At 53.8% G+C, this 135,964-nt stretch overlaps 9 protein-coding genes across 10 annotated transcripts; 5 read left to right on the forward strand and 4 right to left on the reverse strand.

The window, feature by feature from the left end:
• Positions 1-4,734: 4,734 nt before the first annotated feature.
• Positions 4,735-28,270, reverse strand: NUMBL (NUMB like endocytic adaptor protein). The gene is made up of 10 exons (XM_049787163.1): positions 28,198-28,270; positions 24,509-24,593; positions 21,920-22,059; positions 19,386-19,460; positions 19,227-19,301; positions 17,712-17,852; positions 12,646-12,823; positions 10,887-11,174; positions 7,665-7,787; positions 4,735-6,174 (listed from the first exon to the last, which is right to left on the reverse strand). The coding sequence occupies exons 1-10, from the start codon at positions 28,222-28,224 to the stop codon at positions 5,501-5,503; spliced, it is 1,806 nt and encodes a 601-aa protein (XP_049643120.1). The 5' UTR covers positions 28,225-28,270; the 3' UTR covers positions 4,735-5,500.
• Positions 28,271-29,682: 1,412 nt separating this feature from the next.
• COQ8B (coenzyme Q8B) lies at positions 29,683-49,685 on the reverse strand. The gene is made up of 15 exons (XM_049787170.1): positions 49,660-49,685; positions 49,251-49,355; positions 49,032-49,154; positions 48,830-48,896; positions 43,539-43,616; positions 42,426-42,530; positions 42,194-42,279; positions 40,742-40,882; positions 40,564-40,645; positions 39,979-40,072; positions 37,079-37,220; positions 36,849-36,956; positions 35,003-35,068; positions 30,276-30,362; positions 29,683-29,979 (listed from the first exon to the last, which is right to left on the reverse strand). Exons 2-15 carry the CDS (start codon positions 49,350-49,352, stop codon positions 29,698-29,700), a joined length of 1,563 nt encoding a protein of 520 aa, XP_049643127.1. The 5' UTR covers positions 49,353-49,355; positions 49,660-49,685; the 3' UTR covers positions 29,683-29,697.
• Positions 49,686-56,362: 6,677 nt separating this feature from the next.
• On the forward strand, positions 56,363-76,221 carry ITPKC (inositol-trisphosphate 3-kinase C). Its single transcript, XM_049787499.1, has 7 exons — positions 56,363-57,527; positions 65,084-65,183; positions 65,688-65,901; positions 67,929-68,133; positions 71,238-71,339; positions 72,771-72,842; positions 75,581-76,221. The coding sequence occupies exons 1-7, from the start codon at positions 56,409-56,411 to the stop codon at positions 75,782-75,784; spliced, it is 2,016 nt and encodes a 671-aa protein (XP_049643456.1). The 5' UTR covers positions 56,363-56,408; the 3' UTR covers positions 75,785-76,221.
• A 607-nt stretch (positions 76,222-76,828) lies between these two features.
• On the reverse strand, positions 76,829-80,662 carry ACTMAP (actin maturation protease). 2 transcript variants are annotated; one of them, XM_049787198.1, is made up of 6 exons: positions 80,328-80,662; positions 78,347-78,415; positions 77,940-78,064; positions 77,673-77,802; positions 77,518-77,588; positions 76,829-77,172 (listed from the first exon to the last, which is right to left on the reverse strand). In XM_049787198.1, the coding sequence occupies exons 1-6, from the start codon at positions 80,645-80,647 to the stop codon at positions 76,850-76,852; spliced, it is 1,038 nt and encodes a 345-aa protein (XP_049643155.1). In that variant the 5' UTR covers positions 80,648-80,662; the 3' UTR covers positions 76,829-76,849. The 2 variants fall into 2 exon arrangements, with proteins under 2 accessions (XP_049643155.1, XP_049643156.1); XM_049787199.1 differs by lacking the exon at positions 78,347-78,415.
• Positions 80,663-82,107: 1,445 nt separating this feature from the next.
• SNRPA (small nuclear ribonucleoprotein polypeptide A) lies at positions 82,108-89,492 on the forward strand. Its single transcript, XM_049787204.1, has 6 exons — positions 82,108-82,341; positions 84,826-84,998; positions 85,848-86,027; positions 87,590-87,763; positions 88,096-88,184; positions 89,106-89,492. The coding sequence occupies exons 1-6, from the start codon at positions 82,269-82,271 to the stop codon at positions 89,263-89,265; spliced, it is 849 nt and encodes a 282-aa protein (XP_049643161.1). The 5' UTR covers positions 82,108-82,268; the 3' UTR covers positions 89,266-89,492.
• Positions 89,493-95,545: 6,053 nt separating this feature from the next.
• MIA (MIA SH3 domain containing) lies at positions 95,546-98,624 on the forward strand. The gene is made up of 4 exons (XM_049787223.1): positions 95,546-95,688; positions 95,783-95,916; positions 98,173-98,283; positions 98,601-98,624. The coding sequence occupies exons 1-4, from the start codon at positions 95,562-95,564 to the stop codon at positions 98,622-98,624; spliced, it is 396 nt and encodes a 131-aa protein (XP_049643180.1). The 5' UTR covers positions 95,546-95,561.
• A 1,361-nt stretch (positions 98,625-99,985) lies between these two features.
• Positions 99,986-114,284, forward strand: RAB4B (RAB4B, member RAS oncogene family). Its single transcript, XM_049787209.1, has 8 exons — positions 99,986-100,145; positions 101,535-101,615; positions 101,840-101,954; positions 105,096-105,158; positions 105,263-105,417; positions 106,475-106,570; positions 106,657-106,787; positions 113,871-114,284. Exons 1-7 carry the CDS (start codon positions 100,130-100,132, stop codon positions 106,770-106,772), a joined length of 642 nt encoding a protein of 213 aa, XP_049643166.1. The 5' UTR covers positions 99,986-100,129; the 3' UTR covers positions 106,773-106,787; positions 113,871-114,284.
• A 2,366-nt stretch (positions 114,285-116,650) lies between these two features.
• EGLN2 (egl-9 family hypoxia inducible factor 2) lies at positions 116,651-125,613 on the forward strand. The gene is made up of 6 exons (XM_049787189.1): positions 116,651-116,722; positions 117,787-118,958; positions 123,913-124,032; positions 124,355-124,491; positions 124,700-124,767; positions 125,009-125,613. The coding sequence occupies exons 2-6, from the start codon at positions 118,017-118,019 to the stop codon at positions 125,062-125,064; spliced, it is 1,323 nt and encodes a 440-aa protein (XP_049643146.1). The 5' UTR covers positions 116,651-116,722; positions 117,787-118,016; the 3' UTR covers positions 125,065-125,613.
• A 57-nt stretch (positions 125,614-125,670) lies between these two features.
• Positions 125,671-131,414, reverse strand: LOC126028141 (cytochrome P450 2F2-like). Its single transcript, XM_049787190.1, has 9 exons — positions 131,241-131,414; positions 129,565-129,727; positions 128,219-128,368; positions 127,899-128,059; positions 127,399-127,575; positions 127,167-127,308; positions 126,884-127,071; positions 125,961-126,099; positions 125,671-125,852 (listed from the first exon to the last, which is right to left on the reverse strand). The coding sequence occupies exons 1-9, from the start codon at positions 131,412-131,414 to the stop codon at positions 125,671-125,673; spliced, it is 1,476 nt and encodes a 491-aa protein (XP_049643147.1).
• Positions 131,415-135,964: the final 4,550 nt, after the last annotated feature.

A 135,964-nucleotide genomic window follows, 5' to 3' on the forward strand; every position in this document is an offset into this window, starting at 1 on the left:
TTGCTTGAGAGGTGTGCGGAAAATGGATTCTTTTTGCTTTATTTTGTGTTTTGGGCTACACCCAGCATTCAGGGCTTACTTCAGACTCTGAAGTGCTCAGGGATCACTCCTGGAAGGGTTCAGGGTATATCATATAGAGTACCAGGAATGGAATCTAGCTTAGCTGCATGCAAGGCAAGAATCCCGCCTGGTGTATTGTCTTTTGGACCCCAAGAACTGGTTATTTTGCTGATTCCTGCCAAGTAAATAGAAAAACTGACAGAGGCCAGAGATCTGACATGACATAGAGTCCCCTAAGCACGATTGGTTTACCCCCAACTCTCCCACAACCCTCCCAAAAAAGTTCCTGAGGAGGGAAATCTCTAGTTTCTTCTGAAAACAAAACAAAACGCAATAGTGCAGTGGGTTAGGGCATTTGCCATGCATGCGGTCAACCTGGGTTCAACTTCTGGCATCCCATATGTCTCCTGAGCATTGCCAGGAGTAAGTCATAAGTACAGACTTATAAGTACATAAGTACAGGCAGGAATAATCCTTGAGCACCAACAGGTGTGGTTCCAAAACAAATAAAAGGAAAAAGAAAAAAGGGAAAAGAAAGGGGCTGGAATGATAGCACAGCAATAGGGCATTTGCCTTGCACAGGGACGACCCGAATTTGATCTTCAGCATCCCATATGGTCCCCGGAACCTGCCAGGAGTGATTTGTGAATACAGAGCTGGGAGTAACCCCTGTTTGGGTAGCCCTAAAACAAATAAAAGAAAAAGAAAAATAAAACCCACAATCTAATTTCCTCTTGCTAGGCACTTTTTCCTCGTCTGTCTTTTTATTTACTTCTTTTTCTTGTCTGCTTTTTCTTTTTGGTCCCACCCAGCAGCATTTAGGACTTATTCCTGGCTCTGTGCTCAGGGAGGACCCCTGGCAGACTCAGGGGACTGAATAAATGGGGTTCCGGAGATGGAAGCTGGGACACCCGCGTGCAAGACAAGTGCCCTTCGAGGGAGTGGGCGGTGGTGGTGGCCTCCATGTCCTCTTGGTGTGTTCTTTGGATGAGCTGAGATATGAGATACTTGGCAGCCTTGCGCCTCCGCTTGGGCTCTCGGGGTTGAATCATTCTACAAGTCTGGGAGGGCGGGTCAGCACAGATGACGGCCGAGGACAGAGCCTGGGCCGGCTGAGCCAGGCCAGGGCAGCTACCCAGGGTGTCTGGGAATGTTCGATGTGTGGGGTCGCCCCGGGATCGCACAGTGACGTGGGAAGCAGTTGCAGAGAGCAGCTTTTTCTGGAACATTTTGAACTCGGGAACTTTTGACACTTTTTTTTTCCCCTTTTTTTTTTCGGGACTTGTTTTGTTTTGGGCCGAACCCACTGTACTATTGCTCTGGATCTTTCTTTTTGGTTTGTTTGTTGTCTGTTGGGAGGCCCCACCCGGCAGTACTCAGGGCATCCTGTAGAGCCAAGAATCAAACCAGTGTCTCCCTGGCTTTAATTTTCTTACATTTAAAAAAAATTTGACAGGATTGAAAAGATAGTACAGCAGGGAGGGCACCCAGCATCCCATATGGTCCCCCAACCTGCCAGGAGTAATTTCTGAGCATAAAGCCAAGAGTGATCCCTGAGCACACCCCCCCCAAAATATTCAGGCTGGAGAGTACAATGGCTAAGTAGAACTGATAATGCTCAGGAGTTACTCCTGGCTCTACACTCAGGAATTATTCCTGCTGATACTCTGGTAATGATATGAGATGCCAGGGATTGGATCTGGGTTGTCTGCATGCAAGGCAAGTGCCTTCCCTGCTGTCCTGTCTCTCCAGCTCCATGAAAGGAATTGTTTTATTATTTTGGTTTTTGAGTCACACCTGGCAGGGTGTTAGTCCTGGCCTGGAATTCAGAAATCATTCCTGGCAGGTTCGGGTGACCATCTGGGATGGCAGGAATCGAACCTGGGTCCCTCCCAGGTTGGCTGTGTGCAAGGCAAACACCCTACTGCTGTGCTATCTCTCTCGCTCCAGAATGGAAGGAACTTTGTTTCTTGGGACACACCCAGTGACGCTCAGGGGTTACTCCTGACTAAGCGCTCAGAAATCGCTCTGGGCTTGGGGAATTATATGGGATGCCGGGGTATCAATCCGAGGTTTGGCCTAGGCTTGCACTGGCAAGGCAGACGCCCAACCACTTTGCGCCACCACTCCGGCCCCTAGAATAAAAGAATTTTTTTTTATTCTCCTCCCTCCCCCCCAGGAATTTTTAACGATGATCCCTCGAATGGCCACTGAGCCTCCCCCTCACTAATAGTTTTCTCTTTTTCAGTCTGTGGGTGGGAAGGGCTTTGGGCCATGATTTGAATGTTTGAACTTTGAGACTGTGACAATACCTCAGCACTGTAAGATGCTCTAAGTCACTTTCTTAAAACACATGCATGTTGGGTTATATGAATTATACTTCAGTGACTTTCTTACAGGGTATGTGCATGTTTGCAACACATCCAGCAGTGCTCAGGGTTGGTTATTCCTGGGTAGACCAGAGATCAAACCCAGGATGGCTGTGCTTACTTGTCTCTGGCCAACAGAGACATTTTTATTTTCCTTTTACGCAACACCCAGCAATTCTCAGGAATTACTCCTGGTGGGGTCAAGGGACCACATGGGATCCTGCCAAGGATGGAACTTGGATGGTCTGTGCGCAAGGTAAGGGCCTAGGGCTGAAATGTCAACAGCTCTATTCTGCAAAGACACTTTTAAACAAAACAAAGCAAAATGTGTGCGGAGGAGGAAATGAAAGGCTTCCTAAGAAGTGGCCTGAGGCCACAGATAGTTTAGAGGGGAGGGCCCTTGTCTTGCATGTGGCTGGCTGGGCTTGGATCCTTGGCATCCCTTGTGGCCCTGAGAATCCGCCAAGGGTGATTACTGAGCATTGCCAGGCGTGGCCCAGAAACAAAAACAGAAACAAAAAGCAAGGACAAAACTACATACAGGGTGCGGTGTGTGTGTGTGTGTGTGTGTGTGTGTGTGTGTGTGTGTGTGTGTGTGTGGTGTCAAAATAGTATGGGGGACAAAGTGATAGCACAATGGTAGGGCTTTTGCCAATCAATCAATCAATCAATCAAAAAGAAATTTTGGGGGCCACACCCGGCGGTGCTTAGGGTTTACTCCTGGCTGTCTGCTCAGAAATAGCTCCTGGCAGGCACGGGGGACCATATGGGACACCGGGATTCGAACCAACCACCTTTGATCCTGGATTGGCTGCTTGCAAGGCAAATGCCGCTGTGCTATCTCTCTGGGCCCCAATCAACCAATTAAAAAAATAATAGTGCCGGTGTCAAGGTGCCTGCCTTGTACACAGATGAACGCTGCTCATCCCCAGCACAACAGTAGGGTTTCCCGAACCCTGCCAGGTGTGATTCTAGAGCACAGAATCAGGAAGAAGCCCTGATCACCTCTACGTGTGACTCCCCCAAACCTCCTCCAATGAAACCAAGACCCACAATTTTTCTGCTTTGGCATCAGTGTAGCTGGGCTTCCTCCACAAGGCGGCGCTGTTGCACTACGCCCGGTAGACTGGTGAGCCACGCGACCGGAGGCGCAGGGGGCGTGTCTGTCCCGGGAGGTCCTTGCAGGGGCGGGGCTTTTATGACAGGAGGCGTGGTCTAATGGTCGTGGTCCGATGAGTGGGCGTGGCAAGACAGCGAAGGGCAGGGCCTCCCAGATACCCATCCATTGGTACTTAGGCTCTGGCCTGGATCCCGTTATTTGGAACCAGGTTGGTGGGCAGAGGGATGCCAAGGGATCCAGCAAGACTTTCTGAAGGAAGCTGTGATGGAGGCTGGACATCTTACAGGTTAAGGCACTTATTTATCTTCCATGTTCAATCCTGGGCACCCCAGGTGGTCCCCCAAACTCCACACAAGGAGTAAGCCCTGAGCACTGCCAGGCTTGTCCCCAAAACAGCCACACACAAAAAAAAAGTGGGAAGGGGGGTCATCTTGTGCTAGACAGATGGCCCCACATGGGTTATCAATGGGGTAATGGTTTTTTGTTTTGTTTTGTTTTTCGGGCCACACCCGGCATTGCTCAGGGGTTACTCCTGGCTGTCTGCTCAGAAATAGCTCCTGGCAGGCACGGGGGACCATATGGGACACCGGGATTCAAACCAACCACCTTTGGTTCTGGATCGGCTGCTTGCAAGGCAAACGCCGCTGTGCTATCTCTCCGGGCCTCATGGGGTAATGTTTTGAAAGTGCAGCCATGGTGCTAGGAGGGATAAGGTTACCACAGAGGCTGGGGCACTCTGAAGGTTTTCTTTTCCATGATCTTGTTTTGGGACCATATGAGATGTTGGGGGTCCAACTTGAGTCAGCCACAGCAAGCCAAGCGCTCCTAACTGCTGTACTGTTTCTTGGACCTCATGATCAGCATGTTAAAATATTGGACCTCTCAAGCAATGGTCAGGGGGTGCAGCGGCCACTCTTCAGTACTCCACATAGGAGTACCAGGGACCAAGGACATCCTATCCCAGTGGTGCTCAGGGGTCCACCTAATTCGAGGGTCCCACCTGGATCCTTGGACACTGACCACTGAACTCTCAGGTCCCCTTTGGTGTTCGCTTCTCAAGGACCTGGTCAGTGTGACCTGGAGTATCCTGTGAAGACAAACCCGTTTTACCTCCCTTCTGTTTTAAGGTGCCTCAGAAAGGCTCTGTGGCACCCCTCCTTCCCAAAATCCTGCCTTCCCGCCGGATTCCGTTATATCTTCCTTTATTGGCTGTCCTGTATAATACAAATCTGTAAGTTTAGATACAAAAAAATCTGGAAATAAAAGATAGAAAAAAGTACCCGCCAGGCACCCCTCCTTCTTCTTCCGGGACCCCAACACCACGGGCACCAACGTGAGGTAACTGAGCATCTCCTTCCCTGTCCCCCTCCCCCTTCTCCCGGGGTCCCCCAACTCGGGCCCTTTCCCCACAGAGTCCTTGGCCCGAGGAGGAGGAAGAGGAGGCGACCCCTCGTGGGGTCAGGGGGGGGGCACAACATTGGCAGTGAACACAGCGGGCGGGCAGAGGGGAGCCCTTTGCTTGTGCTGAGTGTTCTGTGTGTATGGGGAGGCCCAAATTCAGGGTGACACTCTTGGGGGGGGGCTAGGCGAGCCCCTAAGTGGACATCCCTCCTCCGGCTTCGCCCGAACACTGTAAAGGTGGTGTACAACAGAAACCGGGGAATAGGACTGGAAGAGAGGAGGGTTCCTCACAGTGGGGGTCCCTGGGCCGGGTTGGGGTGTCTGTGTGTGTGTGTGGGGGGGGGGGGAAGCGGACTTGCCAGCCCAAAGGCGAGTCCCTTTGCCAGTGCCAGGCGTGGGGATCTGTCCCTGAATTCCCTCCTGTCCTGCTCAGGGCGTCTCGGTGGGGTTCTACAGCGGGGAGAAGAGGAGAGGAGAAGATGGAGAGGTGTTTGGGGGTGCAGGCTGCAGCCCCCAACTCTCTAGGCCAGGCCCCCCGCAGCAAAGGCCGCTACAGCTCGATCTCAAAGGTCTTCTGCAGGTCCCCGGAGAAAGGGTTGGGGGGCTTCTCAGCGGCGGCGGTGGTGGCGGGTTTGCCTTCCAGGGCCGCCCACTGGGCCTCGAAGGGGTCCAACTCGGGGGCTGGGGGTGCCGGTGCAGGGGTGGGCTCCGGGGGCCAGGGTGCCCCACTTGGGCGAGGGCGCCCCTGGCCCACGGGGGCGCTGGGCACGGTGGGGCCCGGGAAGGCGCGCGCTTTGCCCAGCAAGGCCGCAGGCTGGGGCTGGAGTTGGGCGGCCGAGCAGAAGGCGTTGGCCACCATCTGGGAGGGCGTGATGCCCACCACGGGCACCCGGGGCATCGGTGGGTAGCCCAGGCCCGGGTGGGTGGGCACGAACGAGGGCTGCAGGTGCGGGGGTGGCAGGAACACGGTGGCCACTTGGGCAGGGGCCGCGTCGAAGGGCCCCACGGTGGCAGGGAAGGGCTGCAGCCCGGTGGGGACAGGGACAGGGACAGGGACAGGTAGCATCCCGGCGGCTGCTTGTTGCTGTTGCTGCTGCTGTTGCTGCGCCTTGGCCACTTGGGACACTTCTTCCAGCCACCGCTCGGCCTCCGAGGGGGTCCGCTTGTGCCCGGGTTGGAAGGGGGTGGCCGGGGCCACGGTGGGCTCGCCCCAGGCAGATGTCCCTGCAGGCAGCGGGACACAGAAGGGGTCTGAGCTGCAGCAGGAGCATCCCGGGAACGCGATGGGTGGGTGAGTGGGGGGCATGGTCTGGGGGTTCAGAGCTGCGTGGCTGCACATCATTGAGAACCACCCGGTGCAAGCGTTGGGAAAGCCTCTTTCGAGGTTCTGCGCTCCCAAGGTGGGGGGGGGGGGGGACGGCGCCTTACAGACAAGACTGATCTCACCACACCCCAGGTCTTCCCTTCTGGCCAACAGGGACAAAAATAATTTGATTTTTTGTCTTTGTTTCTTTGCCTTTTTGAGCCACAACCAGAAGTGCTTCTGGCAGGCTCAGGAAAGGGGACCCTGTGGGATGCCGGGGTCAGCCAAGTTGGTCCAGCCCCACTTTGTTTGTTTATTTGTTTGCAGCGCTCAGTCTGGGTTTTACTCCAGGCTCTGAGCATAGAAAATCGACCCAGGGTCTGTCATGGGTTGTCCCTGTGCAAGGCAAACGCCCTACCACGGTGCTAACGCTCCAACCCCTGTTCTCATTTTTTATTTTATTTTATTATATTTTTTTTTCTCTTTTTTTTTTGGTTTTTGGTTTTTGGGCCACACCCAGCGTTGCTCAGGGGTTACTCCTGGCTGTCTGCTCAGAAATAGCTCCTGGCAGGCACGGGGGACCATATGGGACACCGGGATTCGAACCAATCACTTTTGGTCCTGGATCGGCTGCTTGCAAAGCAAACGCCGCTGTACTATCTCTCCGGCCCCGTTCTCATATTTTTAGGTGGTGGGTTGGGCTGGGCGGGGCCAGGCCGGGCCATCCAGTAGGTGCTCAGGAGAGACCCCTGGTGGTGCTTGAGAAGTCAAACCATATGCAGCGCTGGGCCTGAACCCTTAGCCACTGCCTGTAATTTAACTGCTTTAACCAGCAGTGGAAGTTAAAAATTTTTTTTGGTTTTGAGCCATACCTGGCAGTGCTCAGGGTTTAACTCCTGGCAGGCCGGACTCACCATATAGGGTTCTGCCAGGGATTGGGTCTTATGTCTGTTCTATATCGCTCTGACCCAACGGGCAGTAAATCTAGGTGCTCTCACAGCCCTGGCCAGAAAAGCATCTCTCAGTGGCAGTTTCCTCAGCACACCCTATTAAAGGCTCTGTGGCTGGGGTTTTTGTTTTTTTGTTTGTTTGTTTTGGGGTCACACCCACCAATGCTCAAGTCTTATTCCTGCCTCTCAAGAATTACCCCAGTGGTGCTCAGGGGATACCGGGGAGCAAGCTCGGGTCGGCCACTCACAAGGCAAATGCCCTCCCTGTTGTGCTCCGACTCAGGCCCCAGGTACTGAGGTTCTCACGCGGGTTGCTTCTTCTCCATCTCGAGATTCTGAGAGGGGAAGGCCCTGGCTCAAGATGATATGGTTCTAAGTCTACGAGGCACTGAGACTGCTCTGGAGCTGGGGTGGTATGGGGGTGAGGGGGTTCGCCCGGGGTGAATTCAGCCTGGCTTTACCTGTCGAGGCGGGTGGTGGACCTGGAGCCGGGGCCCCAGCACTGGCGAAGGAGGAGCTGATCTGCGTGCAGAGAGCATTGATGCCGTCGCTGTCACTGGCCCCAGGAGGCTCCATCTCTGGCACTGGGAGAGGAGGGAGAGGAGAGTGAGAAGGTCTTGTCCTGCCCTGCGCCCCACTATAAGTCTGTGACAGGTTCGAAAAGCATGTCCCATCCTGGTAAGTGCATGGGCATGAGGCTTCCCAGGAAAGCTGGGGGGCACCTGACCCCACTTATGGAGCATCATGACAGCCCTGGGGTGGGCTTCCTAGCAGGAGACAAAGGAAGGCAGATCCGAGAGGCAGTGAGGGCTGCAAGACTTATGTGTCCTTTGGAATAGCTTGAACATGTGTTTAGGGGCCGGAGAGATAGCATGGAGGTAAGGTGTTTGCCTTTCATGCAAAGGTTGGTGGTTCTAATCCCGGCATCCCATATGGTCCCCTGAGCCTGCCAGGAGCGATTTCTGAACATAGAGCCAGGAATAACCCCTGAGCGCTGCTGGGAGTGAACCCCCCCCCCAAAAAAAAATAACCAAAAAAACAAAAACAAAAACAAAAGGGCCAGAGAGATAGCATGGAGGTACAACATTTGCCTTTCATGCAGAAGGTCATCGGTTTGAATCTCGGCGTCCCATATGGTCCCCTGTGCCTGCCAGGAGCAATTTCTGAGCATGGAGCCAGGAATAACCCCTGAGCACTGCTGGGTGTGGAGCAAAAAAACACACACACACACAAAAAGAACATGTGTTTAGCAACCCAGTGTTTGTTTTGGGGTCACACACAGTGGTGCTCAGGGCTTACTCCTGGCTTTGCACTCAGGAATCACCCCTATGGGATGCTGGGGTCAAACCTGGGTCAGCTGCGCGCAAGGCCAGTGCCTTCCGTATCAGTTGTACTGTCACTCTGGCCCCTAATATCTCAGATATGGGAATGGAAGCAGGGGGGAAAAAGTGCTGCCTGGGACTGCTCAGAAGACAGACTACTCACCCAGTCTCGCCTTGCAAATGTGTCACTTTTTTTATCCTTTTCCCAAGGCAAACACTGCTTTTATATCGGAGGGAAAATGGACAGGCAAGGGCCAGACCCCTCTTAGCATCTGGTCAGTGCCAAAAGAGGTCTGGTCAGACCATTTATTTATTTTATTTATTATTTATTATATTTGTTATTATATTATTATGCTTTATTATTTACTGATTTGGGGTTTAGAGTTATAGCCAGTGGTGTTCATGACTTACTCCTGTCTCTGCACTTAGGGCTTCCTCCAGGCCATTCTTAGAGCAGCAGTATAATTGGGGGGCCAGGATCGAACCCTGGCTGGCCACAAGCAAGGCAAGTACCTTACCTACCATCTCTCTAGCAACCCCCACAACACCTTTGTTTTGTTTATTCAGTGCCATATAGGAAACCAAGAGCCTCAAACAAGCAAGGCAGGTGCTTGACCACTCAGCCACACTCCCAGTCCTCGTGTTTTGCTTTTGGATCACAATATCCACCACCATTCTCCTTATCCTGGCCACAGCAGACATTAATAATCAATCCTGATGTTTTCTCCCACCTACCTACCTTTAGGCTCCCCCTACTCCCATCTAGTAGTCCTTTTTGCTTTTTTATTTTTATTCGTTTTGTTTTTCGGCCACACCCAGTGATGCTCAGGGGTTACTCCTGGCTATGTGCTCAAAAATTGCTCCTGGCTTGGGGGATCAAATGGGACACTGGGGGGTTGAACCGGGGTCTGTCCTAGGCTATCGCACTTGAGGCAGACGCCTTAAGGCTTGTGCCACCGCTCCAGCCCCTTTTTTGACACTGGCCAGATGTTGGGAAGGATCTGGCCCTTGCCTGTCCATTTTTCCTCCTAGGTAAAAGGACTTTTTCAAAGAGCCACTGTACAGCATAATAACTCTGGTCACCCAGATGGTGGCCCCTATATATAGCCTAAGAGCCAAGTAGGTGAAGGGGCACTGGGCCTGTGCAGTTACACTCTGTGATAGCCCTACAATGTAATCACCTGGATGACTCACACTTCAGACATTCTGTTGTCAAGGACTGCAAGACTGTGCCCCTGGTTCCTGTCATCCATCGTGGCAGACACTGCTAGTCAGGAACATGTTACCTCCTTCCTTCTTGCAGTCTCCAGAAGGTTTGTCTAACCAATGGAAGTGCCAGCTGCCCACGTCTTGGCCCCCAAGCAACACCCAAACCTCTCACTGCCCTGCCTTGCCTGATCCCTTGCAGACCTGCCTCCTGCCCCTCTCCCCATGTCCACAGCCCATAGACTTGTATATCCCTTGGAGAGATGTGCTCTTGGCGTGTGTGTGTGTGTGTGTGTGTGTGTGTGTGTGTGTGTGAGTGGCAGTGCTTGAGCAACCATATGGGATGCCCAGGATAGAAAACTTGCTTAGGCTGTGCACAAAGCAAGCGCTCTTCCCAATGTACTACCTCTCCAGCCACATGCTTTGCTCATGGCAGACAATTAAATCACACAAAACCTTTATCCCCCCACCCAAGAGCCCCCACAGAGATCTTCTCAATCCTTTCCTGAGGCCTACCCATACCAACACATATTATTCATCTGACCTAACTGCGATGCCTGGAAGGAATGTGGGGCCTCAGATTCCTATTGAGCAATAACATGACATCCATGGGTTTCTGCCTCTTTTTTGCCCATGTAGCTGACTTTGCTAATCTGTCTGATAGAAGGCAATCTCTCTCTCGCTCGCTCTCTTGCTCTCTCTCTCTCATTTTTAATTTATTTTGGAGGTTTATTTTGGTCACATCTGGCAGTGTTTAAGGGCTACTTCTAACTCTGCACTCAGGAATCACTCCTGGCAAGCTGAGGGAAACCCTATGGGATGTCAGGAGATCGAACCAAGGTTGTTTGTGAGCAAGGCAAATACCCTTCCAGCAGTACTATTGTTGCTAAAGGCCCCTCTTGTTTCCCAAAGGGCAGCAGGTTCTGCTAATGGATCGATCCCTCTCTGGGTCACCTTGCTTCTTTGCTGTGTCCACAGCAGACATTGCTAATCAATCATGAGTAGCCATCTCAGACATTACTAATCAATCAAGACTTCTGTTCCTCTTCCTGGTGGATGGTGGCCACTCTGTCCTTAGCCAGTGGTGGCCAATCCTCACCCCTTACACAATCAGCATTCGGGACCCGATGTTCTTATCCCAGGCCAGGGCCTCACCTGTGCCTTTCACCTGGAAGTCAGTGCGGCGCTGCAGTGTGGATGGCAGCTCGTTCAGCCGGAGGCTCAGCTGCCGTTTGAAAGGCGAGTTCTTCTGGCTGAGTGCTGGGAAGCCGCGGAAGGAGCCCTGGCGCACCAGCTGTTCCAGGGGTGCGTGGCGCCGGGGGATGGCTGCCACGGGGGTGCCCGCCTCACCCTTCTCACCGGGGGATGTGGTGGCCGGTGTTGGGGACACATGTCCAGGCTGGGCAGGGCTGGGAGCCGCCGCAGGGGCAGCCGCTGCCTCTGCTGGAATCACAGAATGTGCCTGGGGTCAATCACTCCCGATGCTGTGGTCCTCACTCACACCCCCTGCAAGTTGGCTGTGGCCCTGCAATATCCAGTTCCAGCCAAATCAACTCTCAGGCCCAGCACCTTCCTGTTTCCCCTGCAGGCCTTGGGGAAAATGGTCCCCCCACAAAACCCTCTCCCTGGTGGACTTTCTGCTCCAATCTGACCTCTCCTGTAGAAACTCTGCCTCTTTTTTATTTTAATTTTTTGCAGAGTGTGAGTACTCAGGGAACAATCCCAGTAGTACTCAGGGTACCACATGGGGTGCTGGGGATTAAACTCGGGTTGGGCACATACAAGGAAAATGTCCTACCTGCTATACTACTGCTACAAGTTGTTTTTTTTTTTGGGGGGGGAAGGGTTATGCTCCTGGCGGTGTTCAGGGGGTAATCTATGGGATGCTGGGGATCGAATCTGGGTTGGTCATGTGTGCTCTATCTGCTTAGGCCAAAATCTTTTGCATTTAAGAATTTCATGAATGGGTCAGGGCCGAAGCGATGGCACAGCGGTAGGCTGTCTGCCTTGCACACGGCTGAACCCAGAAGGACCACAGTTCAATCCTCAAGCATCCTATATGGTCCCCCAAACCAAGAGTGATTTCTGAGTGCATAGCCAGGAGTAACCCCTGAGCATCACCAGGTGTGCCCCCTCCCCCCAAAAAAAGCAACAACAAAATAAATTTCATGGAAGGGCTGGAGTGACAGCATAGTGATGGAGCATTTGCCTTGCAGGTGGCCAACCGGGGACGGATTCAGGTTCGACCTCCGGCATCCCATATGGCCCCCTCAAGCCTGCCAGGAGCAATTTTTGAATTCAGAGCCAGGAGTAACTCTTGAGCGCTGCCAGGGGGGTCCTCCACCCCCCATAAAAGCGTCTGCAGGCTCGGGTGACCATATGGGATGCTGGGATTTGAACCACCGTCCTTCTGCATGCAAGGCAAATGCACTACTCCATGCTATCTCCATGCTATCTCTCCGGCCCCCAAAAACTTTTGTTTTAATCTCAGAGACACTTCCTTGATGAGATGAGCAAATAGAGACTTTTCCACGTCTCACCACCAGCCTGAGGCTTGCTTCTCCCTCCATTCCTATCACAGACGAGGAAATGGGGTAGCCAGGGGTGCGTGATTAAGGGTGCAGGAGCCATCAGGCTGACACTGGGCCTTTGCCCTCCCAGGCCTGTTCTCACCCAATGGGGGCTCGGCTGCCCCTCACTCCATCTGCTTCATGGTGTCCCTCTGCCTCTCCATATTCTTCCTGCTGTTTCCTCCCTTGCTCCCCATTGTACCACAGCCTGGCACTCTCCTCTCTCAAGCAAACCTGCCAGATTGTTTGGCCTGGATTTCCTTCCTTTGGGGCTGTTCTCTTGCCTCTGGGCGCTGCTGGTTTCTCCCATTCAGGCTCCCGGTCACCAAGCCCCCAAAACCCACCTTTCTTTTTCTCGGGGGCCTCTCGCTCAGCCGGTCGCCCTCGGAAGGAGCCCTCGCGGGCGAAGCTGGTGCGGCTGGCATCGAAGGCGGCCGTGACCCCACACTCCTTCTCCCGCCGCTGCTTCCGCTCCAGGCAGGCGGCAAAGGCGCAGCCCACGGCGTGGCTCAGCCTCTCACCCTGCGGGGGACAGAATGGGACCCTGCTTAGCCTGCAGCAGCCAGCCTGTGGGGTGTGGGGTTGTGGGGGAATCCCTGCACTCAGGAGAGGGACTCAGGAGGGAAGTCTGACTGCCCCCTTTGAAAAGTTTGCCCGAGGGCCCGGAGAGATAGCACAGCGGCGTTTGCCTTGCAAGCAGCCGATCCAGGACCAAAGGTGGTTGGTTCGAATCCCGGTGTCCCACATGGTCCCCTGTGCCTGCCAGGAGATATTTCTGAGCAGACAGCCAGGAGTAACCCCTGAGCACCGCCAAGTGTGGCCCAAAAACCAAAAAAAAAAAAAAAAAGAAAAGTTTGCCCGAATGTAAAGCACAGCTGATTGGGGTTATGAGGTGGGAACTTGCCGGCACTTTCGGGGAGCAGGGGGAGCAGCTGTCAGATCTTGATTGGATCTCAAGTGTGTGTAATTGTTAAAACTAAGCAAATAACGGGCCAGGGTGGTGCATAAGTGGTAGAGTGTTTGCCTTGCATGTGCTAACCTAGGACAGATCGTGGTTCAATCCCCCCAGCATCCCATATGGTTCCCCAAGCCAGCAAGCCAGGAGCAATTTCTGAGTGCATAGCCAGGAATAATTCCTGAGTGTCACCAGGTGTGACCCAAAACCCCAAAAAGAAAAAAACTAACAAAAACTTAAGCAAATAGGAATCAGAAGGAAGGAGCAAAAGAACTTGTTTTGCGTGTGGCTGAACTGCAACCCTCCCCGCACCACATATGGTCTCCTGAGCACTGTCTGAGATTCACTCATGAGTAAAGAGCCAGGAATTAAGAGTCTGATTGTGCCAGGATATGGCCCTAAACAGAAATAGAAACACACACACACACACACACACACACACACAGACACACACACACACACACACACTGACACAGACATGAACACACAAAAATCCCTAAGAACGGAGGAACGTTCCAAGCGGGGGCTGGAATATTCAGTTTTCCTACAGGAGGTCTAGTTTCATTCATTCTGTAGCACCACATCCCCCCCAAAACATAGGTGTGAGCTCCAAAAAAAAAAAAAAAAATCTGGGGCTGGAGAGATAGCATGGAGGTAAGGCGTTTGCCTTTCATGCAGGAGGTAATCGGTTCGAATCCCAGTGTCCCATATGGTCCCCTGTGCCTTCCAGGAGCAATTTCTGAGCATGAAGCCAGGAATAACACCTGAGCACTGCTGGGTGTGACCCAAAAACTACAAAAAAAAAAAATCTAAGCAAGGGCTAGAGTGTAGCATAGTGAGGAAGGTGTTTGCCTTGCATGTAGTCAAACTGAGTTAAATCCCCACCATCCCGTATGTCCCCCCCAGCACTGCCAGGAGTGATTCCTGAGTGCAGAGCCAGGACTAACCCCTGAGCATCACCGAATGTAGCCCCAAAACAAAACAAAACAAAACAAAAACAAGCAAAATCTAAGCAAATGTATGGGGCCGGGAAGATAGCATGGATGTAGGGTGTTTGCCTTGCATGCAGAAGGACAGTGGTTCGAATCCCGGCATCCCATGTGGTCCCCCGAGCCTGCCAGAGCGATTTCAGAGTGTAGAGCCAGGAGTAACCCCTGAGTGCTGCCGGGTGTGACTCAAACACCACAAAAAAAAAAAAATCTAAGCAAATGTAGAGCCAAGACAGGGTTGGCTTTAGCCCCATCATTCCACATTGCTGCATATGTTCCAGACTCACCGCTGGTACCAACACCCAGACCTGCAACCTCTGAGCAACAACGAAAAGGGAGAAAACTCAGTGAACACATACTTTCTTTTCCTTTTTTCTTTTTTTTTGGGGGGGGTCCACACCTGGCCTCGCTCAGGAGTCACTCCTGGCTCTATGCTCAGAAATCGCTCCCAGCAGGCTTGGGGGACCATATGGGATGCCGGGATTAGAACCATTGACCTTCTGCATGAAAGGCAAACGCCTTACCTCCATGCTATCTCTCCGGTCCCTCTTTTCCTTTTCTTTTTCTTTTTTTCCAGTTTGAGGACTGCATCAGAGAGGCTCAGAGACACTCAGGGCTCAGAGCTCGGGAAGCCATTCTCAGCAATGCAAGTGCTCCAAACCCAGACCTCCTGCCATGTAAAGCCATATGAGTAGTGCCCTCGGAATGTGTTTTGGTGCTGGTACACACACACTGTGGCTGTGTGTGCAGCATCACAGGAAGGTCTGGAGAGAGCAACGAGAGGCCAGAGCAATAGCACAGTGGGCAGGGCGTTTGCCTTGCACACAGCACCTGGGTTTGATCGTTGGCATCACATAGGATGTCCTAAGCGTGCAGGAGTGATCCCTGAGTGCAGAGCCAGGAGTAACCTCAAGTACTGCCAGGGATATCCCATTCCCTCAAAAAATTCAAATAAGGGGCTGGAGTGATAGCATGGAGGTAGTGCATTTGCCTTGCATGCAGAAGAATGGTGGTTCGAATCCTGGCATCCCATATAGTCCCCCGTGCCTGCCAGGAGAGATTTCTGAGCATAGAGCCAGGAGTAATCCCTGAGTGCCACCGGGTGTGGCCCAAAAACCAAAAATAAAATAAAAAACAGGGGCCAGATAGATAGTACAGCAGTAAAGCCTTGCACACGGCCGACCCAGGACAGACCCTGATTTTGATTCCCGGCATCGCAGATGGTCCCCGGAGCCTGTCAGGAGCAATTTCTGAGCACAGAGCCAGGAGTAACCCCTGAATGCTGCCAGATGTGGCCCAAAAACTTAAAGTTAAAAACAAACTCTCAACCTGTCTTCACATGAAGGAGCATAGAACAACATGAGACAGCCAACTCCATTTATAGCAGCATCTGAGCCGAACGTGGAGTTTGGGACAGTCACCAGCGCCAGAAAGGGGAAGCGGAAGAGGAAGCGGGAGCAGATGGAGCCTGCCACGTGGCAAACACTCACTGCTAGGAGCTCGCTTGGATCCTTGTCCCCAAGCTCTTTCCAAGCAATCGCAACTGTGCCTGTTTCTTGGACACTGAGTACAGGACAGCACTGAGCACTTTGGGGGGAGGGGGGAGGGCTGGCATGAAAAAGCACGTGCCGGGCATGTGTGAGACCTGAGCAGTGCCAATAAAATCAGATGGGTCCTTGGGGCCGGAGTAATGGCGCAAGCGGTAAGGTGTCTGCCTTGCGCATGCTAGCCTAGGATGGACTGCGGTTCAATCCCCCTGCGTCCCATATAATCCCCTAAGCCAGGAGCGATTTCTGAGCGTATAGCCAGGTATAACCCCTGAGTGTCACCGGCTGTGGCCCAAAAACCAAAAATAAATAAATAAAAGATGAATCAGAGTGACAGTACAATGAGAAAGGCTCTTGCTCTCCCCACAGTAAATCTGGTTCTATCCTCAAGCCCCGTCAGGATCCCTGAGCACAGAGAAGAGACAGAAACCCTGAGCACTGTCAGATATGGCCCCCTAATGAAATTCTAGAACTTTCTGTGTGACCTCCATAATAAATGTTTCCTCCCTGAGAAGAAATGGGAGCCCCAGAGAAAAGTCATTTACTTGGGGTAATGATCCCACAGTCTGACACGGATTTTGGTCAGCCAAAGCTGACGAGCATGCAGGAGTCTTGAGTCCAATCCCCGAGCACCACCAAGTTTTCTGAACACCGAGTTGGGAGCAGCACCCGAGCACGACCTTTTGGGAGTGGCCCCAAACCAACAGATAAGAGGCCATTGAGAGGCAGGAGCCTGAGTTGTAGGGGGCTCTTAGGGAGGTGGCTCCAGGCCATCCCAGACCTCTGTCCTTCCAGTTTCCAAGCCCCTCACACCCTCTCAGGAACTGCATTTACTCTACAGCTAGAAACCAAAGAACATTGGCTTGGGAGTCGGAGAGATAGCATAGTGGGCAGGGCTTTGCTTTGAATGTGCCTGACTAGGGTTCAAGTCTAACATCCCATATGATCCCCCAAGCCTGCTATGAATGATTCCCAAGCATGGAGCCAGGAGTAACCCCTTGCACCAATGGGTGTGATCTGAAAACAAAAAACAAAAGAAAGAAGTATGCTGGGAACTCCAGAGCACTGAGAAGCCATGGGACCTAAGTCAGGGGAGGGTCAGGAGACAGCTCAGAGATGAATGTCCTGTTAGGGGACACAGCTCAAAGAGCCAGAGCACATATTTAATATGTGTGAGGCACAGATTCAACCCCAGCACTGTAGGGACCCCTGAACGCTGCCTGAAGTGAACCCCAAGCACCAAGCTGGGAGTAGTCCTTGAGTACTGCCAGGCATAGCCCCCAAAGGAACATCATCTTTTGCATCTAGGACCTCCACATCACTGGATTCCCTCCAATAAGATGGAGCTGCTGTGCCTCCCTCTTGCACAGGGTTGGAATGAAGATTTGAGGGCTGGAGCACACGCATCCCTCTTGGACCATAGAGGAGTGGAAGCCGACTTCTAACACAGCAACGAGACACGTGTGGAGGTGCTGCAGCTCCTGAGGGGTGGAGAGGAGCCGCACAGGAACCACACGCACAAACTACCTTCAAGAAGCTCCTAATTCTGAAACCAACTTCTTTTATGAAAATCACCGGAATCTGTTGTTTCCCTGCCATAAACCTCAGAAGCTCACTGGTGAGAGAGACTGTTTCTGAGAAAATCAGGTCATTGGTGCTTACCCTCAGAGGGGGGGTTCCTTACTCCCCAAAACAGAGGGGATCACTAGCAAAATAAAGGGAGGCGGAGGCCAGAGCCATAGTTCAGCGGGGAGAGCATTTGCCTTGAACGTGGCCAACTTGAATTCGATTCCCGTCATCCCATATGGTCCCCTGAGCACCATCCAGGAAGGATTCCTGAGTGCAAGCCAAAATGGGGCTGGGATGCCAGGACAGAGTTGGGGTGGGATGGGGCAGAGTTGGGCCTTGGCGGCACTCACGGAGTCCTTGAGCGCCAGGAAACAGTGGCACATCCAGCGGCGGGTGGTGCCGTCCCGGCAGATGTAGGAGAAGGCCTTATCCAGGTTGCGGTCGGGAGCACAGAAAGACACTTTCTCGATGGTCTGGTCCACCAGCAGGTCCTGGAGGGTCGGAGGAGGGGGCAGAGGGGAAAGATCAACATGTTCCTACAGTCACTTAACAAACAAATATGGCTGTCCATGGCTCCCCTACAGCCTATTAGGAGTGTATGAGGTGCTCTGCAGAGTACAAATATCAGACCCTTTCATATAACCCAGAGGGAGGAAGGCCCAGAGGGGTCAGGCCCAAAACAAGAGGCACAGGGGTTCGTGGGGAATCAGAGAAGGAAATGTCTGACCTGCTCAGGGCAAGTCAGGCAAGGCTTCCTGGAGGAAGTGTGAACAGGGTAAAAGGCAAGGAACAGAAGCCAGAGTGAGAGTATAGCAGGGAAGGTGCAAGCCTTGAACACAGCTGACCTGAGTTCAGTCCCTGGCATCCTATATGTTCTCCTGAGTCCTGCCAGGAGTTATATGCCCTGAGCATATCAGTCTTGACTCTAGTGCATTCACACACAGAGCACCAACCTCGGCTATTTGCCAGGAAGGTCCAGATTGACCTTTTGTTTTGTTTTGTTTGGGGGCCACACCGGTGATGCTTAGGGGTTACTCCTGGCTATGTGCTCAGAAATTGTTCCTTGGGGCCGGAGAGATAGCACAGAGGTAAGGCATTTGCCTTGCATGCAGAAGGACGGTGGTTCGAATCCCAGCAGCATCCCATATGGTCCCCCATGCCTGCCAGGAGCCATTTCTGAGCAGAGAGCCAGGAGCGACTGCTGAGTGCTGCGAGGTGTGACCCAAAAAAACCAAAAAAAAAAAAATTGTTTTAAGAGCCGGAGCCATAGCACAGCGAGTAAGCTGTTGCCTTACACGAGGCCAACTGGGTTCAATTCCCAGCATCCCATAGGGTCCCCTGGGCCTGCCAGGAGTGATTTCTGAGCAAGAGGCAGGAGTAACCCCTGAGCTCCACGATGGCCCCAAAATAAAAAAAAAAAAAATGTGTGTGTGTGTGTGTGTGTGTGTGTTTAAACTTTTGTGTCCTCTGTGGGGGAGCCCAGGGGCTACCCTCACTGTATGCTATGAAGTTCCTCCTGGTGGTGCTCAAGGGGCCCATGTGGTGCCTGGGATGGAGCTAGGGAGGGCTGCATGGGCAAATGCTTTCAAGCCTGAATCTCTCTCCAGCCCTTATTCCCCTGTGACAGATGAGACAAGAACCCTCCAGTGGGGGACACTCAGATGGAAAGCAGGAGGGCTAGAACCCCAGTCTGGGCTCAGTCTCTCTCTATGCCAGCAGAAGGTAAACAGAGACTCACACCCAACTGTGAGGTGAGTTGGGTCACTGCTGGTGCCCATGGGGCAGTCCAGAAGGGGTCCACGGGGGTGGGAACCAAAACTGGGGGGGAGTGCAGCTGTGCCCATCCCTGCCCCCTCGGGCCCTACCTTGGTCTTGTCGTCCACTACTCGGAGCCCATCAGCCGACACCCACAGGACTGCTTTCACGGACTTGCGGCCCATCTGGGGAGTGAGGAAAGAAAGTCAGGGCTGCCTATCCTGGTGGGATCCCCCTACAGACCCTCTCTGCCTGGTTCCCCCACTCACCGCCTTCAGCTTCTTCACAGCATCTTCACACACATGCATCCCCCGAGACTCCTCCACCTCCACATGGCCCAGGTACTGGGGGGACAGGAGGGAGCACACTCATCAGGGATCTCTGGTGCTCACTGAGCCATTTCTGCCCTCCGCTGGAAGCCAGAAGCCCTCCCAATCTGTGAAGGCCTCTGCTTGCACCTCAGCTCCGGAGGTGGGTCCCCTCCTCTCCCAGGCACACAAGCAACACCCATCCTGCCTGTGCCTCAGACCTTCCCTTGCACCGTGGTATTGGCACCAGTAATGGCGCCTTCCACTCAAGGTGGGGGGGATGGTAGAGGGCGTGAGACTGGCCTCGGGTAGCTGTCGGGGTAAGGGCCCCGCTTTGGGACTTGAATCAATTCAGCCGAGCCGTATTTGTTGTTGTCCAAACCAGAAAGAAAGCACTTAGCAGGCGAGGACTTGCAAACGCTGCATATCTCTGGGACCTACCAGTGCCCTTGAAGAAGTCAGCTCTGGCAATCTCAGGGGAATCTCGGGGGACGCCAGGCAGTCCTGCTCCACCCAAGAAATATTTCCCCAGGACAGAACATGTTGCATTTTTTTTTCCTTTCCAGCCACACCCAGCAAGGCTCAGCCATCAGTCCTGGACCAAGATGTGGGGGCAGGGGCCGGAGCAATGGTGCGGTGGTTGGACATTTGCCTTGCACGTGGCTGACCTAGGATGGACTGCGGTTCGATCCTCCGTCGTCCCATATGGTCCCCCAAGCCAGGAACGATTTCTGAGAGCATAGCCAGGAGTAACCACTGAGTGTCAATGGGTGTGCCCCCCCACCAAAAAAAAGAATGTGGGGCAGCGTTCAAACAGGGATCAGACACTAGCAAGTCAAGCATTGCTATACTATCTCTCTAGTCCTCACCATGTATATAATTTTTAGGAGTTTTTGTTTTGTTTTGGGGCCACACCCGGCTGCTCTCAGGGGTTTATTCCGGGCTTTGCGTTCAGAAATCGCTCTTTGGCAGACTCGGAGGACCATATGGGATGCCAGGGATCAAATCCAGGTCATCCCAGGTGGTCGCATGCAAGGCAAATGCCCTACCCACTGTGCAATTTGCTCCTGTCCCTAATTTGTTTAGTATGTGGGCCATACCCAGTGATGCTCAGGGCTTAGACCTGGCTCTGCACTCAGGAATCACTCACTCCTGGCAATACTCAGAGAGATATAGAATGCTGAGGATTGAACCTGCTTTGGCTGCATGTAAGGCAAGCGCCCTACCTGCTATGCTATTGCTGTGACCCTAAACATGTTTGGTTTGGGTTTTGGTTTGGGGGGCTTACTTCTGCCTCTGAGCTCAGGAATTACTTCCAGCAGGCTTGGGGGAACCTGTGTTATGGCCAAGTACAAGGCAAACGCCCTGACCATTGTGCTAGCTCTCCAGCCCCACCATCAACAGACGTATTTTTTTTTTGAAGGGTCTACACCCAGTGATGTTCAGTGGCTACTTCTGACTCTGCACTCCCAGTGGTGTTAGAGGGACCATATGCAAGGGTCTCAAACTCGCGGCCCTCGGGCCGTTTGTGGCCCTCTGTACAACATTTTGTGGCCCTGCCCTAGAAGAATCTTTTGTTTTGTTTTGTTTTTAGTTGTTTGGGTCAATGTTCAAGGCTTACTACTGACTTTGCACTCAAGGATCACCCCGACTGCCTCCTGCGGCCCCCAGGTAAATTGAGTTTGAGACCCCTGCTTTAGGGGAACTATCGCTCTAGCCTCAACATGCTTGTATTTATTTATTTATTTATTTATTTATTTATTTATTTATTTATTTATTTATTTTGGTTTTTGGGCCACACCTGGCGGCACTCAGGGGTCACTTCTGGCTATCTGCTCAGAAATAGTTCCTGGCAAGCACGGGGGACCATATGGGACACTGGGATTCAAACCAACCACATTAAGTCCTGGGTCGGCTACTTGCAAGGCAAACACCACTGTGCTATCTCTCTGGCCACTATGTATGTATGTATGTATGTATTTATTTATTTATTTATCATCATCATCATCATCATCATCATTGGTTTTTGGACCACACCTGACCCTGAGTGCTAAGTCCTGGCTCTACAGTCAAAAATCACACCTGGCAGGCTCAGGAGACCATATAGGATGCCAGGTCAGCGGTGTGCAAGGCAAATGCCCCCACATGCTTGTAATTTTTTCCTTTTTTTTTTTTTGTTTTGGTTTTTGGGCAACACCCGGTGAAGCTCACGGGTCACTCCTGGCTATCCTCTCAGAAATCCTGGCTTGGGAGACCATATGAGACGGCGGGGGATCAAACCGCAGTTTGTCCTAGATTACCGCATGAAAGGAAAACGCCCTATTACTGTGCCACCCCTCTGGCCCCCACACAAGCTTGAACTTAATTCCTATAAGGTCATTGTAAGAACCTGGCTTCTGAGGTCTGCTCAAAGCAACGGCTCTGTGTTTGGGTTGTTGGAGCCAGCAAAGACTCCTGCTGGGGGCAATCCCACCCAGCCCCCACCACGCACTTACCCTGACCGGGAAGCTGCATGTCCCCTTGCGCACTGCGTCCTCGTCCGACTGCCACTGGTGTGGCCGGGATGCCTCGGGTACATATGCGGGTTTGCGTCGCCGCAGGCTCTGCCTTAACTTGTTCATGGTGCCCGGCCCGTCTGTGGACACAGGGCAGGGCATGCGTCAGAGGCAGGGCTCGCATGAAGGGGTTGCAGGGGTGAGGGAGACGGTGTGGGCGGCGCTCAGAGACCTTAACACTGTGGGGGATTCGGATCCCCAAAGGGTCACCAGTGATTCAGAAGGCAAGTGATTGGCTAGAAATGCAGAAGTCATAGCTTTGGGGGGATTTATTATTTGCTTTGGGGGTCATACCCTGCAATGTTCAGTCAGGCTCATTCCTGTATCCACACTCAGGGATTAATCCTGGCCAGGTTCAGGGGACCCTGTGGGATGTTGGGGTTCCAAGCCAGGTCCTGTGTGCACCCTACCAATGTACTATCTCTCTAGCCCACTTTGCAGGGATTAAAAGATTGGGATGGTAGAGTCAGAATGATAGAATACTGGTAGGACAATTGCCTTGCACGCAGTTGACCCTGAACAGGCCTGGGTTTGATCCCTGGCATCCCAATGTTCCCCCAAACCTGCCAGGAGTGATTTCTTTTTCTTCCTTCCTTCCTTCCTTCCTTCCTTCCTTCCTTCCTTCCTTCCTTCCTTCCTTCCTTCCTTCCTTCTCTCTCTCTCTCTCTCTCTCTCTCTCTCTCTCTCTCTCTCTCTCTCTCTCTCTCTCTCTCTCTCTCTCTCTCTCTCTCTCGTTTATGGGTCACACCCAGCAGCGCTCAGGGGTTATTCCTGGCACTACACTCCGAAATTGCTCCTGGCAGGCTCAGGGGACCATATGAGATGCCAGGATTCGAACCACTGTCCATTTGCATGCAAGGCAAACGCTCTACCTCCATGCTATCTCTCCAGCCCCCAGGAGTGATTTCTGAGCACAGAGCCAGGAGTAATCCTTGAGCATAGCTAGGTGTGGAGCCCCCCAAAAAAAGATTGGGGATGGGTCTGAGGTAGTAGTATAGTGTCTCTTGCTTTGCAGACAGCAGGCCTGGGTTTTCAATATGGTCTCTCCCAGACCCCCCCAATCCAATCCAGGAGTGAGCCCTGAGCACTGCCTTTTGGTGTCATCCCCCCCAAAACAAGTGAGGATATGATGGTTAGGAGGCCTGAGACCGCGATGTAGTGGGAAGTCAGGGTACAGGGGTCAGGAGCTATGGGCATGAAGTGGACAGAAGACATGGGCATTGGGGACCACTTGCATTATTGGTAGGGTCCATAGGGACCTCCAGTGGGTGGTGCGTTGAGGCTGGGGGCCCAGGCTACCATGGGTGGGTAGGTGAGAGTTAATCTCTGTGCCTGAGACACAGTGTGTCTGACTATGGTGTCTGAGGTAGGGGGAGGGTTATGGTCCCTCTGTGACATTCTTCACCATGTGCCAGCCCAAGCTGTGGTGCAGGAAGTGCAGGACACAGCGTGGCAGCAGGTGGGGGACCTGTGTTTCATGAAGGGGTGACAGCAAGGGTGTCCTATGAGCTTCCTGCATGCAGAGGACACCCTGACAGGTCTGAACGCTTTCTGGGGTCTGGGTCTGGAGGGACGATGTCTGGGCCCTCTTGAGGCCTGCAGAGGGCACCAGGAGTCCAAGTTGGGAGTCCTGTGGGGTCCTGTGACTTGGGGATGTGGTTGTCTTGTGGCTTGTGGCCAGTGAGAGGGAGCCCTACTTCGGGGTTACTTCTATACCCAAATAGTAGTGCAAAGGCTGAATCTGGGGTCCAGAGGGGGTGCATGGCTGTCAGCAGGAGTGTATCCAGAGTGGCATCAACTTCTAAGGTTCTTTTTTTAGGGGGTCTACAGCTGGCGAGGTAACTCCTGGCTCTGCACTCAGAAATCACTCCTGTCAGGCTCAGGGACCATATGAAATGCAGATGATCGAACCTGGATTGGCCGCTTGCAAGGCAAATGTCCTTTTCACTGTGCTATCACTCTGACCCTGGGGTTCATTTTTTAGGGGGGTGGCGGCCCATATCTGGCTGTGTTTAGGCTTACTCCTGGCTCTGTGCTGAGAAATCACTCCTGGTGGTGTTCGGGCAACTATCTGGGATGCCAGGGATCGAACTTGGGTCTTGGGCATGCAAGGCCAGGCCCCTCCTGCTGTACTATTGCTCCGGACCCTCAGAGGGGGTCTTAGCGTATGGGGGGGGTGACTGTGAGACTCTGAGGGGATGGCAGAGGACGGACGGACGGGGCCACTGCCCATGTGCATGTGAGGAAGCAGTGATCTTGGTGAGGCGCTGGAGGGGGGAGTGTGGCCAGCGGACTGTGGGGTGACAGGGCTGCGTTGCCCCCTGTGTGTTGCCTGGGAACAAGTCCAGTCACATCCTGTGACCTTCCGCTGGGAGCCAGGGGGGTTATCTGAGTGTATATGGGAGTCACATGCCACATAAGATTAAGTCTGTGAGTGGGAAAGTGTCTACTCGCCGACATTATGGTAGGCAGTCCTACCCCAGGCCCGCCTCCTGGTTTGTCCCTGTCCTGTCCCCACCAGCCACTCACCTGGCTCCGTCCTGGAGGACGCAGGGGGCCCCGGGGCCCCGCACGGGGCTGGGGGCAAGTGTCGCTCAGGCCTCCTGGGTTCGCCCTGGTGCGGGAGAGCAGTGAGGTGAGAAGGTGGCCTGGGTGGGGGCTCAGGCCCCTTCCTCACCCCCTCCTTGGACATCAGCCACCACCCCCCTCTATGTCGGACTCCTGATGAGAGCCCTGGCGTCATAGCAACCGTAACCAGGGCCCACGGCCACCTGGTGCCAAGGGCCTAGGAAGAGGAGGTGCTCTGAGTGGGTGTGAGGTTTTTGGGGTGGCCTGGGCAGCTTGAGGGCGAAGCAGCCTTTCCTTCTAGACTCAAGGCTAGGAACACACACAAAACAGCCACCTTGGGGTCAGAGCCAGAGCACGGTGGGAAGAGTGCTTGCCTTGCATGTGGCTGATCTGAGATCCATTTTCGACAATCCATAGAGTTTTCCTGAGCCTGCCAGGAGTGATTCCTGACCTCAGTTAGGAGTAAGCCCTGAACATCACCGAGTGTGGCCCCCAAACAAAACAAATACACAACCAAAAAAAAACCAAAAAAACACAGCCACCTGGATGTATGTCATTCCTGTCTGGGGGTGCGTGGCACTTGGCCATGTTGATTAAGGAAGGTGCAGACACACTGAATCATGACCACACACACACACACACACACACACACACACACACACGTACAGAGTGTGTCCCGACCTCCCTGGCTCCCACATCTGGGCCTATCACCCCTAATATGAATCAGTCGTCTTCATCACATACAAAGGGCAATCACCATGGCACAGACCCTATCTCGTCCAACTCAGGGACCCTTTCCTGAAGAGACACACCCAGAGGGCACCCACTGGTCACTTCAAAGCACCCCGTCTTGCTTGGCCTCACTCCAGCCATATCCCTTGGCTTTTTTCTTATTCTTTTTCTTTTTTTTTTTTTTTTTTGTTTTTGAACCATACCCAGCAATGCTCAGGGCTCACTCCCGGCTCTGTACTTGGGAATCACTCCTGGCAGTACTCAGGAGACCATATGGGGTGCCAAGGATCGAACCAGGGTTGGCCATGTGCAAGGCAAGTGCCTCCCCGATGCCCTATCTCTCTGGCCCCAGCCACCTTCACTCAGGACGCAGACACCCTTCCCACTCTACCACAATCATCACTGCACCGGGTCCTGGACCCCAGTTCCCGGAATCCCCAAATCCATGAGGTCAGAGGTAAGACACACAGACTCCCACCGAGGGCCACAGCCTAAGTCGACTGAGTAGACCACACGAGCATGCCACCAACCCAGACTCAACCACTTTCGAGGAGGACCTAACTGGTCACTCAACATTTGGAAAATAAGACACCCAACTTGGTGGGTCCCGCTAGCCCCTGAGACCATCTTATCATGCTATCAGCCCATGCTCGGGGATCGCCTGTCCCCTTCCCCCCCCCCGCCCCCCGTCAGCACATGCATCACACAGGCAAACTGGCATGTGGTCAAACACTAGCTGTGTTGACAGACTCCCACGACCCCAGATAGCATGAGCACCCCACAAGCAGGGGTACACCACCGCACTCGGCCTCGACCCTGCACCCCAACCCAGGTGAGCCAGGACACACTTCCAACGCAGTCCCCAGCCCAGACGCATGCACCGTCATCCAGGGGCAGAGACATGCGTCTTCAGAGGAATTTCTAGAAGCCGCATCACAGTCACCTACACACCCCTACAAATATGTCCCGTTACCTGGTGCCACCGCAGACACACCTATGAGTCACACACACGGTGAGATAAGCCGCTACTAATAGTCGGGGCTCCAGACCCCGCAAAGGCACAATGCTAATCTGGGCCAGGATGGCTCATGAGAGCACATGGGAGGAAACCTGGGTTTGATCCCTGCACCCAGACCCAAAAATGGACCTACCCTCCAATGTAACTACAAATACATACTCAGCTCTACAGGCAAGATCAGTAGAGACCCAGAGCAGGACCAAGTGACCCAGGAAGTGACTGTCTTGCTTACTGGGACGCTGGAGAGGGGCAGCCACGTGTCCAGAAGGGCAGGGACACGGACATTGGTGTGGCACAGAGATCAGCCCCGAATTCACGCTGGCTGCACATGGTCAGACACTAACAGCTCCACTTCCGGCCACCGCGCACCCACATCCAACCTGACTCCAGACTTGGGGGCACCCACCCAAGTCTCGTGGCCATGGGGTGCAGAACACGGGTCCCAGCACACACACTTCACTTCAGAGCAGGGACTAGCAAAGTACACCAGGGGCAGCCATCACAAACATGCACACGCATTCTCAAACACACACACACGCATACTCTCAGGCAAACACATGCAGACACGCAACACAGCCTCATGCTCAAACACTCACAACAAACTCACAAAGACACTCAGACAAACTTGCATCACAGCCTTATTCTCAGATATCACACTCAGATATACTCCCAACAGACTCACAAACACACACACACAGCAGATTCACAGTCAAACACACGCAACCTCACACCCGCACCCACAACACTGACTCACACGCTAGCACACACGTCTCACTCACACACACACACACACACACACACACACACACACACACGCCAGGATCACACAGACACAATCGCAGGCACCTCCAGACACAGCCACAAGCTTAAGCCAGATGCCCAGAAGGTCCCCCGAAGTCACCAGCCTGCAGAACACACGACCTCACAAAAACACGGGGTGACACAGCCCGATGGTCCCCGCGCCTGCCCGCCCGCCCCCCTCCCCAGGTACCACACAAAGCCAATGGACCAGACAAGGCCAGACAAGGCAGCCGGAGCAGCTCAGGGGGTCCCTGGGGAGCCCCCCCCAGCACAGCTTGAAGCCAGCAGCTTGGGGGAGTCCCCAACCCGGAACGAAGTGGGGGCAGCGCATTGTCTGCGGGTGGGGCTGTTCCCAGACAGCTGGGCAGCCCCGGGGACAAAAGGGGGGTAAGCCCCAGGGGACCGTGCCCTGGGACCCTTGACCCAGCCTTTGTGGGACTGGCTGGGGGGGGGGGCTGCCTGAAAGCAGCTCCCCGTTTTAACCCAGCCTGGGATAAAACGCGGGTTGGGGCCCAGGTGGGGGGGATCTTATTTGCAGAAGGGGCTGCCCTTGGGACGCCGCCCATGGATGGGGGGTGGGGTGGGGATACTTATGCCCTGAGAGCCTCTGAGGTGCGGGGACCCTCTGAGATGGGGGTACCCCACCGACCTGGCCTGGTGGGGTGGGGGGAGAGACGTGGGCAAAGCCCCCCTCCTGGCTCCAAGCCCTGCTGGGGCTTGCAGTGCTCAGACTCCGCAGGCAGGCAGGGAGAGGGGTGCGGATGGTGTCTCATCTGGAGGAAGGCCTGGGCTCGGTCTCCCCCCTGGTCCCCCCAAAACCTGGCCTAGGGAGTCGCACCTAAACCTGTCCCCCAGTCTGTCCTTGGCTCTCCACCAGGAGGGGGTCTGTGTCAGGGGGCCTGTGCGTCTCGAGACCCCCGCCTCCCAAGCCAGGCTCATGCATGGATGGGGAGGAGGGTGCCAGCCTGGACCCGCACCCTGAACCCCTCGATTCCCGGGCCTTGGCACCCCGGGCATCCGGGCGCCTCCCTCCCACCCTCCGCCACATCAGCAGCGGCGCCGCCCCCCGCCCGCCCGCCCGCCCGGGTCCCCCGCTCACGCCGGCCGCTGCTGCGCTGCGGGACATCCAGGGCCCGGGCGCCCCCGGCTGGGCCCGGCTCTCCGAGGCTGCCGCTACCGCCGAGGCCGGGGGATGCGCGGGATGCACGCGCGCGCGAGCCCGCTCGCCTGGCTCCCCGGAGGTTTCCGAATGGGCCGGGGGCGGAGAGCGCCCCTCCCGCGCAGGCCCCGCCCCCGGCACGCCCATTGGCCCGCCGCCGGCCGGACATGCAAAGCAGGCCCCGCCCAGCCTATGCGCCCCGCCCCTTCGGCGCTAGGCCACGCCCGCTCATATAAGCCCCCACCCGCCCTCTCGCGTGCGGCCACCGCCCCGCCACGCCCCCTGGCCGGTCCAGGCTCTCCGCGCGCACGTGAACCCCGCGGCACCCGGCCGTGACCCCTGACCTCTCGCAGCCCCGTCTGGGCCCGCAGGAGCCGAGGAGCTCTCGCGCCAGGCCCGCCCAGGCGGTGTCTCGGCGCCCCGCACCCCCAGATCTTGCAGCTCACCCCACGTTCTCCCGGCCCGGCGGAGGCGGGGAGAAGCCGTGACTAGGCACTTTTTTTTTTTTTTTGCAGGGAAGGGGTGGGCACGGACAGCGCAGACCCCCGACAGCATGGGGTTCGGCTTTAGGGGCGACGGGGTGCCCCAAGGTTGGGCCCAGGGTGCGGTTCTGCCCGGGGAGGGGCCCCCCTCCAGCCCCAGCCTGTGGCTTTGGCCCAAGCAGCTTGCTGGCTCAGGCCACCGAGGCCCATTAGCCGGCCGGGCGAGGTTGCTGGGAGCTGGGGCTCCTGGAGGGGGGCCCATCTCAGCTGCCGCAGCCTTTGGAGCAGGTGGTCAGCACGTGCGGGGGGTGGCACCGCATGGGGGGAGGAGGAGGAGGAGGAGGAGGAGGAGGAGGAGGAGGAGGAGGAGGTTCTGGGCAACAGATGGTCCGGGCTGGGCTGGGGCTGTCAGACAAGAAGAGGCTGCGAGGGGGGTCACCATCTGCACCTGGAGGCAGCCGGCCAGCTCCTCCCCCGCCCCGGACCCCACCGACGGGAGAAAGAGCTGGGGGGCCTGGGGGGGCCGCTTTTTATTGGACTGAAGGGGTCACCCACCCGGGGGGAAGAAGGCAGCTGCTGGGGGAGTCCACGGCAGAGGTGGTGCGGCTGCACTGCCCAGCGTCACTGACCCCCCCTTTCCTCGTTAAGGCGAGGGGGTCCCCCCTCCATGAGTCTGAGTTTCCTCCAAGGCCCTTTGGGAGGCTTAGGCCTCCCAGATGATGGATGAATGGATGGAGCCTGAGAGCAGGACAGGGAGTATGAAGTTGGGGGCTCACCACCCCTTGAGCAATACCTAACTAGGCAAGTCTTGGGGGACCTAGGAGGTGGGGAGGAGGGGACTGTGGACCCCAGCACCGGGTAGGAAGGAGGAGCCCCTGGAGGCAGGGATCCTGACTGGACCCTGGGGCCAGAGTCAGGCTGCTTGCTTGCTTGCTTCTGCTTGCTTGCAGGCAGCGGCTCAGGCCTGGCGCCCGGCCCAGTAGCGGTGGTAGGTGTCCTGGAAGAGGTCCCGGCAGGCGATGCGGGCCCGGAGGTGGGCGCAGGCCAGGAAGGCCCCTGCCAGCTTGCGGTGCAGCGCGTAGGTCTCCTCCGGGGGCGGGCGGAGGCGGTGCCGAAGCAGAACGGGGATGAGGCCCTGCACCCGGAGGGCGGTGTCGCCAGCCCCGAAGTCGTAGGGTTCCTGCGAGGCAAAGGGCTCCCCCAGAATCATCACCGCCTCCACGTGGGCGTTGGAGAATGCCTGGGGCAGGACAGGGAGAGCACAGTCAGGATGCAGGCCCCCACTCACCTGGGGGGCACAAACACCGGCCCCCCCACATTCCTCCCCAGAAGAGGTTTTTGCAGCTTCGACCTCTCAAGAGCACCTTACCAAGAGATAAGGGTCCCCAATAGATGCTGCCTCTACCCCAAGCTCTAGCCCCACTGGTGTTGAAGCAGGGCCCACTTGCCCAGGGATCCTAAGTAGCTGGGCAGCCCCCACATCTCCACAACACCCCACAGGTCAGCAGTACCCTCACTCCTTCCTCCCAACCTGACCTTGGTCTCAAAGCCCGTGAGGAATTTGAGGTCCTGAGACTTCTGCAGGACTCGGTCTCTGTCTCCATTGGCTGCGGCCATCACCACCTAGAGGGGTTTGGGAGTACAGGGAGCACAGGGTGAGAGGAGGCTGGGGTGCCTAGGGGACCTGGATTTGGGGGCCCCCAGCACTGCCAGAAGAGATACCCCCTATGAACAAGGACCTGAGCACCTCCAGATGGGGCCTCTGAGCCAAAAAAGAGTGAACAAAGGGATTGGATCTTGCACAGCCATCCCACCCTCATTACCCCCTCATGTGTCCTCTGTCTTCCAGGTTCCCCCACACACACACACTTTAACTGAGTGTCTCCCTCAAGATTGTATTGAGAGGGGGCCGGAGAGATAGCATGGAGGTAAGGCGTTTGCCTTTCATGCAGAAGGACGGTGGTTCAAGTCCCGGCATCCCATATGGTCCCCTGAGCCTGCCAGGAGCGATTTCTGAGCATAGAACCAGGAGTAACCCCTGAGCGCTGCCAGGTGTGACCCAAAAACAAACAAACAAAAAAAAGATTGTAGTGAGGGCCAGAGTGATAGCACAGCCGGGAGGGTGCTTGCTTTGTACACAGCTGACTGGTTCAATCCCCGACATCCCATATGGTCCCCCAAACCCTGCAGCAGTAATTCCTGAGAACAGAGTCAAGAGTAACCCCGGAGAGGTCCCAAAATAGAAGCTGAAAGATTTTGAAGGCAGGTGTAACGGGAAAGCAGGGGGCAGGCAGGGTTGGGGTCCTGACCTCCTGACTGAAAAACAGCCTTCCAGGAAACCACCTGGTGACCCACAGAGGACAATACCTGGTAAGTGTGGTTCAGAGGGGCCCCTCAGCTGGGCCAGAACATGCACATGACCCAAGATGGCAGCCTAGCTGCTGGGGGAGATGTGTGTGTTGTGTTGGCCCTAGAGAGCAGGGATCCCAGTCTCAGCCCACCTAACACAAGTCCTCAGGAGGCCTTTGGAGCCCTTTTCAGCAAATGGCTGTTGGACTCGAGTCTCTCTGGGTCCTGAGTGTATAGGCAGTTGGGGCTTCGGGGAAAAGGGGCAGAAAGACAGACTGCAGAGAGCCCTGCCTCAGCACCTAGCTCAGTTCCACCGTCATTGCTGATAGAGGTGTGATGGTCTCTGCCTTCTATCTGGGGTATGGGGGTGCTGAAAGGCTGGCACTCATGGGATGCTGAGGGCTATGGTACTAGATTTAGCACCACCACGATTAGCTGGAATTCTGAGGCGCTCTGAGGGTCCTCAGGCCACAGAAGACGGGCTCAGCAGGGAGGGGAGCCAGGGCCAAACTCCCCTCTCCTGAGGGAGTGGTATTCTCAGGGCCCAAATCCCCACTTCTGGGGGAGCTGTCCTCTTGGGCCGCCAGGGAGCAGATCAGAGCAGCCAGTGCTAACCGGCCTGTTGGGCCATCTGTTGCGCTGTGGTCCTCAGGGCCGAGTGACAGCGGGTCTTTTTCAAACTGGAGAGTAGCAGGAGGACCTGGCTGAATGGGCCTGGGGTGGGCAGACACCCTGGGGACCTGGGGGCAGGGTGTATGAGGGAGATACCAGCTTCTCCTACTGCCCCCCCCTTGCTCCTGTCTTACCCTGGGGCCTTGTCCCTAATTTCTCCCTTCCTGTGGAGACCATACTAGTTCAGAGGGATGCTGCAAAGCTGCAAATTCTGACAAAATAGGACTTGAGTCTCAAAAGTGCCAAAGTGCCTGCAGCTTGTGGGAGTTAGGCAGGGCCAGGGCACTCCTAACCCAAAATGACCCAATGCCTCTGAGAGGGCTCAAGCTGAAATTCGGGGAGCTGGGCCAGAAAGGGAGCAGGCACAAGAGGCCGCACTTGCTTAGTGTCTTGAGCACTAAGTCAGGCATAACCCAAAATTTAAAAAAGGTTCTAGTATGGGTCAGAACAGGTAGGACATTTGCCTTGCACATGGCCGGCCTGGGTTCAATTTCAGCATCCCACATAGTCTCTTGAGCCTGCTAGGAGCGATTATTGAGTGCAGAGTCAGGAATAACTCCTGAGCACTGCAGTGGTCCAAAAACAAAACAAACAAACAAAAAACAACAACAAATGTTGGAGTAGCAGCCCTAATAGGAATATCCATTCATGTTTTTCTTTTTTTGTTCGTTTTGTATTTTGCTTTTGGGTCACGCCCAGCAGTGCTCAGGGATTACTCCTGGAAACACCACCTTTGTAGTCAAGGTACAAGAGGAAGCAAGTGGACCTCAGAGCTGAGGTCATGGCCCTTGCCCAAGGTCACAGTGGACCTGGGATTCAGACACCCAAGCCTTTGCACCCAAGTCTTGAGGGGTACCCTGATCAGAACAAGGCCTGCCATGTACACCTCTCCCAGGAAGGGGTGCTCCTTCACTACGGTGTCCCCTACTCCCATCCTGGGTCAGTTTGTCCCAGAGGCCACAGAGGACTCACTGATTAGTTATCATTGGACATTTGAGCTGGGTCCTTAATTCGATCATCAATTCACTGGGGGCAGCAGAGAATGCTGGAACACCAGGATCCGCTCTCTCAGAGCTCACAGCCCAGAGGAGGGCTGGGGAGACAGACAGCAGGGACCCCAAAGTGGTCAGGGGTGAAATAGGGAAAGCACAAAGGATTATGAAAACCCAAAGGAGAAACCTTGTCAAGCCTAAGGGGTCAGGCTTACTGGAAGAGTAGAGGTCTGAGTTGAACCCTGAGCAGGATCAGTCAGGAAGAGATTCCACAGTCTTCCAAACAAAGTGCAAATTCAAGAGATATGAATGGATGCTGGGGCAGATAGTGCGTTTACCTTGCACACAACAGATCTGGGTTCAATCCCCAATACCCCATATGGTCCCCCGAGCCCAATAAAAGTGATTCCTAAGTGCAGAGCCAAGAGTAAGCCCATAGCAAGCATCATAGGGAATGGGGATGGCCACAGAACAAGAAACAAAACCACATGGTGTTTCCCATTGAGTCTCTGGAGCAGTGGTCCTCAAACTATGGCCCGAGGGCCACATATTGTATTTGTATCTGTTTTGTTTCTTCATTGCAAAACAAGATATATGCAGTGTGCATAAGAATTCGTAAGTTTGGGCCCGGAGAGATAGCACAGCGGCGTTTGCCTTGCAAGCAGCCGATCCAGGACCAAAGGTGGTTGGTTCGAATCCCGGTGTCCCATATGGTCCCCCGTGCCTGCCAGGAGCTGTTTCTGAGCAGACAGCCAGGAGTAACCCCTGAGCACCGCCGGGTGTGGCCCAAAAACCAAAAAAAAAAAAAAAAGAATTCGTAAGTTTTGTTTTTACTAGGGTTTTTGTTTTGTTTTTGTTTTTTGTTTTTGGGCCACACCCGGTGACGCTCAGGGGTTACTCCTGGCTATGCGCTCAGAAGTCACTCCTGGCTTGGGGGACCATATGGGACGCCGGGGGATCGAACCGCAGTCCATCCTAGGCTAGCACTGGCAAGGCAGACACCTTACCTCTAGCGCCACTGCCCTGGCCCCGGACTGTTCTTGTTTTAGGGCCACACCAGGTGGTGTTCAGGGACCATTCTTGGCAGGGTTTAGGTAACTACTGGGATAGGCCACATGCAAAGCTAGCACTCCTGTACTATCTCCCTGTCTGTGGGCCCAACTGCTGAACAAGCCAGCAAAGCCAGGCTGGGTACAGTCAACAGTGTCTCCACATGCCCTGAGTACCCTTTTGCCCAATAAAGGGACTGGAGGCTGGAGAAACAGAATGGGGGAGGGCATTCTCCTTATACCCAGTGGACCTGGGTTCAATCCCCAGAACCCCATATAGACCCTCGAGACCTAGCCAGAAGCGATCCCTGAACAGAGCCAGGAGTAAGCCCTGATTGCTCCTGGGTGTACCCCCAAAACCATTAAAAAAAAAGACCAGGGCCAGAGTGGTGGCACAAGCGGTAGGGTGTTTGCCTTGCTAACCTAGGACGAACTACAGTTCGATCCCCCAGCGTCCCTGTTGGTCCCCCAAGCCAGGAACAATTTCTGGTTGCATTGCCAGGAGTAAACGCTGAGCATCATTTGGGTGTGCCCCCCCCAAAAAAAAAGACAAAAGACTGAGCACACCTGAACATGCGGGAGTCCCATATTTTAAAGCCTTGATCCACACCGATGCTCCAACAATATTCCAGCTTTGAGGCGAATGATATAACTTAAAAGGTAAAGCCTATGCCAGGCATATAAGGTTTTCGGCTGGTTCCTGGCACATCAGGATCCCCCCAGTACCCCACATGTAAGGACGCTAAGGAAAACAGCCCCATATTCCCTTAAGAAATGGTGGCTTGTGGGGGCCCCACTTTTTTTTTGTTTGTTTGTTTTGTTTTGTTTTTGGGTCACACCCGGCGGTGCTCAGGAGTTACTCCTGGCTGTATGCTCAGAAATAGCTCCTGGCAGGCACGGGGGACCATATGGGACATCGGGATTCGAACCAACCACCTTTGGTCCTGAATCGGCTGCTTGCAAGGCAAACACCGCTGTGCTATCTCTCCGGGCCCTGGGGGCCCCACTTTTAACATACACACCTCCTTGTCCAGCAACCCATGAGAACTTTCTGGAGATGTCTAGCTGTTTGTTTGCTATCCCTGCTCCTAATAATTGGCATTTCCTAATTCCAGAGCCTGGATGCTCCTCCCCCTTTGCCTGAGTGCCTTGCAGGAACCCTGTAGCCTTCAGGGAAGACCCTGGGGGAGGAGAAACTCACCTCGATGTAATGGTCTGTGAATTCAGTTCCAAACTCCCGGCTTGCACCAAAGTCCAGCAGGGTCACCTGAAAACGAGGCTCCGTGATGCTGGGCATCCCCACAGTCCCCATCGTCCCTCTCTCCTGGGTTCCGGGCCACCAGCCTACACTTGTCTGATCTTGGAGAAACCTTCCTTTTGCTTTTATTCTAAATGGTTGGGTAGTTGGGGGCTGGAGCCATAGTACATTGGCTAGTGCACTTGCCTTGTAAGCGGCCAACCGGTTCAATCCCCAGCATCCTATATGATCTCTTGAGTCTAGTAGTTAGGTCTTTTAGCAGTTAGGTGTGGCCCCAAAACTAAATGGTTGGAGGGCCAATATAACGATTTTCTCTATAATATTATTTTTTTTGGGGGGGACAGGGATTGGGTCATGCCCAGCAGCACTCCTAGCTCTGAGCTCAGAAATCACTCCAGGCAGTGCTCAAGGGACCATATGGGATGCCGGGGATCGAACTCATACTGGCTACAAGGCCCCTATTTTATGTTTTTTGATTGAGAATATGTTGGCTTACAAGATTCTGTTTTAGGAACATGAATTTATACTTCCTTAAAATACATCTATTCAAAAATAAATAAAATACATCCATTCTGTTATGTTGGGGGGGCGTGAAGCCACACTTGGCAGAATTCAGGGTTGGGGTATACGGGGCAAGGGGACCATGTAATGATGTGGATTGAGCAGGATCTTTGAGATCTCTTTGGCCTCTTTAATGTTTATTTTGTTTTGCGGCCACACCTGGCTATGCACAGGGCTCACTCTTGGCTCTGCACTCAGGAATCACTCCTGGCTGATTTGGAGGATCATAGGGGATGCCAGGGTTCGAGCCCTAGTCAACTGTGTCAAATGCAAGTGTCCTACCTGGTGTACTATGGCTCTGGGTTCTGGCCCTTCTAATTTTTATAAGAATGTATCTTAGGCACAGGCCTGACCCTGGGCACCATGAGGGGTTTTGGGGCTTGTGGACAGGATACCTAGGCCAGAGTGTGTTTTAGAGATCCCTCAGGCAGCCAAGCTCTTGGGAGCCATCTGGCAACCACACAGACCCTGATCTGTGTGTCTACCCAGAGGCCCTGCCTGAGGACACTGTGTCCCCTGCAGCTGTCCCCCTTACTGCTCTTTGGATGGCTGCAGTCCCCTTCTCATCTGCCTGGTTTCAGTTTCAGGGCCGCTTCCTCCTAGGAGCCTTCCTGGACCTGACCCCACTACACTGGCTCAGCCCTTGCTTGGGCTCTGCTCGTGCCAGCCCTGACCACTCTGGCCTGTGCTTCTCCATCTCATCTCGGGTCACTCTGGGTCATTGATTTTCTGTTATGGCCAGAAAGAGGCTGAAAACCACTGCTCTGAGTCAGTGTGGCAAGGTAATGTGGTTTACCACCTGACCCAGTACTGAGTCCCAGGGCTGTCTTGCTCGTAGCCTGGTATATTCTCGGTAAACTACAAGTATGGTGGCGGCCGTGACTAATAGCTTTGGGACTCTGTGCTCCCTCTTCGACCTTGCTGCACAGCCAGTAGGACGCCAGTGGCATTCAGGGACTCCATTGCCCAGCATACCTTGCACCCGGCATAGCCAAGTCTCCTCCAGGGAATGGTGGAGGAAGAAGCAACAAAGCAAATTAGGCGGAGGTGACCTGCTGACCTGGGAGAGGTTCATGCTTCACAAGCAGAAGGCCTATGTCCATTCCATCAGCTCGTGGTCCTCCAACACCCTACCAGGTGTGGCCCCAAAACCAAACCGAAGGGAGAGTCATTGTGCTGATGCTCCAGCTACTGGCAGGAACCCCTGGCAACCCACACAGGAACCCACCTTGTGGCTGGAGGCGTCGTACAGGAAGTTGGCCCAGTTGGGGTCAGTCTGCATGAAGCGAAACTCAAACAGCTCTTGCAGGCACAGCCTCAGTAGCTGGAAGCAGATCTGGGGATGTGAGGGGGTACAGCTCAGCAGGGCAGCCTTCCGGCCTGCAGGGGAACCTCGGATCTAAGTCCCTTCTTCTGCCAGTGCTGGATCTGGACCATCAGGTCCCGCAAACTCCGTACCTGGTTTCGGATGTCCTGGCTGAGACCCTGACACTGGTCCAGGGGGACCCCTCCTGCCAGCTCCATGCCCAGCACCCGCTTTGTGCACAGCTCCTGAATCACGGCTGGTACCCGGAAGAAGGGGTCATCGGCCAGCAGCTGCCTGAAGCAGTGAGGGGAAGGAGGGGACTTGGTACTTCAGGCCCCTAGGACCCTTCTCAAGGACTCTTCCTCTGAGAATTCCTCCATAAACAGTCTGTCCTGCAACTGTCTGCTTCCTTTTGCCTCTGTCCTAGGCGATGGCCTATACCTGGCTGTGCCAACATTCACATGGGGTTTTCATTCATGTGCTCATTCAACAGATCTCTTGGGACTTGAGAGATACTACAAAGGGGAAGGTGCTTGTCTCGCATATTGCTAATCCAGAATCAATCCTGGGTACCCCCTAGGGTCTCCCAAGCCCACCAGGAGTGAGGCCTGAGTACTTCTGGGTGTGGAACCAAAAACTAAAAACAGAAACACCAGTAAGTATGTGCATTTGCCTTGCAGGCAGCAGACCCATTCCCATTTTTGATCCCTGGCATGACATCCCTTAAGGTCCCTCCAGGAGTAACCCCTGAGCATTGCCACCTAGGTGTGGCCCCAAAATAAAACAAAGAAAAGGTCCTTCGGGGCCGGTGAGGTGGCCCTAGAGGTAAGGTGTCTGCTTTGCAAGCGCTAGCCAAGAAGGACCTCGGTTCGATCCCCCGGCATCCCATATGGTTCACCCAAGCCAGGGGCAATTCCTGAGGGCTTAGCCAGGAGTAACCCCTGAGCATCAAACGGGTGTGGGCCCAAAAAGCAAAAAAAAAAAGAAAAGGAAAGGTCCTTCACTGGGGGTCTGTGAAATGACTGGAGGGAGGGCAGAGGATTGAGGGGAGCTTTATTTTTGGTGTCTGGGGGGCGGGCTGTGGGCCTCCAGCCCATCGTCCCCTTCACACTGTCATCTCAGTGTTCTGCTCAAGGTCTGCATTTGGGTCCTCATTGATAAATCCTCTGACATCTGATCACTCCTCAGGCCCTTCATAGCACAGCTGAGTGGGAGACACTGGGAGGTCCCTAGGCACAGTCAGGCAACAGGGATATGAGGGCTGGTGTGGGACTGGATCTTGCCTCTGAGCTAGGGCGTGTTCTCCTCACCAGGGCCTTCAGGATACTCTCTCCATCCATACAGAATGAGGGGAAAAAAAAAAAAAAAGAATGAGGAGCAGAGGACACCCACCCCCTTCAGTGTCACCATCCCCCCAAGTCAACCTACTACTGTTCAAAATCTCCCGGAGATTTTGTGAATAAAAGCCCCATGATTTGATTCCCCTCCTGGCTTCAGGATTTGGGTTCTTTGCAGTTTGGGATTAATGCCGCTCAGAGCATTCTGGGAAAGTATGAGTCCTCAGCTATCTTTAGCAAGAAGTGTGATGCTTGGATTATATGTGATGATCAAGACCTTTTTCTTGTTTGTTTGTCTTTTAATTGAGGATGGGGCAGTGTTTGGGTCATATCTGGTAGTGCCCAGGGATCACTCCTGGTGGGACTCAGGATTGCTGTAGTGCCGGGATTAAACTGAATCAGCCGCTTGTAAGATAAATGCCCTCCCTGCTGTCTGGTTTCATCTAGTCCAAATATCAGGACTTATCCAATGATGCCAAGCAATGTTTAGTTTTCTTTCTTTTTCTTTTCTTTTCTTTTTTTTTTTGGGTCATACCTGGCAGTGCTCAGGGGTTACTCCTGACTCTATGCTCAGAAATTGCTCCTGGCAGGCTCGGGGAACTATATGGGATGCCGGGATTTGAACCAATGACCTTCTGCATGAAAGGCAAATGCCTTACCTCCATGCTATCTCTCTGGCCCTATATGTTTAGTTTTCTGTTTTGTTATCATTTGGGCCAAACCTGGCAGTGCTCAGGGAACTATGCAGCGCCAAGGATCGAACCCAGGCCTTCAACATACAAATAAATCCCAGACTCCAATCTCACCATCTCACCAATCTCACCAGTCCTAAACGGCCTTTTTTTTTTTTTTAATTTTGGTTTTTGGGCCACACCCAGAGGTGCTCAGGGGTTACTCCTGGCTCTCTGCTCAGAAATTGCTCCTGGCAGGCACGGGGGACCATATGGGATGCCGGGATTCAAACCACCATTGGTCCTGGGTCGGCCGCTTGCAAGGCAAACTCCCTACCGTTGTGCTATCTCTCCGGCCCCAATATTTTCTTTGCTTTTTATTCTACCAACTAAAAGAACAAAAACAAAAACAAAAAAAACACCATCTGGTGCTGCTCAGGGATTACTCCTGGCTCTGTGCTCTGGGATAGCTCCAGGCAGTGCAAATAGAACCATATGGGTTCTGGGTATCAAACTCGGGTTAGTAGTGTAGATAGCGCCCTATCTTTCCCGCAGACTGTTCAATGGAATGTTCCCATTGGGCCAGGGGTATGGCAAGCACTGCACTACATGCTCTGCACGTCAAAGTGGGAGATCCTTACACCAAATAAAACCAGAAGTAGATTAGATATGGACTTGTCCCATCCGCCTGCCCCCAGTGTGCTAGGCTTCCTGGAGCCATGCCCTCTGTGGGTCTGGCCATCACAGCCTACAAGGATACAAGGATAGTGGGCTGTGTCCCGGGTCACCTGTACCCAGAGAGTCAGACCAGGCCCTCTCCCATGTGGGTCCATGTCCCTCCCATGCAGATGAGGAGACTGAGGCTCACAGGACACCAGAGGGTTAAAGGAAGGAGGCTACGACCTGAGCACAGGGGTGAGGAGAAGCATCGTCTCCTCATGGTCCACCCCAGGGTCCTAGCAGCTAGTGGGGTACAGGGTGGGGGGACATGGGCTTCCTTCCAGCTGCCAGCAGGGTGGGGTCCTGTGGGGTGGGTGAGCTCACCGGAATTTCCTGGCACAGGACGCCTCGCGCTGGTAGTCGCATTCCCAGGCCAGCTCCTTCTGCAGGGCCTGCAGGCTCTGCTCCGCAAACAGGCCTGAGAGGGCAGATGCATCAGATGGGGCCCCACCCATCACTCTACCACCCCTAGTTCCCCATCATGGATGCTCTCCTGCCGGTAGTGGGCAGTCTCTGCCACTCGCCTGGGCAGTCTCTGCCACTCGCCTGTCCTAGCACGGCCACTCTGGACCCTGCCCACTCCACCTGGGCTTGGGTGTCAGTCTCCCCACAGCCCTGCACACCAGCCCACCCCACCCGCCACTATGCTCCCTGCTCCCCAGGCACCAAAGGGTTCCTGAGCACCACATACTTGGCCCTGGGCACACTCTTTCCTGCCCTGCCACTGAGACCCGCCCAGGTAAGCACTACCAGCCCGCCCAGGGCCTGGGTTTCATGTGCCTCTCATTCTACCCACAGGGCCCTTCTTTGTTTCCAGTATTCTGATTTTCACAGCCACAGAGATGCAGACCCTGCTGCCACCCCCACTTGTTCTCCTGTGGTGGGGGTATCGGGGAGGGGGTGCCTCACCTTCAGGCAGGGCCATGCTCATCTTTAGCACAGCCATAAGGTTCTGGACATCACTCTGGATACTCTGGGCCACACCCGGGTACTGAAAAGGGAGGACGAGTTGATGTCTCTAGGCCAGCCTGGGGGGCCCCGTCCCATCTCCAGCCCCTATTCCTGCCCATCCCGCCTCCCTCCTCACCTGGATCTTCAAGGCCACCTCTGTCCCATCCTTCAGCACACCCTGGTGCACTTGCCCGATGGAGGCAGCAGCAAATGGCACTTCTTCCAGGGAGGCCAACTTGGTCTGCCAGTCATGGCCCAGTTCCTCTTCAAGAACTTTCTGCGGAGAGCGGTGGCAGCCATCATGGTCACCATGGTGGCCAGGGACAGCTGAGCACATCCACAGGGAGAGGGCTTTTTTCTCATTAACCTTCCGAGTTCATCACAAGCTGGGCCCTGGGCTTGGCTCCTGACTGTCACCCCCACATTACACACAGATGAGAAAACAGAGACACATGGGGCTGGAGAGATAGCACATCGGTAAGGCATTTGCCTTAAATGCAGGATGGTGGTTCGAATCCCGACATACCATATGGTCCCCCGAGCCTACCAGGAGCGATTTCTGAGCGTAGAGCCAGGAGTACCCCTGAGCGATGCCGGGTCTAACCCAAAAACCAAAAAAAAAAAACCCAAAAAAACAAAAAAACAAAAAAACAGAGAGACAGACTGTCTCCTTTACAATGCCCAGCCGGGTGCTGGTGGCCCTATCTGCATTGTCCCTCGCTGGCTGCTGCTATTACATGTAGTTAAGACAAAATATCCCACGATTATGCTCCTAGATTTTATTCTTTCTAGGACCACAGCTGGCAGTGCTCAGGGCTTATTCCTGGCTCTGTGCTCAGGAATCACTCCTGGCGGGCTAGGGGGACCATATGGAATGCCAGGGACGGAACCCAGGTTGGCCGCGTGCAAGGCAGCACCATCCCGCTGCACTATGGCTGCAGCCTCACCCCCTAGATTATATTCTTAACTTGAAGGTTCTGGGATAAAGAAGTACAAACTCAGGCTCCCTCAGGGCCCAGCCAGCGCCTTCCAGGACTGGCAGAGAGAGAGGGGCAGGGATCAAGCAGGACTGGGGAGGACAGGGATGAGAAGGCGGACAGGCCACCTCTACCCTCACCCGCTTATTACAACAGCTCACGTCTTGGGCACTTACTCAGTGCCAGGCACTGTGCCAACCTATTTACAGCTACCATCTCCTTTAATTAAAAAAGGAGGACTCAGAACGGCTAAAATGCGCATGTGGCGGGCGTGTGGTCTGCTGGGGTAGCTGGAGGGGCTTGGCGCAGGCCGCTTTGAGTGCTGCGGGGTGGGGCGCTGGCCCTGAAGTCATGGAGCAAGGAGGGAGCCCACTGTCTCCCCACCCAACTGCCCTGTGGCCCCTTTAAAGCCAAGACTGACCCCACCCCACCCCACCCCACCCCCGCAGGCAGCATCGTCCTCTCCTCTGATCCTACAAGGGCAGGGATCCCCCAGTCCACATTCTGAAGAAGAAACAGGCTCTACATTTGAGGCTGAGCACTGGGGCCCAGAGGGTCAGGAAATGGGGGTGTGTCTTTGTCCAGCTTCCCCCCCCCCCCATGGCACGCACCAGCATCTGCCAGCGGGGCATGAAGTCGGCACTCTGGCGGACGCGTTCAAAGATGCGCTTCAGCTGGGGGCTCAGGAGGTTGTTGTCTTGGGAGACAGTGGGTGGAGGATGGGGGGAGCCATGGCGGAGGAAGCCCCCAGCCCGGCCCCCCTGCAGAGTATTTGGATGCCGTGGGTAGGTAGGGGAGGGGTGGGAGGGAGGTCAGGGCCCAGAGGGGAGGGTCCTGCCATACCCTGGATGCTGAGCATCTGGCCGATTTTCAGGGCCGCTCCTCGGACGGTACATAAGGTCTGCACGATCCGCTCGGCGTTGGCCTCTGACAGGAAAAGGCTGGAACCTGGCAGGGAGCCACCGTTGGGGAGAAGAGAAGAGAAAGGCATTGGGATCTCAGCAAACAGCCCTGCTTTTTTTCTCTCTTTACTTTTGTTATGGCTTTGGGGTCACACCAAGGATACTCCCTGCTCTGTGCTTAGGGGTTGTTCCCAGAGGTGCTGGGGGGACCACGTGGGCCAACCCCAGCCCCCGGAACACTCTAACCCCACCATATGCTTGGGATGAAAGGCTGCCCAACCCCAAATCCTGCAAGCTCCTGGAGAAACAGTTGTGGAGTTTGCAAGCTGTAGGCTGGGGCCAAAGTGTCAGAGTGCTGGGGTCAGAGCAATGGCATAGTGGGAAGGGCGTATATGCTGCACATGGCCAACCCAGGTTCAATTCCTGGCACCCCATATGGTCCCCTGAGCACAGGAGGGAGGAGAGGAGAATAGAGAGACAGAGAAAAGACAGAGACATAGACACAGAAAGACAGAAACAGGGGGGGGGGGGGAGAGAGAGATGAGAGAGATGTCTTAGCTAAAACTGCAGGGGCAGGAAAAATAGTACAGCACGTAGGAGGTAGGGCGTTTGCCTTCCAAATGGCCAACCTGGGTTCAATCCCCGGCATCTTTTATGGTCTCCTGAGCACTACTAGGCGAGATTCCTGAGTGCAGAGCCAGGAGTAACCCCTGAGCACAGCCAGAAGGGGCCCCCAAACAAAACAAAATAAAAACCAGACTGGTAGAGTGCAGGCTTGGATGCCGGAGACCCCAAGGTTGGTCCCGAACCCTATGTGCCCCTGACCCCACAGCATTTCAGGGGTACTTTTTATTCTAAGCGAAGCAGAGGATGGAATCCAGGTTTCCTAAAAGACACCCAGGCAACATCGCCCAGGCCCCTTAGCCCTGTTCCCATCACCTTCCAGAATCCTAACTAGAGTCATCCATCTCCTCCACCCCAGGAGCTGACTCCCCCCGCCCCCAAGTCCCTGGCCCCTGAAGCTCCTACCTTGCCCAAAGGGTGACTCACTCACCTGCTTGCGAGGCTCCTCCTGGCAGGGACTTCTTGGCCAGTTCGGTCAGTGCTCCCAGCCCCAGGCCCACAGCCAGTCCTGGAGGAAAGGAGAAATGCCTGAGTGTCATGGCTGCAGGTGCGCTGGGCCTCTGCTCACTCTGTCTCCCAGATCTTCCCCCTGCTCTTTCCCTTTTCCCCCAGTTGTCTCCTCTTGGGGCTCCTGTCCCTAGGAGGAGGTTTTTTCCATCCCTCTAAGCCTCAGAACCGCAATAGAGTCCTGTAAGGTTCTACCCCAAGGTACCACTTATACTGACTGCAGAGTAGGACTGGGAAACTACTAGAGTTTTGATTTGGGGGGGGGCACAGGTGGCTATTCCTGGAGGGCTGAGATGATGCTGCAGGTAGATCGAACCAATCCAAGTACTTTATCTGCTACACTATCTCTTTGGCCTAGACTACGTGTGTGTGTGTGTGTGTGTGTGTGTGTGTGTGTGTGTGTGTGTGTGTGTGTGTGTGTTTAAAGCATCTCTGGGGCCAGAGTGATAGCATAGCTGGTAGGGCATTTGCCTTGGATGCAGCTGACTTGGGTTCAATCCTCAGCATCTCCTATGCTGAGGAGAGAGAGTGTGAGAGAGAAAGGAAGAGAAGAAGAAGAAGAAGAAGAAGAAGAAGAAGAAGAAGAAGAAGAAGAAGAAGAAGAAGAAGAAGAAGAAGAAGAAGAAGAAGAAGAAGAAGAAGAAGAAGAAGAAGAAGGTGGAGGAGGAGGAGGAGGAGGAGGAGGAAGAAGAAGAAGGAGGAGGAGGAGGAGGAAGAAGAGGAGCAAGAGAAAGAGGAGGAGGAAGAAGAGGAAGAAGAGGAGGAGGAGGAAGAGGAGAAAAGGAGATGGAGAGAGGGTGAAGAGAGGGAGAGAAAGAGAGAGGGAGAGAGAGATCCTAGAAGATTCTAGAAAAGCCAGCCTGGAAATGGCAGTCCTAGGGTCTCATCTTTGACTTCTGCCTCTCAGCCCACACCTGCAACTCCTCACACTCACCTCTCCTTCCTTCAGCAGTTCTCCCCAACCCCCTACTACCTCCCAGTCCCTTTGTCCTGGCACCCTTTTCCTCCTGTTGAAATCAGCGCCCAGGCTCAGAGTCTGCTGCCTCACTATCTCCTTGTCCCTAAAGACACCTTGGGCCTCTCTGTCTCTCTAGCACCCTCTCCACGAACAACCAGAACTGGTATTCTTTTGGACTCTCTCTACATGACAGTGATGTTCCTTCTGCTTCTTACACATTCTCGCCTGGTACCCTTACTCTTTTACAATAGAGAAAATGAAGACTTGCAAAAGCTTTGTAACTTAGCCAAAGTCAAGCAGCATGAGGGCTGGGAATGGGGCACCGGGACAGGGCACCGGCCTTGCATGTGTGAAACTTGGCTTTGAATCCTGGCAATGCTACACAAACCACCACCAGAAGAAGAGAGAGGGGTGCTGGAGTAAGAATAGTACAGAGGGGAAGGCACTTGCCTTGCATGTAACCAACCTGGGTTTGATCCCTGGCACTCATTATGGTCCCAGAACAGCACCATGAGTGACTCCTGAATGTAGAGTCAAGAGTAATCTCTGAGCACCACCAGGGACGGCTCAAAAACAAAACAAAAACAAAAACTATTCTATCTCTCAGGCCCAAGATAAGGGTTCATAAGATAAGAAGGGAGGGCCTGGAGAGATAGCACAGCGGTGTTTGCCTTGCAAGCAGCCGATCCAGGACCTAAGGTGGTTGGTTCGAATCCCGGTGTCCCATATGGTCCCCCCCCCCCCCCCCCCCCCCGTGCCTGCCAGGAGCTATTTCTGAGCAGACAGCCAGGCGTAACCCCAGAGTTGTAATGTGACACTATAAAAGAATGGCCCCTTGAGCAGTCTGGTATCAAAGCTCTGCTCAAATCCCCTTCTTTTTTTTTTTTTTTTTTTGGTTTTTGGGCCACACCGTTTGATGCTCAGGGGTTACTCCTGGCTATGCGCTCAGAAACGCCCCTGGCTTGGGGGAACCATATGGGACGCCGGGGGGATCGAACCGTGGTCCGTCCTACGCTAGTGCTTGCAAGGCAAACACCTTACTTCTAGCGCCACCTTCCCGGCCTGTGGGGAGCCTAGCTGATGAAACCTGGGACATAGGACACCTCAGTAATTCCTAATCTGGTCACCCACGTGACCAAAAGGCCCATGCCTTGAGAACAAAGGAAATAGACAAAAATAAAGTAATTCAGAGCAGCCCAATATATCCAGCCAGAAAGAAAGATATAGAGTTTGCCTTTGTGTTAGCAAACATTATTAAGAACTCTGTTTGAATCTTATGCCTTTTAGTAAAACGTGCTCAGGTCTACCTCTTTGCCCCTCCCTATTACCTGCCCCAGTTTATGCTAATGAATGCTTGTAACTGTGATTGGTGTAAAACTTGTAACACCTCTGACGTGTTTCAGCCCTTAAAAGCTGATCCCCCAACAATAAACTTCCCTTTTTGAACAGCATGTGTTGTCTTGAAGGCCCTTCTTACTAATTTCTCTAGTTCTTCTTTACAGGTCGGTTCTGCTCGAGTGAACCCACTAATAACTAGCAACCTTCATTTCCACACCCCCGCGGGTCGGGGGACTCCCACGGAAGGTTGCACCGGCCCCTCAAATCCCTTTCTTATCTTATTTTGTTTTGTTTTGTTTTTGTTTTTTGGGCCACACCCGGTGTTGCTCAAGGGTTACTCCTGGCTGTCTGCTCAGAAATAGCTCCTGGCAGGTATGGGGGACCATATGGGACACCGAGATTCGGGATTCAGGATTCAGGATTCAAACCAAACCACCTTTGGTCCTGGATCGGCAGCTTGCAAGGCAAATGCCGCTGTGCTATCTCTCCGGGCCCTCCCTTCTTATCTTATGAACCCTTATCTTGGGCCTGAGAGATAGAATAGCAGACAGAGCACTTGCCTTACATACAACTGACCCAGGTTTGATACCTGGCATGGTGTAAGGTCCCCCAAGCCCTGCAGGAGTGATCTCTGAGTGTTGAGTCATTAGTAAGCCCTGAGCACTGGTAGACATGATCCCAAAACAAAGACAACAAAAAGTGAACCTGGATTTAAATTTTTCTTTTCTTTTTTATGGTGTCAGAACCAAATCCATGGCCTTAGACATGCATAGCAAGTGCTCTCCCTCTGTTCCCCACCCCATCTTTTTTTTTTGGGGGGGGGGGGTGTCACACCTGGCAGCTCTCAGAGATTACTCCTGGCTCTACGCTCAGAAATCGCTCCTGGTAGGCTTGGGGGACCATATGGAATGCCGGGATGCGAACCACTGTCCTTCTGCATGCAAGGCAAAGGCTTTACCTCCATGCTATCTCTCCAGCCCTCCCACCACATCTTAATCTTGAACCTCAATCCATAGCTGGCTGACCCTAATTTGATCCTATGTACTGCTTAGAGTCCCTTAAGTACCCTCAGGAGCAAACCCTGAGTATAGAACCAGGAGTAACTGCTGAGCACCACCAGGCAGGGCTCAAAAACTCAAAAAAAAGAAAAAGAAAGGGAAATAAAGAAAGGAAAAATATGAAGGAAAGAAAAAGAAAGAGGAAAGAAAGGAAAAAGAATAGAAAGAAAGAGGAAGGGAGGAAGGAGGAAAGGAAAGGAAGAAAGGAAGGAAGGAAAAAAGGAAGGGAGGGAGGGAGGAAGGAAGGGAGGAAGGGAGGAAGGAAGGAAGGAAGGAAGGAAGGAAGGAAGGAAGGAAGGAAGGAAGGAAGGAAGGAAGGAAGGAAGGAAGGAAGGAAGGAAGGGAGGGAGGGAGGGAGGGAGGAAGGAAGAAAGACATTGACAGGCCCAGGAGATGGCTCAAAGAACTGGAGTTCATGCCCTGCATTTAGGAGCCCTGAGTTGCATCCCTGATCTCCGTGGTCAACAAAGTGCTGGGCCAGGAGCAGTAGCCCCTGAGCACTGCCAGGTGTGATGCACTGCCAGGTGTGATACCCAAACCAAAGCCTGAAAGAAAATATATGCACTGTAACTGGCAGACCCTAATGCATATATTATGTTTCTCACAAACAAGACTTTCTGGTCTTCCTTTGTTTTAGTGCCAGGGATCAAACCCAGGCCTCACACATGCACACACATGTTCCCAGCCCTCAGGGCTGTGGCTGCAAACCACTAAATGATTTCATGTTAATTGGGACCTAAGTTTGAACAGTTCTGCTGTGACCTGGGTTCCAATCACTCCCGGTCCTTAGTTCCCATCGCCTCGTCTGTAGAATAGAAATAAACTCTCATGGATTCATACCAAGGGATCATGTGTAAGCTGGAGAGATACAGTGGGTAAGGAGCTTCTTTGCATGTAGCTGACCAGGTGCAGTCTCTGGTACCCCATATGGTTTCCCAAATCCTGCCAGGTGTGATCCCTAAGTTCAGAACCAGGTCAGCCCTGAGCAACTGTGTGCAGGACTCAAAAGAACAATAAAAACAAACAAAATATACCACTTATATGTAGGGCCTGGTACATTTTTACTTTGGCTACTTGGCTGATTGTTTTGATAGATCACACCCAGCAGTGCTCAATATGCTCTTTGTTCAGGAACCACTGCTGACAGGGCCTTGTGGTATGCCAGGGGTAAAACCCAGGTAGCCCACTTTATCTGCTTTATTTGCTGTACTATTACTTCAGCTTCTCAAGTTCATTTATTTTATGTTTTTGCTGGTTCTTGAGATGGAACCCAGGTCAGCCACATGTAAGGCACATATCTCTCCACTCCACATTCTAAGGTTTATTTCTGTTTTGGTTTTTTTTAGCTTTTTTGGCCACACCTGGTGGTACTCAGGGTTTACTCCTGACTGACTTTGCACTCAGGAATTACGCCTGGCAGTGTTCAGAGGTCCATAGGGGATACCAGGAGATCAAACTTGGGTTGACTGTGTACAACTCCACGCATTCTATGTTCTTTTATATTGGGGGGGGGGGGTTGGGTCACACCCGGCAGCGCTCAGAGGTTTCTCCTAGCTCTATGCTCAGAAATCGCTCCTGTCAGGCTCAAAGGGAGACTCTATGGGATGCTGGGATTCGAACCACCATCCTTCTGCATGCAAGACAAATGCCCTACCTCCATGCTATCTCTCCGGACCCGCATTCTATGTTCTTAATAAATGTTCCGTTCTCTGTTCCTCTTTTGTTTTGCAGGATTGGCCCTTGGTTCTCTCTGGGCTCATCTCTCCTGCCTCCAACTCGCACTCTCCATTGCTACAACCTCTACAGAATCCCTTCTTCTGATGGAGATCAGGATCTGTTCCAGCCACACACCATACCTACCCCCAAAGTTGGCCAAGCGGCTGACGCGGGAAGCTGGCACCTTGCGTTCTCGAGACTGACCACTCAGCTGGGAAACGGGGAGAAAAGTCAAGACTGGAAGATGAGCAAAATACAAGGGGACCTCCAGTCCCCCACACTACCACATTGTGCCCCAAGCTGAAGGCCCTTCGCAGGGTTTTTTAGGTAGGGGGTGCAATGATACCTGGGGCCGGGTGGGAGTCTTCCTGTGCCGGGCCTCTCTTGCCCTGCGAATGTCCTCCTCACCCAGGCCACTGCTAGGACTATCCTGACGAAATGTGTGGGCCCAAGCACCCCGACATGGGTCCTGCAAGAAAGGCTAGACAATTGATCAGGGATGCCCTAACCCTTGGGGGACCCCTCCCTGAGCTCCTCCCCTTGGAGAACCTCTCCAGCCTCTTACCCTCAGTTTGAGCCAGGGTCCCAGGCCTCCCCAGGGTTGAAAAACAGTGCGGCCCAGCTGTCCACTGGTGCCCCCCAACAGGGCCCCAAGCTCGGGCCACATTGCCTGGGGAGAAAAGGGGGGTTACATTGGGTAGGAGTTAGTGGACATGCAGCCCCTTCATCCCCTTGGTCAGACACTCATGCTCCTCCAGGGTCCACTCTAAAATGCACCCCCAATTCCGCCCAAGCCTTCTCCAAGTTATTAGCACCCCCTTTCTTGTTGCTAGGGACCCATTGCACCTCCTGCAACCCACTTTCCCCCCCTGCCCCACTTCCAGCCGTTGCTAGGGTCCTCCTCCGTTGCTAAACACCCACAGATCCTCCAGGGTTACCTCTCCCTCCACTTCACTTCTCGGAACCCCCCTCATCCGTTGCTAGGCTCCCACATTCCTCCCGGGTCGCCCCCTCCCTCCTCCCGTTGCTAAGCACCCACGGCTCTCAAAGCTCCGGGTCCCGTACAGCGCGTGGAAGGAGAAAAAAAAAACAAAACTCAGAGCGCTTCCGGGTGTCTCCACAAGACCCGCCCCCTCCGGTAGACTAGCCAATGGCGGGGCCGAAGCTCGCTGAGCGACGCAGAGTACGTCCTGACGTACGCTAGGGGCGGGCAGTGGGCGGTCCTACGCCGCGATATGGGCGTGGTTATGCGGTTTTGTGGGCGTGGTTTTCATCGGGTTTGTGAGCGGGGCAGGAGCCTTCCGGGCACCGGGCACACACATGCTGTTTCCTGGCCTTCTGCTCACTGCGAGCTGTTACTGCTGCCCTTTGGAGTCCCCCCAGTCTTCTTAGCAAATGTCCCCCTCCAATATGAACCCCACATCTTGCCTGTGCGTGAATTTCCCTCCTCTTTTTTTTTTAACCCATCATCCCTGCCACCAACGTTTTCCCTTTCCCAAGCTCCACCTTTCACACCCTTCCTCAGCTCCCAACACCCACATCCTGGCGCCTCACCTCCTCTCTCACCCCAAAAACGCCCCCTCCCAGCTTCGTTCTTCAACTGCCTCTAGGTCTATAAACCGCCTCACACCCACCCAGCCCCTTGGCACCCTATCCTGCCTGCCTCTGCTCCTCCCAGATCCTCCTGGGGTTTTCTCTGATCACCCCCTCCAAAGCCCCAGTCATGGGAGGGTGTGAGCTTCCCAGTAGGCCTGACATTTTCCAGAATGCATTCAACCCAGATTTCCCCCATGCTGAGTCAGGAAACTTGGCATCCCAGAAAATCAGCTCCTGGGCCCATCTGGGGGTAGCGGGTGGAGGGGAGAAGAAGAAGCAGGCTTAAAGGTTTCCCCCACCCCACCAGTCTGACTCACCCCCTTCTTCTCACAGTCTGGAATAGAAGTTGCTGGCTGGGGTATCTCCCTCATGGCTGGGAGGGATCAAGAATGGATTGAGGGGCCGGAGAGAGAGCATGGAGATAGGGCATTTGCCTTGCATGCAGAAGGACAGTGGTTCAAATCCCAGCATCCCATATGGTCCCCCAAGCCTGCCTGCCAGGAGCGATTTGTGAGCATAGAGCCAGGAGTAACCCCTGACCGCTGCCGGGTGTGACCCCAAAACAAACAAAAATAATGGATTTGAGGCTCCCCCCCCCCCATCTAAGCCCTGTTTGGCCTGGAAGCAACCTGCTGGTCTGTTCCTGTGCTCTGTGATCTCAGATGAGCTCATGATCCTTTCTAGATCTCAGCTTCCCAGTTGACATGGCCCCTGCCCAGTGCTTTTCACTGCCCTGTGAAGAATGAATGATTCATTCTAGAGCCTGGACTATTGCCCAATGCCTCTCTCTCAGGTGACTCAATTTCAAGATGAAACTCCCCACGTTGTTCTTCAGACACCAAGATCTGACTCAGGAGCTGGTAGCAGCTCACCCTGGGGGGCAAAATATATAAAGAACAGCTATGATAATAGCCCCACCGGGGCTGGGGATGACACAGTCAAGGCTGGTGCCGTGTGTGTCATATATGTGAGGTCATATAAAATAACCGGTATCTTGAAAATGGTGAGCCAGAGAGCTAACACAGGGGTTAAGGCTCTTGCCTTGCATGCAGTCAACTCAATTCAATTTCTGGCATCGCATATGGTTCCATGAGGAGCACTGCCATAAGTAACCCCTGATCACAGAGCCAGGAGTTAATCCTGACCCCCTGAGTACTACCATGTATAACCTTATATATATATAAGGTTATATATATATATATATATATATATAACCTTAATACAAAACCAAAAAGAAAAAAGGGGGGGCCGGAGCGATAGCAGCAGTAGGGTGTTTGCCTTGCATGCGTCCAACCCTGGACAGACCCTGGTTCAATTCCCAGCATCCCATATGGTCCCCTGAGCCTGCCAGGAGCGATTTCTTTTTTTTTTTTTTTTTTTTTTTTTGGTTTTTGGGCCACACCCCGGCGATGCTCAGGGGTTCCTCCTGGCTGTCTGCTCAGAAATAGCTCCTGGCAGGCACGGAGGACCATATGGGACACCGGGATTCGAACCAACCACCTTTGGTCCTGGATCGGCTGCTTGCAAGGCAAACACCGCTGTGCTATCTCTCCGGGCCCACCAGGAGCGATTTCTGAGTGCAGAGCCAGGAGTAACCTCTGAGCACCTTTGGGTGTGACCCCCCCCCCAAAAAATAAACATAAGACAAAAGTATTGGACCAGAGCAATAGCACAGCAGATCAGGCATTTGCCTTGCATGTGGCTTGACCCAGGGTTCAATCCCTGGCATGTCATATGGTCTCCAGAGTACCACCAGGAATGACCCTTGAATGCAGAGCCAGGAGTAACCCCTGAGCACCTCCAGGTGTGACTCCAAAACAAAATAAATAAATAAATAAATAAATAAATAAATAAATAAATAAATAAATAAATAAATAAAAGGACTAGATGCTGGCAGACTTCAGAGTCTCTGCTCCATTAGTACAAATGGGTCTGTGGTGAGCTGCAAAGAGATCTGTCTCAATGTGCTGAGTACATATGGTCTGCACAGGGCCAAACATGACACTACAAGATTGCCTGAGCATGGGGCCGGGCGGTGGCGCTGGAGGTAAGGTGCCTGCCTTACCTGCGCTAGCCTAGGAGACGGACCGCGGTTCGATCCCCCGGCGTCCCATATGGTCCCCCAAGCCAGGAGCGACTTCTGAGCGCATAGCCAGGAGTAACCCCTGAGCGTTACCGGGTGTGGCCCAAAAACCAAAAAAAAAAAAAAAAAGGTTGCCTGAGCACTGTCAGGAGTGCCCCTCCCAGCAGTGAGGGGAAGTAGTCCCTGAACACTGCTAGGTGTGTCTCTGAAACAAAAACAAACCAGAAGAAAACATATCTGTAGCATCTCCTCTGGCATGCCATTAGTGACAGAGCAAGGTGGTGAAATCGTTTTTGCAAAGCTCTTGGCAAAGAGTCTGGTACCAAACAAGTATGCTAGCTGGGGAGATAGCTCAAAGGAATGGAATACTCCCTTTGCTGTCTTGTGATATTTTGCATATTTTTTGTCACATCCGGCAATGCTCAGGGCTTACTCCTTGCTTTGCGCTCAGGATTAGTTGTGGGTTCAGGGGACTATATGGGATTGAACCCAGGAAGGCTGTATGCAAGGCAAGCACCCTATTCATTATACTATTGTTCTAGTCCCAAGGAATTGTCTGCCACTGGTTAGATTTGTATGATCCTTATTAGATCACCAGGCCACTGAACTGTGAGTAACCCCTGAGCATCACTGGATCGGACCCAAAACCATAAAAAGAAGTACCATATTTTGTGCTCTCTAAGACACACCTGACCATGACCATAAGAGGCACATAGTTTTTAGATGTTCTCTTCCCTGCACTCAGGCTTCAGCTCCAGGAGGCAGTCACTTCATAAGATGCATGGGGTGTGGAAGCAGAGTTACATCATATGGTACAAAAAAAAATAAGGTAATTGTGGATCTGGAATGATAATACAGTGGGTAAAGCTTTTGTCTTACATGTAGCTGACTCGGGTTTGATCCCTGGTATACCATAGGGTCCACTGAACATAGACAGGAGTGATTTCTGAGTGCAGAGTCAAGAGTAACCCCTGAGCGCCACTGTGTGCAGCCGCCAAAACATAAAAGGAAATAATTTCTTTTTTTTTTTTTTTTTTTTGGTTTTTGGGCCACACCCGTTTGACGCTCAGGGGTTACTCCTGGCTATGTGCTCAGAAATCGCCCCTGGCTTGGGGGGGACCATATGGGACGCCGGGGGATCGAACCTCGGTCCTTCCTTGGCTAGCGCTTGCAAGGCAGACACCTTACCTCCAGCGCCACCTACCCGGCCCCAGGAAATAATTTCTTGTGGTGCTGGGGCTCACAGACCACAGTTACCAGGGAGAATCAGCAGCTCAGCACATTGTTAATACTGGGAATTGAACTCATGACCTTAGATTTACAAGGCAGGTATTTAGAATCACTGAGTTATTTCCCCAGATTCCATTCTTACTTCTTTTTTTGGGAGGGGTGTCACACCCTGCATCACTCAGGGGTTACTCCTGGCTCTACACTCAGAAATCGCTCCTGGCAGGCTCAGGGAACCATATGGGATGCCGGGATTTGAACCACTGACCTTCTGCATGCAAGGCAAATGCCCTACCTCCATGCTATCTCTCCAGCCCCTTGATTCCTATATCTTGTGCCTATATGGCTGAAGGATCATATGGGGAACTGGACAATCAAACCCAGGTTGGTAACCTGCAAGGCTCTTCCCTACCTACTGTACTATCTTTTGGGCCCCAGGATTAGATTATTCCCACTGTACTATTGCCCCAGCTCATATTTTACTTTGAACATTTTGGTTTTGAGGCCACCCTCAGCTGTACTCAGGTCTTACTCCTGACTCTGTACTCAGGGATCACTCCTGGCGGTGCAAGAGGGATTGTACGTAGAGATGGCATTAAATCCAGATTGACCATTTACAAAGCAAGTGCCTTATCTGTATTGCTATCTACTCTAGAGGTTTACTATCAATCCTTACAGGAGACAGATTCTTTCCAGTTCTGGGCCTTCATGTCCCTGTGGATTAAAAATGCATGATTTAGGGCCCAGAGAGATAGCACAGCGGCGTTTGCCTTGCAAGCAGCTGATCCAGGACCAAAGGTGGTTGGTTCGAATCCTGGTGTCCCATATGGTCCCCCGTGCCTGCCAGGAGCTATTTCTGAGCAGACAGCCAGGAGTAACCCCTGAGCACCGCCGAGTGTGGCCCAAAAACAAACAAACAAACAAAATGCATGACTTAGGCTGGAGCAATAGCACAGTGGGGAAGGCAAGTTGCCTTGCATGCAGCTGACCTGGGTTCCATCTCTGGCATCCTAGAGGGTCCCCCGTCCCCCAAGCCAGCAGGAGTAATTCCTGAGCACAGAGCCATAGAGTGACCCCTGTGCACCGCCAGTCTTGCCCAACAACCCCCTCCCCAAACAGGAAGTGACTCTTGTGACAGAAGGGCACAATAATGCTATTGTGGGCATTACTCCACCTCTGTACTTGGAGGTCACTCCAGCAGTGCTTGGGGGACCAGGCCTCATGCATTCAAAGCAGGCAGGCACTCAGCCCAGTAAGCTACCTCTCCAGCCTAATATTTCGCACTCTTTTTTTACACTAAAAAAAATAAATAGGGCTGGAGAGATAGCATGGAGGTAAAGCGTTTGCCTTTCATGCAAGAGGTCATCGGTTCGAATCCCAGCATCCCATATGGTCCCCTGTGCCTGCCAGGAGCAATTTCTGAGCATGGAGCCAGGAGTAACCCCTGAGCACTGCCGGGTGTGACCCAAAAACCACAAAAAAAAAAAATAAATAAAAAAAAAATAAAAACGGGCTTTTAGCCACAGGGAAGCAGGAGGGAGGGGGTTCAGACACTCCAGGCCATTCAACTAGAAAAGTGACAGGAGGAGAATCTGGAGTCTGTCCATGGGATTCCAAAATTTTTTTTTTTTTTCGTTTTTGGGTCACACCCAACAGCACTCAGTAGGGGTTACTCCTGACTCTAGGCTCAGAAATCCCTCCTAGAAGGCAGGCTCTGGGGGACCTACATGGGATTTGAACCACCGTCCTTCTGCATGCAAAAGGCAAAGGCCGTACCTCCATGCTATCTCTCCAGCCCCAAGGGATTCCAAATTTTATTTTTATTTGTTTGTTTTTATTTTGGTTTGGTTTGGTTTGGTTTTGGGTCACACCCAGCTTTGCTCAGGGGTTACTCCAGGCTCTGTGCTCAGAAATCGCCCCTGGCAGGCACCGGGGACCATATGGGATGCCCGGATTCGAACCACCATCCTTCTGCATGTATAAAAGCAAACGCCCTACCTCCATGCTATCTCTCCTGCCCCAAGGGATTCCAAATTTTCGAAAGTCCTTCCTGACTCTGCGCTTCTGGGTCACGCCACTGAAGATGAACGATGAACGGGGTCCTGGCTGATTGAGTGGCCTAAAGAAATTGGGTTACTGGGGCCAGAGGGGTAGCACTAGAGGTAAGGTGTCTGCCTTGCAAGCGCTAGCCAAGGAAGGACTGCGGTTCGATCCCCTGGCGTCCCATATGGTCCCCCCAAGCCAAGGGCAATTTCTGAGCGCTTAGCCAGGAGTAACCCCTGAGCATCAAACGGGTGTGGCCCAAAAAAACAAAACCAAAAAAAAAAAAGAATAAGAATTCAAAGTTCTCATTATTTGAAGGGGGAGGGGGGTAATGTTACACTGGTGAAGGGGGGTGTTCTGGTTATGACTGTAACCCAAATATGATCATGTTACTTAAATAAAAAATATATTAAAAAAATAAATTGGGTTAGTTAACTGGAGAAAGTGGGGGGAAAATCCTCACTTACAAAGCTTGCACCAGCGCGCTGCAGTTCCGACCTAGACCAGCAGCGGGCGCTGGCAGCCCAAGCCCTTCTGGTCAGGAGGAGAGGGGGCGGGGTCAAAACAAACCACGCCCCTCCAGACTTTATCGTCACATCCGGTGGGCGTGGCGACTGGGCTTTCCCGGGAGTATCGGTTAACCCCTCCGCCGCCGGGCTGGACCTCGGCGGGCCGGAACCCGGGGATCGGGGCTTCCCCCGCCCAGCCACACCCCTGGCGGGCTTTAAAGGGGTCGGGCCGGCTGGAAGGAAGCCCGAGACGCGGGGATCGGGCATGAGGCGCTGCCCGTGCCGGGGGGGCCTGAGCGACACGGAGGCCGGGGAGCTGCCCGAGGCGGCCCGCATGGGGCTGGAGGCTCCGCGAGGGGGGCGGCGGCGGCAGCCGGGCCAGCAGCGACCTGGGCCCGGGGCCGGGGGCCCGGCTGGGCGGCCCGATGGGGGCGATCTGGGCCGGGCCGACCTGGGGTCCGAACTCGCCACCGATGATCCGAGGGAGCCCGATCCAGCTGGCCCGGGCGCTGAGACAGAACGGCTGGAGCTGGACCCGGAGCAGTCATCGGAACCGGAGCTGGACCCCGATGAACCCAACCTCCAGGTGCATCCCCCAGGGAGCACCCCCTGTCCAGACCCAGAGACAGTCCATCTGCGAACACAGCCCAGCCTGGATGAGCACTGTCCAGTGCTCCAGAATCCTGAGTCTCAAACCCAAGTAGAAGGACACACAGCTTTGTCTGAGAATCTTCCGACCCCCCTGGACAGTGACAGTCTGGCCCAGCAAGAGGGGGCCAGGCCCCTCACAGAGGCCTCCCAAGTTTCCAGCATCTGGGAAGAAGTGTATGCTGATGGCCCCAGGACCCCAATGGCCACAGAGGCCAAGGAAGGCCCCGGGATTGAACCACTCTCTGATGACCCTCGGACTCCCCAGGACCCCCAAGCTGTCACCCCACGGCCTGTCCCTGTCATCACTGTCCCAGGACTAGAGGCTGATGTCTCCTGCCCACAGCCTGGCACAGAGGAGCCCCACTCTGGAGACCCCCCTGGAACCCAGACAGAGCCTGGCACAGAGGAACCCCACTCTGGAGACCTCCCTGGAACCCAGCCTGGCACATTCTGTCGGCTGGACAGGGCTGACCACGGAGACTCATTATGGGAACCAGAACCTGTGGACTTGGGGACTCAACTGTACTCTCACCTGGACGGTACCTCCCAGACCCCAGTGCCCCGCCTGGTCATAACACCCGAAACCCCTGAGCCCGACGCCCAGCCTTTGGGACTCCTGTCCCGGGTGGATGGGCGCAGCGGGGGCTTCTCCTCTGCATCTTCTTTCGATGAGTCTGAAGATGATGTGGTGGCAGGGGGAGGAGGTGCCAGCGACCCTGAGGACAGGTCAGGGGTGAGTGGACCCATTCTTGACTCCTGAGTCACGCCCCCCAGCACCCCTTTCCTTTGCTTTGCCCCACCAGTTATTTCTGTAGTCTCCTTGTTTTGTTGTTGTGTGGTTTGGGGGCCACACCCTGAGGTGTTCAGGGGTTACTCCTGGCTCTGTACTCAGGAATTATTCCTGGCAGGGCTCAGCGGATCCTATGGGATACTGGGGATCGAACCTGGGTTGCTTTCTTTCAAGGCAAGTGCCCTCTCCTCTGTGCTTATGACTCGGGCCCCATACAGCCTCCTTCCCTGCTTCTGAGACCCTTCTCCTAAATTTCTATCCCTCATTGCCCCCAATCCCAAGGTCTCAAATAGACAGTCATTGACTTATAGCAGTCTTCAGGGATCCCCAGGAATTGTGAGTCTTTAGTGTGTGTGGGGTGGTGGTGGTGGTGGTGGTGATGGTGGTGGTGGTTGGGTTACAGGGCTTAATCCTAGCTCTGTGCTCAGGAATCACTCCTGGTGGCATTTTCCAAACCAGGTCGGCTGCATGCAAGGCAAGCCCTACCCGTTCTATTATCTCAGACCCTGAAATTGTGAGTTTATACCCATCACTTAGTAAGATATTTATCTTTCTTTTGATTTTTGGGCCACACTCAGTGGTGCTCAGGGGTTACTCCTGGCTTTGCTCTCAGAAATCGCTCCTGGCAGACTCGGAGGGCCTTATGGGACGCCAGAAATCGAACCTGGGTCTGTCCTGTGTCAGCCGCGTGCAAGGCAACCCTCCTACCACTGTACTATTGCTCCAGTCCTTTTCTCTCTTACTTTTACATTGTTTTGGGGTCACACCTGCTCAGGGCTTACTCTTTTTTTTTTTTTTTTTTGTGGTTTTTGGGTCACACCCGGCAGTGCTCAGGGGTTATTCCTGGCTCCAGGCTCAGAAATTGCTCCTGGCAGGCACGGGAGGACCATATATGGGACGCCGGGATTCGAACCGATGACCTCCTGCATGAGAGGCAAACGCCTTACCTCCATGCTATCTCTCCGGCCCCAGGGCTTACTCTTATTACTCCACTATCACTCCTGGTGGTGCTCCAGGGATCAAACCTGGGTCCTTTGGCTGCACGCAAGGCAAGCGCTTTATGGCCTCTCTTATCTCTCTCCACTCTGCTCTCTCTCTGACCCTCTCTGGTTCCTTATGAGTCCCAGATCAGAAGGCCATTTGGTTAGTTAGAAAAGGGTCATTTTCTTGAACATTGCCCAACTCTGCCTCTTCTAGCACCTTCTTTTTTTTTTTTTTTTTTTTTTTTTTTTTGTGCGGGGAGGGCTTTTTTTTTTTTTTTTGGCTCAGGGTTTATTCTTGGATCTGCACTCAGGATTCGCTTCAGATGGTGTTCAAGGGGCACCATATGGGATGCCGGGGATCAAACCCGGGTCCTCCTGGTGCCAAGACAAAAACCCTCCCCACAGTGCTATTGCTGTGCTATCACTTCTGCCCCTCCTGTAGAACCTTCTGTGAGGAGCATGCATCAGGGTCATCAAAAAGCGTTGTGAAGCCAAGATGCTCAGGGCACTGCACCTCAGCCAGGGACCTCAAATGTGGGGGTGCAGATCCTCCAGACTCCCTGTGTTTATGTCCTCTACTGCCTCCTCCTCTTGGGTGCGGCTCTCGCTTAATCAGGAGGCCCTGCCTGGCAGGTTTGGGAAGGGCAGGTCAGGGTTTCACACAGGCAGAGCCTCACCTGGGGCCGCCCTTTGGGGGGGGGGGCATTACCCTGGAACCCTAGTGGAGTCTGTACTAAGCTTCCCCCTGTCACCCCACCAGCCTTCCTGGTTTCACACTCTTAGCCACAGCCATGATGGTGATGGTGGGATCTGCTTTGACTTGCTCCCTGCTAAGGTGTTTACCTCCTAGGGCTCTCTGCTGGAAGGGGGGGGGGCAAGTAGGTGCCGGGTGGGGCCCCTTTTTTCCCTCTGTTCTTTCATCTACACATCTCAGAACAGCTCAGCCACACCAGAGCCATAGTACAGCAGGGAGGGCGCTTGCCTTGTGCGAGGCCAACTTGGGTTCGATCCCCAGCATCCCATAGGGTCCACTCAGCATCACCAGGAGTAAGCCCTGAGCTAGGCCAGCTTAGCTGGGAATCCATATAAACAGACAGGACTAGGGCAGGAGGAATAGTGCTCACCTTGCCTGTGGCAGACCCAGTTTCAGTCCCCCCATACCACAGAGGGTCCCTCGAGCCTTGCTAGGAGTGATTGATCCCAAAGCACAGAGCCAAGAGTAAGCCCTGAGCACTGCCAGGCATGGCCTCACCCTAAAAAGTAAATAAAATAATACTACTATTGTGGCTAACTGTAGTAATCATAGGTTGCTAGTACATACTTATGCCCGGCCCTGTGCCTAGGTTTTTCTTTGCTGGTCCTTCCCAGCAGTGAGGAAGGGAAGGACGGACAGAAACGAGAAAGAAGGGAGGGAGAGAGAGAGAGAGAGAGAGAGAGAGAGAGAGAGAGAGAGAGAGAGAGAGAGAGAGAGAGAGAGAGAGAGAGAGAGAGAGAGAAGGTGTGTGTGTGTGTGAGAGAGAGAGAGAGAGAGAGAAGGTGTGTGTGTGTGTGTGTGTGTGTGTGTGTGTGAGAGAGAGAGAGAGAGAGAGAGAGAGAGAGAGAGAGAGAGAGAGAGAGAGAGAAGGTATGTGTGTGACACCCGATGGTGCTCAGGGGTTACTCCTGGCTCTGAGCTTAGAAAGCACTCTTGGCAGGCTTGGGGGACCCTATGGAATGCCGAGGATCAAATCCAGGTCATATATGTGCAGTGTATATGCCCTACCCCCTATGCTATTGCTCCAGCCCCCTCAAGTTTTACTCTTGGCTCGGTGCTCAGGGATCACTCCTTAATGGGGGTCGGGGACCATATGGAATACGAGGGACCAGCCCTGGGGAAACAGAATTGATGCTGCAAAGAATTAAGAAGGGGACAGAAATCCAAGGAAAAACATTGGATCAGGGGCCCAGCCTTGTATTTATTGCTTAGAAAACCAGGAATCGGGCTGGAGCGATAGCATAGCAGTAGGGCATTTACCTTGCATGAGGCCCGGGACAGACCCGTGTTCGATTTCTGGCATCCCAAATGGTCCCCGAGCCTTTCTGAGCTTTCTGAGCACAGAACCAGGAGTAACCCCTGAATGCCACTAGGTGTGTCCCAAAAGCATATAAACAAACAAACTAACAACAACAACAATATCCCCAGGAATCATGAGAACAGCATTCTTTTATTTTTCCTTTGGTTTTTGGGTCACACCAGTGGTGCTCAGGGGTTACTCCTGGCTTTGCATTCCTGGAAGTGCGTGGGGCACCATATGGGATGCTGGGGGTCAAACCAGTGTTGGCCAGGTGCAAGGCAAATTCCTTCCCTCTATACTTTCTCTCTGCGGTACTATCTTTCTGGCTCCAGAACATTTGGCTAACAACATTCTTTAGCCAAGTACCTAAGGATCTTTATCTGGGCTAAACTTTCATACATCTATGGACCTCAGCATATTTAACAAATAACACCTTTATATGATCTTTGTTGGCTTGTTTCTGTTTTGGGGACACACGACTCAACTGTGCTCAGTAGTTACTTCTGCCTCTGCACTCAGGGATCACTCCTAGCAGTGCATCGCCAGGTGTGACCCCAAAACTAAAGACAACAAAAAATAAAATAGGACATGGAGGAAGGGCCAGGGGCCAGCACATGTGTTGCCGGTGGGAACCTCAGGTTTAATCCCAGGGACCACATGATGCTCTGAGCACTGCCAGGAGCACAAAACTAGAGGGATCCCCAGAGGACCACAGTCTTCTAAAACACAAGCACATCCGTGTGGAGTGTTTTCCATCAGGGCCATTGAGACCCATCTCCCTGCAGCCCTGCCTGTATCTAGCCCTGCCACCTCCTTCCCAATTCCTTGCAGACATTCTCCTTCTCCTGAGCAGCCATGGCCGTGGCCAAGCCAGGCCAAGAGTGACCCATCAGTCAGTTCTCAGCTCTTCCTGTGTGCTGGCTCCTGGCCCCATCCAGCTTCCATTTTCCCCTCCTGCTGCAGGGAGCCCACAGGACACACCGTCCCCCCAACACCCTGCTGCTGTTGCCCTGCCCCACACTGGACACTTGAACTATTCTTGCTGCCCAGGGACCCCTCGGTTTTTTTCATGCTTTTTGTTTTGTGTGTGTGTGTGTGTGTGTGTGTGTGTGTGTGTGTGTGTGTATTTCATGGTTTTAGGGGTTTTTGTGTTGTATGTTTTGGTTTTTTTGTTGTTTGTTTAAGGGCCACACCTGGTAGTGTTCAGGGGTTACTACTGGCTCTTTGCTCAGAAATCACTCCTCACAGGCTCTGGGGACCATACGAAATGCTGGTGATGGAAGCTGGCTTGGCTGCATGCAAGGCAAACACCCTCCTCGCTGTACTACTGGTGTGTGTGTGTGTGTGTGTGTATGTGTGTAGTTGCGTGTGTGTGTGTGTGTGTGTGTGTGTGTGTGTGTTTGTTCTTTTTGGCCCAAAACTCAATGATACTCAGGGATAACTCTTGGATCTGCACTGAAAAATCACTCCTGGCAGGGCTCAGGGGACCATATGGGATTTTGGAGATCGAACCTGGGTTGACTATATGCATGGCAAGCACCCTCCCCGCTATACCATTCTCTGGCCCCCACCTCCATGCTTTTCTTTTCTTTCTTTTTTTTTTTTTTTTTTTTTTTTGGATTTTCAGGCCACACCCATTTGATGCTCAGGGGTTACTCCTGGCTAAGCGCTCAGAAATTGCCCCTGGCTTGGGGGGACCATATGGGATGCCGGGGGATCGAACCGCAGTCCTTGGCTAGCGCTTGAAAGGCAGACACTTTACCTCTAGCGCCACCTCGACGGCCCCTCTTTCTTTTTTTTGAGGGCAGGGTGGTTGTGCTATGCTTGGCAATGCTCAGGGGTTACTCCTAGCTCTCCACCCAGGTAACACCCCTGGCAGGGCTTGGGGAACCATATGGGATGCTGGGGATTGAACCAAGTCAGCTGCTTGCAAGGCAGGCTCTCTACCCGCTGTGCTATCTCTGTGGGTCCCCTTGTGCTGTTCTGCCCATGTTTGAGACCCCATTTCCCTTCAGTTGGGGCCATGCTCCCTTCCATCCTCCCTCAGCCTCTCCACCACCCTCTCTCATCAGGATCTCTGCTGGCCGAGTCACTCCCCAAGATTAATGGACGAACCCTCACAGGGGTCAGCAGACAGTGACAGCTCAGGGTGGTCAGGACCAGTGGGGGACAAGGGAAACCTGAGTGGGGGCTTCTAGAGGAGTTGACTGGCCAGATGTGGGCTATCATGAGGACTTTCTGGAGAAGGATGCTTTTGTGTTGACGACCATGACACTCTCTCTGTTTTGCTTTGTTTTTGTTTTGGAGCCTCACCTGGTGGTGCTCAGGGCTGACTCTTGGCTCTGCGCTCAGGGATCACTCCTTGTGGGCTCAGAGGACTTTATGAGGTGCTAGGGATCGAACCCAGATGGGCTGCATGCCAGACAAGAACTCTACCTGCTGTACTTTTAGTCTGGCCCCTACCATGAAACACTCTGAAAAAAAAAAAAAAGCTACATTTAACTATCTGATCCAAGAGAATTAGAAGTTGGGAATCGGCTCATAGAAAGAGGAAAAAACAAAACAAAACAAAACAAAAAAAAAAAAAAAAAACCCGGAAGGAATGTTTTTACAAATCTGCTTTTATCCAAACATTTTTGGAGGTGCTCTCGGTCATGGTGGGACAGTGACAGGCCCTGTCCCCGCCCTGTATGCTTAAGACCTTCCTCCAGAGCCACAGACAGGAGTCCCCCCAGGGTTGGGGCTCAGTAAATAGGAGACCCCTGTAAGGTGATGTGTGATTTAAGCAAGTGATTCCCCCCATTCTGAGCCCCTGTTTTCCCTACTGCCACGGGGAACAGTCTTTCTGGGGATTGTGTTTTTAGGATGAGGTGGTTTATGGCACTGAGTCTTTGTCACGGTGCCTGGAATGTTCCAGGTACTTAGTAAACAGGAACCTTTATTAATCATCTCTCCGCAGAGTTGGGAGGGAGGGGCAGAGGCTTCCTGAATGCTAGTCTCACCCCTCGCTGCATCTGACTGTCCCGCTGTCTGCTGGGGTGGTGCTGTGCCCGGCTTTGACCTTGGGGCTGGGCTGGGAAAGAGCAAGGATTCCCCCCACCTCCTTCCAGCCCCCTTCTTAGGGAGTGACCACTGGCCCAGTGCTTGTTTTTTTTTTGTTTGTTTGTTTTGGGTTTTGGATGCTCAGGGTTTACTCCAGGCTATGTGCTCAGAAATTGCTCTTGGCTTAGGGAACCATATGGGACACCGGGGGATTGAACCGAGGTCCATCCTAGGTTAGCCGTGTGCAAGGCAAACGTCCTACCCCTGTGCCACCACTCCAGCCCTGGCCCAGTGCTTGTGAAGGGCTCATCCTGGGGCAGGGAGAGTGAGTACAGCAGACAGTGCTGGGGCTCAGAAAGCTTTGAGTTGAATCACCCCAAGAACCAGGGTCAGAGAGATGGCTTCAAGGGCCGCATGAGAGAAACCTGGGTTCCTCCCTCCCTCAGCACCACTGAGGAGTGACTCCTGAGCACTGAGCTGGGAGTTACCACTGAGCATTGCCTGGGTTGGCCCAAAAAAGGTGACAAAAACCAAAACAGGGTAGGACCAGAGACACAGTATGGCAGGGAAGATCCTGGCCTCCTATGAGGCCAACCCAGATTCCATCCTCAGCACCTCACTGGGGCTACACCTGCTGGTGCTCAAAGCTGACTTCTGGCTCTGCACTCAGGAATTACTCCTGGCTATGCTCAGGGGTTACTCTGGGCTCTACACACACACACACACACACACACACACACACACACACACACACACACACACACACACACACACAAATGACTTCTGGCAATGCTCAAGGGATCATATGGGATGTAGGGGATCGAAGCCAGTGGGCCACATGCAAGTCAAGCACCCTACCCATTGTGCTATCACTCTGGCTGCTGTCCCTGTTTTCTGCCTTTGTGTACCTCGACTTGATCTGTTTCTGCTGTTCTGTCGTTTTGGTTTAGGGCCATACCCAGCAGTATTCAGGACTTACTTCTGGCATTGCTTGGGGGACCATGTGGGATGCTGAAGATCGAACCCATGCAAGGCCCTCCCTTCTTGCCTGTCATTCCAGACTCTGCCACTTTTTGAGACTGAGTCCCTCTTTCTCTCCCCCCTGTGCCTTCCTCCTGTCTCCATTTTCCCCCTCTTCCAGAGGTCAGACTTGGTTTGGGGGGGACTTCCCAAACCAAGTATGTGTCTGTGGGTGGGGAGAAGTGGGGCCACTGATCCTTGGTGACAAAGTCTTTTCCTATCTCACCTCTCCAGCTTCCGAGAACATGATAAGGGAGATGAACATGAAGGGAGATGTTTTTGGAGGCCTTGGAAGGGTGGTGGTGGAGGTGGTGACTCTTTGCATCCCAATGTGTGTGGGAGCCAGCGACCCGAGGGGGCCCCATTCACTGTGATCCCCATCCCCGCTCTGTCCCCCCAGAACAAGCCGTGGAAGAAGCTGCAGACGGTGCTGCGGTACTCGCCCTTCATGGTGTCTTTCCGTAAACAGTACCCGTGGGTCCAGCTGTCTGGACACGCCGGTGAGGGCCAGGGTGAGGCCGTGGGGTGGGGGTTCAGGGGCCCGGCTAGGTGCCTCTCTGTTCTCTGAAGGCAGTTTCCCATCAGTGAAAAGCACCTGATGATGGTCCCTGCTACATGGGATGCTCTAAGGAGACATGGTGGGGCTTAGCCAGGCCTCTCATCCATCACTCCAGGGGACCAGGGGCTGGTCTCTGCGAGCCCCTCTAGAGGTGAAGTCACAGCCCCAGCTATGATTCTCTCCTGCCCTTTATTCATGGATGACCCTGGATGAATTCTTTTCCTCCCCTGTATCTGTTTCCTATTCTTTGTTTGGTTTTGATGGGGGCCACATCCAGCGGTGCTCAGGTTTGACTCCTGGCTCTGTGCTTAATAATCATTCCTGGCAAGTTCGGGGATCCTGTGGGATGCTGGGGATTGAACCCGGGGTGGTCACGTACAAAGCAAGCTCCCTCCTTGTGGTCGACTCACTTGGGTCCCCCGGTTTCTGATGCTGCTGCCCACAGGGAATTTCCAGGCGGGCGAGGACGGGCGAATCCTGAAGCGCTTCTGCCAGTGTGAGCAGCGCAGCCTGGAACAGCTAATGCAGGACCCGCTGCGGCCCTTCGTGCCCACCTACTACGGCATGGTGCAGCGGGACGGGCAGGCCTTCAACCAGATGGAGGACCTGCTGGCTGAGTTCGAGGGCCCATGCATCATGGACTGCAAAATGGGCAGCAGGTACTTCCGGCCCACCACTGGTGCCTTCGGTGGAAATGGTCCCCCAACTCTGCTCCTGTCCTCTTCTCCCATCAGCACCCAGGGTTGCCTGTTTTCAGGACTTCTGGACTTTCTTTTTTTGGTTTTTGGGTCACACCCGACAGCACTCGGTTGGCTCTGCACTCAGAAGTCACTCCTGGCAGGCTCAGGGGACCATATGGGATGCTGGGAATAAAACCCAGGTCTGTCCTGGGTTGGCTGAGTGCAAAGCAAATACCCTGCCGCTGTGCTATCACTCCGGCCCCACTTCTGGACATTTTAATGTGTGTCTCTATATTGTTTGTTCCTTTGGGCCATATCCAGAAGTCCCTGGGGCTCACTCCTAGCTCTGTGCTCAGGGATTATGCCCGGCGGGCTCAGAGAACTCAGTGCGTGCTAGGGATTGAACCCAAGTCAGCCTCCTGTCAGGCAAGTGCCACACCCTGGGGCTGTTTTGTCTCTGTGCCCCATTCCATTACATTCCGTGTGATTTTCATTTGTTTCTCTGATGATGGAAGATGCTGAGTATCTTTTTCCTATGCTATTTGATTAAATGGCAATTCTTTCTAGAAAATGCCACTTTTGGCTATTTGGCTGATTTTTTTTTTTTTATTAGACTGTCTCTTCCTTTTTTTTTTTTTCTCTTCAGTCCATACCCAATGGCACTCAGAGTTTACTCCTGGCTCTGCACTCAGAAATTGCTCCTGGCTAGGGCCGGAGTGATACCACAGCGGGTAAGGTGCTGCCTTGCATGTAGCCAACCCAGGTTTGAACCCTGGCATCCCATATGGTCCCCCCAAGCCTGCCAGGAGTAATGCCTAAAACCAAAAAAGAAAAGAAAAAAACCTGAAATCACTCCTGGCACACTTGGGGAATCGTATGGGATGCCAGGGATCAAACTGGGTTGGTCATGTGCAATGCAAATGCCTTCCCCCCTCCCCATGCTATCTCTCCAGACCCTAATTTAATCTCACTTATCTTTTTCCCCTTCATTCCTGTTAGTGGTTTTGTGTTTAAGAAATCTTTTTTCCCTGGGCCGGAGTGATAGCACAGTAGTAGAGCAGTAGAGCATTCATTTGCCTTGCACATGGCTGACCAAGGATGGACCTGAATTCTATCCCCAGCATCCCATATGGTACCCCCACCTGCCAGGAGCAATTAATGAGTGCAGAGCCAAGAGTAACCTCTTTTTTTGTTTGTTTGTTTGTTTGTTTTTGGGTCACACCCAGCAACGCTCAGGGCCACTCCTGGCTCTACGCTCAAAAATCGCCCCCGGCAGGCTCGGGGTACCATATGGGATGCTGGGATTCAAACCACCATCCTTCTGCATGCAAGGCAAATGCCCTACCACTAAAAAAAAACTGCCCTACCACTATGCTAACTCTCCGGCCCCAGGAGTAACCTCTTGAGTGCTGCTGGATGTGGCCCCCAAACAAGCAGACAAACAAAAAAAAAAGCAACTTTTTTCTACTTACTTCAGTATTATAAAGATCCTTTTGTTTTGTTTGTTTGGGGAGAGGCACACCCAGAAGTACTCAGGGACTCCCCCTGGGGTAATTCCGTGTGGTCCTAGGGGAACATGTCACACTAGAGATCTATCCCCGGCCTTCCACATGCAAAGCGGATATTCCGCCCTTTGACCCATTTCTACAGGTCATGCTTTCTTTCTTCTTTTATATCTGGTGTGTGATTTTTTTAGAATTTGTTTGTGTGCATGTGTGTGTATAGCCACACCTGGTGATAGATTATTCCTGGCTCTCTCTGCACTCAGGAATCACTCCTGGCAAGCACGTGGGATGCCGGGGATCAAACCTAGGTGGACCTTGGAGGTTTCATTTTTTTTTTTTCCTTCCTCCATAGCTTCCTGTTGCAGTGGACCTGGGAAAGAGGGAGGAAGGGGAGGAGAGAGAGAGAGAGAGCGAGCGCTCCTCTCCACCCCTCTATCCATGTGTCTGTCCTTCTACATGCTGCATTTCTCACTCTGCTCTCTCATGCCCCACGTGTCCCAGGACATACCTTGAGGAAGAGCTCGTGAAGGCCCGGGAGCGGCCGCGTCCCCGAAAGGACATGTACGAGAAGATGGTGGCCGTGGACCCCGGCGCCCCCACGGCTGAGGAGCACGAGCAGGGTGCCGTGACCAAGCCTCGCTACATGCAGTGGCGGGAGAGCATGAGCTCCACGTCCACCCTGGGCTTCCGCATCGAGGGCATCAAGGTGAGCATTGGGGATAGAAGCAGAGCAGGAGAGAGAGGAGTGGGAAGCTGTGGGGGCCAGAAGGGACCAGGTCCTGCTCTGTACCTGCCCCCCAGAAGCACTCAGGAAGTTTATCTGTCCACCCAGAAGACCTAATCCCAGACCCACTCTGTCTGTCTTTCCGCCTCTCTGGGAGAAATATTTATCTATTTTTTTCTTTTTTTGGTTTTTAGTATGTGCTAAATATGATAAATTTAGTCCAGGAAGTCTCATAAGCCAGACCAGACCTCATGGGAGGAAAGGAATCCTCCACGCATTCTGTACCTCCAGCCACGTGCTGGGGTGTGGGGCCACACCCCTTTATCAGGTTCATGCCTTTCTTCTTGCAAATACAAACAAATGCAGTAGCGGGCGGCTCAAGGCTTAACTTCCTCCCACTCCAGAAGGGCCGTGGACACTTTTCTCTCTGCCTTTTTTGTTCTTCAAAAAACAGTTGTCTCTGACCCTGAGAAGCTCCGTTGGCCTTTTTCATTTGGCCAGTGGCTCTTTGAGGTCCTACTGTCCACGCTGTCCTTGCTGTCCCTGTAGTCCCAGTCCACAGAAAATCGCTTAGTCCCTGAGACAGCAGGCTAGTGACGAGACTGAGTCGCAGATGGAAACCACCGTCTTTGGGTCCAAAATGACTTGAAATGCCTTGGCAGTGTCAGTGCGTAGTGCGAATCCCCATCCCAGGATATCCCAATCCCGTGTGGGAGCCATGCTCCTGGGATTCCTCCCAAAAACATCTGTCCCAGATCCACTCTGATCTTCTTGGCCTACCTGGTCTTCTAGAACAGATCTGCCCACCAAATTTTATTTTGGCTTTGTTTTGGGCCACACCTGGTGATGCTCAGAGGTTACTCCTGACTCTGGGCTCAGGAATCACTCCTGATAGTGCTCCCAAGACTATATGGGATGATGGGGGTTGAATCTGGGTCAGCCACATGCAAGGCAAGTGCCTCCTGCTGTGCTATTACTCTGGCCCAGTCCCCCTAACCTTATCTGGCTTTTCCCTCCCTTTCACAGAAAGAATCCCTTAGTGTCTCCTTGACAACTTATCTTTTTCTTTTGTCTTTTTTGGGGGCACACCTGGCAGTACTGAGAGGGATTGAACGCATTTGGCTGCCTGGAAGGCAAGTGCCTTACTGGTCCCAAAACTACCTTCTGTTTAATAATTTTGGGGGGATTTGAGGCCACACCTGCTGGTGCTCAGGATGTACTCTTGGCTCTGTGCTCAGACATCACTCCTGATGGTGCTCAGGGGACACCATGGGTATTGGGTTGGCTGTGCAGGCTGGTGCCTTCCCTGCTATACTTTCTCCAGCCTCAAATCTATCTTCTTTAAATGAATAAATAGCCCCCCATTCCCACCCCCATATACAGTGTCACTTGAAGCTACTCTCATCCCCTCCCTGTATCTCTGCAGCACCCCCAGAGGAAGTATCCCCCAACTTTGGAAAACATTGTTTTATCCAGCCCCAGTCTCTCACTTCCTGTTCCTTCTTGACTCAATTCCAGTCCACAGTGAAGTGTTTTCATCTTGAAATCAGAGGTATTTTCCTGCCTCACAGTCTCTGCACATGCTGTTCTCTCTGCTGGGACTGCCCTTTCCCCCTCTATTTCCCTGCTTGACTGATTCCCTTCATTTTCTGGGCTCCTTCCAAATGTCACTTCTTGCAGGAAGCTCCCCTTGATTTCTCTCCTAGTAGATTAAGGCACCCTCTTAAACTCTTAGCTCTCTATACCCATCATTCCTATTCTCCCTCTATGGTATTTATTAAGTATTTGTTTCCCTCTTCTAGCTGTCCTGTCAGCTCCCTGGTACAAGCACCATGGGTCATCTGATTAGCTGAGCAGAAAGATTATGTTAGATTCTCAGAGTCTTTGACCGTAGCCTGTCGTGGAGGAAGGCTTTTGAGGGTACCCTGCCCTGTGATCCCTAGGAGCTACTCCAGGCCCTGTGCTCACGAGCGACCCCTGGTGGTGCTGGGAGGGATCCAGGTGGTGCTGCAAACCAGCCAGGGTTGGTTGGTGTATAAGGCAGGTATCTCCTAGGGCTCCAGACTGTTTCTAAACAGGACTGATAGCACAGCTGGGAGGGCATTTGCCTTACATGTGACCAGCCCCGGTTCAATCCCCAGCATCCCATATGGTCCCTCAAACCCACCAGGAGTAATTTCTGAGCTCCGAGCCAGGAGTAACCCTTGAGCACAACTGGGTGTGGCCCAAAAACCAAAATAAAAAAGTGCCTGGGGTTGGAGCCTTAGGACCGGGGGATGGGCTTTTGCTTTGTTAGCCTTAGGCATCCCATAAGGGCCCCCAAGCACCTTCCAGAGTGAGTCCTGCGTGCAGAGGTGGGAGTAGCCTGAGTACTACTTGGTGTGACATCTCTTCCCCATAAAAAAGTATGGCTTTTTAATAATTAAAACTTTTTTTCTTAAAGTATGGCTTTGTTTAATGGAATTGAACCAGATGCAAGACAGTTTGACCACTGAACCACATCTCTGCTGGGCTGAGCTGTGGGGTCAACTCAACATGTAAACATGTGCTCCAGGCCAGCAGGCTACATCCCAGACTTCCCTGCTCCTCCCATTTTTTCAGTGCTGTTCGGGGGACAGAACCCAAGACTTGCAGCTCCCACCCAGCCCTTTCCAGGCTCAGATGTCCTAGAGGGGCTCCTTCCAGTGCCTCAGGCACTGAGCCCAGAAGTCACCAGCGCTGGGTTTGTCCTGGTCCCCCCATCCTTCAGAAAGACAAGGCCACTGTGTGCCCACTTTAAAGAGGAGGAATGGAAGTAGGGCAGTGACCTGATCTATACACTGGAAGGGAGCAGAGCCCCCCTTCAGAGCTGGGTCCTCACTCCCTTCTGGAGCCCACCAAGCTTGATTGGTGGGGATGGACCACCATTATCTTGGGAGGATTGTGACCCAAGTTCAGGACAGTCCAGTTTCCCCACCAGGAACAGGGTTGAGAGGAGCAGGGTCGGGAGCAGGATTGTGGCCCTAGAAGTACTTGCCTGGAGATTTCTGGGCATGGGGGTGGGTAGGAAGGAAACTGATGACATGACACCTCCTCTTGTGCTGCAGAAAGCCGACGGGACCTGCAACACCAACTTCAAGAAGACGCAGGAGCTGGAGCAGGTGACTAAGGTGCTGGAGGAATTTGTGGATGGTGACCTCGAGGTTCTGGTAAGCAGGTCCCCTGTGCACACCCTGTCCCCTAGCTGAAGCCCCCAGCTGCAGTGCTCCCCACCCCTTGAACTGGGCAGAGGTCATCGGGTGACCCTCAGGGGTTACTCTGGGCTGTGCGCTCAGGAATCACTCCTGGCAGAGCTCAGGGAAAGGGCAGGGCTTGGAGGACCATGTGGGATGTCAGGGGACCGAACCCCATGAGGTCTGTCCTGGGTCAGCTGCGTGCAAGGCAAATGCCCTATTGCTGTGCCACTGCTCCGACCCAAATTTAACAATTTTTTAAATAATTTTTATTGTGACCAAAGTGAATTATGAATCTTTCACAGTAATATTTAAGGCACTGTTTTTGTTTTTGGGTCACATCCTGTGACTCTCAGGGGTTACTCCTGGCTATGTGTTCAGAAATTGCTTCTGGCTTGGGGGTCCATATGGGATGCCAGGGGGATCAAACCATGGTCTATCCTGGGTCAGCTGTGTGCAAGGCAAATGCCCTACCGCTGTGCCACCTCTCCGGTCCCAAATTTAACTTTTTCTTTTTTTATTTTTGGGCCACATCCGGCGGTGCTGGGGGTTACTCCTGGCTATCTGCTCATAAATAGCTCCTGGCAGGCACAGGGGACCATATGGGATGCTGGGATTCGAACCAACCCCCTTAGGTCTTGCATCAGCTGCTTGCAAGGCAAATGCTGCTGTGCTATCTCTCCGGCCCCCCAAATTTAACTTTTTTTTTTTTTTTTTTTGGTTTTGGGTCACACCTGGCAGCGCTCAAGGGTTACTCCTGGCTTCACGCACAGATATCGCTCCTGGCAGGCTTGGGGGACCATATGGGATGCCAGGATACGAATCAATGACCTTCTGCATGAAAGGCAAACGCCTTACCTCCACGCCCCCAAATTTAACTTTTTTTTATGGGGGGGCCACACCCGGCAGTGCTCAGGGGTTACTCCTGGCTGTCTGCTCAGAAATAGCTCCTGGCAGGCACGGGGGACCATATGGGACGCCGGGATTCAAACCAACAACCTTTGGTCCTGGATCGGCTGCTTGCAAGGCAAACGCCGCTGTGCTATCTCTCTGGGCCCCAAATTTAACATTTTTAATTAAAGAAATTTTATTTTCTGTTTGGGTGCCACACACACCTGGCAGTGCTCAGGGCTGACTCCTGGCTCTACACTCAGAATTCATTCCTGGCAGGGCTCAGGGGAAGCTTCTGAGATGCTGGAGAGAGAACCTGATGGGCCACGCATGCCAAGACTTCCCTATTTTATCTCCCGTCACTCAGGCACCCCCAGCTGCTAGCCTGTCCTGCTTCCTGCAGGGACTCTCCCTGGCCACCCTTGTGGTCTCTGGAGATGGGGGAGTGTTGGTCACCTCTCAGTTGGGCTGGGATTCCTCCAGTCCCTGTGCTCACCAGAACCCTCTCTCACTCAGGGCAGGTACGTGGCACGACTGGAAGAGCTTCGCACAGCTCTGGAGAGCTCCTCCTTCTTCAAGACTCATGAGGTGTGAACCCATGCTGGGCTTGGGGGGAACAACACAGATTGGAGGAACCATACAAGTTAGGGGGGCGGTATGACCAGGTAGCTTTGGGGCCCCAGAAGAAACCTGTTACAGCCAAAGCTAGAAAAGGGTGGGAGGCAGGGTATTTTTTTTTTAATTTTTTTTTTTTTTTTGGTTTTTGGGCCACACCCGGCGGTGCTCAGGGGTTACTCCTGGCTGTTTGCTCAGAAATAGCTCCTGGCAGGCACGGGGGACCACATGGGACACCGGGATTTGAACCAACCACCTTTGGTCCTGACTCACGCCGCTGCGCTATCTCTCTGGGCCTGGCAGGGTTGTTTTTGTTTGTTTTTTTTTCCGGGAAAGTCACACTCTGGTGGTGCTCAAGAGTGACTCCTGACTCTGCAGAGAGTATTTCTGGCTAGCTTAGGGAAGCATATCTATATATAGGGTGCCAGGGATTCAATCTGGGTCGGCCATGTGCAAGGCAAGCGCACTCCCTAATGTGCTCTCTCTCTGGCTCAGGCTTGTTTTTATCTACCCCCGGCAGTGCTCAGGGTCTGGGAGACCATATAGGGTGCCAAGTATTGAACCTGGGTCAGTTGCATACAAGGCCTTCCCTGCTGTGCTGTCTTTCTGGCTTCCCAGCTCAATGCTCTGGGCTTGCTCCTGGCAGTGCCTACGTACCCTTGAGATGCCAAGGATTCAAATCTGGGATTCCTGTGTGCCAAGCACCCCCCAACCCTGGGCCTTTGAGCTGTTTCCCTACCCCTGGGTACACCTTTGTTGGGGAAATAAGAAGATTGAAGCCTGGCGGGGCTGTCACCCAAGAGCACCATCCCGCCTGTCACAGGAGGAGCAAAGTCTCTTCCTTCTATAGCTCCGGGGTCCGAGCTGAGTGGCCTTTGGAGCCCAGAAGGGCGTTGGACTCTTGTTGCTGACAAGACTTTATAATCTGTTTATTTTTCCCCTGGTTCGATCACACCCAGCTGTGCCAATGGCACTATGCAGTGCCAGGGATGGAACCTGTGGCTCCCACATGCAAAGCATATGCCCCAGCCCTGTGAGCCCACTTGGCTACAATCACAGCATTTACAAGGTCAGTGGCCAGGTGGCTGCCTTCTCCTGGCCCTGCCCTGCTGTCCCGCCTGCTGCAGCTCAGGGAAATCTTCCTTCCTTTCCCGCTGCCTCCTGAGAGACCAGAGCTGGCCTCAGATGTCTGTTTGCCTTCCTTCCTCAGAGCTCTTTGTCTACCTCTTTGGGCCCTGACGTGGGGAGGATACAGTGCTGGACTCAGGGCAGCCTTGATCAGAGCAGAGTCACAGAGCTATAAAGTCCAGCCCAGAGTAAACCACTCGTGTGTACAGCTGTTGTAGGCACAGTCCATGTGGCCATGGAGGAGGTTGGGGAACCCATCTCTCCCTCTCCTAGCTTGGGGCCTGGTGAACTAACCCTCGATAGAACAAGGCACCAGCTCAAGTCGGGGTTTCTGGTTTCCTTCAGGAGATAGGATGTCAAGGAGCTGTTTGCCACCTGCAGGCCTATCCAGGCAGGGTGGTGACCAGCTGCTCTGCCGGCACCACCACCCAGATTCTTTGGAAGTGGTTGGAAGTGGTGCCCTAGATGCATCGGCAAACAGGAGGGGTGGGGCCGGCGGGCCTGGAGTGGCTGCAGGAGAGGAAGTTCCTTTCAATGTGTTTCAGGGCCACACCTGACCATGCTTGGGGAATCGTGCAGGGCCAGGTTCGAATCCAGGCCTGCTGCACTCCAAGTATGTGCTGAGCCCTGTACTAATAAATAGCAATTAGACACAGGGGAGGGCACTTGCCTTGCATGCGGCTGATCTGGGTTCGACCAGTGGCATCCCATGTAGCACCTCCCCCCAGTGTACTCTCAGGAGTAATTCCTGAGTGTCACACATGAGGCCCCCTGTGACTGGGGTCAGGAGATAGTTCAGAAGTGAAGGCACTTGCCTTGTATGTGGCTGGCCTGATGTGATACCCACTGAGCCCTGAGTACTGCCAAGTGTGCAGCTACAGAACAAGGCCTAGAAACTGGGGTAGGGTTCAGTTCGATGGTAGAGTGTGTGACTCGCATGGAAGGCCTTGGCACCGTCCCTAAAGGAGACCCCAGAAAGTCCAGCATCTCCTGGCCAGTACCACAAAGTTTTTTGTGAGTTCATGCCTCTGGCAGGCTGGGCTATCCTTCCTGCATTGTACAGATGGGAAACTGAGGCTGATAGAAGCCCCTGCCAGGCCCATCCATCCGGCATTGAGCAAACAGGATAGACTAGGGTTTGGATTCCCCAAGCACCAACAAGTGTTTCGGTGTTCCCAAATCAGAAACACACACACACACTAAATAGCCTCATGCTTAACTTCCCACGTGGCCGTATCAGTTCCGAGTATTCTCTATGGATCAGTCCCACATCCATCCAAGGCAAGGCAACCCTCCTCTCCACCATGCCAAGCGAGCTAGGGCCGAGCCATAGCACAGCAGGGAAGGTGGCTAATCTTGCACGCAGCTGGCCTGGGTTCAATCCCCAGGACCTCTGAGCCCGCCAGGTGATTCCTGAGTGCAGAACCGGGAGTATTTACTTCTAAACATCACTAGGTAGGTGGGCCCAAACCAAAACCAAACCTGGTAGAGGAAACTGAAGCACAGGGAGGTTAAGCCCCCTATCCCAGGCCTCAAAGCAGCAGAGGGCAGAGCCTGGACTGGACAGTATCCTCTTCCTGCAGGTGGTGGGCAGCTCCCTCCTCTTCGTGCATGACCACACTGGCCTGGCTAAGGTCTGGATGATCGACTTCGGCAAGACAGTGGCCCTGCCAAACCACCAGACACTCAGCCACAGGCTGCCCTGGGCCGAGGGCAACCGCGAGGACGGCTACCTCTGGGGCCTGGACAACATGATTCACCTACTGAAGGGCCTGGCCCAGAGCTGAGCGCTGTGTTGGCTAGAAGATGCCGCCAGATGGGGGGTCCGGAGAGTAGATGCCTGCCCTCCCCATGACCTCTGGGGGTCGTCAGGGTGAGGGGCTGTAGGCAGGGGTCTGACCAGTCTACTGTCCTAGGGAGGCCTGTGTGGTGTTGCCAGGCCAGGCAGAGGCCCAATTTCATGAGCTCGTGGTGCTGCCCATGGCTGGGGCTTAGTTTACCCATCGTGCCCTCAGAGACAGACTCCAGAGCTGCTGCCAACCGACCCGTGGCCTGTGCCGAGTGGGAGCCATTCATGCTGCAGGCTGCCACCCCTCCAGGCTGCCTGTGGCAGGAGGATGGGAGGCTTTGTCAGTGTGGGGGGGCCCCTCCCCACCTCCAGACATGGGCCTGGGAGTGCTGCTGGCTTGACTCCAGGCTCACATCTGGTCTAAACCAAAGATGCCATCCCTGGGGTGGGGGAGTCCCCCTTCGAGACCCCATAACTGGCCCAGGGGAGGGACTGGGGGGGGGTCCATTTTCTACTGCCCATCTTTGTACTTATTTATATAGCCGGATGCTACTGGTAGACAGGAATGTGGGGGGCAAAGGGCAAGATGGTGCTGCAGTGCCTTCCGAGACCCCCCCCTCCCCCCCAATAAACAGCACAACTGAAGTCAGCTTGGTGGAGCTTTCCTTTGGCATCTGGGGATCGTGGGCTCCAAGCTCCTGATTTGAGCCTTACTATTGGTGGGGGAGTGAGGGAGGATACATCGGGTGCTTAATACCCGGGGGTGGGGTGGAGGTGGGGTACTGAGGGGTTGGGGACAGGGGCTCCCCAAACTGTCCCACTGTTTCTGCAGCCTCAGCTGGAGTGGAGGCACATGTGGAGGGGTTCGGCAAGGGTGGGTCAGAGAGCACTTAATACTTGGGATCAGGAAACCAGGATGAAGTCAAGGCTTGAGAATGGATGGGGGGTGAGGGGGCAGGTGACACCCCTAAAGGCTTTCTAGCTGGAGGTTCTGAGATTCCCCCATCATTCAGGGGCTCTGAACATGTGGCATCTTGGGTGTAGCAGGCTAGAGGCTGGAGCCCTACGGTGTAAGCAACAGGGCCTGGCCACAAAGGCCAGCCCGAACCCCGCCCGCGGGCACCACATACATGCGGCCATCAGCAGCCCTGGCAGGCGAGAAGTCAGTCAACTGCTGGTTGCTATCACGGACGTGTTCGTAGTCCCACAGGTGGTAATGCCAGCTCTTGCCCTGCTTGGCTAGTAGGTAGACCAGGCCAGGGCCTTCATCCTCTGGCAGGGGTGGGAGTGGAGGGTCTGTGCCGGGTGTTGGCAGGAACAGGCCGGGCAGGTCGGGGTCCTCGGTATAGCCCAAGTCTGGCACTCTGGGCACTCCCAGCAGGACGCCTAGGTGAGGAAAGGCTGCAAGTGAGGCCTACAGACGCCCCTTGGTCCCTGTTAGAGACACGGGTAGAAGAGGCTGGACACTCTCTCCAGGAGGGCACTACAGCAGCTGGTGCAGGAGGCTGAGGGGGCCAAGAGCTGCTGTGGGATGGGGGAGATGCCATAAGCCACTCCTGAGGCAAGGGGCACTGCCAGGTGGGCAGCTCTGGGAGCTTCTGTGTCCCCAACTTCCAGAGAAAGATGGGGAAGTCCGGGCATACAGAGTGCCTGAGACCCCTGAGGGCAGACGGAGGGCCTCAGTGGTGAGGATGTGGGGGTCAGGAGGAAGACCTGGGGGGTCATACCCACCTGCGCTCACTGCCCAATGGGCCTTGTGGCCCTGCCGCTGGCACGGCTCATGGTTGAAGTCCTCATCGTAGCTGGTGTTGGGGTCAAGGACAAAGCTGCGGAACAGTCCCCTTTTCCCTGCTCCCCTCTGCCCCCCTATACCCAGCCTTGGATACGGGATGAGCAGCGGGTGTCCAGCGAGCAGATGCTGCAGGACGCGGTCTCGGTTTGGGGGACCCAGGCCACCGCGGAGCAGCTCAGCACTGCAGCCCAGCACCTCCTGGGCCAGCTTGCCCATGTCAGCCACTGTGAGATGGGCAGAGGGGCCCAGAGAGGGTGAGCCCCAACATGCTAGTCTATTGGGGAGGGAGACAAGCACAAGGAGTCCCCTTGGCCTCCCCAAGCCTCCCTAAGCCCCTTGAAGGTCATTGAGTGCAACTCACCAGAGAACATCTCCCCCTGGGCAGTGAATCCCCTCTCCCGGGCTACCTGTACCAGTCTCTCCAGGGGGACGCCACTGGGGGGCACCAGGAGGGCGCCCGCCATCCACAAGGCCACCAGCCCACACCTGTGAAGACAGGCCAGCCCCTCAATCTGAGGGCATCTCCTCAGCACCCCTCACCTGGCCCTCCCAGGCTGGAGTGTGGGGACCTGGCTGTAAGGCTGGGGGTGGAGTGGGGTTCTGAGGGGCTGGGCCATCACCAGCATTACTCAGAGTGGTGCCTTTACACTCTCCTTCATTCTTTGTAGCTGCTAAAGTGCAGGCTCGCCCTGCACTCCCATCCCCTCTCCTGGGTGGGGATACAGGGCATATATTGAGGGGTCCCCTCCCCCTGGTCCCCTCACCTACTGGGGGCCTTCCTGGATGAGGGACGGCAGGTCAGCGCAGAAGAGAGTCCACTGCAGGTCATTCCTGAAACTGAACACAGCATCCTGGGTCTGGCTGGGAGCCCAGTGCTGAGTGGTGACGCAGGAGACATGAGGATGTCTCAGCCACTGTCACTGACAAGGTCTTCCTCCCCCACTTGTCCATGTGCAGTCATCAGGGCCTACATAGAACTGCTTTTGTGGTTTTGGCTTGGAGGCCACACCCAGCCGTGCTCAGGGCTTGCTCCTGACTCTGCACTCAGGGATCATGCCTGGTGGACTCAGAAACGATGCAATGCTGGGGATTGACCTCAGGTCAGTCATGTGCTAGGAAAAGCCTCCCTGCTCAGGCCCCTTTAGTCCCCCCTCTTCTGAACCGTGGGTTACCAGTTCCTCTCTGATAGCCTCTGGCTGGCCTGGATTTTTTAACAGCTCCTACTGGATAGGATAGTCCTTGAGAGAACTCAGCCATGGAAACTAGAAAACAGCGCATACTGCTAGGCATTGCAAATTAATTCCATAGGGGGGGTGCACCCAGGTTGCCATCTGGAGCTGAGTAGAAACTTGTTTGGGGAGCTGGATGTTTCTTCTGGACATCTGGGAGCCACTTCTCCCACTCCCCTCAGCAGCGCATGTCCTCATGAAACCAGGGCTCCACAGCCTTAGCTCAAGCCTGGTTGGGGTTTCCTCTGATCTCTCTGGGGTCTCTTGACTACTGACTGCCTTGCCAAGCCGTTCCATGCAATATTCCCCCACCCTTGGTAAAAGAAATATCTGTGAGACAAGAGACGTGAAGAAATAGTACAATGGGCAGGGCATTTGCCGTGCATGCAGCCGATCGGGTTTGATCACCAGTGGGCTTCCCATATCCCCTAAACATACTCTGAGCACAGAGCCAGGAGTAACCCTTGAGCATCTCTGGGTATGACTCCAAAACAAACGAACAGGGCCTGGAGAGATAGCACAGCAGTGTTTGCCTTGCAAGCAGCCGATCCAGGACCAAAGGTGGTTGGTTCGAATCCCGGTTCCCCGTGCCTGCAGGAGCTATTTCTGAGCAGATAGCCAGGAGTAACCCCTGAGCACCGCCGGGTGTGGCCCAAAAACAAACAAACAAACAAAAAAACCAAACGAACAAAATAAAAACAGTAATTAAAAGTCTAACAGAGGGGCCAGAGAGATAGCACAGCGGCGTTTGCCTTGCAAGCAGTCGATCTTGGACCTAAGGTGGTTGGTTCGAATCCCGGCATCCCATGTGGTTCTCCGTGGCTGCCAGGAGCGATTTCTGAGCAGATAGCCAGGCATAACCCCTGAGCACCGCCGGCTGTGGCCCAAAAACCAAAAAAAAAAAAAAAAAAAAAAGTCGAACAGAAAAAAATGAAAAGAAGAAAAAAATAAAGATTTGCAGGGAGAGCTCCATGGCTTCAAGCACCTGCTTGTGATGTTGTGAGTTAAACACCCAGTGTAAGTCACATATACTAAGGATGGTTCGACAAGCACGCTATGGGGCCTCCCAGGCTGTAGTGGGTGTTTAATGTCTAATCCACCACAGTCAGGGAACATATGAGAGCCATAACAGACAAAAAGGGGAGCAGGCAAAGAATTAGCACAGCAAGTAAAGTGCTTGCTTTGCAAGCAGCTGACCTAGTTTCAATTCCCAGCACCTCATAGGGTTCCCCAAGTCCCACCAGGAGTGATCCTTGAGTGCAGAGCTAGGAGTCAGCCCTGAGTATCATGGGCTGAGGCCACCAACCTTCCCCTGCAAAAAACAACAAAACACCCCTAAAACAGATGGGGCATGTCCAGAGAGACAGTATGGTAAGTCCTATATATATGTTTATCCACGTTTGGTTCCCAGGACTTCAGAGTACCACGAGGAGTAATATCTAAGTCCAGAACCAGGAGTAAGCCCTGAGCAAAGGAGCCACCATAACAGAAGTGAGACAGAGTGAGACAGGGGACCCTACCGATCCTTGTGCAGCTTCAGGAGCCTCTTCACGTCCTCTTTGCTTCCAGGGAGCGGGCCCGTCTTCTCCAAGGCTTCCTTCAGAAGCCGGCTCTTCTCCAGGCCGAAAACATGGGGGGGAGCAACCCCCATAGTTAGGGGTGGAGGAGGCAGTGGGGGTGGGGGAATAGTGACCTCAAGAACAGAGGGAGGAGGTGGGACAGCTGGATCAGAGGTATCTGGGGGGAGGAGAGATGGTGGAGGAGGAATGGTAGGGGCCTGGGGTGCAGGGGCTCCTGGGGGAAGGATTGGGGGCTTTTGAGGAGTGCATGGTGAGATCATTTTGGGGTTCTATGGCATCTAGAAAAGAACTCCAGAGGGAAGTGTCTAAAAAGTTATCTTCTGGTGGGAGGTGATTAGAGTTGAGTTCTAGAATTTGGGGGTCGGACAATGAGATCGTCAAGAATCAGGGGTGTCATCTGTAAGTGATGGGAATAGCAACTAGCGCCAACCTCTGAAAGGAGCTGAAATTGCTCCCACTTTTTCTTCCGGGTTAGAGGTGTCAAGTATAAGATGGGGTTCACTCGGGGATCCTAAAGCACAGAAATTTGTGAGGTTTGTGCAAAATCTGCGCCTAGAAGCACGGGTCGAGAAACCCCAAGATTTCGACTCAACCCTTCTTCCCCCACATTCCAGTGCCCCGAGTCCAAACACTTGGAGCTGACCTTTGAGTTCAAAGTTCAGAGGTCAAGAGGTCAGAGGGCACCAGGGGTGGTGGAAAAGCGGTCCGTTTGTGGAGAAGGCCCTGAAATCGGCGGGCTTAACAGGAACAGGTCTTCTTCAGACCTGGGAAAGCTGAGAGCTAGATGATGCGGAGGCGCCTGCGGGGCGCAGGGGGCGAGGCGAGGTCGGAGCGTGGGGGAGCAAGGCGCGCCTGCCACCCCGCAAAATGGCCGCCGCCACCTTGCCCGGGTCACGTGGGAGAGGAGCCGCTCGGGCCCGCCCCGCGGGGTCACGTGACAGCGCGGGCGCCTGAGATGGAGAAAGAAAAAAAAAAATGACGGTCTCCGGAAGTGGCGGCAGCGCGAACCTAGTCACGATTGGCGAGAGCAGCGTAAGGGGCGTGGCTTTTCCCTATTGGTCGGAAGCCCGGGAGGCGGGCCTTATTTTGCCTAGGCGGGAATGCAAGGCTGACTTTGATTGGCTCGGACGAGACCAAATCTGATTGGCTGCTACAGCCAGCTTCTACGCGGTGATTGGCTAAGGGGAAGACAAAGGCGGGGCCAGGACTGAGCGCTTTGTAATCGGTACCCGATTGAGAAAGTAAGCTCCGCTTGTGGGAATTTGTGGTTCTTTTGGCTGAGCTAAGAAAGTGCTGGAGGCCTTCGAATGGAACTTTTTAGCTCCGAATCCTTTCGCATCTAACGTGGGGAAACTATATTCCAATGAGAGAAGCAAGCCAGGGCCTTCCTTCTTGCTTAACTGGCATGGACATCCGGGTTCTTTCTTTCATTGGAGCGTGTGAGCCAATGGAATTCGCCGTTGGCGGGAGCCCCGCCTACGGGCCGCGTGAAGCATCCTGGGAGTTGTAGTACGTCTCTCGAGAGTTCCCGGCACCACGCGGAGGAGGCAACCGGGTTCTTTCTCCCGGCCGCCCGCTTTGGAGGGTGTGAGCCAATGGGATTCTCCATTTGGCGGAAGTCCCGCCTACGGGCCGCATGATGCGTCCTGGGAGTGGTAGTCCACATCTCGAGAGTGCCCGCCGCACGCGGAGGAGGAGCAGGAGGAGGAGGAGCGGGGTGAGCGCTCGCTTTCGGGTCTAACTTTCTCCCTCCTTTCTTCCCCGCCACGAAGGAGGATTCCTGAGCAGCCACTTGATCCTCCTCGCGTACAGTAAGAGAAGACATTTGAGGGGACCCGGCGGTGCTGCAGTTCCTTTTGGTCCTTCCTCGCGTCTCACTCCATGGCGGTTCCCGAGACTCGCCCCAACCACACGATTTATATCAACAACCTCAACGAGAAGATCAAGAAGGATGGTGAGACGGGGGGCGGTGGGCGAGTTCCAGGTGTTCCTGCACCCCTCTTCACCCCGCCGTCTCCGTTCCCAGCGTCCTCCTCTCCCCGTTGCCCTCCAGCCCCATCTGTTGGAGCCTTTCTCGCGCCGGATGGACCCCCCTCTGCCTTTCCCCTCTCCCAGCTCGTCCCACGTTGTACTGAGTCCCTAGTCCTGATCACCGTTGATCGGGTCCATTAAGAAGCCTTTGGCCCCCCCACTTCCTTGCAGGAACAAGCTCCTGATTGCCCCCTGGATTTCGGGGGACGCTCCCCCTCCCGCCCACCTGCATCCTCCTCCTTGGCTGTGCCTTGGTTGATTGATTTTTTTCATTTCCTCTCCAAGGACCTGGAAAGTCATATTCGTTATTTTTTCCTAAATCTCCGAAACTGAGAAACTTTTTTTTTCCCAAATTAAATTTTCCAAATAGGGACGGAGCAAACAAAACTTGGGGGCTCACACACACACACCACGCCCCCGCCGCTGCTTTTTTAACTCTTACTGACTTTTCCGTTCTAACAGGACTTGCCGGAAGCTCAGAATCCATGTTTTTCGTTTCCCAAAGCTTGGAGACTGAGACTACCAGGGCGTGTTATGGACCAAGATTTGCTCAGCTAGAGTTGGAGCCCCCCCCCCCCCAGTACTGAAAATTGGGCTTCAGACTTAGATGATGGGGGTAACTGCTTGCTCAGAGTTGTAGAGCACTTGAATGTGGGAGCATTAAGCAGGTGGCTCGAGTGGAGTTCTTTTCCATTTTTTTTAATTTTGATTCACACCTGGCTGTGATCAGGGGTTACTTCTGGCTCTGCTCTCAGGAATCACCCCTGGTGGGTTCAGGGGATCAAACCCAGGTCAGCCGTGTGCAAGGCAAGTATACTGTCATTTCAGCCCCCCATCCCCTTTTTTGGTGGCCATACCAGGTGGTGCTCTGACTTCCTCTTGTCTCTGCTCTCGGGTCATTCCTGGTGGTTCTTGGAGGCCACAGAATGCCAGAGATCACTTCTAGGATTCCTGTATGCAGAGTGCACACCAGCCCTTTGAGCTGTCTCCCAGAAGTTCAATGTCAGTTATACTTGGGGGTGTGGGGGTATAAAACACAGCTATGCTCAAAGAACCATGTGGTGCCAAGGTTAGCGAGCTGGAGCCTAAGTGCCTTCCTTGCTGTGCTATCTGTCACCAGCCCCTCAGTTACTATACTGGAATGGAAACTGGGCAGGTTATTTGCATGGATGTTATGAGAACTAAATCTTCATATGTTGCTGCTGCTTTTAGCATCCAGCAGTTGGTAAAAGTGAACTCTTGGGACAGTTGCCAGGGGATCTCTTAGTTGATATGCTTTTGGGGGGAGGAGGTGCCTCACTCATGTCTGGTTTTGTTGTGACCTGAAACTACCTGTGGCACCAGGACTTCCAGACAGTTGGCTTGCAAGAGTCAGGGCACCAGGAATTTGAACCTCGGAACTGTTAGCGCTTGCAAAGCAGGAACTCTCTCCGGGCCCCTAGTTTCTCTTGTGAGCAAGGGCCTTGTGGAGAATCCTTTCAGCAGGATTTGGCCACTTTTGTTTAGCTGTGAGGAGTGGTGGTGCAGGGTGCAGAGGCCTTGGGTCCTGGCCCCCAATCTCAGCACTCCTTGGTCTATGGTCCCAGTAACTGTGGGCGGCGACTCCTGGATTATTTGCAGAGCCTTTCAGAGCCGGTTTCCATATCGGTTTGATTTACTAGGAACCCAGGAAGTGGGTAAGGTGCTTGCCTCACACCCTTATGATCTGAGCTCAGAACTGGACCTTAAGCCCTCAATCACTGTTGTGTAACCCCCACCTCCCGATCTTTCATGGGCTGTTTCTGAGTTGCAGGATGTTATTTCCATGAAGCACTTAATGGTGCCCTCCCTGCAGTGCTGGGGAGAAGCTGGTGAGCAGACGGTTGCTATGTGCGTGATGAATGGTGTGTGTAGGTTTAGGCAGTGGCAGGAAGAGGAGGAAGAGCCTGCCAGGGCATTGACTTGGCTGCTGCAGGTAGGCCTCTGAGGTGGTGGCGTTAGGCTGAGGCCTGGCCTAGGTGACTGCAGAGGCAGCCAGGGTCAACTCAGCAGCTGGGAGCACACCCAGGCAAGATCACAGGTAGGTTTATTGTGGACGGCCGAAGTGACTGAATGGAGGTGGCCAAAGGGAAGAGATGGCATTGGAGATACAAGCCTGGATGGTGTCACTCAGGCCTGTTTCTAGGTGTTAATGACAATGCTGAGAAGTTCCTGTGAGCTCTACCTTCTGCTCTGTCCCTGTCACGTTGTCATTCGTGTCGTGTCCTACCCCCCCCCCCCACCCGGTGGCAGGACTCCTGGGCCCTAGAATAACTGCTGACCTGGGCATGTGGCCGGAGATTCTCTTGTGGACTGCGATTTCTGCTGAAAGGGGTAGCTGGTGCTAAGAGCTCTGGTCACCCAAGGGCCTGCTGTCTCCCTGTTGCAGAGCTGAAGAAGTCCCTGTACGCCATCTTCTCCCAGTTTGGCCAGATCCTGGATATCCTGGTGTCCCGGAGCTTGAAGATGAGAGGTCAGGCCTTTGTCATCTTCAAGGAGGTCAGCAGTGCCACCAATGCCCTGCGTTCCATGCAGGGCTTCCCCTTCTACGACAAGCCCATGGTGAGCATTGGGCAGGGGGGCTCTTTCTTGTTGTCATTAGAGGGGCCAGGGCTGTTATGAGGAATTAAGCAAAGGGGGGGATGAGGGGTGGGGAGACTTTGATGAGGCACTTATCTTAGTTTGGGTGTTGAGGAAAGATGGAGGAGAAGGTAGAGGGAGAAAAGGGCCTGGTAGAAATGGCGTATTGAGTGAGCCTTTGTATAGGGGAAGTGATTGGGTTCCATGGGCTGGGACCAGGTCGGTGCAGAGGCAGGAGAGGACTGGGTGTGGACAGTTAATGAAGTGAGTGAGAGGAGGCCCAGGTTCCGTTGGGCCTCCATGGCTCACTCCTGGCATTGGAGTGATAGTACAGCAGGTAAAGGCACTTGCTTTATACACTGCTGACCTGGGTTTGATCCCCAGCGTCCAGTATGGGCTCCCAAGTCCACATAACTCATGATCACTGCTAGGAGGATAGTCTCCATGAATAAAAGCCATAAGTCAGGGCCAGAACCTACAGCTCATTTAACATGTGCTTGAATGTAGGAGGTCCAGATTTGATCCCTGGAGCCCCCCAATTACCAGATAATTGCTGGGAGGGACCCTTAGTATTACCAGGCATACGATCATTCTGGTCACCCTCTTACCCAACACCCCACTCTTTGTCCCTTGGACCATGTCGCATACCCATGTGCCTGGAGATTCTGTCAAAGTCCTCATCTGCTTTCCACTGGCCAGGGCCTCTCCTTGTGTTCCCTGCTCCTTCCCTGGGCATGGGAAAGATCCCTGCTCCCATCTCACTGGCAGGGACATAGAGGCTAGAGGATGTCTGGAGTCCACTCCCTTCAGTCTTCTGCTCTCTGCTTGCAGCGCATCCAGTATGCGAAGACTGACTCTGATATCATCGCCAAGATGAAGGGCACCTTCGTGGAGCGGGACCGCAAGCGGGAGAAGAGAAAGCCCAAGAGCCAGGACACCCCATCAGCCAAGAAGGCTGTGCAGGGCGGGGCGGGCACCGCCGTAGTGGGTGGTGTTCAGGGGCCAGTCCCGGTAAGCCAGGTCCCACCCCCCATTCCTCATCACCATGACCTGACTTGGGGGTTGAGGGACGGGTGGAGAGAGTGTCATCAGGGATTAGGCTCCACTTCCCCTCATTTATTTCTTCCTTTTTATTTCTCTATATTTGGGGCCACACTAGCTGGTGCTCAGGGACAACTATTGTGCTGAGCGTTGCTCCGGGATCATGTGATCCTGGGCTTTTGCATGCAGAGCATGTGCTGAACAAGTCGAGCGCTCTCAACCTCTTTCCCTGGTCTTTATTGTCATTGAGCTGGCGATGGCTCCCAGCTAGCAATATCTGAAAGTGTTGGCACACGCACCCATTGGGGCTTTGGGCTGGAACCTTGCCCATTGAATATGCAGGGGGCAAGGCAAGTAGCCGGTCACTGACTCCGGGCCCTCCCCTTTCCTGTAGAGCTTGCCTATAGCTGGGGAGAGGTAATTCGACTTGGAACCATGCTCTCTGCCTGCCTCTCAGCTTCAATTTGTGTCTTTTAATGAATTCATTGGTAGATTCATAAGCACCTCCTAGCCATCAGTTCAGAGCAATAATTGAATTTAATCCTGTACGAGAACTGGATGTCCCGTCTTACTTCCATATGCTAACAAATAGATGAATAGGGCCAGAGAGGTAGTACAGCCGCTACCAAGCTACCCCTGGCTGCTAGCTTAAGGGCCCTGGCCTAGCTGACCTGGCGTTCGTTCCTGAGCCCCACCTGGTGTGGTCTTTTAAAAATAATCCCTCCCCAACAATAGTAAATAAATAAGTAGACTTATTTAAATAGTAAATAAGTAGATGTAAAAGGAGCTCTAAGGAGTCAATCCAACAAAAGGTGATCCAACAAAAGGTGTGTCCAAGTAGCCATAGAAACAACACCTGCCTCCCTATTCTTCCCCTCCCCCGTTGGCATGTGGCTGTAATGGCATCATGCTTTGCATGTTCAAGGTTCAGTCACTGGGATCAATCCGTGACGTCTTCCCCACCCACCCCAAAGTTTACTATTATGTGTCAGGCATTGGCTGCTAGAGCAAGGATATAACAGCAAACAAAAGGGTGAAGATCCTCACCACAAAAGATAAATAGGGGCCAGAGTACAGTGGGCAGGGCGCTTGCCATACAGTTGACCTGGGTTCAATCCATGGCACTGCACATGGTCCCTTATGTCCTATCAGCACTGAGCCAGGAATAAGCTCTGAGCCTAGCTAGGTATGGCCCCCAAACCAAAAAGAGGGCTTCTTTTTTTTTGGTTTTTGGGTCACACCCAGCAGCACTCAGGGTTATTCCTGACTCTGTTCAGAAATCGCTCATGACAGGCTCAAGGGACCATATGGGATGCTGGGAATTGAACCACAGACCTTCTGCATGCACCTTGACTCCATGCTATCTCTCCGACCCTGAGAGCTTCTTTAAATGCTAGTTCGATGCTGAATTTTTGTGTGGTGGTTTTGTGACAGCCTTTGGCCTCCATCATCTCTTAGATTCTGTTTCTATTTGAGTCCTACCCCATGTGTTCCTGCCTGTGTACCTCTAACCTTGTCTTTTCTTTCTGCAGGGCATGCCGCCCATGACCCAGGCACCCCGCATCATGCACCACATGCCAGGCCAGCCTCCATACATGCCACCTCCTGGCATGATCCCGCCTCCAGGCCTTGCACCGGGCCAGCTCCCCCCGGGAGCCATGCCCCCCCAGCAGCTCATGCCGGGGCAGATGCCACCTGCCCAGCCTGTAAGTGTCTAGTCATGAGGTTGCCCTGGGTCTCATGTTAACACTATCACAGAAAAGGGGTGCGGGTGGGATTTCCACATCAGCATCCTAGAGATGCTGCAGGGAGATTAGCTACGTTAGTTGAGTGGAGTTGAGAAATCCAGGGGAACTAGGATGCTGGTGGGAGGATGGGTGCAGGGTGTGGCCGCCCTCTGTTCATTTTCATTCATTCAGGAACTTACGCTCTGAAGTTGAGAGGCGCTGAGGGAGGCCTGCCATGCAGGAGCATAGGGAATGCCCACTGGGTTTCCTGTATTTCCCCATAATCATACGCCCCCGTTTCTGTCCCACAGCTTTCCGAAAACCCACCCAATCACATCCTGTTCCTCACCAACCTGCCTGAAGAGACCAACGAGCTCATGCTGTCCATGCTCTTCAACCAGTATGTGGGGCAGGGCTTAGCTTTGCAGATGGGCACACAGCTGTGAAAGGAGCCGGGCCATTCTGATTGTGTCTTGTCAGTTGGGCCTGGGCCCCTCTTTAGTTAGAACTGGGGAGTGGGTGTGGGTGAACAGTGGTGAAACAAAGACATCACTGAAAGGTGGGCACATTCAGACTGTAAGTGTGTTGGTGCTGGCAAGAGAGTACTGTGGGGAGGGGACTCGTCTTACAACCCACTTGGGTTCAAATACTAGGATCAAATTTGGTCCCCAAAGCCTGCCAGGATTGAGCCCTGGACACAGTGTGGCCCAAAGTTGAGTGGTGGGGCGTTTGACCGTGGACTGGGACTTGGCCATTAAACTGGGAGTGGTGTTGCCTCAGTCACTTCTCTGTTTGAGCCAGGCGACTCCCCTAGTGGCTCTATTTCTGATTATAGACCCTGAAGAAATTCCTGCCCATCAGCCTTGGGCCCTTTGCAGATATGACTCCAGCCAGTCACTGGAGCTGTCTCCCTGACACCCCAGGCAGGCTTCAAGAATTAATCTTGATTGCTCAGAGATCATTCCTGTGGGGCTCAGGGGACTTGCAAAGGGTGGGGGGAGCCTGTTTTTGTTTTTGTGGCTCAGGCATTGCTATTTCATAACACTGGTGAGGGACCAGAGCAGTAGTACAGTGTACTTGTACAAGTAGTACTTGTCTTGCACTTGACCAACCTCGGTTCGGCTGCAGCCCAGGGTTGCTTGTTGAGCTAGGTTCTGGGTGTCTGATGTGCTTTTTAACTGTGTGAAATCACTTATATTTGTGTGTTCAGAACTGGGTAATTGGGGGTTGGGGCTGTCCTTTGCATCACATGATACCCCCAGATGCCAGGATGTTTGGGGGAAATTCCTGTCTGAATCCTTGGGGTTTGTCATTCCTTCAGGTTCCCTGGCTTCAAGGAGGTGCGACTGGTGCCCGGGCGGCATGACATTGCCTTCGTGGAGTTTGACAACGAGGTGCAGGCCGGGGCTGCCCGCGATGCTCTGCAGGGCTTCAAAATCACCCAGAACAATGCCATGAAGATCTCCTTTGCCAAGAAGTAGCACCTTCCCCCACCTCCCCCGGCCTGTCCCTGTCCCCCTATTTGGGGGCCTCCCTTTCCCCCCTTTGGTTCAGCCCCCTGAAGGTAAGTCCCCTCAGGGGCCTTCTTGGAGCTGTGTGTGCGAGTGTGTGGTCACACAGCATTGTACCCAGAGTCTGTCCCCAGACATTGCACCTGGCGCTGTTAGGCCGGAATTAAAGTGTTGTGTTGATGTTTGGTTTTTCACAATCCTCGGTCTCTTCCTTGTCTTCTCCGTTTGCACTTCAACATTTGCAACCTTGGGGGAATATAGGGGACAGTGCTGTGCTGTCCGAGCTGATGTCATCGTTCCTGCTTTGATGGGCCGCTCTTTCATCACAGTCAGCGTTCAGGCAGGGAATTGAAACCCAGGCTGCCAAAGCATGGTCAGCAGACTGGACTGTGCAGGGATTGCCCCAATTTGCTGGCACTGTTGGGGTGCAGACTAGAGTTTGGCAAAATGTCGCTCAGCTCTAAATTATTGGATAGGTCGTACCTGGGACACTCATGACCTGAGCCTGGAACAAGATGTGGTTGTACTTCACAGGCAGCAGCTGGAAACAAGTTCTTCTGTGCCTGGCTGGAGGGGAAAGAAGGAAGAATGTGGTCTCAGAAACTAGATAAGGAGAATCAAGGGGGAACCTTCCCCAGTCATCTCTGAACAGGGTTTCTGGCTCAATGACTCTTTCTCACATAGAAACAAAAATTAGGGGCTGGAGAGATACAGCAGGCAGGGTGCTTGCCTTGCAGGTGGACGACCTGGGTTTGATTCTAAGCACCATATATGGTCCCTTGACCACCACCACAGAGTAATTCTTGAATACCAGGAGTAACCCTATGCACTATTCCCCCCACTAAAAAAAAAAAAGAAAGAAAAAAATTAAACCATTCATGAAACCAGTAGAGTGGTTTTGAGAACCGACTTGCAAGGCCCAGGCCACAGCACAGTCCCTGGAGCTGCTGCACGCACAGGTTGAGCAGGGCAGGCAGTTCTGCTGTCTGGCACCCCCTGCTGTGCAAAGAGTGGCAGCCGCTGTGAGCCACAGAGCTGAAGGGCCGGTGCTGGGCAGGAAGTGCTGCTACAGGCATGCATGCTTGTGTGCACGTGAGCCCAGTCATGAGAATCGGAGGGGAACAAGAATACAGACCAAGGATGTGAGTCACCCCTACAAGGCCCTAAATCGGATCCCTAACAGCACAAGCTGAAGGTAGGGGAATATCACAGGCCATCTCTAATTCATGAATACCTTAAGTTGTGGGGTTTTGTTTTATGTTTCAGCTATACCAGGTGATGCTCTGGGGTTAACTCCGGCTATGCACTCAGAAATTGCTCCTGACTTGGGGGACCATATGGTCTGCCAGGGAATGGAACCATGGTCCATCCTAGGCTGGCACACACAAGGCAGATGCCTTACGGCTTGCGCCGCCGCTCCAGCCCCAATTAAGCTGTGGTTCTAAGACAGCCTTGCTCAGTTCTTCCCAGGCAGGGCCAGAGCCATAGGACATTATTTGTAGGTGGCTGACCAGTTTTCAGTCGCCGGCATTCCATATGGTTCTGGGCACCGCCAGAATAGTTTCTGGTGTAGAGCCAGGAGTATTGAGTATTGCCAGGTGGGACCCAAGATTAAATAAAAAAAAGTGCATCTGGAGCTGGGGAGGAGACTTGCAGCTAGTCCTGGGGTTAGTCTCTGACTCCATATAGTCCCCTGAGCACAACTGGGTGTGACCCAAAAAAACAGGACGCATACGGTTTGGAAGTGATGAAGTCAGACCCTAGTACCATCTTTGCTGGAAGATTGGGACTGGTGGGTGCATTAAAGAGCAAGCTGGTTACAGACACATAAAGAGCAAGCTGGTTACAGACACATAAAGAGCAAGCTGGTTACAGACACATCTCCCCCCACCACGAAGTGGTTCTTGGTGTCTGGGGGATTTTCCAACTGTTCCCAGCACTGTTGATGTTTGTGCTGAGTTTCACCTTGCTAGGTTTGAGGAGTCCCTCTGGTCATTTTTCACTTCCTAGCAAGCCAGCACACCCACTGCCATGCACTTCTGAATCAATCAGTTCAGCATCTGCTGAGTTCGGATGTTGGATGTGCTACTTAGGGCAAGTCATGGTGGTGACAACAGACAACTTGATCAGTCCAGATGCTGGGCTGGAGCAATAGTGCGGCAAGAAGGATACTGACTTCGCACAGGACTGACCCACGTTTGGTCCCCTGAGCCCACAAGGAGTGATTCTTAAGTGTAGAGATCCTGAACACTGCTAGTGTGGACCAAAACACCAAGTTTGCTCTTCTACTTCCAATGGGGTCCTAGCTGAGAAATGGATTAGATCAGAGGTCCTCAAACTTTTTAAACGGGACCAGTTCACTGTCCCTCAGGCCATTGGAGGGTCTGACTATAGTAAAAACAAAACTTACGAACGAATTCTTATGCACACTGCATGTATCTTATTTTGCAATGAAGAAACAAAACAGATACAAATACAATATGTGGCCCGCGGGCCATAATTTGAAGACCCCACTGGATTAGATACATGGTGCACTAGGCATGTGTATGAATCCTGAGTTCCATGCCCAGCACCTGTAAAAAAAAGTTGTATGGGGGCTGGACATAGCACAGTGGTAGAACATTTGCCCTGCATGTGGCCGATCTGGGATGGACCTGGGTCAAACTCTGGATCCCTGGTATCCCATATGGTTCCCGAGCCTGCCACAAATGATTTCTGAGCACAGTCAGGTGTGACATGAAAACAAAAACTACAGGCTGAGGAAGGGGTTCAGGCCCTTGCTCTGTATGTGATCAATCCTCACTCATCCTGTTATCTGATCTCCCTGAGCTTGTTGCCCTTGACCCCCCCCCAATAGTACACCCACTATAACTTACTAAACATAGTTCGACTTTTTTAAAGAACTGGTTTTCAAAGTTATATATATATTTGAGTTTTAGGCCTTTAATATTTCAGTACCCAATCTCACCACTAGTGCTCCCATTCCTCACCATCCTCTTCCCTCCCTCAGCCAATTTCTCCCTCCCGCACCCTGCCACCTTTAGCCTCTTCTACCTTAAAGGTGTTTGGTAGGGGCCAGCGCTGTGGCACAAACAGTAGGACGTTTGCCTTGCACGCACTAACCTAGGACAAACTGCAATTTGATCCCCCCAGCATCCCATATGGTCCCCCAAGCCAGGAGTGATTTCTGAGCACATAGACAGGAGTAATCCCTGAGTGTCACCGATTGTGGCCCAAAAAAAAAAAAAAAAAGGGTGTCTGGTAAACTGCCATGTTCGCCACAACTGAGTATTTAAATCTTGATTTTGATCTCCAGTGAGATCAGGAGAAAGAAAAGTGTTTGAAGACATGAAAGGATGCAAAGATCCAGTACCCACGCCCACCCCCAAACTGGCAACATGGCACACTATAGATCGGGGTTCTTCACCTTCAAAGTTCCCCCCCCCCCCCCAGTTATTGCCACTACCAGTAGCAAGGGGATAGATTGGGGCCGAGTGTTAACACAGCGAGTAGAGTGTTTGCTTTGCACATGGCTGACCCATGTGCTGATCCCTGACATCCCATATGGTTCCCTCAGCCTGCCAGGAGCGATTTCTGAGCTCATAGCCAGGAGTAATCTCTGAGCGTCACTGGGTATGGCCCGAAAACCATTTCAGCATCCCTGTGCCCCACCAGAAGTAATTCCTGAGCATAGAGCCAGGAATAACCCCTGAGCAATGCTGTGTGAACCTCCCCCACAAAAAAGTAAGTAAAATTAAGTCTAGCTCTTCTCAAATATATATGGCTTTCACACTGGGAAACCTTGACTATTTTAGTTGAAAATGTCTCCTCTGGACCATGTTATACAACAATGGGTGACGGAACTGGACAACAGTAATTGGGGTGATCATGGAAAGCTTCCCTGAGGTGGTGACTGTAGAACAGAGCTGTACTACCCCTCTGGAACCTGGTGCTGAAGCTCCCCACGAACCCTTCTTTCCACAAGCCTGAGTCTAGTCTTTTTGATCCCCTCCCTCCACAGAATTATGACTGGAAGGTGGTTGAGCTAGAAATGATCTTAGCAAGGTGAGTTCTTATGCTCATAGTAACATGGACTGAACAAGTCATGCAGCCAAACAGCCCCCTGCCTTCTGACCTTCAATTTGGATAGTATTATAGGTTTCTGTATTTTCTTTTTCTTTTTTTTTTTTTTTTTTTTTTGGTTTTTGGGTCACACCCAGCAATGCTCAGGGGTTATTCCTGGCTCTACGCTCAGAAATCACCCCCGGCAGGCTCGGGGGACCATATGGGATGCCGGGATTTGAACCAGCGACCTTCCGCATGTAAGGCAACCGCCTTACCGCTGTGCTATCTCTCCGGCCCCTTTTTTTGGTTTTTGGGTCACACCCAGCAGCGCTCAGGGGTTACTCCTGGCTGTCTGCTCAGAAATCGCTCCTGGCAGACTCAGGGGACCATATGGGATGCCGGGATTCGAACCACCGACCTTCTGCATGAAAAGCAAATGCCTTACCTCCATGCTATCTCTCCGGCCCCTGGACAGTATTATAACTTGTGTCCATTCCCATGTAGAAGGGGATTCTGATATTCCCACATGTGCTAGTGCAGAGTATCCATACTGGAGAGACAACAATGGATATGGTGCTGGCCTTTCATGCATCCTACCTGGTTTTGATCCCCAGCATTCTATAGGGTCCCCAAGCCTACCTGAAATCTTCCTGTGCACAGTCAGGAGTAACCCCTGAGCATTGGCAAGTGGCCCCACAAAAATAAAAGAAAAAGGACCAGGGCCTGAGATAATATACTGAGGAGGGTACCTGCCTCACATGCAGCCAGTCTCTGGGACTTTACCTGGTCCCCCAAGTCCCACCAAAAGTGATCCCTATGCAGAGCCAAAAATAGCTAAGCTCTCAGCATCACCAGGTCTGGTTCAACCCCCATCCCACAAAAATGCTGGAGAAATAGTATAGCCAGTAAGGTGCTTCCCTTTCATGTAGCTGAATGACGTTTGATCCCTGGCATGTTTCAGATCTCTGAGCATTACCAAGAGTGACCCCTGAATACAGAGCCAAGAGTCAGCCCTGAGCATAGCTGGCTATGGCCCCAATACCCAAAAAAAAAAAATTTTTTTTTAATTGGGCAAGAGCAATAGCGCAAAGGTAGGGCCTTTGCCTTCCACACAGCTGACCCAGGACTGACCTGGGTTTAGTCCCCGGTGTCCTATATGGTCCCCCAAGCCAGGAGCGATTTCTGAGCGCATAGACAGGAGTAACCCCTGAGCGTCACTGGATGAGGCCCAAAAGCACCCCCTCCAAAAAAATGTCACTCTGGCAGACTTGGGAGCTCATATGGGATGCCAGAAATGGAACCCAGGTTGGCAGAGTGCCAAGCATATGCTCTACATGCTATGTGATCAAGGACAACCCTGGTTCAATTCCCAGTACCTCATAGGTCCCCTAAACACTGCCAGAAGTAACCCCCTTTTTTTCTGGTTTTTGGGTCACACTAGGCAGTGCTCAGGGGCTACTTCTGGCTCTACACTCAGAAATCGACCTGGCAGGCTCGGGGGACTATATGGTATACCAGGATTCGAACCACCATCCTTCTGCATGCAAGGCAAATGCCTTACCTCCATGCTATCTCTCCAGCTTCCAGAAGTAACCCTTGGGCACAGAACCAAGAATAGCTCCTGAGCACTGTTGGGTGTAGACCAACCCTCTTTTCCACCCAGGTCCACATAATGAGTCTACAAGAAGAAATGTCTTGGCCAGGGACACCCAGCCAGAAGAGGGCTCATGAGTGATTCTGGATGGGCCTTTGTCGCTTAAAGCCCCACAGAATACGTTCTCAGGACTTGGGGCCAGGGTGGGGGCATGCCTTCACTCAAAGGACTGCCTTGTTCTGCCCTCCGCTCAGGAAATTCCAGGGGGAAGTTTTCCAACCGGCTTCTCGGATTCTGTCCCTGGAGGGGCCAGCCATGGGGCCCAGGCACCCCAGCCGGCTCAGAACTGCTGCTGCTTGGAAAGGGCCCAAGCGGAATGGGGCCCATCTGGGCATTTACCTGAGCGGTCAGCCCTCACTCTGTCCTTGAAATGGATTTGACCAGGCAGTCAGGGGTGCAAGGGGGGGGGGTGCGGGCTAAATTTGAGCCAGGGGTTTAAGGCGGGGCCAAGGCAACACAGATTTCCCTGTTGGGCAGGAGAAAAGGCGGCCTGTGGAAATCGGAGCCCCCCATCCCCTTCCTGGGTCACTCCTGCTCCTCGTCCACCATGACTTGGTCACTGGTGTTCCTTAGCGTCTTCATCTTGCTGTCTGCCTGCCCCGGGCCTAGTGATGGGGGCCACCCCATGCCCAAACTGGCCGACCGGAAGATGTGTGCAGACCAAGAATGCAGCTGTAAGAGGGGTTGCTAGGGGCCCGGGTGGGGGGTTGGAGTGGGCCTGCATGTAGGGCGCTATCCATTTCCCCATTCCCTTCTCATCCTTCCCAGATCCCATCTCCATGGCGGTGGCCCTGCAGGACTACCCAGCCCCTGACTGCCGCTTCCTGACCATCCACAGGGGCCAGGTTGTGTACGTGTACTCCAAGCTGAAGGGCCGAGGGCGACTCTTCTGGGGAGGCAGTGTGAGTCTGGAGGGAGTGGGAGAGTAAAGGGGAGGGGCTTGGGTGTTCCCCTCACTTTCCATCTAACGAAGGAGGTTGAAGGGGTGAGCTGGAATTGTTTTAGAAGTCAACTCTAATTTGTATTTTGGGGGCCTGGGGAGTTTGGGCCACCGCGGGTGGCCTCAGGTGTCCCAAATTCTTACTCTGAACTTGGGAATCCTTGAGGTGCTCGGGGAAACATATAAATGCTGGAAATAGGGCCCGGAGAGATAGCACAGTGGTGTTTGCTTTGCAAGCAGCCGATCCAGGACCAAAGGTGGTTGGTTCGAATCTCGGTGTCCCATATGGTCCCCCGTGCCTGCCAGGAGCTATTTCTGAGCAGACAGCCAGGAGTAACCCCTGAGCACAGCCGGGTGTGGCCCAAAAACCAAAAAAAAAAAAAAAAAAAAAAAAAAATGCTGGAAATAGAACTCAAGTTGGCCACATACAAGGCATGTTACCCACTGTACTATCACACTGGCCCCAGATTTTTTGTTTGTTTTTTTTTTTGGGGGGGGGGCCACACTCGTTGACACTCAGGGATTACTCCGGGCTATGCGCTCAGAAGTCACACTTGACTTGGGGAACTGCGGTCCATCCTACCCTAGCACTTGCAAGGCAGGCCCTTACCTCTAGTACCACAGCACTGGCCCCTGGCCCCAGAATATTTGAGAAATTGAGATTGATAGAGAATTACATTTTGGGGCTGGAGTGGTGGCACTAACCTAGGATGGACCAAGGTTCGATCCCCTGGCGTCCCATATGGTCCCCCAAGCCAGGAGCGATTTCTGAGCACATAGCCGGGGGTGACCCCTGAGCGTCACCAGGTGTGGCCCAAAAACCAAAAAAAAAAGAGGGAGAATTATATTTTGGGTTGGATGGTGTTTAGGCCACATGAGGCAGTGCTCAGGGGTTATTCCTGGCTTCAGGAATGATCCCTGGTGGTGCGTGGAGACCATTGTGTAACTGAGAGGGCCTGAAGAGATAGCACAGCGGCGTTTGCCTTGCAAGCAGCCGATCCAGGACCAAAGGTGGTTAGTTCGAATCCCGGTGTCCCATATGGTCCCCCATGCCTGCCAGGAGCTATTTCTGAGCAGACAGCCAGGAGTAACCCCTGAGCATTGCTGGGTGTGGCCAAAAAAAAAAAAAGTAACTGAGAGGGTCAGAGAGATCTAGTACAGTGTGCAGGTGCTTGCCTTGCATGCATCCAGTGCTGATCTGATTTCCAGCAGCTTGGTTAGAGTTTCCTGGGGCCATGCTGGTTGTTGGACTGAAGAGGATGGGACCTGTGGGTTGAAGAAAGCATTTCTTAGGCCCTTTTTTTGGGAATTGCATGGGGAGGTTGTTTCCTTTGTGGCAGTATTCATGCTATTCCTGGCTCTCTGCTAACAAGTGACCCCTGGTGGTCTTTGGGGGTAGTAAGCAGTGCTGAGGAACTGAAAGACAGTTGGCAGCAGGCTAGTCAAGTAGTATTCCCCTGCCCCCACAATCTCTACCAGAGAATTACTTTAAAAAATTTTAAATTTTTTAAATTTTTGGGTCACACCTGGCTGTGCTTAGGGGTTACTCTATGCTCAGAAATCACTCCTGAAAAAATAAAATCATCCTGGCAGGCTTGGGGGTGGGGGACCATATGGGATGCAGGGGATTGAACCTGGGTCCATCCTGGGTCATCTGTATGCAAGACAAACGCCCTACTGCTGTGCTGTCACTCGGGCCCTAGAGCTGGTCTGTTTAAGCTATGATTTAAACAAAAAGGAAGGAACCATTCATGTGGTGTGAGGAAGGTTTTCTTTCTTTTTTTTTTTTTTTGGTTTTTGGGCCACACCCTGTGACGCTCAGGGGTTACTTCTGGCTATGCGCTCAGAAGTTGCTCCTGGCTTCTTGGGGGACCATATGGGACGCCGGGGGATCGAACCGCGGTCCGTCCTAGGCTAGCGCAGGCAAGGCAGGCACCTTACCTCCAGCGCCACCGCCCGGCCCCGTGAGGAAGGTTTTCAGCAGGAAGAAACTTCCCATCTTCCCAGGCCCAGCTTTTATTTTGTTTGTTTGTTTTTGGGCCACACCCCGTGACGCTCAGGGGTTACTCCTGACTATGGGCTCAGAAATCATCCCTGACTTTGGGGGACCATATGGAACACTGGGTGATCGAACTGTGGTCCGTCTTAGGTTAGAGCGTGCAAAGCAAATGCCACCGCTCTGGTCCCCCAGACCCAGCTTTTAACTCTTCTTTCCCAGGTTCAAGGAGAGTATTATGGAGACGCGGCTGCACGCCTAGGCTACTTCCCCAGTAGCATTGTACGGGAGGACCAGACCCTAAAACCCGGCAACGTAGAAGTAAAGACTGATGTGAGTGCCTTGCTTTATTTTGGGGGTACGGGAGATGGTGGGAATCAGGAAGGAGACCCCGTTGGTTGTGATGATGGCAAAAGTGTTCCTTCCCTTAGTGCCCGTCAGCCTAGCTGTGTGTTCTGGGAATAATTGCCTAACTCAGAGCATAACACTTGTGTGGCCAGATCTAGTCCTGGCTGCTGTCTATATATAAATATATATATAGCCCTTGCTAAAACCTTTGCTGAAATCAGCTTTTGCTGAGATTCTTTGTGGTTTAACCACCAGTTTCCACCCTCACCCCCACCCCACGCTGTTTCCCTTTTCTCTTTTAGAAATGGGATTTCTACTGCCAGTGAACAGCTCCACCAGCCTACCGCTGTCTCTGCTGTTTTTCTCCCCGCTGGTTTCATGCAAATACATCAGCCAAGTGCAAACTGCGGGTGTCTGTGGTCTTTGTGGTGGAGTGGGAAGGTCCAAAGGCACTAGTGCCCCAGGTTCCGAGTCCAGCCAATCAGCACACTGTCTGCCTGTGTGACGTCAGCGGTTGCTAGGCAGTGTTTCCCTGATGTCCAACTCCGTTTCCAGCTGGGTACCACATAGAGTCGGAAGAGAAGAAGGAATAAGAGAAACATTTCCAATTGGGAAAACTAGACTCTTCTAGTTCAAAGAGTTGAAGAACTAGCTGTAAAACGATGGGGAATGAAACAATCAGATAATGAGAAAGTCAAATAGCAAAGCCGAGTATTTTAGGGGGGGGTGATTTGGTTTTTGGGTCACACCTGGAGGTGCTCAGGGGTTACTTCTGGCTCTGCACTCAGAAATCGCTCCTGGCAGGCTCAGAAGACCATATGGGTTGCTGGGGGATCGAACCCAGGTCTGTATCAGGTCGGTTGCATACAAGGCAAAAGCCCTACCACAGTGTTATTTCTCTGGCCTCAAAGCAGAGTTTTTCCAAGATTCTAAGCAAGGAAAGGTGGGAGGTAATTCCACCCCCGTCACTTTCCAGTGCGGACTCAACCACCAGAAATCTTACTCTCTTGGCCCGTGAGATAGCACAACAGTAATGGCGTTTGCCTTGGAAGCAGCTGATCCAGGACGGACGGTGGTTCGAATCCCGGCATCCCATATGGACCCCCGTGCCTGCCAGGAGCGATTTCTGAACGCAGAGCCAGGAGCACTGGCAGGTGTGACCCCAAAACAAACACAAATTGAAATCTCGAGCGATCCAACTGCAGGCACCGAATGTGATGATCCCCGGAGCCCGCCTGAAGTGCTCCCTAGGCAGAGCCAGGACTAGACCCTGAGCACTGTGGGGTGGAGGACTCCCGCTCTCCCCCAATACCTATGTCACCAGCTCAAGGTCCTGCTTTTCTATTCTTAAAAAAGACTGTTAGAAATGCCCGCACCTCTTCTTTCCATCCGTACCCACGCCCCCAAATCGGCTTCTAGCCCAATGCGGAGTCTAGATTCTGGGCCCCTCCCCAGGACTTCTCATCAAATCCGTTTCCTCGGCTGGGCGAAGCCTCTAGGCCACGCCCCTTGCCACCTGCCCGGCCAGTGACTGACGTCACGCAGCCCCGCCCCTCGCACTTGCCCCCGCCAATCCGCGCCTTCCACACCACGCCCCTCACGCAGATTAACCAATCAGCGCATCCGGTGGGCGTGGCCAGGCAGCCACACCGCAGCCCCGTAGCGGATCGCGGGCGCGCCTGAGGGGGTGGAGGCGGAAGTGGCGCGGCGGCGCGGGGCTCCCGGAGTAGGAAGGAGCCGGGGCTGCAGCCCGGAGTGCGGCGGCTGCCAGCCTGACGAGCAGGCGCGGCCGCGGCGCCATATTGCGGCCCTGGGCGGCCGCCACCGAGTCATGGCCGAGACTTACGGTGAGGGAGGGAGGGAGGGCGCGAGGGAGGTGGGGGCCGGAGTGGGGGGAGGGGAGGATGCTGCCTGCGGGAATGGGCGGGGCTTCGTCCGGGGGCGGGGCCTGTCCCGGGGGCGGGGCCTAGAGGCTGCGAGGAGGGGTTTTGAGGGGCCCAGATTGAATTTAATGCATCAGGGCGGAGCCTGGTGGAGAGGGGGTCCGTTGGAGGGATTTGAGGGAGTCTGTAGGAGGCTCAGGATAGGCCTGGAGAGGAAAGGGGGGTTTTAAGGTGCCAGTGGATCGGGCAGTTGCTGATTTTCAAAGACCTGCATTTGGGGGGGGGTCTCGCAGGTTGGACCCTCCCCAGATTGACTTGCTGTTTTGAGGGGCTGCAAAGGGGTTGGGAGTGGAGTCACCCTGGAATTAGGCAGTGGGGTGAATGACAGGATGGGGTCAAGCTGAAAGGTGGCAGGCACAGACAGGGCCTTGGGTGGAGAGGCTGGGTAAAGGAAGGTGATGGGTGCAAGGTGGTGGTAGGCTGGCATGCTAGGTGGGTCGTGGAATGGATGGAGGAGGATGGAAAAAGCACTGGGGACAGTGTCAAGGCCTGGGCTAGAAAGCAGCTGGTCATTTGAAAGGAATGGACAAGGCCCAGATGCTAGAGGCAATGAATGACAGAGAGGGGTAGGGGTGAAGTCTGGAGGCATAGAGCAAGTCAAGTGGTAGTTTGTTTTGTTTTTAAGCGAAATTTAGGAAAGAGAGAGAGAGGAGTGAGGAGCTTCTAATGAAAAAGGAATCATACACCCCAAATTGGGATGTGTATGACCCCAGAGTGGTATGTGTTGTGAGTTATGATTTTTGAGAAAGTGGCTTTCCAGATGGCTCCAGTGATGTAATTGCTACGATTTTGAGGGGGGGGCACCACACCTAATTGTGCTCTGGGTATACTTACTCCTGGCTCTGTGCTCATTCTTGGAGAACAAATGTTCTTGTTCTTACGGTTCCAGAGATCAAACCTGGGTCAGCCACATACAAAGCAAATGCCCCCCTATCACTTCAGCCCCAACCCATCTGCCTGAAAATGAATCCCAGCTCTGTCTTAACTTGGAATCTTGGGAAAGTCAAATAACCTTTCTGGCCTAGGTTTCTCTCTCTGGAAAATGGGGATGGTTATTAACATATCTTCCTTCTGCAATTATCCTGAAAATTCAGTGAGCTGTTGGTCTAGGAGGTTAAGACTTGAAAACTGCCTGGTGTGTGTGGGGAATGATCTGCAATGGTTGTTGCCAATTGTCTTGTCACTACCCACCCAACCCCCATACCTGTCATAGTCTCTGGGTTTCCACTTTCCCTCCACCCCACATCTTTCTCTCTCTCTGGGTTCCCCCTGACCTTGGCTCCATCTGCTCAGACTTCCTCTTCAAATTCCTGGTGATTGGCAGCGCGGGAACTGGCAAGTCATGTCTCCTTCATCAGTTCATTGAGAATAAGTGTGAGTTTCTGGGAGGGGCCCTCGGGTGCACTGGCACGGTGTGGGCAGGTACATTGCTATGAGGGTGACTTGGGATTCCGGGTGGGCTGCAGGTGCTATCTCACTGCTCACTGCCCGTCCCTCGCTTTGGCATCTGCTTTTTTTTGCTAGGGAATAAACATATGCAGATGGAGAGGCCCTAAGCCTGAGCCCCTGTTTGCCTCTTTTCTCCTTTCCATTCCCAGTCAAACAGGACTCCAACCACACCATCGGCGTGGAGTTTGGATCCCGGGTGGTCAACGTTGGGGGGAAGACGGTGAAGCTACAGATTTGGGATACAGCCGGCCAGGAGCGGTTTCGGTAGGTGGGCTGAGCTCTGGAAGAGAGCAAGTGAGCAAAAAGGGGGTGAGGATGTACCAAGAGAGGCAGGCCCAGCAGAAGGCTGGGGTGAACTGGAGAAATGCAGCCGAGATAGCAGAGATCACGGACAGACTATGAGCCAGAAGGAGCTGGAGATAGAAACTGAGGCAAGAGCACAGGGGCCAAAGGGAGGGACCAAATTTGGAAGTGACTCTCCTGGTAAGACTAGGGCCATGGAGGCTTGAGCCAGGTCCACAGAGGAGGCTTGAGGGTACAAGATGAGAGAGAAACATGCCAGCAGAGGGGCTGGAGAGACAGCACAGTGGGACTGATCCTGGTTCAATCCCCAGCATTCCATATGGTCCCCTGAGCCTAGCAGGAATGGAATGATTTCTGAGCACAGAGCCAGGAGTAACCCAAACCCATCAACAGAAGAAACAAAAGAAACACCCCAATAGAAAGGGGGTCGATGGGGCCGGTTAGGTGGCGCTAGAGGTAAGGTGTCTGCTTGCAAGCGCTAGCCAAGGAAGGACCATGGTTCGATCCCCCGGAGTCCCATATGGTCCCCCCAAGCCAGGGGCAATTTCTGAGCGCTTAGCCAGGAGTAACTCCTGAGCATCAAATGGGTGTGGTCCGAAAAAACAAAACAAAACAAAAAAACAAAAAGAAAGAAAGGGGGTCGAGATGGTATTTCCCACTTTCTACTCGGCATCTGGCCAAAGTGTGTATCCAGGACACCCGTAGTTACTAAGCTGCCAGGAACCCTTGGAAAAAGAAAGACTAACAGAGAGAAACAAATCAGGGAGAGAGAGGCGGGGGAGGTTGAGGGTTGGGGGGGATGTAGGGGAAGAGGGAGGGATCTATAGGGCTCAGCACAATGACCCAAGAGGGACCCCCCAGTGTCCCCTAATCCAGAAAGCTCGCATCTATGAGACAGATCATAGAATGGGCAATGGGGGTAGGTCCCCCAAGAATGGAGCTGCTAGGTTCATACTCGTTTGTCAGTCCCCTATATCATATTCGTGTGTCAGACTTCTATGTGAGGTGCACTGTGCCCAGAGATAGAGAGATCGAGGTGTGCAGCTGAGGCTGGCGACTGCCTGTGCGTGTGGGAGGGACATGCATTCTAAGGGGCCCTGGCATTTGGCCAGGATAGAGCAAAGAGGCCATGATGGAAAGTATGGAATAAATGAATGAATGAGAGAACGAATGAAAGAATCAGAGAGCACTGGTGTGGGTAAGAAAACCAGAGCTCTGGGGCCGGTGAGGTGGCGCTAGAGGTAAGGCCTTTCAAGCGCTAGCCAAGGAAGGACTACTGTTCAATCCCCCGGTGTCCATATGTTCCCCCCCAAGCCAGGGGCAATTTCTGAGCGCTTAGCCAGGAGTAACCCCTGAGCATCAAACGGGTGTGGCCCAAAAATCAAAAATAAATAAATAAAAATAAATAAATTCTCTTGTTTAAAAAAAAAAATGAAAACCAGAGCTCTGGGACTGGAGAGAGAGAGAGCACAGCAGTAGGGCATTTGCCTTGCATGTGACCGACCCAGGATGGACCTGGGTTCGATTCCAGGCATCCTATATAATTCCCAGAGCCTGCCAGGAGTGATTTCTTTTTTTTTTTTTTTTTTTTTTGTGGTTTTTGGGCCACACCCGGCGGTGCTCAGGGGTTACTCCTGGCTGTCTGCTCAGAAATAGCTCCTGGCAGGCACGGGGGACCATATGGGACACCGGGATTCGAACCAACCACCTTTGGTCCTGGATTGGCTGCTTGCAGGGCAAACGCCGCTGTGCTATCTCTCTGGGCCCCAGGAGTGATTTCTAAGCGCAGAGCAGGGAGTAATCCTTGAGCATTGCAGGCTGTCACCCAAAAACCAAAACCAAAACCAAAACCAAACAAAACAACCCCTCAAAAAACAAAGAGACGGGGCCGGAGAGATAGCATGGAGGTAAGGCGTTTGCCTTTCATGCAGAAGGTCATCGGTTCAAATCCCGGCGTCCCATATGGTCCCCCGTGCCTGCCAGGAGCAATTTCTGAGCATGAAGCCAGGAGTAACCCCTGAGCACTGCCGGGTGTGACCCAAAAACCACAAAAAAAAAAAAAAAAACAAAAAAAAAAAAACAAAAAAAGACAAAGAGACCCAAAAACAAATAGCTCAGGGGTAATGGAGAAGACACAAACATATTCACTCTCTTTCTTTGTCTCTCTGTCCCCTCTCAGTTACACACTACAGACTTACATGAGCTTGAGAGCAATGAAGAAGTCTCGCACACACATACACACATACGTGCCAGACATACATACCTGAACTTGAGAGCAGTGGAGAAATCACACACCCCTCCCCCCAGGAGGAGGATCAATGAAGAACTGGTACAACATTTTCTGTTTTGTTTCTGGGTTTCTTTTTTATTTTTTGGCCACAACTGAAAGCGATGCTTTTGTGCAAGGCAAGTGCCAGGTTACCCGCTATTATTATCTCTCAGGTTCAGCATTTTTTGTACTTGTATTTGTTGTGTTTTGGTTTGGGGCCACACCTGGGGATACTTAGTAGTTACTTCTGGCTCTGCATTCAGAAATCACTCCTGATGGGTTTGGGGGACCATATGGGGTGCTGGCTATTGAATCCAGGTCAGGTACATGCAAGGCAAATGCCCTACATGCTGTGCTATCATTTCAGCTCCTGATAGTGTTTGAAACAGAATTAGGGGCCCGGAGAGATAGCACAGCGGCGTTTGCCTTGCAAGCAGCCGATCCAGGACCAAAGGTGGTTGGTTTGAATCCCGGTGTCCCATATGGTCGTTCCCCCCCCCTCCCCCCGTGCCTGCCAGGAGCTATTTCTGAGCAGACAGCCAGGAGTAACCCCTGAGCACCGCTGGGTATGACCCAAAAACCAAAAAGAGAAAAAGAAATAAAAAAGAAACAGTCACAGGTAGACAACAGGACAGACAGACAGACCAACTCTGACATGAATAGAGATGGGGGGAGGCAGAGAGGTCAGACCATCACCAAAATTGTGGGTGTGAGTTCCAGTGAAGGTAGGGCAAGGGACTTCAGAACCACCAGTTCCTCTGTGCAAGGGATGGCAGTTTCTGGGGGCTGCCCCCCATCTGCCTGGGAGTGACTGGTACCCCCTGGGCCCACAGGTCGGTGACACGGAGCTATTACCGAGGGGCTGCAGGAGCCCTGCTGGTGTATGACATCACCAGGTGGGTGCACGGGCCAAGCGGGGGTGAGGTGGGGAGCCCCCGGCTATATTCTTTCCTGCACCCCGGTCTGTCTTCTCACCCCACCTCATTGCCCTTCTCCGCAGCCGGGAGACCTACAACTCTCTGGCGGCCTGGCTGACAGATGCGCGCACGCTGGCCAGCCCCAACATCGTGGTCATCCTCTGTGGCAACAAGAAGGACTTGGACCCCGAGCGTGAGGTCACTTTCCTGGAGTCCTCGCGCTTTGCCCAGGAGAACGGTAAGGGCCCTGCAGGTGGCAACTTGTGCTTGGGGACTCCCACCCAGGGACCAGTGGGAGGGCACCCCTATTTCCCTGCACTTGTGCCCAGCCAGGCAATGTGGAGGTGTAGGAGCCTGTAAAAACCCAGCACCTCCTCTGGCCTCCTGTACCCCATTGGGAGAGATCCCTGAGCAGCACCAGCTGTGATCCCCTCCCCCCAAAAAACCCACTAAATGCTTGGGCTAAAATTTGAGCATGGCCAGATGAGAGCTGGGTGACCCCACAGAATCTCAGTTTCCTTATCTGCAAAGTGGGGACCCCATGATGGGAGAGGAGAAGGGAGATGGACACTACAGAACTCTGGTGTACAACAGGGGTGTCATTATCATTTGGGGGAGAGGGTTTAGGGCCACACCTGGCAGTGCTCAGGGGTTACCCCTGGCTCTGCACTCAGGAGTCACCCCTGGTGGTGCTTGGGGGACCCTGTGGGATGCCAGGGATCAAACCGGGTCAGCCATGTGCCATTGCTCTGGCTTCAGCTCTATTCTCATTGGCTGCCAGGAGGTTGCTGCCAGCAAGCAGAGGCAGCAGAAGTGAGGGGCTCGGGGTATCAATGTGAGGCAGAGCCCAGGCCACAGGTGTTGCCATGAGGTGCTGACAGACCAGACTCTCAAACACCCTGTCTTGGAGCCAGCGTCTTTCCTCCCAACCCTGACCTCCAGATCATCACTGGCTCTTCTTACATGGAGACCTTGTTGGGGATGACCCAAGCTAGATGACGCCGTGATAAAGACAGCCCAGACCCTGTTCTCAGGGGTTCACAGAGGATCACTGCACTATAGGGGGAGGCAGGCCTCTGTCCAGACAGGGATGGATCTGAGAAGAGGCACCTAAACTCTTCCAGGAGGTCAAGGAAGGGAGATGATGTGAGCCGGTGGAGTCTGGACGGGGAGTTGTCAGGAGTGTGGGCCTGGAGCGGAGGCAGAGCCAGACCGTTTGAGGATATGTCTAAGAGGCCTCAGGTCAGCGTCCTTTCATACATTTTGTCACTCTCCCACACTCCACCCTCCCCCAGAGCTAATGTTCCTGGAAACCAGCGCTCTCACGGGCGAGAATGTGGAGGAGGCCTTCCTGAAGTGTGCCCGAACCATCCTGAACAAGATTGACTCAGGTGAGTCCCCCATCCCCCTAGGGTAGGGGTGTCTGGGCTGGAAGGTACCAAAGGCCGGTCCTCATGACACCCCCTCCTGCCCCCAGGGGAGCTGGACCCTGAGAGGATGGGCTCAGGCATCCAGTACGGGGACGCATCCCTTCGCCAGCTGCGGCAGCCTCGGACCGCCCAGGCCGTGAGCCCGCAGCCTTGTGGCTGCTGAGACTCAGGAACACAGGTACCCCAGCACACCGGGCAAAGGGGGTGCGGGCAGAGGCTGGGATAGGAAAGGGGACAGGATGAGACACAGTGAGAAAGGAAGGTGCAGAGCATGAGCTTGGGGACCCCCTGCTCAGGGCCTGGGAAGTCCTTCCTGTCCCATGTATGTCCCTTATCTATGTCCCTCCCACCCCCCAACTCTCTGGCCTTCCAGAGTGATGAGGCCTCTCCCGCTTTCAGCACTGGAACAAGCTGACATTGTTTTAGGGAAACAACAATAAACCAGATGTGCGAGGACATTGTGCCGTGATCAGAGAGAGAGGAGGCGCCAGGGGGAATTCTAGGGAAGGGCTGGAAAGACAGGCAGAAGGTGACTTTGGAGCACCAACCCAGAGGCAGTGAGGGCTGGAATTCTGGGGGATCCCGCGTGGGAAGGTTGCAGACAAAGGTCCTGGGCAAAACCATGCCTCTGTGTGTGTGTGTGTGTGTGTGTGTGTGTGTGTGTGTGTGTGTGTGAGAGAGAGAGAGAGAGAGAGAGAGAGAGAGAGAGAGACAGAGAGAGAGAGACAGACAGAGACAGAGAGAGAAAGAGAGAGAATGTAAAAATGTATATGTGTGTATGCGAAAGGGTCTGGAAGTCTGAGGAGAGAAAGAGAGAATGTGTAAAAAGGTAGATGGGTGTTTGGAGAGAGGGTCTGGAAGAAATTGTGTGCCAGGGAGTGTGTGACTCTGTCAGAGACTATATGTGTGTATGAGAGTGTGAAAGAGATTTGTGAACGTGTGAGAGTGTGTGAATAAGCAAATGTTTGTGAGAAAAGGTTTGTGAGAGAGTTTGTGTAAGAATGTTTGAGAACGGGTGTGTGCTAGATTGTGTGTCAGAGAACATGTGTGTGTGAGTGTATGTGTGAGGGTGTTTGGGAGAGATTGTGTGTCAGTGTGTGACTGTCAGTGTGCATGTGTGTACAAGAATGTCTGAGTGTTTGGACTTTGGCCAGGAGGACAGCGGTGAGTGCAGGAGTTTCAGCTCTGATGCGGCATGCTCAGGGTCCTGGCTGCTCAGAAGGGAAGTGACTCTGGGTGTGTCTCCCACACCAGGGAGGAGGTGAGAGACCATGCCACAGAGCCAGGGGGTGCAGAGAAGGAGTTGAGAAGTGGGTAGTGTCTACATCCTGCCTCTCCCATTCTTGTCCCCTCCCAAAGCAGCTACTGGGGCTTGTTGGCACAAATCTGATTGTATCTCTCCTCAATTTCTTTTTCTTTTTTTTAAATTATCTTTATTTAAACACCGTGATTACAAATATGATTGTAGTTGTATGATTATAGTCATGTAAAAAACACCCCCCTTCACCAGTGCAGGATTCCCACCACCAATTTCCCAGATCTACCTACTCCCCACCCCACCCACACCTGTACTCGAGACAGGCTTTCTACTCCCCTCATTCATTCACATTGTTATGATAGTTTTCAGTGTAGTTATTTCTCCAACTACACTCATCACTCTATATCGTGAGCTTCATGTCATGAGCCTCAATTTCTTTTACTCTTCATTGGTTTATTTTTATTCCCTCTTGCTGTGCTTGGCCCAGTGCTTCCCACATGAGGGCATGTGCTGTAGTGCTGAGCCACCTCCTTTGCCCCTTAACTCCTTACTGTAAGCCTAGCTTTGGTTCCCAGGTTTCTTGGACCACATCTGAAAGTCTTGGTGTTTGACCTCTACCTGCCCCCCACTCTCCATTCCCATTCTAGCCATGCCAAAGCCACATTGGGGGGGGGATTGGGTTGTTTCTTTATCCTTTTTTTTTTTTGGGGTTACACCCGGTGGTGCTCAGGGTTTACTCCTGGCTATCTGCTCAGAAATAGCTCCTGGCAGGCACGGGGGACCATATGGGACACCGGGATTCGAACCAACCACCTTTGGTCCTGGATCGGCTGCTTGCAAGGCAAACGCCGCTGTGCTATCTCTCCGGGCCCTCTTTTTCTTTTTTTAAATTTATTTGTTTTGGGTCCACACTCAGTGTGGCACTCAGGGTTACACTAGGGTTACTCCTAGATCTGTGCTCAGGAATCACCCCTGGCAGGCTCAGGGGACCATATGGGATGCCAGGAATTGAACTAGCCGGGGGTGGGGTTGGGGGTGTTTCCGTTTTTGGTTGTTTTGTGAGCCTCAGGAATTGAACCCAGGGCCTCACAGGAGCAAGGTGAAAATGATCTGTTTGGAGTCCATTTGTCTTGAGACTTTGCTCCCGCATTCCCTCTGCTGGGCTCATGATACCTTCTTTGGGAACTTCTTCCAGGAAGTCTGATGTTGGCCCCAACTCCCCCAAAACTCTTGCCTAGTCGCCATCTGTGTTTCATGCCTCCCTGCTCCCTGCCACCAGCAGCTCCAGGCTGGCTGCAGAGAAAAATGATTCGCTTTTTTCATTAGGCTCTGCAGTAGAGCTGACCCACTGTTGGACAGAGTGGAGATGGGAATCCATTGTCTTTCTGGAGGGACGCCAGACCCTGCTGTCTGTCTGTCAGTCTGTCTGTCTGATCCACATTTGCTTCCTTGCAGGCGTCGTCTGGGGTGTGGGTGCCCCTGGGCCAGGAGCGTGTAGGCCTCTCAGCTGGTCCTTTTGCTCAGAATGCCTCTTCCGGCAGGAAAGCTTTATTAGCTTCCCAGCTGGGGTCACTCCCTCAAGCTGGGTGGTCTCAGCACCACCCCCGCCTTTGCACGCATCCAGCTCGGACACAGGGCCATTGTTATTTGTGCAGTGTATCCCGTCTGCACAGCACAGGGAAGCGGGTGAGAGATCAGATTCCAGCCCGGCTGCCGGGTGCCAGCTGTTGCCTGGTGGCTGCTTGACTCGGGGCAAACTCTTTAACCTCTCTGGGCCTGGCTTTTCTCATTTTCTCAAAAACCCAAAAATGACCTTGAGCAGGTTCATTCCCTTTTTTTTTTTTTGGTTTTTGGCCTACACCCAGTGGCACCCAGGGGTTACTCCTGGCTCTGCACTCAGAAATCGCTCCAGGCAGGCTGGGGCTGGGGGGACCATATGGGATGCTGGGATTCGAACCCAGGTCTGTCCCTGGTTGGCCGCATGCAAGGCAAACACCCTACTGCTGTGTTATCGCTCCAGCCCCTGATTCATTCCATTTTAATTTGTGCCCATTGCTTAGGAGAGGGGCCAACCCTTAGTGGAGAATACATAGTCTTGGCTCTTTGTTACTTTCCTGCTCATCCATTTGAGAGCTTCTCAAGGCCTCTAGACAGATGGAACTTGGGTTAAGGCACTTGCCTGGCATGTGGGTGACTCCAGTTCCATGTCTGGTACCTCCAGATGTGACCCTTGGAACACAGAGCCAGGAACAGTTGCTGCACATGGATCAGTGCCTCTGCCCCTCATCTCCCCAAAAGGCCGAAGTCTGGACCTTGTAGAAGTGGTTAGAACTTCAGGACTTTCGGAAGTTCTGTTCCAGGACTTGCTCTCAGACAGTGGCATGATGTAAGAACCAAGCAGTGGGGCCCGAAGCTACAATAGGAAGTGTGTGTTCCATGATGCAATATGGTCACACCCTTAGAAAAGGGAACCACAGGTTTTTCTAGCATTGATTTTTTTTTCGGGGTGAAGTTTCTGTAATATACTTATAGCATTTTATTTTTTTTATTTTTTATTTTTTTGGTTTTTCGGGCCACACCCGTTTGATGCTCAGGGGTTACTCCTGGCTACGCGCTCAGAAATTGCCCCTGGCTTGGGGGGAACCATATGGGACGCCGGGGGATCGAACCGTGGTCCTTTCCTTGGCTAGCGCTTGCAAGGCAGACACTTTACCTCTAGCGCCACCTCGCCGGCCCCACTTATAGCATTTTAAAATGATAATTATTATAATTTGAAGGGGTTTTTGGCACTTCTGGCAGTGCTCAGGGCTGACTCCTGGCTCTGCACTCAGGGATCGCTTCTGGCGGGACTCAGGGGCCATGTTTAGTTCCAGGAACTGAACCCATGTGCAAGGCAACACCTTTCCTGCAGTCCTATCTCTCTGAATCCCATAGCATTAAGAAAAAAAATTATTTGTTTTAGGTGTTAAGAGGTCTCACCTGGCAGTGTTCAGGGGCTGTTCTTGGCTCTGTGCTCTGGAGTGATCTCTGTCTGTGCTATTGTCTATGCTATCTGTATTGCCGGAAGTGCCCCACAATGAAAGATGAAGAAAAAAAGAAAAGAATATTTTTGATGTGGGGTTTGTGTGTGTGTGTGTGTGTAGGGGGGATGCATACTCAGCAGTGCTTGGGACATACTCCTCTCTACTCAGGAATCACTCCTGCAAGGTTTGGGAGACCCTATGGGATGCTGGGGATTGAATCTGGGTCATCTGTACAAGACAGATGCCCTATATACTATACTATCTTTTTAGCCCCAGAAGAAACTTTTTTGTTTTTGTTTTGGGCCACACCTGGTGGCGCTCAGGGATTACTCCTGGTTCTATACTCAAAAATCACTCTTGGCGGGTTTAGTGGATCATATGGGATGCCGGAGATCGAACTCAGGTCTGCCATGTGCAAGGCAAATGCTCTACCCACTATACTATCAGTCTGGCCCCAGAAAGAAAAGAATTTTTTGTTTTTGTTTTTGTTTTTGTTTTGGTTTTTGGGTCACACCTGGCAGCGCTCAGGGGTTACTCCTGGTTCTGCACTCAGAAATCGTTCCTGGCAGGCTCGGAGGACCATATGGGATGCCAGAATTCGAACCACCGTCCTTCTGCATGCAAGGCAAACACCCTGCCTCCATGCTATCTCTCCAGCTCCATTTTCTTTTTACTTTTTACTTTTTTCTTTTTTTTTAATTTTTTTTTTGGGGGGGTCATCCGGCAGTGCTCAGGGGTTACTCCTGGTTCTATGCTCAGAAATCGCTCCTGGCAGGCTCAGGGGACTATATGGGATACCGGGATTCGAACCTCCAACCTTTTGCATGCAAGGCAAACGCCTTACCTCCATGCTATCTCTCTGCCCCGAAAAAAATTTTTTAACATTTATTTATTTAGGTTTTTGAGGGGCCGGGCAGTGGCGCTAGAGGTAAGGTGCCTGCCTTGCCTGCGCTAGCCTTGGATGGACCGCGGTTCGATCCCCCGGTGTCCCATATGGTCCCCCAAGCCAGGAGCGACTTCTGAGCGCATAGCCAGGAGTAACTCCTGAGCATCACCGGGTGTGGCCCAAAAACCAAAAAAAAAGAAGGTTTTTGAGCCATACCTAGAGGCACTCAGGGGTTATTCCTGGCTCTGTGCTATAAATCGCTGCTGGCAGGCTTGGGGGACTAGGTGGAATGCTGGGGATCAAACCAGGTCCATCCCAGGTTGGCCATGTACAAGGCAAATGCTCTACCACTGTGCTATTGCTCCGGCCCAGAAAAAAATTTTTTTGTTTAAGAAATAAAAGTGGGGGCCGGGCGGTGGCGCTGGAGGTAAGGTGCCTGCCTTACCTGCGCTAGCCTAGGAGACGGACCGCGGTTCGATCCCCCGGCGTCCCATATGGTCCCCCAAGCCAGGAGCGACTTCTGAGCGCATAGCTAGGAGTAACCCCTGAGCGTCACCGGGTGTGGCCCAAAAAAAAAAAAAAAAGAAATAAAAGTGGCAGCAAGCTCATCCATAAAGTTGTGCGGCCAACCCCTTTGTCTAGGGGTCCTCCCTCTATCATCCCTTTTCTTATCCCTCTAGTTTTAACTTTCTTTTTTTTTTTTTTGGTTTTTCGGGCCACACCCGTTAGATGCTCAGGGGTTACTCCTGGCTACGCGCTCAGAAATTGCCCCTGGCTTGGGGGGACCATATGGGACACCGGGGGATCGAACCGTGGTCCTTTCCTTGGCTAGCGCTTGTAAGGCAGACACCTTACCTCTAGTGCCACCTCGCCGGCCCCGTAGTTTTAACTTTCTTATCTCATAGAAGCCAGTGCCAGTTAAGCAGCCACCACTATTCTGTCAACCTCTAGCACCCAACAGTTTACTAGTTTCCTCTCTGGGCCAACGTTCTGACTTGGGTGCACCCTGGCATGTTTTATTTCAAGAAAACATTAGCCCAGGCCCACCCAGCTGCTTCCCCCACCCAACAATACAGCTGCAATTCTCTGGAGAGCTTTAAAAGCTGCTGTTACCAAGGCCTCACCTCAGGAATTCTGAAGTGACTTCAGAGGTTCTAGAAGCTCCCACACAACTTTGCCTGCAGACAAAGCCAACAAACCCAATGTGTCTCTCCAGCTTGAAAAACACTGGGATCAGGCCTAGAGATGGAATGTTCCAGGGCAAAGAGAAGGTAGGGATAGGATATTTAATTTTGGGGGGGTTTTGGGCCCAGTGGCCAGACCTGGTGGCGCTCAGAGGTTGACTACTCCTGGCTCTGTGCTCAGAAATCGCTCCTATCAGGCGCAGGGGACCATATGGGATGCCAGGAATTGAACCTGGGTCAGCTGCATTCAAAGCAAGTACCCTCCCCACTGTGCTATTGCTCTGGACCTGAGACATATTTTAATTTTTATTATAATATTTTTGGGGTTGTGGCCAAACCCCCGGTGCATGGGAATCGCTCTTGGCAGTGCTCTGGGGACCACTGATCCCCGGGGATCCAACTGAGCCTCTCATTTGCAGGAAACTGCAAACTTCAGCCCTTTGACTGATCACCCTGACTTCTAGGCCGGTGGTAGTTAGAAAGGAAGGTGGCCTTGTGCAGACTTAGAGAGTAATTCTGGCCGCAGAGCCAAGAGTGAGTCTTGAGCAGGTATGGCTCCCAAACACCCCTCTCCCCCATTTTGGTAGAAGGAGAAGAGGAAGACAAGGACCTGATAGACACAGAGAGAAAAATAAACATAAATGAGACCAACAGGGGGCCAGAGAGATAGCACAGCAGTAGGGCGTTTGCCTTGCAAGCGGTGGACCCAGGACAGACCTAGGTTCAATTCCCAGCATCCCATATGGGCCCCTGAGCCTGCCAGGAGCGATTTCTAAGTGCAGAGCCAAGAGTATCTCCTGAGTGCCTCCTGGTGTGGCCCAAAAAAGAAACAACAACAGCAGCAGCAGCAGCAGTGGGCTGGAGCAGGGGGTTCGGTGGGGTCTCCAGTCATCACCCCTTTGTTTTTCAGCTCTCCTGATCTCCAGGACCAGCCCTGCCCTTGGCTGGGGCCCACACACAGGCCCGGAGGCCGAGCCCCCCACCTGCCCTGGCCCCGGACAAACTGCCCGACTCCCTGCCTCCCTTCCCTGGCCTGCTGGGGCTGGGTTTAGGAGCAAGACTGAGCCACGGGGGTGGGGGTGGGGGCAAGAGGGAATCCATACTTGCTACTGCTTCCTTCCCCTGTCTTGGCTGACCCCTGTTTTCCCTCCTCCCGAAACCCCAACCAAACTCGAGAAGAGTTCCTCAAGCCTAGACCAGGGTTTCTCAGGCCCTAACTGCCCGACTGGCCACCGCCACTGCGAGTACGTGTTATTTATTACCGGTGGGGGGGTGGACCTGTCCCGCCCCCACCCTGCACACATAAAGCATCGTTTACACCCGAGTCTTGGCCTCTTTCATTTGGGGGTGACAGGGAGGGGAGACGGAAGAGGTGAATGAATCTCAAGGCCTGGTATTTGGGGGGCCATGCTTCTGAATTGGACGTGGTGTGTGTGGGGGCACATGGGTCGGTTGGTGGAGGGAACTGGTCACTGGGCAGTCTGACCCTGGCAGGTCCTGTGTGGGTGGCTTTGATGCCATGCTGTGACCTGGTGCCAGGCTGTCTGGAGGACTGAGTCCTACTGTTGTTTGTCTCTGCACTGGGTCTTTGTTGCTCCTGACGCAGTGTTGTTGGGGGCTACCAAGGGGTCAGTGGGTAAGCCACTGAATTTAGGTCATGGTGACCCCAGACATAGTTAATATCCAAGCACTTCTGGCTTTTTGGGGAGACCACACCCTGTGGTGCTCTGGGATTACTTCTGGATCTGTGCTCAGGAATCACTCCTGATAGTCCTCTGGGGACCATATGGAATGCTGGGGATTGAACATGGGTCAGCTGTGTGCAAGGCAAATTCCCTACCTGCTGTGCTGTCAGTCTAGCCTCTGAAAGTAGTATGATTTTTTGTTTGTTTTTGGTTTTTGGGTCACACCCAGCTGCACTCTGGGGTTACTCCTGGCTCTACGCTCAGAAATCGCTCCTGGCAGGCTCGGGGGATCATGTGGGATGCCAGGATTCAAACCACTGTCCTCTGCATGCAAGGCAAACACCCTATCTCCATGCTATCTCTTGGCCCCTGAAAGTAGCATGCTTTTATTCATCTGTTTGGGGCTATACCCAGCAGTACTGAGGCCTACTCTGCTTGGGACTAGTCAGGGGACCATGTGGTACCTAGAATTCATTTTGTAGGGGAGGGAAGGAGGGCATAACTGGCAGTACTTGGCCTACTCCTGCAGGTGCTCGGGTGGAACCAGGGTTGACTATGTGAAGGCAAGTACCCATTTTGGGTATGGGGGAGTGGGGTTGGGTCGTATCCAGTGGTGCTCAGGGCTTATTCCTGATTCTATGCTCAGAGATCACTCATGGAAGACTTGGGGTTATCATATGGGGGTGTTGGGAGTCAAAACTGGCAAGGCAAGCACCATGCCCACTGTACTATAGCCTAGGCTGAAGCCAATTGCCTTAAGCCCTGTGCTGTCTGTTCTGGTGCCAGAGATTGAACCTGGGGCTTCATCATACAAAGCATGTGCTCCAGCCCTCTGATCCGTTCCTGGAACGATGCCTGAAGGTCTAAGAAAGTGTCTACTATTATTGCTTGTATGACTATGATCTGCTTCCTTGAGGTCTATGTGTTCTGGTATGTAAGTGACTCATTAAATGTGTGTGACCATATGTATTCCTGTGAATGCCTCTGAGGGCCTCTCCGCATCCCTGATGCATTTGCAGCCTCGAGATCTCCCCCAGGAAAGGTGTGCATGGGGAAAAGTATATTCCCAATTGCGCTGCCACCTCCAAAGCAACCTTACCCCACTGACAGAGACCTCTCTCCCTGAAAAGGGGGAAGATGATTCCCATTCGAGTGAGCTCATCTGCTTAGTTGTCTTCTTTTAAGAACCTTAGGCCATTGGGGGGGTGGGGGGGTGGGGTTGGGTCACACCCGGCAGCGCTCAGGGGTTCCTCCAGACTGCGCTCTGAAATCGCTCCTGGCAGGCTCAAGGGGGGACCCTATGGGATGCCGGGATTGGAACCACCGTCCGCCTGCATGCAAGGCGAATGCCTACCCTGGGCCATTTTATTTCCTTTTCCTGGGTCACTTCATTCTCACTGCACGCAACTGCAGGAGAGGACACAGGACGGAAAGAGCGACAGGCCGTGTCGGTCGGCACATCCCTCCGTGCTTAGCTAGCTCGCCCTTTTCCCAAGGTCGCTCTGCTGCATTTCTTTCCGTTATAAAAACGCACTCATGCCAATGACTTGCTGACTTGCGAATTTGCATCCATTTCCCCTTCTCACCCCCTCCCGCCCCCCCCCACCCCGTTCTCGCCCTGCCGGAGGAGAGAGGTCAGAGCTGCCCGGGGGTAAACGACGTCATCGGCCTGTCACTTCCCCGACCCCGCTACGTGGTCCGCGCGGCGTTCTCCTCCGTCCTGGGCCGCGGGGTGGGGCGGGGCCGGACATGTAAATGAGCCCGTCGTATTTGCATACACCCGCCTCTCGCCCGAGAGGGCGGGGCGGTGGGTGGGGCCCCGCCCACTTCCGCTTCTCCGAGGCGGCCGTAGGAAACCCACTCGCCCCGCCCCGCCCCGCCCGGAGCGATACGGCGGCCGCGCACGCGCACTGGGCCGCCCTCCCTCCCTCCCTCCGGCCCGGGCGCGGTCACGTGCCGGCCGGGGAGGGCGCGGCGGGGGCGGGGCGGGGCGCGCGGCGGGGGCGGGGCATGGCGCGCTGCGCGGCGCTGGGCGGCTGGCACAAACGGCGGCGCCGGGGCCGGAGGAAAAAGCTGGGTGAGCCCGGGGGGCTCCGGCTCCGGGGGCGCGAGGGGAAGGGAAGGGGCAAGCACGCGACGCGGGGTGGAGCCGGGCGGGCTAGCCCGGCCGGAGCTTGGGGGCTTGGGGAGCAAGGGCGGGAGGGAGTGCAGGCTCTCGGGGGCTGGGGGAGGGGAGCGGGGGGCCCCGCAATCCCCTAGGCCCGGCTCGGCTGCACCCCGAAGCAGCGATCCCGGGGTCCCCCTCTTCCCCGCCGTCGCAAGTTGTGCGTGTGTGTGTGTGTGTGTTGGGGGAGGCGCGTTTCCCCTTCTGCGGCCCAGCCTGGAGCGGCCTGCAGCTCCCCTGGCCCCCCTTCCGCCCATCTGTCCGCCTGGGACCCCGCTTCCGGCCGGCTGGAAGTCGGGGACCCCCTCCCCAGCCGACTTCCTCCCGCTAGGCCCCGGCCTCGCCCCCACCCCACCCCGCCCTGCCGCCCCGCTCGCGCTTTGGGGCGGGGGGCGCGGCGCCTCTCCCGCTCTCTTGTGCCTTTTTTTTTTCTTCATTTCTTCCTTCTCTCGCCCCCCTTCCCTTCCCTGTGCTCCCCCGTTCCCTTTGTCTCCCGAGCGCCCCAGTTTCCTGTCTTGAGGACCCCGCACTTTTTTTGATTTCCCCCTCCCGGCCGTCTCTCTCCGGAATCCTCAGCACCGAGGTTCCGCCCGCCCTGTTTGTGTCTGGCTCCTCGCTGCGCCCCCACGACCCCCCCATTTCCCTGCCCACAGCTCGCCTCGCCCCCGGCCGTCCCGGCCGTCCACCCTTCTGTCTGCCAGGCCCAGGATGCTCTGGAGTCTCCCCCAAGTCCCATCAGCTCTATTTTGGGGGGATCTGGAACCTCTTTCCCCCAAGTCAGTGTTTTTTTTTTTTTTTTTTTCCTCCCCAAATTCCTCTGCTCATTTCCCCACCCACTGGACCTCAGGATTTGGGGAGACTGGAGTCTTGTCTTCTCACCCCTTGCCCCCTACACCGCCTCCTCCCCATGCCATGCGTAGCCTCGAGTTCGAGTTCTCACGTTCGTTTTTTTCTTCTCTCCCTTTCTCTCTTTGCAGCCACCCTCTCGGGCCCTTTTCCCAGCCCGTAGGGCCCACAGAGGACTCGGGGACCTGCGAGCACCCCCCAAGGCCCGAGAAGAGCCTCCGCCACCGCCACCTGCCCTGCGCCTGGCCCCGCTGCCCCGCGGCCTTCGGCCGAACCCAGTGGAGGAGGCGCGGGCGGAGGAGGGTGGCACCATGGGCCCGGGCCGTGCCCTCCATGCCCGGGGGATGAAGACACCGCTGCCATGGACAGCCCTTGCCAGCCGCAGCCGCCCTTGAGCCAGGCCCAGCCGCAGCTGCCCGCTCCGGCCTCATCGGAGCCTAAGGACACCGGTCGGGCCAGGATGGGGGTGGAGAGTTTCTTGCCCTGTCCCCTGTACCACCACCACCCGGGGGCCTCCAGTGAGGCCCCGGGGAGCGGGGCACCCCGCTCCGCAGCAGTAGGAGGAGCAGCAGCAGCAGCAGCAGCAGCGGCCAAGGCCAGCCCTCTGCGCGAGGGCTTCTGCGGCCAGGACGGCGAGCTGTGGGCGCTGCAGAGCGAGGGGGCCGCGGCCCTGGTGACCAAGGGGTGCCAGCGCCTGGCGGCCCAGGGGGCCCGGCCCGAGGCCCCCAAGCGCAAGTGGGCAGAGGACGGGGGGGACGCCCCGGCCCCCAGCAAGCGGCCGTGGGGTCGGCAGGAGAACCAGGAGGAGGAGGAAGAGCCGGAGGAGGAGGAGGAGGAGGAAGGCGAGGCACAGGCCGAGGGGGCGGCGGGCGGCCGGGCCAGCAGCAGCAGTGGCGACGGCGGTGGCAGCGTGGAGGCCGGCGCTGGGCGGCAGGAGGCGGCGGCGGGGGCGGCCTCGGCCTCGGCCTCGGCCCCGGCCACGGAGCGCCTGGCCCTGGACTACATCGTGCCCTGCATGCGCTTCTACGGCATCTGCGTCAAGGACAGCTTCCTGGGGGCGGCGCTGGGCGTGCGCGTGCTGGCCGAGGTGGAGGCCCTGCGGCGGGGCGGCCGCCTGCGCGACGGGCAGCTGGTGAGCCAGCGCGCCATCCCGCCGCGCAGCATCCGCGGCGACCAGATCGCCTGGGTGGAAGGCCACGAGCCGGGCTGCCGCAGCATCGGCGCCCTCATGGCTCACGTGGACGCCCTCATCCGCCATTGCACCGGCCGCCTGGGCGCCTACGTCATCAACGGGCGCACCAAGGTGAGGCTTGGCCCCGGGATGGGTTGGCGGTGCGCCTGGGCGGGGCTGCCATGATGGCTCTACGTCATCAGCGCCCGCCCAGGTGAGTCTTGGCCGTCGCAGCACGTGGTGAAAGGGCTGCGGCCAGCTGGTGTCCTGCGCATGCGCTAGCTGGGAGGGTGGGGGGAACCCGCGCCAATGTTTTTACGCAGGCGCATCGGGAGTCCTCTGGTGCGCAGAGTGGACTGAGTGGAGTCTTGGGCCCAGTGGCCCTTGGCCTGTCCGCCATGTTGTCAAGCGCTTGCTTGGGTTCTGCGCATGCGCCAGCTGTGCTTGGCGTGTGTAGCCCACCAATGGTTTCACGCAGGCGCATTGGGAGCCCGCCTTGCTGCGCATGTGCGGGCTGGACTGGGTGGGGTCTTGGGCCCAGTGGCCCTTGGCCTGTGCGCCATGTTCTCAAGAGCTTGGTTGGTGGGTTGCCATAGTGTGGCTTGAGTTTCCCCTGGATTCTCCCAAAGAGTCTTAAGAGGAACCAGCCCTTGATGGGGGTGGTGATGTTCCCGTACTTGTCACTGATTCCTCCCTGGGTTCCAGAATGAGAATGGGCTCTAGTTATTGGTAGCCGTCTTGCTCTGGGCCACACCCAGAGGCTCTTAGGGCATACTCCTAGGTCTGCACTCAAGAATCGCTCCTGAAGGACCCTATGGGGTGACCCGGGTTCTTTTTCATGCAAGTTACAAACTTCCTACCCCGTTGGTCCTGGACTTCTCCTTTCCGCTGGCCTTGTGGAGTCAGTCCATCCTTTCCCCAGTCTCTGTCCCAGGCTGGAGAACCCCAGGAAGCAGAGGGGGCTGTGCTGCATCCCTGGACTGACTGGGCTTCTGCCCTGGGCGCCGTACTTGTGGTGTCTGCGTCAGGACAGCTTCCTGGTGCCAGCGGGACTGAGCGCCTCTCCCCTCTGTCCTGCCCCTTCATCCTGCTCTCTCTCCTGTCTGACCCTTGACCCTCAGTCTTGGTGTCTCTTGGTCCAGTCTTGTGGTTCTAGAGGTGGAGTTCGGGAACCGCGCCTTTCTGGTAACCTGCTGAGCAGAGCACTGCAGACCCACTTTTAGGAACAGTGGAGGTAGGGGGCTGCAGAAGTGCGGGGCATCTGCGATGTGCATGTTGGTCCCTGGGTTTGATCACCTAGTGCTATGCCTCCATAACGACTTAAAGAGGTCTGCTGTCCCTAGGGTCTCGAAGGTCAGCACCAGGGCGCCCCAACTTAATGCCTGATGGTCTGGAGGCTGTGCTCTTAGGATTCCTGCTTCCCTGCTGGTTCTTCCTGCAGAGGTCACAGCAGCTGAGTGACCCGAGAGGACTCCCATGCATCTCATCAGCTCCAGGCCCAAACTGCACGGATGTGGGGATGTAGGTGGTGGTGGTTAGTTAGGGGTGCAGATCCTCCCTTGGCTGAATTTGGGCTGCTGGATCTGCTTAGCCCTAGGTAACCCCTGCTAGGTGCTAGCCAGTGGGGCTGGGCTTTGCTAGTAAGGAGGAGTCCTGAGCTGGCAGGCTCTGACCACACGGGGCTGGGCTGTAGGTGGGGTCCACTTCCCCTGGCCTCCAGGACACTCTGTGGGCCCCCCACTCGCCCCACCCCCAAGGCCTGGCGGCTGGTTTTCCCTTGAAGAGCTGTGTAGAAGGCGGGGCCTGCACTGGCCTGGGGCCCAGCTGACTAGGAGTGTGAATGGTGAATGGTGGGGGGTGAGGGATGATGATGGGCTTCTGGCAGGGCTGTCACGGTGTCACAGATAGCCTTTAACTCGAAAGTCTCCTGGCTCCCATCCCAGCCGGCCTTTCCCTGCAGGGAGGCCAAGGATCCCATTTCCTTGTCTCTGCTGCTGTTCCCTGAGCCAGGCTCCTCGTGGGGCAGGAAGTGGGTTCCATCCCCCTCAGGTGGAAGGACCGTTTGTAGAGCCTGCCCCTTTATAGAGGGGTCCCTGCCTGGGTGTGTTCACCTGCTTCTCCCACCGGGCACGATCTCTGGATCTCTCAGGAGCCAGGCATGCCTCCATACTCAACAAATGAGCCGCTGGCCCCAAATATTGGACCTTCAGGGGTGGGCATGGCGACCTGGGCCCTCAGGAAGCTGACCTCAGCAGGTACAAAGGCATGTTGGGGGCCTATCTGGAGACTGGGACCAGGAGTTTGGGAGGGGGGCGTGTTCTCAGGCTGCCATGAGGGTGGTAGAGTATTAGAGCTGGAGTGGGATTGGGGTTCCCCCCCAGGGCTCGGGTTCTCCCAGGGGGTGGCCTCCATTGTCAGTGCCTACCAGCTGCTCGGAGAGATTCCCCCACGCTGTCACTCACTCTTGGGGGTAGCTGTGTTCTATGCAGAGCAGCTGCTGAGATTATTAGTCGTGAATGAATGTGGGTTTGGGGGGAGATGATGGTTGTGGTGCAAGTCTCCTGTGGCAGCAGCTGTCCCTGAGGAGTGTTCTCTGGAGGGAAGTGCCCAGGAAGCAGCATTCACAGAGTCTAGTGGGGTTAGAAGACAGGTTCTGCTTGGGGGCCACACCTATTGGTGCTCAGGGTTCATTCCTGTTAGGGCTTGGGGACCTTTGTGCTATCATTTTGGCCTGTGCTGTGGCCAGTGACTTGTCAGGTCCCTGACCTCTCACCTCACACCCTCTGGGGGAACTTGGCACATCTTGTGGTTGGCCAGAAGCTGCCAGGTCCTAGGCTGGCTGCCCCTGGGACATACGGCAGCTTAGCCAGACCTGGGTTGCACTACGGGGGTCAGGGCCTCTGAGCAGCATTCTCAGGACCAGCACTGCTGCTGAGATCTGAGGCCTTGGGATCCTGTGTTGTAGGGGACCCCGAGACTCTGGCACCTCATTCCAGAGAGATGTCAGGCTCTGCCAACGGTAGAATTACATAGTTGAGATTCTTTGCACTTAGTTCAATTCAGCTTGCTCTCTTATTTATTTATTTATTTATTTATTTATTTATTTATTTATGATTTGGGAAAATATCCAGTAGTGTTTAGGGCTTACTCTTGGCTCTACACTCGGGTCATTTCTAGCAGGCTCGGGGGGATCCTATGGGATCCTGGAGGTCAAGTCCTGGTCGGCTGTATGCAAGGCAAGAGCGCTACCTGCTTTATTATCTCTCCAACCCCTGGAAATTCTTTTAGTTGAAAATTACTTTTTGTTTTTGTTTTTGTTTTTTTGGGCCACACCCGGCAGTGCTCAGGGGTTACTCCTGGCTGTCTGCTCAGAAATAGCTCCTGGCAGGCACTGGGGACCATATGGGACACCGGGATTCGAACCAACCACCTTTGGTCCTGGATCGGCTGCTTGCAAGGCAAACGCCGCTGTGCTATCTCTCCGGGCCCTGAAAATTACTTTTTGGCATTTTTTTGTTTGGGAGCCAAACCTGGCTGTGCTCAGGGAGACTCCTGGCTCTGTGCACAGGATCACTCTTGGTGAGGCTCATGAAACCCTAAAGGGTACGGGGGATTGAACTCTGGTAGCTGTGCACAAGCATTTACTATCTCTGACTCTCAAATGATTGGAAATATTTTTAAATTAACCTTTTTTGGCAGGAGGGCAACTCCTGGCTTGGTGCTGAGGGAACCAGGCAGTGCCCGGGCAATCCTGGCACATGCAGAATGTGTGCTCAGACCATGGGCTTTAGTGGGGAACCAAGTGATTTAAGGCCACAGTTTCCAACATGGCTATAGCTCAGAATTCTCAGTGGTGCCTTCAAAAATTCCTGACTGTGAGGGGCCGGAGAGATAGCATGGAGGTAGAGTGTTTGCCTTGCATGCAGAAGGGCAGGGGTTTGAATCCCAACATCTCATATGGTCCCCCAAGCCTGCCAGGAGCGATTTCTGAGTGTAGAACCAGGAGTAAACCCAGAGCGATGCTGGGTGTGACCGAAAAAGAAAAACAAAAACAAAACAAAACAAAAAATTCCTGACTATGGGGCCGGAGAGATAGCATAGCGGTAGGACATTTGCCTCGCAAGCAGCCAACCCAGAACCAATGGAGGTTCGACTCTCAACATCTCATATAGTCCCCTGTGCCTGCCAGGAGCAATTTCTGAGCACAGAGCCAGGAATATCTCCTGAACACTGCCGGGTGTGGCCCACTCCCACCCCAAATCCTGACTGGGGATCAGAGCTATAAGACAGGTTAGGGCTTTTTTCCTTGGTGCAGCTGACCCTGGCTTGATCTACAGGACCACGAGGTCCCTTCAAGCATCACTGGTGCAGCCCTGGAGGCCTCCAGCACTACTGGGGTGACCTTAGGAAAGGCACCCCAACACCCTTGCATTCAATCACTGCTCTGGTAGTCTGGAGGTGACTCCTGGCCTCATCCAAGCACTGTTTAGAGGCATCTTCTCCCCACAAAGGAAAATATGTCAAGAGTTGAGGACAGAGAGATGTTCAGTATCTTGGGTTTAGTCACGTGGTTCAAACCCCCCCCCCAACTGGAAACCCAAAGGGTTATGACATACCTCCTCCAAAATGCCAAACTCTACCAACAGTCAAGTGCTGGTTGTATTTATTTTGGTTTTGAAGCCACACCCAGCAGTTCTTAGGGCTTTTACTTCTGGCTCTGTGCTCAGGGATTACTTCTGACAGGGCTTGGGGGACTATCTGGGGTGCTGGGATGGAACCTGGGTTGGTCAGGTGCGAGCAAGTGTTCTCTCCACTGTACTATTACTCCGGCCCCAAATTCCAAGTCTTAGCACCCTTGTGGTGGGCTTGGTTCCTGGGTTCGCAGATTCCCTGCTGCAGGAGACCCTTTAGATCTACTTTAATAACTGAAATATCAGGGAATTGGGCTACTTGGAACCATGAGACCCTGAACCGTGTGTCTGGGCACCAGAGTCTGCGGTGTTGACTTGGCAGGCCCTGGAACTGTAGTTTCTTGGATGGGCTTTGAAGAGGAGTAGAGCCCCACTGACCCCTTTCCCTCTCTCAGGCCATGGTGGCATGTTACCCCGGTAACGGGATGGGCTATGTGAGACATGTGGACAACCCTCATGGTGATGGCCGCTGCATCACCTGCATCTACTACCTGAACCAGAACTGGGATGTCAAGGTAAGTCACGGGTCATGGGGGCTGGGCATGCCCACTGTTATCTAGTTGCTGCCAGAAGAAGCTACTGGTGCTGCCTTCTTCCTCTTATTCCTGCCTATGACGGGGTGTGTCAAAGGGGGGTTTCTTCTAGGAAGGGGCACTTCTGTCCAGCAGCTTCCCAACATGGGAACAGTGCTGTCCTGAGCGTGGCCTTTTCCGGTCTTCAGTACCTTCTTGTCCCTCTCAGGATGTTGGACTTGGGTAGTGGTAAGGGAGTGGCTTGTGCCATCTGCACCCCCTGGTGGCCCCATCCACCTCACCCCCAGTCCCTTCCCACCCGCAGGTGCACGGCGGCCTCTTACAGATATTCCCCGAAGGCCGGCCCGTTGTGGCCAACATCGAGCCTCTCTTCGACCGGCTGCTCATCTTCTGGTCTGACCGGCGGAACCCCCATGAGGTGAAGCCTGCCTATGCCACCAGGTACGTGTGGCCCGTTCTCCTGAATATGTGCCTCAGTGCTCCTCGCTTGAGCCAGCCCAATGGTCAGGAGTGAGCACTATGGGTGGGTGGAGCTGGAGGGAGGCAGAACCGAGGGCACAGAAGGGTGGCTTGGGGTTGCGGAGGATTGTGGTGGCCCAGGTGGCTAAAGCTGGAAAGTGGTGACCTCTGGGCTGTTATCTCACCCTAGGTATGCCATCACCGTCTGGTATTTTGATGCCAAGGAGCGCGCAGCAGCCAAAGACAAGTACCAGCTAGGTAACCAGCCTCCCAAGCCCTGCCAGCTGTCCAGCCGCCCCTCATGTCCCTCCTAGTCCCTCTAGGTTATTGGGCCTCCCACCTGTCCCCCCATCTGAGCTTTCTCTGCCAGGTGACTCCCCTGTGCTCCCTATACATCCTTCTCTCTGCTCCCTGCTGCCTGTTCTTCTCCCGACTTCCCAGGACTTGTAGGCCTCTCTTTCCCTTCCTTGATAATGCCCTGTCCCCCTCTCCCCTACAGCCGCAGGACAGAAGGACGTTCAAGTGCCCGTCTCACAGCCCACCACGCCCACCTAGTGCCGGCCTGAGATCTGTGGACAGATGCTTGCCCGGGCCCATTGCTGCCCTGCTGGCTCCACCAGCCTCAGGGCCCTTGCCCTTGCCTGCCACTACTGCTGCTTCCTCCGAACTCTGCCTTTGTCCTGCCTGGCATGGAGGGCTCTAGGGGTCATGGAGGACCGGGATGGAGGAGGAAGGACAGGCTTCTGCTGGCCCAGGCTAGGACTGAGTGGGACAAGGGCCACCTACCGTTCAGAGAACTGGGGCCTGGGATCTGCCCTGCCATGCCCCTAGCAGGTGTGTGGAACTGGAAGGGGAGGCATTGATTGGCACTTCCCACCAGGATGCAGAAGGGGGGCTGGGACGAGTCATGGCCTCTTGCTGGCAGGGGCTTGTGGGGGGGTGGATCCCCGGCTCCCCCCCACTCCTCCAGCTTGGAATGTAAAGTGGCTCCCTATGCCCCTTGGCCATGGCACCTTTCGGACTGGGCCACCGCTGCTTATGGAGCCCGGAGGACCACGGTGTAAGTTCCGTCAGCCACGAAATAAAGGTTTACCTCAGCTGCAATTCTGGGCCTTTATTTACCCGAGAGGGCCTGAGAGGGCTGAGCTACTGGGCCTGACCTCAGCGCTCCAGCAGGCGGAGCTGGAAGTTGGGGGGCACATTGCCCAGGCCTGTGCACTGTGGGGTGAGATCGATGCCCGCCAGGCTCCCAACCGGACATAGGCGGAAGCGTTGCAGGATGGTGGTGAAGAAGAGGAAGATCTCGGAGCGGGCCAGGCCCGCACCCAGGCACATCCGCTTGCCTAGGGACATGGGTACAGGCAGGGAGCCTCAGGCACCTGGAGCCTGGCCAGGTGCCTCTTCACCCACCCACCCAGCCTCCCTACCCACCCATCGTGCCTCCCGCAGACCTGGGGCAAAGGGCATGAAGGCGTCTTTGCTCTGGAACCTCCCCTCGTCCAGGAAGTTGTTAGGGTTGAAACGCTCGGGGTCCTTGAACTGGCTGATGTCCCGGTGAGCAGATGCCAATAGAGGAATCACAAAGGTGCCCTGAGGAGGGAGTTCCCAGAGTTCTCCAAGTTGGGCTTGGTAAGGGGGCTTATTTTTTGGGCCATACTCAGAAGTTCTGGCTCTGTGCCTGGGAATTTCCCATGAGCACTCAGGAGAGTCTGGTGCTAGAGGTTGAGCTGGGCTTCCTGCACACACAGCTTGAGGCCCCTACAGTGCACAGGAATTAATCCTGGCGGGCTGAGGAGACCATATATGATGAGCTGGAACCCAGGTGGGCCATGTGCAAAGCAAAAACGCTATCTGCTGAACCTGCTTTGGCCTCAGACTCCAGTTTTTCAGTGAAGATATCCCAGGTCCAACACCACATAGTGTTGTGGATTCAGTGTATAGACTTGGCATTTTTTGTTTGTTTTGGGTCACACCTGGCAGTACTCAGGGGTTACTCCTGGCTCTGTGCTCAGAAATCGCTCCTGGCAGGCATGGGGGACCATATGGGATGCCGGGATTCGAACCACCACCCTTCTGGACACAAGGCAAACGCCTTACCTCGATGTTATCTCTCCAGCCCGATTTTTTTGTTTTGTTTTTTTGTTTTTGGGTCACACCCAGCAGACCCCAAGACTTGGTATTAGTATTCCAGCTTTTTGAATTAACTCCCCATTCCACCCCACCACCCTCATTTATGGACTTGAGGGGAGAGGATTGGAGGTACCACCTCACTCCCAGCCAATATGCTTCAGCCTTCAGCATGTGCACACACCCTATCTTGGTTAATAAATGGTCCCAGTCACCCCAGTGTCCAGAGCCCTGACTTGGTGGTCACCTTGGGCAGGGAGTAGCCTTGCAGGTGGGTGTCCCGAGTGACGGCCCGCGGCAGCCCCAGCGGCAGGACGCTGATGAACCGCTGGATTTCATGCAACACTGCGTTGGTGTAGGGCAGGTGCTGGCGGTCAGCCAGGCTTGGGGTGCGGGTCCGACCTACTACTTCATCCAGCTCGGCCTGCACCTTTCCTGGGACCCGTGGAGGGTGTAAGTGGGATTGGACACAGTACCCACACCTCCAGCTTTCCTCAAGCTCTACCCCCCTCACCCCAAGCTCTCCAGACCTGCCACCTCCGGGTGCTTGAGCAGAATGAGGAGACCATAACGCAGGGTGGTGCTCGTGGTCTCTGTGCCTCCGAAGAAAAGATTATGTGTCGTCATCACTAGGGTCTCCTCCAGAAAATGGGTGTCTGGATGGTCCTGCTCCTGTGTGGGAGTGGTGGGGGAAAAGGATACTGTGAAGTTGGGGCTCTGGGCACCAGGGGGAGAGTTGAGGGCTAGGGAGGGGTGTTGTACCTTGTCCATCTGGTCGAGAAAGCAGTCAATGAAATCCCGGGGCTCCCCTGACTGCCTTGTCTCCCGGTGTCGCTGGATTTGCTCAGAGATGAACCCCTGAAGCTCCGTGAAGTTTCGGAAGAGCTGGTGGTGGGGGCCAGGGAGCCAGTCCATCAGGGAGGGGAAAAGGTTATACATCTGGGGAGAAGGGAACGGTGTCTGTGGGACCTTGAACCTCAGGGCCTTGACTGCCCCCGTAGGGAATCTAGGACCAGGTTTTGCTGTGTACTCTACAACCTGCCCATTCTAATTCTCCTGGGTTGATAGTCCAAATATGTATAGTCCAAACATGGTCCAGATCAGATAAGGCGTTTGCCTTGCACTGGCCAACCTGAGTTCAATTCCCGGCATCCCATAGGATCCCATGAGCCTGCCAGGTATGATGACCCTGCGTGCTAGCGGATGTGGCCTCAAAATCAGACAAAAGTGTTGGCCATCCTGGTGTGAGAACTGCCCCTCACCTCTCCCCATCTGGAACTCATGATGTGGAAGTTATCAAGGAAGAGATCCAAGAGCCTCATGAACTCAGCGTCCTCGTAGCCGTAACGGTTCCCAAAGACCACGGAGCAGATAACGTTTGACACAGCATTATCTAGCAGCCGCCGGGGATCCAGCGGGGCTCCTGGCAGGGGGAACAGGGCGAGTCACAAAGCTCTGACAAGGTCCTCGGCTCTGTTCTTTATCTTCGTTGACTTCCTTCCACCCCAAGGCCTTCCCAGCGCTCTGTCTCAGCAATCTGCTCGCCACACCCGCACCCACAACCCTCCCAGCCCCGTCGCACCTTTGGTGGCCCGAAATTCTCCAAGCAGACAAGTCGCTTCCTCCAGGATGCGCTCCTCGATGCTCCGCCGGCCCAACCCGAACTCCCGGAGCGCTCCGATTGCAAAATTGCGCAACTTGTGCCAGCGTGGCCCGTTAGAACACACGATGCCTGGGGCCAGAGAGACAGCATGGAGGTATTGCATGCAGATAGCATGGAACCTTGCATGCAGAAAGACGGTGGTTCGAATCCCGGCATCCCATGGGGCCGGAGAGATAGCATGGAGGTAAGGCGTTTGCCTTTCATGCAGAAGGTCATCGGTTCGAATCCAGGCGTCCCATATGGTCCCCCATGCCTGCCAGGAGCAATTTCTGAGCATGGAGCCAGGAGTAACCCCTGAGCGCTGCTGGGTGTGACCCAAAAACCACACACACACACACACACACACACACACACACACACACACACACACACACACACACACACACACACACAAAAGAACACATGATGCCTGGGGTAGAGGGAGTGGGGAAGGGAGCTAGTTTGTGAGCTGAAAGCGCCCAGCAGTGGGGTCAGCTGCCTCGCCACACTTGTTTTATTTCATTTTATTTATTTTATTTTATTTTATTTTATTTTATTTTAGGGCCACACCCGGACTGTGCTCAGGGCTTCCTCCTGGCTCTGAGCTCTGGGGGATCATTTCCAGCAGGCTCGGGGGAGGGGGGGAGACACCATATAGAAACGCTGGCATCAAATGCATGCAAAAGCCAGCACCCCTACTCGCTGTTCTGTCTACTGCTCCGGCCTCATCACCAACCCCGCATTTTTTTTTTTTTTTTTTTTTGCTTTTTGGGCTACATCCAGTGACGCTCAGGGGTTCCTCCTGGCTCTACGCTCAGAAATCGCCCCTGGCAGGCTTGGGGAACCCTATGGGATGCCGGGATCCGAACCCCCGTCCTTCTGCATGCAAGGCAAACGCTTTACCTCCATGCTATCTCTCCGGCCCCTTGGCGCTTTTCTTTCTTTCTTTTTTTTTTTTTTTTTGGTTTTTGGGTCACACCCCGCGGTGCTCAGGGGATACTCCTGGCTCCACGCTCAGAAATCGCTCCTGGCATGCTCAGGGGACCATATGGGACGCCGGGATTCGAACCAATGATCTTCTGCATGAAAGGCAAACGCCTTACCTCCATGCCATCTCTCCGGCCCCCCCTTGGCGCTTTTCAAAAATCAAACAAACAAACAAAAAACCTGCTACCGCGCTGCGCGTTTCCATTGGCTGCACGAGACTGTAGCCCCGCCCACCCTCCCGGCTTCGTGCTCTCATTGGACCGCGGCTCCACTAGGCCCCGCCCCCGGGCCTCGCTCACCGTTCCCGCGCGTGAAGCGTTCGAAGACGGGCATCGCCCCGCGGCCGGAGAAGGTGTCCGCTTGCAGCACCAGCGCGTCCCGCAGCGCCGCGTAGCCGCACAGCACCACGGCGGGCCGCGGGCCCAGCCACACCGTGAACACCGGGCCCCAGCGGGCGGAGAGCTACGGGAGTGGGGGGTCAGGGGTGGGTCCCCAGCTTCCAGCCCCGAACCCTCGGCCCATGCCACCTGTCTTCTACTCCTTCGGACCCAGGAGGCCCGGCCCCCAGCTTTCTCTTACTTAGCATCTACAAGTCCAAGTTCCCTGTGCTCTTAAGATGCAGAGGTCTGGGGCCACCCAGAGTGATGATAGCATAGCGGGTAGGGTATTTGCCTTGCACACAGCCGACCTGGACGGACCCGGGTTCGATTCCCGGCATCCTATACGGTCCCCAGAGCCTGTCAGGAGTAATTTTTTTTTTTTTTTTTTTTTTTTTTTTTTTTTTTTTTGGTTTTTGGGCCACAGCCGTTTGACGCTCAGGGGTTACTCCTGGCAATGTGCTCAGAAATCGCCCCTGGCTTGGGGGGACCACATGGGACGCCGGGGGATCGAACCGTGGTCCGTTCCTTGGCTAGCGCTTGTAAGGCAGACCTTACCTCCAGCGCCACCTTCCCGGCCCCAGGAGTAATTTTTTGAGTACAGAATCAGGAGGAACCCCTGAGCACCGCCGGGTGTGGCCCCAAAACCAAAGACAAACAAAAAAGGAAACAAACAGAAAAGCCTCCCAAAACTAGAGGTCTGGGGGTCCGGAGCAATAAGGGCAGGGCATATGCCTTGCACGCTGCCTACTTGGATTCAATCCCTGGTACCCCAGCATGCCATATGGTCCCCGAGAGCCTGCCAGGAGGAATTTCTGAGTGCAAAGCCAGGAGTAACCTGATATGCCCCCCCCCCAAAAAAAAAAAAAAGAGAAAAAGAGGGACTGGAGCGATAGCACAGCAGTAGAGCGTTTGCCTTGCACACAGCTGACCTGGGACGGACCCAGGTTCGATCCCTGGCATCCTAGGTGGTCTCCTGAGCCTGCCAGAGCGATTTCTGAGCGCAGAGTCAGGAGAAACCCCTGAGCACTGTCGAGTGTGGCCCCCAAACAAAAGCAAACAGACATACAAAAGAACCAGAGGTCTTGAACCAGGCACCCCCTGCTCCCCTTTTACCCCAGGAATCTTGTCCTTGTGGAATCCTGTCCCTGTGGGTGCCCATTACTCTCACCCATGGGAACTGAACACCCCACTTTCTCATCTCGGTTTATCCCCTACTCCCATAAGTCTGGCTCCTCATATGCTGCTGCACAGCCAGCCACCCTCACTCCCAGTCTCCTTCCTTCCCGGACTCCACATTCCGGAGCACTCCCTACATCCCAACCCTCAGCTCTGGCCTCATGCAGAGAACCCGGAGCCGGTTGGACCTCCAGTGGCACCTTACCAAATCCACAATTTTGGGGCCAGAGAGATAGCACAGCGGCAAGGCATCCCACATGGTCCCCCATGCCTGCCAAGAGCGACTTTTGGGCGCAGAGTCAGGAGGAACCTGACTGAGCGCCGCTGGGTGTGACCCAAAAGCCAAAACCAAAAAAAATACCCAAAAAACCCAAATCCACAAATTTGTCTCCCACCCTCACCCCGTAGGGTCCCACTACCTCCATGAGCGCCCGATCCATGCGCCCAGACTCCAGCTGCAGCAAGTTCCCGAGCAGCGGGAGCGGCTTGGGCCCGGGGGGTAGGCCCCCTGGTACCCCCCGACCGTGCCTCGCTAGTGCCAGCAGCAGCAGTAGCAGCAGCACCAACAGTATGGTTGCGATGCCCGTGATCATGGTGTCCTTGGTTTCCGACGTCTGGGCCCCTTCGACTCTATTTCATTCTGCTTGGGGTCATGGGAGGAGCACGGGGAGACGCGCAGTGGGAGGGGTGCTCGGTCGGCGCCTTCCCTGCCCCAGGTGTCTGCTCCACCCAGGCTTTGGCTCTGCAACGCGAGGCTCCCTTTGGCCCTGGGGGAGCCTGCACCAGCCTGCACAGTTTGGCAACCAGAGTCTTTCTTTCGCATCTCCATAGTTAACAGATTCACCTTTCTGGGCTCTTCTTTGGACTCTTTGGACCCACTTTATTCTGCTTGTAGGGGGGCATTTATGAAGCCTCTGCACCCTCTTCTAGCTCCCAAACAGGTGTACCCCTAGTTTCTTTGAGCCCAGCATTTCCTAGCCTCTCCTTACAACCCCCAACCCCCGACTCTCCCTGATTTATTTTTTGGAGGAGGGCTGCTCCAACGATGCTCAAGGGTTACTCCTGGCTCTGCACTCAGGAATCACTCCTGGCCGTGCTCCAGGAACGTTATGGGGTCCTGGGGATAGAACTCAGGTCAGCAGCGTGCAAAGCAAGTGTCCCACACCCTCTGTACTCCACACTCCCTAAATGTTGGCTGCCCTTTTCTCTGCATTCTTATGCTTTGCCCTGAACTCCTTACCCACAGATCCTCACTCTTTGACCACCCAGATATTCCCTCAGCCTAATATTCTCCAAACTCCTCGCCTGAGTACCCCCAGTGAAATCTGGGGTGTGGACTGAAAGGGTTGGAGTGGGGGTGTGGGCAAGGGAGGACTTGGAGCAGAAGATTCCAGATGCTGTGCACCCTCTGACTCACCCCACACCTTGCTTAAAGCAGGGAACTAGGGGGTAGATTGGGTAGTGGGGATCAGAGTTGCGTTTGTCCTTTGTATCTTTTGGTGCCCCGACTTTATTTTGCCTCCCTCCCACTCTGTGTTTCTGTTCCTTTCAGGACCTCTCATTTCTCCTCCCCCTAGTGCCTAATCTTTAACTTTACTCCTAGAGTCGGGCCCGGAGAGATAGCACAGCGGCGTTTGCCTTGCAAGCAACCGATCCAGGACCAAAGGTGGTTGGTTCAAATCCCGGTCCCCCATGCCTGCCAGCAGCTATTTCTGAGCAGACAGCCAGGAGTAACCCCTGAGCACCACCGGGTGTGGCCCCCAAAAAACCAAAAACCAAAAGAGAGAGAGAGAGAGAAAGAGAGAGAGAGAGAGAGAGAGAGAGAGAGAGAGAGAGAGAGAGAGAGAGAGAGAGAGAGAGAGAGAGAGAGAGAGAGAGAGAGAGAGAGTCAAGTTTAGTTTGAATGTTTCCCAGGGAAACTGGCATTCCCCCCAAAAGCAAAAGTTCCTGGGTAGGGTACCTCTGAAAGGGCTCAGCCTTAAAGCAATAGAATTGGTACCTTGAAAGTGAAGAAAAAGGAGCCAGAAGACAGCAGATAGGATAGAGCTTTTGCCTTGCACATAGCTGACCCAGGTTCAATTCCCTGTTTTCTCATATTGGTCCCCCAAGTCTGCCACAAATGTTTTCTGTGTGTAGAGCCAGTAGTAGCACCTGAGCTCCTTCAGGTGTAGCCCCAAAACAAAACAGAAAAGTGAAGAGGGTCTGGAGCAATAGATCATACAATGGGTAGGGTATTTGCCTTGCATATCTCCAACCTGGTTTTAATCTCAACACCCCACATGGTCTCCCTGTGCACTGCCAGGTATGGCCCCCAAACAAACAAAAAATAAAATAAAATAAAAGAAAGAAATACATTATTCTGTACTAATTACTGAGTTTGAATAGGAATATTTGTAACTATTAAAAGATGAAAATGAGTGCTAGCATAGTGTTTGTCTTGCATGTGGCTGACCCAGGACGGACTTGGATTTGATCCCTGAAATCCCATATGGTTCCCCAAGCCTGCCAGGAGTGATTTTTGAGCGCAGAGCCAGGAATAACTCCTGAGTGCCACCAGGTGTGATCCAAAAACCAAAACCAAAACCAAACCAAACCAAAACAAAACAAAAAAGATGAAAATGAAGGAATTCATGGGTTTTGGTAAATTGGAGTGAATATGGCAGCATTAAACTTAAAGTTGATGTGTGTTGAAGGAATGCACGATCCTTTTCATTCCAAGTTTCTTTTTTTCCCTTTGGGTAACATCCAGTGATGTTCAGGGGTTACTCGTAGCTCTGCATTCAGAGACCATATGAGATGTCAGAGATTAATCCCAAATTGGCTGTATGCAAGCAAGCACTCTACCCACTTTACTATGGTTCTGCCCCCCCCTTTTTTTCTTTTGCATTAATACCTAGTGGTGTTCAGGCTCCTGGCTCTTGTCAGGGATCATTCCTGCTAGAGCTTGGAGAACCCTATTGGGTGCTGGTGATAGAACCTGGGTCAGCCATGTGCAAGGTAAGAGTCCTGCCCACTGTACTATCTCTCTGGCCCTCCTTTCAACTTTTGTGTTTCTTCCTCAAACTATTTCTGTTCTTTTTGCTGAATATTTGTTACCACCTTTTCCTGTCTTGTCTTATTATTTGCGGGGAAGGTGAGCATACTTGGTGGTGCTCAGGGGAACATGTAGATATGGGAATCAAACCCAGGCCTCCCACTTGCAAGACACATTTTCTGGTCCTTTGAGCAATTTCCCAGCCTCGAAGCCTCAGCTCAACCTTTCCCACTTTCTGATTTCCTTCTTTTTCTCCAATCTGTCTCCATTCATCTTGTTTGCCTGTGCTTTAGGCTCTCTCTCTTGCCTTCTCTCTGGGCAACTATCTATCCTTTTTTTTTTTTTTTTTTTTTTTGTTGTGCTTTGGGACCACACATAACAACGCACAGGGCTTACTTCTGGCTCTGCACTCAGAAATCATTCCTGGTAGTGTTCGGGGGACTCTAGGGGATACTGGAAATCAAACCCAGGTTGACTGCTTGCAAAGCAGAAGGGACCCCTGTCTCCCTTTTTTTTTCCCTTTTTCTTGCTGTTTCTTTCTTCTCTGTCTGCCTCCAGTCTTTGTTAGCAGATCTGTCTGCTGTGTCTTTATGTATTTCCTTGTCTCTGTACTTCTCCCTGTATCTCATCTTTCTTCCTTCCTTCCTTCCTTCCTTCCTTCCTTCCTTCCTTCCTTCCTTCCTTCCTTCCTTCCTTCCTTCCTTCCTTCCTTCCTTCCTTCCTTCCTTCCTTCCTTCCTTCCTCCTTCCTTCCTTTCTTCCTCCTTCCTTCCATCCTTTCTTTTCCTCCCTCCCTCCCTCCTTCTTCTCCTTCCTTCCTTCCTTCCTTCCTTCCTTCCTTCCTTCCTTCCTTCCTTCCTTCCTTCCTTCCTTCCTTCCTTCCTTCCTTCTTCCTCCCTCCCTCAAAATTTGGACTCCCTCAAGCAAGGCTCCCACCTCCCACCTGCTGTGTATTCTACCTAATTCCCTCCATCTCTCTCTTTTGCTCCACCTGTCTCTGTGCATTCTTTCCATCTTTTCTTCTTGGGACCCTGAGTCTCTCTCTGGCTGAAGCCTGAAGGAAACTTCGTGGTGGACCAGTGGTGGGAATTGCGTGGGGATTAAGGATCTGAAGCCTCAAGTGGGGACCGCCCTTAAACTTCACCTCAGCAGGCACCGAGCCCAGCATAGGTCTTAGCTTCTGGATAGCCTTGGGGAGACGAGCCTTGTTCCGTCCTTTTAGGCCAGCCAGCCCTGCCCATGGCTGTGGGCATCCCCCTTTGGTCTAATTCTAGTTTAATGAAGCCCCAGATGCTTGATTATTGGGAAAAGACCTTGTCAGCAGGAAGTCAGCGTGTTAAGTTCATGGCCAGGGTGGGAACCTGTACACAGGTTGCCAGACCTGTCCCCAAGGGAGGAAAATTGATCTTAGAGGGGTCAATCTGTCTCCTAGGCTTCTGCTGCTTTTCCTCTCCAGTCATGTCTCCCCACGACTTTATTATTATTTAAAAATTTTATTATGTATTAATTAGTTGATTTTTAGGCCACACCCAGCGGTGCTCAGGGTTATTTTTGGTTTTGCACTCAGAAATCGCCCCTGACAGGCTGGGGGACCACATGGGATGCTGGGAATCGAACCAGGTCCTTCCTGGGTTGGTTGCATGTAAGGCAAACACTCTATCACTGTACTCTCTCTCTGGCTCCCATATTTTTATTTTGGTTTTGGGGTCACACTGGGTTGTACTCAGGAATCAGTCCTAGCAGTGCTCAGAGGACCATATATGGTGTCAAGCATCATACCTAGGTCAGACCCATGCAAAGTAGTTGCCTTACTTTACCATATTTCTTTTTAGTCCTGCCCTATCTCTGCTTATTCCTATACTATCACTTTGCCTCCCCCACCTTTTGGGAGGGTATCACCAGTAGTGCTTCTTCTTTTTTTTTTTTTTTTTCTTTTTGTTTTTGGGTCACACCCTGCAGCGCTCAGGGGTTACTCCTGGCTCTATGCTCAGAAATCACTCCTGGCAGACTCAGGGGACCACATGGGATGCCGGGATTTGATCCACTGACCTTTTGCATGCAAGGCAAACGTTTTACCCCCATGCTATCTCTCTGGCCCCATAGTAGTGCT

This window comes from Suncus etruscus, chromosome 14 (genome assembly GCF_024139225.1).
Source record: "Suncus etruscus isolate mSunEtr1 chromosome 14, mSunEtr1.pri.cur, whole genome shotgun sequence".
NCBI lineage: Eukaryota > Metazoa > Chordata > Mammalia > Eulipotyphla > Soricidae > Suncus > Suncus etruscus.

Excerpts from the sequence above, each read along its gene's own strand:
- NUMBL (XM_049787163.1), bottom strand. The coding sequence starts at position 28,224 with ATGTCCCGCAGCGCAGCAGCGGCCGGC. Across the intron at positions 11,175-12,645 it reads GGCCCCCGAGAAAAAGAAAG|CAGAGGCAGCGGCTGCCCCT; the intron begins GTGGGTTTTGGG and ends CTGTGATTCCAG. Across the intron at positions 7,788-10,886 it reads CTTCCAGGTGAAAGGCACAG|TGCCAGAGATGGAGCCTCCT; the intron begins GTGAGGCCCTGG and ends CTCCTCTCCCAG.
- COQ8B (XM_049787170.1), bottom strand. The coding sequence starts at position 49,352 with ATGTGGCCCGAGCTTGGGGCCCTGTTGGGGGGCACCAGTGGACAGCTG. Across the intron at positions 48,897-49,031 it reads AGACTCCCACCCGGCCCCAG|CTGAGTGGTCAGTCTCGAGA; the intron begins GTATCATTGCAC and ends CCCGTTTCCCAG. Across the intron at positions 40,646-40,741 it reads AGGTGGCCTTGAAGATCCAG|TACCCGGGTGTGGCCCAGAG; the intron begins GTGAGGAGGGAG and ends CTCCCTTTTCAG.
- ITPKC (XM_049787499.1), top strand. The coding sequence starts at position 56,409 with ATGAGGCGCTGCCCGTGCCGGGGGGGCCTGAGCGACACGGAGGCCGGG. Across the intron at positions 57,528-65,083 it reads ACCCTGAGGACAGGTCAGGG|AACAAGCCGTGGAAGAAGCT; the intron begins GTGAGTGGACCC and ends CTGTCCCCCCAG. Across the intron at positions 65,902-67,928 it reads GACTGCAAAATGGGCAGCAG|GACATACCTTGAGGAAGAGC; the intron begins GTACTTCCGGCC and ends CACGTGTCCCAG.
- ACTMAP (XM_049787198.1), bottom strand. The coding sequence starts at position 80,647 with ATGATCTCACCATGCACTCCTCAAAAGCCCCCAATCCTTCCCCCAGGA. Across the intron at positions 77,803-77,939 it reads CCAGGGGGAGATGTTCTCTG|TGGCTGACATGGGCAAGCTG; the intron begins GTGAGTTGCACT and ends CCCATCTCACAG. Across the intron at positions 77,173-77,517 it reads CCATTGGGCAGTGAGCGCAG|GCGTCCTGCTGGGAGTGCCC; the intron begins GTGGGTATGACC and ends TTCCTCACCTAG.
- SNRPA (XM_049787204.1), top strand. The coding sequence starts at position 82,269 with ATGGCGGTTCCCGAGACTCGCCCCAACCACACGATTTATATCAACAAC. Across the intron at positions 86,028-87,589 it reads GTGTTCAGGGGCCAGTCCCG|GGCATGCCGCCCATGACCCA; the intron begins GTAAGCCAGGTC and ends TTCTTTCTGCAG. Across the intron at positions 87,764-88,095 it reads AGATGCCACCTGCCCAGCCT|CTTTCCGAAAACCCACCCAA; the intron begins GTAAGTGTCTAG and ends TCTGTCCCACAG.
- MIA (XM_049787223.1), top strand. The coding sequence starts at position 95,562 with ATGACTTGGTCACTGGTGTTCCTTAGCGTCTTCATCTTGCTGTCTGCC. Across the intron at positions 95,689-95,782 it reads TGCAGACCAAGAATGCAGCT|ATCCCATCTCCATGGCGGTG; the intron begins GTAAGAGGGGTT and ends CATCCTTCCCAG. Across the intron at positions 95,917-98,172 it reads GACTCTTCTGGGGAGGCAGT|GTTCAAGGAGAGTATTATGG; the intron begins GTGAGTCTGGAG and ends CTTCTTTCCCAG.
- RAB4B (XM_049787209.1), top strand. Across the intron at positions 101,616-101,839 it reads TCAGTTCATTGAGAATAAGT|TCAAACAGGACTCCAACCAC; the intron begins GTGAGTTTCTGG and ends TTCCATTCCCAG. Across the intron at positions 105,159-105,262 it reads CTGGTGTATGACATCACCAG|CCGGGAGACCTACAACTCTC; the intron begins GTGGGTGCACGG and ends CCTTCTCCGCAG.
- EGLN2 (XM_049787189.1), top strand. The coding sequence starts at position 118,017 with ATGGACAGCCCTTGCCAGCCGCAGCCGCCCTTGAGCCAGGCCCAGCCG. Across the intron at positions 124,033-124,354 it reads ACCAGAACTGGGATGTCAAG|GTGCACGGCGGCCTCTTACA; the intron begins GTAAGTCACGGG and ends TCCCACCCGCAG. Across the intron at positions 124,768-125,008 it reads CAAAGACAAGTACCAGCTAG|CCGCAGGACAGAAGGACGTT; the intron begins GTAACCAGCCTC and ends TCTCCCCTACAG.
- LOC126028141 (XM_049787190.1), bottom strand. The coding sequence starts at position 131,414 with ATGATCACGGGCATCGCAACCATACTGTTGGTGCTGCTGCTACTGCTG. Across the intron at positions 127,309-127,398 it reads TTCTCGACCAGATGGACAAG|GAGCAGGACCATCCAGACAC; the intron begins GTACAACACCCC and ends ACTCCCACACAG. Across the intron at positions 127,072-127,166 it reads CAAGCACCCGGAGGTGGCAG|GAAAGGTGCAGGCCGAGCTG; the intron begins GTCTGGAGAGCT and ends CACGGGTCCCAG.